Below are 108,979 nucleotides of genomic sequence, written 5' to 3' on the forward strand. Positions count from 1 at the left end.
ATACAGAGACAGTACAAACACTGAGTTTATTGAATCAAAGACAGTCAGTGCAGAAGTGTGGGTTGGGAGTGGGTCTCCTCTTTTAACAGGCAAGAAATTCCTTTTAAGATTATCTTGCAGGAGCTTGATTTAAGACTGACTGTGGAAGAGTGAGGTTTTCTCTTCTCTCTTTTGGTGGAAAAAATTGAAATGTATTGACCTGGAAAATCCAAGCTCAAAAGCAGCAGCTGGGTTTTCAGCAAGTCCCTTGATTCTTCCCTGTTGTCCATCTGGATTCACTGTAACACAGAGAAATCAAGCACTGCCTCTGAGGTCAAGTGAAGTTTGGAAATGGCCACCATTTCCATGTAATTTTGTGAGGATGGGGCGCTGCTCCGTGCTCTGAGAGCACTGCTGGATGTCAAGGTCTCTAAGCAGGGGTGGGTATGACTTCTCATTTGCAGAGCTGTTTGCAGAATTGGACCCTGAGCCCTCCTGGAGCGAATTGTGAAGCAATGCACAAATCAAATCAAGATGCTGACTGAGATTGCATCATGGCACAATATCATGCTGACAGAATTTGAGGCTAAAAGCAGTGACATTCATGTCTTGCAATGTCTAATGCTTTGTAAGGTTGTAAAATGACAACTGAGTCCTGGAGGACAAAGACTAACCCCCTTGTGCCCTGCAAATACTTTCCAGTCCACAGACAAGTGAAAGACCAAGTCTTCAAAATCTTTTGATCAGCACCTAAACTTGGTTTCTTAACAACAGAACAGGTAATTCCCTCTGAATTTGCAGATGCTGTCAGGTTTTATCCCTGGGCATGACACCTTGCAGTATTAATGTTCCCTGTGGATGCCACCACCTTTTTTTAATAGATTTTCCAGACTTTCATTAATTACTTAATTGGCACACAGTAGTATAAGAATTGAAGTGAATTCCTATAGGGCAGTCATACTTTAGACAGGCACCATCTATTTGCAAGCTGAATTAAAAACAACTGGGAAAAGCATTTTCAGTTGTCCCTGCTTCATCCCTGATTTCAGCAACAAAGCTGATATATTGCCAGGTACTGATCCCACTACCTGGGATTTGTCCAGGTTGAGAACTTATTAGCGGTTATTTGAGGGAAGAGGGAGAGAGAGGGAGAACACATCTTGTATAAATCAGATTAAAGTATTGACAACTCCTAAGCAATGCTCATTCCAGGAACAAGTTCACTGTGTGATAACACCACTGCTGTAAAAGAATTGCATTTTGAATGCATGTCACTCTGCAAATACCTGGTGGGTCATGAGTTCTTGAGGCTTAGCTCCTAGAAGAGAAAACAGGATTGTTTAAAAAGTTAAATACTCTAGATGGAGATTGTGTGAATGATTTAGTATGTGGGAAACTTAACAGCCATTGGACCCTGCCCTAGTTGATGATTCATAGCCATCTTGGATCAGAATAGAGTAGAAATTATTGCAGGTGATACAGACTACATGAAAAAATCCAGGTCTTGGCCCAAGCCTAGTGAGCAAAGAACTCCACTGTGGGCCATGATTAACCTTGGCTTGCACATTTCAGTGGGGAGGCATGGTTAAATGCAAACCTAAAAGTACAACTCCTGTCTCTTCTCTCCGTGTGGCTGCTGGATGTCACAACCATGAAATATAATAGTCAGTGTGTGTTAAGAGTCCTCCTCTCTGCCTGGTTCACAAGTAATGTACATCTGTCTTTGATTTCAGCTACAGAGCTCAGCTTGGGCTGCAGACACTGGTGGTTTTCTCTTGGGAGCCCTCGATGCACTCAGCAGCAAGGCAGCTTTGCCACTGGTGTTGAGTCTGGGCTTGGCTTCCTGACTGTCAACCTGGCATATTCTATCAGCACTAAAAGGCCCTGTGTTATTTTTATTTGACACCCATATGGATAGCAATGGATAGCAGGGTTGTAGGAAGCAGAATGAATATGGGGAGCAGTGGATAGCAGGGTAGTAGGAAGGAAAAAGGACAGCTGCAGTTGCAAGTAGAGAGCTCTTCAGTGGCTCTACCAGTGTCCCAACCCCTTTCCCCATCCCTCTTTCACACACACACAGAGGCAGTTGAGCAGTGGCAGATGGGGAAAGAAAATAGATAAATAAAAGTGTCAGCAGGATGGATTGATTTGCACTTGGTCTCCCCTCATCTCTCTGCATATGTCTGCTGGTATGTAAAGATCACACAAGCAAGAGACTTAGCACTGACCTGGAAAATTTATATCACGGAACATAAAAATGAATCAAGAAGAAAAATGTAGGAAGGAGGTGGTCAGGGAAGAGAACAAAAGGAGATTAATTTTTTTTCCCCTTGTACATCAGGATTTCATTGGGACAGTGATTTTATGGGATCACATGGTGCCAGTGCTACTGCAGGTGCAGCACTGTTGCAGAGAAAAGAGGCCATGTGGGCAGTATCCTATGCTGAGATCCCTTGAGGTTTTGATCCTTTTCTGCCTAAATGAGGGTTCCCCAAATGGCATCAGAGCCAGTCAGGGGTAGGCTCAGCTGCAGAGTCCCAAAACATGATGACTTTAGAAAGAAAAGACTCCATCTCTGTCTGCACGTTCTCCTGATACCCAGGAGGCTCTACCAGTACCTCCATACACCCAAACAACTTCAGGAAGAGCAGGAGAATACATCTCAGTGTACCCTGGGCCAATTCTCCTGTGATTTACCAGTTTTTTATTAAGTCTTGATGCTTAGCAAGAAAGTCATACCCAGGATCACAGGCAGCTTCAACAGTGGAATGAGGTTCAAGTTTGGCCTGTGTTTTATGCACGAAAACCTTAATTTTTAGAAAATGCTGGAAACATTTTTCCTAAGGCACCATTCTCCAGGGCATCCTTGCCTCCTTTTCATTGCTAGCTTCTACACAAATGCAGGATCTTTGGTGCTTAGTCACTCTACTGTTCCTGCTGTTTATTGCCTCCAATGGGCATAATTCTCTGCTTAGGAGACCTTTGCGAGTTGCTGCGGAGGAGCCGTGGGCTGTTGTCATCCCATTTCCAGGGGGCAATAAACAGCCGCAGTCAAACTTCCATGGAAGAAAGATTGTGCGATTATTCAGTCATAAAAAGAGGGAAGAAAAATAGAGATATATTGCATGTGTTCTTACTTGCACATCACACAAGGATGTGCAAACTTCTCTCGAAGAGAGCCGTGCTATGAGGTAAAATAGTTCTCTACACAGCGCTTCACTGCTGACTCAAAGGGGGAATTCTTTTGCCTGTGCCTCAGTTTCCCTATATAAATTAAAGGTTGTAGCTCTTCCCATCTAGCTTAAGTGCTTTCAGGGCTAGGAATTAATTTATGTCCTTACAGGGCAGGTTGTGAGTTTGGCGATGATGCAGGGAGAGAAGTGTTTCCTGGAGTTGATAGCTTGTTTTCCCCCTCTTCTTGAATAAGAGCACATTGTCTGGGAGGAAGATCCAGAGAGACCACACTGGTCTTAAGATGGAAAGGACTGGTATTAGAGTCCGCCCATCACCACAGTCATCTGCACTATGACCTGAGGGTTAAAAAACATCACCAGAGAGAGCCCAAGCCTGTTAGGAAGGAAAAGCCCCTTTAGCAGCATGGAATTGTTGCCTACTTGCAGACACTGGCTCAGAAACCAGTGAGAGTAGTTCTGATAGAGTCTGTGTGACTGAATATTTCTGTCTGCTGGGACCAAGTCATTAGGAGCTGCATGACCCCAAAGACTAGAGGAGATTTCCAGCTCATCAGCACTGAGGGGTCATCCCACAGGGAAACCCAGGCACTCACCACCTTTATGGAGATGTTCAGCTTATGGCAGCATCCATCCCTAAAAAGCTCCCCCACAATAAAATGTAATTACAAAACTCTTTAACTACATAAGCTTCTAAATCAATTCATTATCTTGGTAAGAAAATGTGTATGGTTTTGAAATCTCACTTTAATTAACATAAAGTGCATTAGGAAGCAGTAGATCTGGGACATCACTTGGATGTAACAGTCTCTCACTTCATGTGCTCCTAAGGCCCTGGGAGAGTGTCAATGTGATGTTTAAGCTCCCTTTAAAATACTGTGTCTGGGCCACATGCAAGCCCAAGATCTCCTTTTCAGAACAAAGTTTCCATTCTGAGATACTATTGGGGATGCTCCTTAGAAATGCAATGGTCAAAAATAAATTCCTCTTTCCATGGATGTAAATCCACTAATTTTTCCCACTTACCACTCCTCTATTTCCCTCTGCTTTCATCATCTGCACTATGCCATCTCCAACAACCCTGCCTTTAAATCCACACTCCTCTCTTCCTGTTGGAGCCTTCAGTTCATTCATTGACAGACACAGCACTTGTCCTTTGTGCAGAGTTGTGGGGAAAGGTCACCAAGGAGAGTGACACCTGCCAGTGGAACCTTTGTGCACTTTTTAATGACAGTTGTGATCTTTCCTGTGTTTCTGATGTGTGTTGGAGCATAGTCAGGGCAAGAGAGCAGACAATGCAGTATTTTAATAGGCTGTGGGTGAGCCCCGTGTTTTGTGCCTGACATTTCCAGGCAGTTGTGGAAGGCTACTGCCTTCTTCTGTGGAAATGATGTGGAGCTGGTGCATATGGTGGGTATGCACAAGGAGACACTAGGATGTCCTCCTGCAATGTACTGCAGTGTGACTTTCTCTCATCTCCAGTGTCCCTGCTCTTCTCAAGACCCATTTTATGCAACAAAGATCATTTAGGAGACACCTAAAAAGGTCTTCTCATGTCTGGGTCTTGGCCTCTGCCAACATGGAAACTCATCTACTGCTGATGAAGATAAGGAGATGATCTGGCTTGTAAGCAACTTCACCACCTGAACTGTATTTATGCAGCATGTGTATATCTGCCTGCTGATCCAGAAACAAGCTGCTGCAGATGGGGAAGCTATCTGGGCAGCCTAAGATGTTAAATCCTAAGATTGGTAAGAATTTGGGGAAACAGTCGCAAATATCCAAATATTCATTATAGTGAAGGAGAATTGTAGCTCAAGAAAGATCTTAGCTCAGCACAAGATTCACAGGATGCATAGGATTAATCTCCTGGACATCCTGGCGTGGTGTCTCCATGCACTACCCCTTTATGCCAGGTACAGATCCTCCTGAGGACAGACTATCAATCTTCTCATACAAAGCTTGTTTTTTCTTGAGGATGGCAGTGTTGTGCCAGATGATGGTCCTAGGGGGAACATCCTCAGTGTTACTGTGTCTGCTGATGAATCCTGGTAACTACACAAATGCTGGATGACATGCTAGATCCTTTCTGTTCACCTGGATTTGGAGAGCATGGGATATCTCTCAGAATCAGCCCCTAATGGGTTTGTTTAACAACATTCATTTTTCTCTAAATCCATCAGACAAGTGTAAGCCAGTTCTAGGTCTGTTGTGTCACTAAAATAACATACATCTGAGAAAGCAATTAGACACTTGAAACAAATTTGACTTGACCTGGGAGACTAGTGGAAATATCCAAGGGACTTTTGATTATATACTTTCCCTTTTTTTAATGTCTAATTTTCAGGTCATTTTGGGCTTGGGATTTCATGACAATTACTACATTCCTGGATAGTTAAATCCACTCAGCATTTGGCTGAATGCCTTCTGAAGATATCCTGAAACACACCGTCTATTGCAGCTGCTCTGTTCCAGTCAGAGTTCTGACTAGTCATCCAAGGGGACAAGGAATTCCTTTTGTAGGAGGTAGTGTAGGACTTGTTACCAGGAAAGCTCCATGTTTGAAGTTGTCTGGTCCTGAAGAGAAGTGCTGTGGCACTGCAAGTTTGAATTTTAAATCCAGAGCCTAAAGAAAGAAAAAGTGGGGGCTGTCCTCATCAGCAGTAGTATCTTCTCACCCACATTCTCCTGCACATTGACTGGCCTCAAGCCTGCTTGTAGAGAAAGCTCTAAAACAAAGACAGTGATTTCTTCCTGAACCCAGGCAAAAAGATGTGCAGTTGTACTTTGCTTTGCTTGGGGTCCTCTTGCTGACATGCCTGATTTTTCAAAAAAGAACCAATCCTTTTCTCTCCCCTTTGTAGAGAGCGAGCTGCCATGGAAATAGAAAAATTTGCTCTATATCAACTCAGAGACAGACAATGATTTTTGCAGGAAGAGAGCAAGTGGAAGTTCAGTCCCTGCCTGGGGAGAAAGCAATAGCACAGGAACTCCCTGTGTGCAAAGTGCAATGACTTTTGCTCCAGTCCAAGACAGCAGATACACCATGGCACAAAACTCCAGAAATTATTTGTGTTCTCCTCTGAGAAGATTATTCCAATCAATATATAGATTATTTCTGAATGTTTAGAAGATGCATAACCCCCACCTGCTCAGCCCAGCTTTCCAGCAGCAGTATCCTTTGCATCAGCACATTTGCAACTGCCCAGAAAAAAAGAAAGATCAAAAAAAAAAGGTGACAGAGCGCCCTCTGGCCCCTGGCAGCATTCTGCCCACAAGCTTCCTCAACTGAGTTATGGTAATTACATCACTTGAGATTTATTTAATATCTCTGTCCGGGAAAAAGTCTGGAAGGAAGTCTGGCTGTGACAAGCAATCAGAGGGTACTCAGCTGATGAGCAGCTCCCCATCATTGAGAGAGCAGCAGGAACCTTCAATGTATTGGATTTAAGTAATGGTTTGCCAGAGGGATGGGGCCCATGCCACAGCAATCAAAGCTACTCTGCACCATTAAGGAACTGTAAGTGGAGCAGGAGGCGCAGTGCAGCTATTGACCGAGTAGGTGGGCATGAAAATGGGTTTAGGTAACTGTTTCCTGAGAGATGGAAAACACAAAGGAATGTTTCTCTGGCAGCTTTCTGGCTCCCTGATCCTCTCTGTCCACATCAGCATTTATATTGTCTGTCTCTCACATGCTTGTGCACAATGACCAGTGTGCTGAGTTCAAGCTGTTCAGCTGAAATCCACATAATGTTTTCCTGCTTGCATTTGCCCTCTCCCTATCTCTGCCATTTAAAAAAAATCCCTGAACTAACAATATAAAAAATAGAAATAAAAATTTGCTTATATGTTTTTATATCAAGCTGCCACACAGGCAGACCAAGTATTCATGCAGCTCTAGCCACTTTTTTTCTTGCTTCCTCCACCCCCTCTCTGCTGAGCCATGGCTTGTACAGAGAGGTAAAGAGGAGGCACATGAATAGCAATACTTTTTTTGTCCTTGTTGAGGGAGTAGCTAAGGGCAAATGGGCCCACACTGTGCTTTAGATAACCAGTGTTAGAGTGTCTGCTGTGAGACCAAACCTGCAGCCTGACACCTCAATCCTTCTATAACAAACAGTCCTGCCAAGATGCCTGGACATCTCCCCAGTCTAATTTCCTAGTCAGTAGCTTGGATGTAAGCAACCAAGAGGAACCAGTTATCCACTCTTAGCTGATTGAGTCATGTGTTTTTTCTTCCTCTTTGGGTACCCGAGGAGGGCAGAGGAGATGATGCCTCCCATGGTTATCCTCCCAGTGTTAACCTCTTGCCTGTTAGTGGGCTCAAGAGACAATGGATCGAAGCTCCCAGAAACAAGTCCTTCTGCAAAAGAAGGTGCTGCCCATCATTTGCTGCACATTGCTTCCTGTGAAGCAAAATTAGCAAGGCTGAACTGGTCTCCTAACAGTTCCTGACTCTCACTGGGATCTCACCAAAGTGTCTTGGGCCAGCTCTTTCCAGTGCAAGCATTTTAAGTGAGACATCTTGATCCATACCAAAGGGCCTGAATGCAGTATCCAAGTGTGAAAACATTGGCAGCTGTCCTATTTACCAAAACAGAAATAATACCCACTCACCTCTGGGAAGCATATGGAGCACCTCCGATTTATTATTTGTTTTATTTATTTTGTCACATTATTCAGCCATTCAACTCTCTGGGCACACAGCCCATACATTAAAACCCAGAGTATAACACAAAGATCTCCTCTAGCCAGAGAATATCCTTTCTGTAAAACCAGGCCTGGGCAGGAGGGAAGGATGAAAGATGCTTTACACAAAAGAAGGATGACAACAATATATTTTTCTCCAATTCTGTTATTGATGGAACCATTCTGAAAATGTTGGTGACATCAAGACAAGAAGATGGGAGCAATAAAAAGCATGGGGGGTGGTGGTGGAAAGCCATCCTGGAGCATGGACACAGAGGCTCAGCCTCTAGCCAGCCTGTCTCACACACAGGAAGTCTCTAAAATGCTCTTTCCATTATTATTTCTCTAATGACCCCATTAGACACATATGAAATTCTGAGAAGCTTTAATATGTTGTAGACAGCCACACTGGCAAATCTGCCCAGCTTTTCTGAGGAACGGCAGGCTGCATTGATGAATGTTTTAAAGCATCCCAATGTGTAATTTATTTCCTGGAAATTAATTGCATGTGCTGGTTTCATTTTCCTGTAGCAAATAATCAGTCTGCTCCTTTTTAATTAGGTAACAACATAGATTCCTCTACTAATCATGACACGATGTTTTATGCATGTCATGTCTTTTTCTATGGGAAACAATTTCAAATCATTGTCTAGGGTCCAGCACAACTTCTAAGAGACATGAGATTATTTATCAGTGGTATTGCTTGGGTCACTGCCAATGAAGACCTTGTACACAAGACCAGCTAGAGAACCCAAACTGGGTATTGATGCAGGCAATGGACTCCTCAAGGAGAAGTTTAAGGAAGAAACCAAATTAAATGAAATTTCAATGTCACTGACATGATGTCAGACCCAGGTGCCAAGAGGTGTGTCTCATCTTGCAGGTATTCACTGGTTCCTGAGCTATTCCACTGACATTAGCCATATTGCATGGACTGTATCAATAATACTTTTGGTCCACATGAAACTCAGCACCTTTGTCAGCTGTTCAGCTGGAATGCAAATACCAAGTTCCAGTGGAGACCTAAGTTCCCCCTAGCATTCAGAGGCTGCAGGGTCTGCATGGACATACATACATAGCAGGATGGGGTAAGGAAAGCCACTTCTGCTGATGATTGCAGAGAAGAGCTAATGGCCAACAGCAGCTGCTACTTAAAATTTTCAAACAGGCTGAGAGACTAAAAACTATTGGCCTTGACATCCATTCATTACTTGCAGCAAAACTCTAATTAAGCAATAGTGTTCAGTCATATTTACCCTCCACTGGGCTACAAGGAACCCATATTTCTACTGAAATACATGCTACTGAAACAAAACAAATCTATCAGCAAAAAACGCTGCTGGAGTAAAATGTAATAATGATATCATAGCTATTAGACCGTGAAAACCTCTGCAACAAATTAATCTGCTAGGGAAAAGTTTGTTGGTGGGGTTTCGGCTTCCTGCTGGGAACATGTAAAAGCCTCACCAGTGCCCGAGACACCGCCGCACCTGCGGCCTCTGCCTCCTGCCCCTGGAAGTTCCCGTGTGTCACAGGTCCTCGCAGCGGCCGGTGGGAGGTGGAAACCCGCCTGGAACACGCTGGGGCGCCGAGGCTTCGCCGCCTTCTGGGTGCCCCTCGGCCGCGGGGCCGCATCCCGCAGGACTGGGCTCGGCGGAGCCGGTGCGGGGCTCAGCGGGGCTCGGCGGGGCTCGGCGGGGCGGGCGCGGGGCTCGGCGGGGGCCGAGGGCGCAGCGCCGGCGGAGCGTCGGCGCCCCGCCCCGCGCCGCCCCGCCCGGCGGAGCTGTCCGCGCCCCGTGGTGCTGAAGCCGCAGCGCCCGCCCAGCCCCTTCCCCGCCCCTCCTCCCTTCCTCCCCGGCGTGGGCTCTCGCAGGCAGCCGGCAGCTCGGGGCATCAAAGGTTGGGAAGGGCTCCATTCCTCGCTTTGATTCTCCCCCTCTCACCCCGCCTTTTTGCTTTTTTTCTCTCTCTCTTTTTTTTTTTTTTTTTTTTTTCTCAAGCTGGGGGAGGAAGAAGAGCGCGGCCACGTCCCACCCCTCCCTTCCTGCAAATCCCCGCTCGCACTGCAAACAATCTGCCTTCCCCATTGCATCCAAGGGAGATAGCAACAGCAACATCATCACGGCAAGCCGGATGGGAGAGCGGAGAGGAGGCTGCTGCTGAGGGAGGAAGGCACACACGCACACACCAGCTCGATGTTGCCAAAGCGGTAGGAACTGCACGAAAAATAAGCCATGCTGCCCCATGTGTCTGGCGCATTGTGCTCCATCCGAGCCTTTTAGGAGGAAGAAGAGAATTATCTGCTCCGGTTTTTTTTCCCTGTCAGCGAGAGTGCGACAGACTTGCGATGGTTGAATGTCAATGCCTGTGAGAGAGAGCAACAGTCAGAGCAGGAGGAGGACAGAAGGGGAGGAAAATGAAGGTGGGGACGGTGGAGGAGAGAAAGAAGGAGCCTCGTCCAATGCATCAAAAGGAGGTCCCTGCAATTGCTGATAGAGCCCTGACCGCCTCGCCATCCACAATGGTCTGTACAAGCTGCCAATGCGTTTGATGACGTTCCTGTTTTGTGAAAGGAGGAAAGGAAACGTGACCATGTAAGATCCACGTTTCCCCGGTCAATTACATGCGAAGAATAGATCCGATTTCGACGTGGGTTTTTGGTCCAGCATGGTAACAGCTTAGGGAATAATACAGACGCCTTCCCTCATCAATTTCGCCCTGATTTTTTTTTTTTTTTTTTTTGGTCCAGACAGCTGCTGGAATAGAGAAGGTCAGAATATATAAATATATATAAAATATATATGATATATATATTATATATATAAAAATATATTTGTCTCAGTACATCTGGGATTAAGCTCATTGAATGCTAATTATTTCTTTCTGGACTTTTAATATTTACAATGAAATCTTTTAAAGGCAACGGTAAAATCTGAAGCCACCTGGGAGCACAGTGTTGAAAACGTAGGGTGTTTTCCCACAAACAATGTGAAGGTCTTTTTTGTCAAAGAGGCAATTTTGATAATAACAACAGCTACCAATTTTGCATTTTGATAGCCAGACCAGCTGCTATTTTGTCTGGATGCACACCGGGAATCGTGTGATCGGGTTTTATTTTTTAATTGAAAAAAAATTATTATAAAATAGAAGAAAAAGGAGAATTACTTGAGATGCCAAATACTGTCGAGAGAACCATATTCTCTCTCCTCCCCACACCCACCGGAGACGTGGACCCTTCTTTTTTACAGGCTTAGGAGTTGCGAGAGCTGATCGGGGGCTTACTCCCGAGACCGCCGCCTGCGCCCCTGGACCCTCGGGCGTGGGAGATTTATTTCCTCCTCCCGCTGATTTCTAAGCAAACTTGTGGAGGGGGGAAAGGATCTCTCGACAGCACAGAGTCGGTTTTTTTCCTGGTGTGGATTTTTTTTTTCAATCGCCATCCCCGCCGGGTCGCAGCGGGCTGCCGGGGACTCGGCCCCCTCGCCCTCCGGCTCTGCTTTTGTGCGTTCCCCGGCGGCCAGCGCAGCCCCCCCGGCACTGCGGCCGCCGCGGAGCCCCCCCGGCCGCGGGGCGCCCGGCTCCTGCCCTTTTCTTTCCCCCGTGCCCGCCTGCCAAGGAAAGGCACATGTTAATACCACCCGGCGCGGGCATTTTCTGCTACTGCTGCTGCGGGCTCCTCCGTCCGAGACAGATGTTGCGAAACCAAGGCCTCCTCAAGTGCCGCTGCCGCATGCTCTTCAATGACCTGAAGGTCTTCCTGCTGCGGAGACCCCCCGCGCCGCCGCCGCCCTCCCCGCCGCCGCCGCTCCCCATGCCCGGCGGCGCAGAGGCGGCGGCGGGGGCCGCACCGCCCGGGGGCGCGGGCCCGGCTGGCGGGCGGCGGGCGGCGGCGGCGGCGCGGGCAGCCCGGCCGCCGAGGAGTGGGGCAGCCCCGCCGGGGAGCCGCCCGCCTCCCTGCCCAGCAGCACCTCCTCGGATGACTTCGGCAAGGGCAAGGCCGAGGACCGCTACTCGCTGGGCAGCAGTGTCGACAGCGGCATCCGCACCCCGCTCTGCAGGATCTGCTTCCAGGGGCCCGAGCAGGTGAGCGACCGCGGGCGGTGGGCGCTGGGCTGGGGCCGCGGCGGGCCCGCTGGCAGCGATGCTCCGGCCTGAGGGACCCGGGGCCTGCTGCTGCTTCAGGGGCTGTCCCTGTTGCCCGGAACAGGAGCCCAAACCCAGCCTTCTGCCCAGGCCCCGGGCTCCAGCTTTTGCGCCTCGGTAGTGTTTCCCAGGGAGCTGTGGGGTTGAGGCGTGCTCCGTCCTTTTCTGCTTTCCTTTTCCCGGCAGCCGTGCCCAGGGCACTCATGCCCAGCCTGAGAGCCGTACAGCCGTGGCATGGGAGGAGGGACATGCTGGCCCCTTCATGGAGCAGAGCTCATCTCAGCAAGAGAGGCTGTTCGGTGCTTTGTGGGTACTCAGTTGCAATGATTCCAAAAGCGATGCAAAGGAGGAGTTTAATGTGCTCTTTGCTTTTAAAAATACAACTTGAGTCTGTACAAAACACGTGGCACAAGACAACCCCACTTCAGTGTTTCCCTGGGGATGGCTAATAGGAACTGTGCAGGTGCTCCACTGCTCCCGTGCTCCCAATTGCACTATCTGCAGGAGAAACACGGCTGGCTGTGATTGTACCTGCTGAAGCTGCAGCCTTGAGGTGCTCCGTGGTACAGACTGAGGTTAGGCCAGTGAAGTTTCCCTCCACCACACAGGAGAATGAAACAAATGCAACCATGCTAGAATATAAGATGCCACCCTGGAGCATTATGCTCCATATTTAATGACAATTAAAAACATCTCATGTATTCTAGGGCTGGCAACTTCCTTACAGAGATGTACCCAGCAACATTTGTACCTAACATGACACAGCTTGCAGGTGCAAGGAAGGCTGCAGACCTCCTCTTGTGGGATCAAGCCCATATGTGCACGTAACCATTATTACACAGGATAATTCCATTACCTGTCGTAATAGGGGATCCCTGTATAAAAAAGGGTTGCGAAGTTCAACTTGACTATTTCCATTCTGGGCACAGATTCTGGCATGTAAGGTGATACGTTGAAATCTTATGCAAAGTGGGTTTTACCCCAGGTGTTCTTTCCCCTTCATGGACCTGTGTGCTCTGCTAAGGAGAAAACCAGTACTCATTTGAAACTGGCCATGCTCTGGCACATGTCCTGCCTTTCCCAAAGTTGCCTACATCTGTAATGCAGTGATTGTGCCTTCCCTTACGTTGGTTTGAGGATGGTGGTGTTGGGTGCTGGAAAGTGGGGAATGGGCTTCCATTCTTCCTTGCCACCAATCGATTCCAATATCCACAGCCTTGCTGGATGTGTCATACCAAGGGTTCCGTAGGTCCCAGCTCAGTGCTCAGTGGACTGTAGCCTTCTCTAATGGTTTATGCAGCTGGCGGATAGCTGTGAAACACAGCTTTCACCACAGGCTTTCAGATGGGAGTGGAGGAAATAATTCTTTTTTGATGATACTGTACACCTTCTTCTCTTGCTTGTCTTGTCCCCATCTCTTCTAAAAGTTGGAAGCCATGCAATTCACTTCCTGGGAATTTGCATTATTCCACATTTCTAGTACTCTTCCCTGGTTTACCATTCTGCCTGTGTACACAAGACGTAGGCACCTCCGAGATTGGCTTACGTGTCAGAGCAAATAGAGCCTAAGCAGAATTAAAAGGTAGCTTGCTTCCTTGGAGAACATTAATGCTTGAAAATAACTGGATGCTAATTTTCACTCTGAAAACCAGTGTAGGTTGCATTGTAAAAGTGAGACTATTTGCTGACCATCTGCCAACCTACCTGAGTGAGGAGCTGAGCAGATGTGACTGGCATCTCATAAGACTTTCACCAGGATTTCTCTTTTTTGATTCTCACAGTTTCTGACCAATACAATAAGATATTTGCAGCTGTGTTCTGCTACTCCTCCTTGAGCACTACCTTATTCCACAAATAATTTTTTGTTCACTGGCATTGCTTGAGGAGTATTTAAAACCTTTGCCCCTGCAGCAGCTGGGAAGCACAAGTCATTATGGAGGCCCAAACTGTGGGGTTTCAAAGCACAGCCAGATCCTGACACAGCTTCCTGGAAGTACAGTTCAGAATAACTGAGCCCTGAATTGGTGCAGCTGATGTCAAGACCTGCAGTTTGGTTTATTTGGTGCTTATGTCAGTAAAACTCCAACAGGGCTAAATCCCAGATTCCTTGTTCCTTTTTGTTATGGTCTTTATTACTGGTTTGGCCTTTATTTCCCATTTTTTTTACAGCTCAACAGCTGACCAAAGACTCTTCATATTTTGGACCCTCACAACTGTAAAAGTTATAGATGCACATTATTCTATACCACCTCTGCCAAGATCATGATGAAAATTTATCTGCTTGGAAACAGAATATAATTGATATTTCTTTACTCTGCTGATTAATAACAATAACAGATCTAAACATTATTTTATTTACCTGTCAAAACCATCTGAATTTGCTGCAGCTGTGGGCAAATCTGCAGGGCTGCATCACAGTAACAAGAACAAAAGCCTTCATTATAAATTGACTGTTAGGCGCTCTAAGCTTATTTACTCAGATAAAATGACAGTGAGTCTCCAAAAGATGTTTTAATCCTGTTTTGATATAAAAAATCCCAACCAAAACAACAGCCAAAAAGGTTTCTTAGTAATCTGGCTTTGCAAGTAGGTTTTATTTAGTATCTAATGCAAAATAGAATTGGTAGGGATTTTTGCTTTAAATTTATGATTACTCAACATGCATGATACTTCAGGCTAGTGAATTGCTTATATTTTAAGCTCCTCATGTTGGTTTGTGGCTCTTATGGGTAAGCTGATTCTTCCATTTAAAAACGTGCTGAGGACCATAGGAAGGAGGAAGACTCATTATTGTTCAGAATATGTTCAGAATTGATCAGAAACTGTTCTGATCCTTGCGTGTTAGTCAAGAGAAACCAGGGATGTGGGCAAGAAAAAAGTGGATCTGATGACCATGGGATCACAGCATCTGGGCTCATGTTTTGAGGGCATGAAGGGGAAACTCTGCTCAGGTCTGACAGTTGAAAAAGGCAGCTGTTTTCATTGAAAATGAGAGCTAAACATGGTTGAAGCTGAGGGACTGAACTCAGCTCTTGGCAATGGCATTTCCTTTCAGGGACTTGCTTGGCATTTTCAAAGGTTTCAATGACTGAACGTCCTGCACCATTGTGTCAGCAAATTCTGAGACTCTGGATTGAGCAGCAAAGCTCTGGGGAAAAAGTGAGGAAGAAAAATGCTGGAGTATTTTCTTCTGTTTTGGTTAATGCTTAGTGTTTGTAGAATTTTGTCTGCTTTCCTGGATCTCTGACAATGTTCTGCAAGAGAAAGAAACTAAGATGAACTCCTCTCTGACAAATGTTTTACAGTATTTGGTATGGTTCCAAGCTGAAAGCAAGTCATGGGGATTACCAGAAGAAAACATGGGTGAAAAGTCCCTTTGCATCGGGGATAACCTGTTAGCCCACATCACAAGGATTTAGCAGTGCTGTGGAGTTTAGGGTCTCAGAAGTGGTACTTTCAGCTGTGCTGAAGATAAATAGAAAACCATTCTTAAATGAAGCTGAGATAATTTGGAAAGCCATGTGTTTCAAGGTTTGCTTGTTATATTGTCAGTTAGAGTGTGTGCACATCTTTTCTTACCTATCATTTTCAGTCTGCATTTCTCTTTCTCTTTTTGGGGGAAAGCTGCTGGAAAGATGGAGATTTGAAAAGTCAGTAGTGGTAGATTTGGTTGGCTGTGGAGGATCAGAGAGAACAGATGTAGACTCTTACCTGCAGGCTGGTAGCTTGGACTTAGCTCAGCATTCAATAGAAATGCTTCGATGAAGACAATTCTTCCCACCAAATTTCCTGCTAGACTTTTGGGACACCAGCTTTAATATGAGAACATGAAGACCTTCAAGAAAATTGGAAGGGAAGACAACTTAAAATGGATGTTGAGCCATGCATTTCCATGTGAGATGTAACTGGGCTGTGGAGCACCCTGCTGCAGGACAAACAAAGAGCTAAAGTTTAATGAAGTATTATAAAGCCATGTGATTATTATGAATATCTAGAGACATCACAATTAATGATAACACTAATGAAAGTAAAATTCATCCTTCACATCTGAAGCCAGTCTAGAGATCAGGGTACGACTGACTAGGAGCAGGGCTCTGGAGCTGGTGTCTTGCCCCGCAGCTCACCAGCCTTCTGTGCCTGACCAGTGAGATCCACCCCTGCAGGTGCGTGTCTGGATTTCATGCTCCTGTAAGGTAATGTCTTCAGTGTGTAGGCACCTGCCATGTTCAGGACTTCTCTAGAATTAAAGTGACCTCAAATTATTCATCCTCGACTAACACACATTCTTGGGGCCCTGTGTAGGTTCAGGGCATGGTCAGTACCATTGAACAGCTGGTCATTAGCCTGTGTTACTTGAAATAGCTGGTGAGAATCTCAACCTCTTCCTGGTACAGACATGAGCAAAAAGCATCATCAGTTCCCTGCATGGTAGGGTCTGCAGAGAAGGCATGAGCTAAGGTCAGGAGATACTGCTGGTATACAGACTGGTCTCTCAGCAGCGCAGGGGAGTGGAGGAGGTGTCTGGGATACCTGATTTCTGATTTGCAATGTTGTAAGATTGAGGAAAATGAAGTACTAGAGTGAGACAAGGAGGAAAAGAGGCAGTCTGTGTCAGAATTCAGAGCACAGGTATGATAATGAATGAGTGGAAGAAGAAACAACTGTGCAACCAGTATCACAAGCATGTCCAAAGCCCAGAAAACTTGCAAATATAGATGTTGGTGCTTCATGGGGTCTGTCCAAACTGGCTAGACCATCAGGACACTGTTTTCAAATGTGTTGAATCACATGACAGTGCAGGCTTCTATCCATGACCTTTTCATAGGTGTGTTCCCACAGGATTCATTTCTTTGCTGTTAGAAAGAGAATAATTCATTAGAAAACAGCCAGTCCTGCTAAAACTGAAGAATAAGAGATGCTGGAATGCAGCCATTTAGATTTCAATCTATATTTTGTAATTTATGGGAGAAAGAAAGAAAAAGAGGATGCTTTCTGTGACATTAAGTCCATCTCTCTGCCTTCCCATCTTTGAATCTTAACACCTCTATAGCTACCTCTCCTCTTTCACCTGTCCCAGGATGAAATCCATACTGTGCAGGCAGAACATTTTTGGCTTTGGCAAAAGTTTTGCTTGAGCCATCAACTGAATGGAGCCCAGGATGTCATCTATTTTAGATTTAGTTGCTGTTGCCACAGAGTTGATTGGCAAAGCTCCCATTAACTTCAACAGCAAAAGTGTAGGCATCCAGTAGCAAGGACCTGACCCCTGTATTTCAATAATGTTGTGTGCACAGCGGGGTTTCTATAAATAATAGTGAAAGCCACTAATCCCATTGACTTTTAATTGCTCTAGAAGACAAGGTTTTCACCTTTTGTGCCTGCTGAAACTCTGATGCCTGACCCATTTATTTCAGTGCCACTAGCTAGCCTGAGCAGCAGTTTTTCTTTTCTTTCACTTTTCCCTGTATAAAAGGCTTCATGAAGGAACTTGTCTATGTGTCACTGTTTCTTAAATATACATTTCAGGCCATGATTAACAGTGGCTGATGTCAGTTAGTGACAGAACAAGCAATGCAAAAGCATGTAGCTCCATTGTTTGCATCTGTAGAGTCACTGTTGTTTCCACAAAAGCAACACTTGCCTCTGGAAGGGCTCTGTTCATACAAAACTGAATTACATTTAGGTTGTCTTTTAAGCAAAAATTAATTCCCAGCAAGGGCCTCCTCTGTGGCAGCCTTTTGCTCACATTGGTGTTTTTGCATTCAAGGCTGGCCCAGTCCAGAAGTCAGAAATGGTTGTGCCAAAAATCTGTGATCTGCATGTGCCATGTGCCTGCTGCACGTCTCCATTCCTCCTAGGCCTGTAGTAAGACAATAAAATGTACTGTAATTGTTAGTGGTCCATGTCTGTGACCATCCCATCCCTTTATTATCTGGCTGCCACAGGAATAAAGCCATGTGATGATGTTAGCTGTTACAGGTTATGCTCATCAGCCCTCCTCTAAACCTACTGGCTAACAACAGCCACATCTGGCTGAGAGTGGAGATCTGAAAGGCATTAAATTCCTGTATGCTTCATGAAAACTAGCTGGGTGAAGAAGAGGAAAGCTAGAAATGTCCTGCTGAGAGAGAGATTATAGCATTATCTGTGCTAGACACTGTAGAGTCCATGGACAAGAGAGCTTCAGATGGAACAGCAGCTGTAAGAGGAACTTGTATCCCATTAGACAAAAAAAGAATAACCCCATCATGATATGGTTTCCATGGGAAACCAGACTTACAGAATAGCTTGTTAACTTTTTATCTTTCTCCTTTTCCTTTGTTAATCAGAATTGCTTACCTAAAATGAATTGTTTGATGCTGAAGACTTTGTTATCTTCCCCCATCTTTTCACTACTTACCTTTTATCCTTTTCTGATTTATCGCTGGTTACAGTAGAACAGATTATACTGTTGGCAGTGGAGAGTGATGAGTGATGACTTTCGTCTGGTGAAGAAAGTAACAGCAGGACCTGGAAACCTATGTAGATAATAAATGGACTGTCCCAATGCCCCTCTGTGAAAAGTGATGAGATAAGGCAAAATCATAGTGGGCAAACTGGTTCTAGTGACAAGACCCCTATACTGAAATTGTCACACATCTTCTGTCATGTAATTTCTTGTTCTTTACACTATTCGGTGGTTTTCTCTCACCTCTTCTTCCTTCTTTTCTTCTTGGCCAAAGCCAATTGGCACATCAGAGCTTGGTCTCACCCATCCTCTCTGTCTCTATCTGCACAGGTCCTCCTATGGCCTATGTACCATCAAATCCAAGCCTCCTCTCTGTGCAGCTTAGAACGCAGGTGACATTGCTCCCAACAGTCACACAAGCTCAACTTGCTTCCCTGGCAGGAGAGTGAGGAATGGTACAGAATGGGAGAATGATATATAAAAAAAAAGGGTTTGCATATTATAATTTCCTACATCTAGTACCTTGTGATTATTGTAGGAACCAGCCTGTGCTTGGTGAAAACTGTGTAAACCCCATGGAGGATGGGGTAGTTGTATCTTGAAGGGATCCCTGAGAAAGTTTTGTCTCCTCTGTAGAATAACTTTGCAGGGAATGTCCATGATGGTTGAAGAACTCGACTCTCAGACATACTTTTTTCCATGGAGTCACAGACATATGCAAAACAACTTTGCAGAACGTGAGAGAGAAAACATACTTGATATTCAGCCAGTTTGGAGGTCAAGCACTGCTACGGCCTTTGTGGTTTCTTTGCCATGTTGCTCTTAGCAGAAGGTTACCAAGGTCTGCTTGATTGACAGTATGTTCATGTTTAATGTGAGACCACGAGGTCACCTTTACCATGCAAAAAGTATGTGCCATTAGCCAAGAGGTCAGTCGGTGCTAGAGGCATCTCTAAGGGTTGCAGTGCACTAAGCATTTGGAGGTGTTTGCCGCCACTGTTTGCAGGCAGTCCTGTGGCTGCAGCCTCTGTCAAGTCATTCCCTGGGATTGCCATTGTAACCTCTGGTACTGTGTAGGTTTAGCTTATGTTTATTAATGTGTGCACTGATCATGCCAAAGGGTGGGGCAGTGGCCTCTACCTGTCCAAAATCCTGACAGAGCCTGATCTAACCAGTTCTTAAGGATGGGCATAGTTGAAGAACACACCTTTCCTGTTGACACTCATTTCTTCTTGCCCTTTCCACTTTTTCCCAATAAGTAAGTAACTGAAGGTACTTTCCAGTATTTGCATGTAAATGCAGTGAAAATTCATCCTTTCAGGATTTTACAAGTTTATATGATAACCGAAGCCATAACACTGCTTCTTCTCTAAGCCAAACAATCCCAATTGTGCCTTTCCTTTTATGATGTATTTTCTAGAGTACCAGTCATTCTTGGTGTTACCCTTACCACATAGTCCATATTTTGCTGTAAAAGCACTGGAAACAATTATCCAGCTGAATCCTTGTCAGTGCTTAGCAGGCAGAAAGGTTTTGAATCCTGCTTAACAGGTAGCAGAAATCATCCATTCCAGGCTAATGTTCGCCCTCTTTATTTATTCATTTATTTAGGGAACAGCAGATGATTATTGATTGTTACTCAGCTCATGATCTCCATGTCCTTCAGAGCTGCTTCTTGGCCAGTCCTCCACCCTGGCTGTGTGCAGTTGGCATTACTGTACTGGTGGAGGAGCTGCATTTGGCCTTACTGAATTGCATCCATTTTTCCCCAGGAGCAGCCCCTTACAGGAGGGCCTGCAGATGCAGTAAGCATTAACTCTTTTGAATCTTAGATCCTTAATGACTTCAGCTCTTCTGCCTTGCCTCCTGAGGGGAGCTGGAATGAAAAGGCTGGAGGAGCAGTTGTGCTTTTCTTTAAGGATCCTGTGACTGCCATAGGTAAGACATGGCTGGGGCTGGTCCTGCCCACTTATAGCCATGTGGAGGAAGGGCAAATGGATCCTCATTCCTTCAGTTCAGGTGTCTGCTCTCTGTCCCAATTAAAGCCACTCTCAGCAAGGCTGAATATGATTTTCCTGACAGTTTCGGGCTTCTAGTCAGTCCTGCTTGAAATGTTGCCTGTACCACCCCTGCTGCTTCTTCAATCACTTTATGGATGGGGTGGCTCACATTTCCTCCTAGCACCTTCTTGTGCTAGCACTGTCACTTGGGGCATTAACCCTATGCCCACTTTGAGCTTATGTTCTCTCATATCCCAGCTGTGTACTCATGTTGTGTTCATTTGCTTCCTCTAAGATTGCAGAGACATTTGTTCAGATCCTCATTCCTTGCCTTCATTACTGTGATCCTTCCCTCTCCAATTTCCCAGCACAGGCACTGTCCTGCTGCAGCAGAGTCAAAACCAAGCGGCTCACTTCTTTGACTGGTATCTTGATGAAAGAAATGGTTTTCCAAGAACTTCCATGTGCATCTCGACACCCTTCAGTGTTCCCTGTCCTTACCCAGATAGATCCTGTGTAGTTTTTTACTCCAATTCTCAGTGTTTGGGAGAGCTAAAAAAAGCCCATGTGGAAGGAAGGATCTGTTGAAGACGTAACACACAGCATCAGCGTTGCAGGAATCCTGCTGGCACTTCACCCACATCACATCAGCACCTACCCTGGCAATTTCCTGCAGGTGCTGAACTAAAGCTCAGTGGATGCTTTGCACTTCCTGCAAGTACAGGGCCATGGGCTAAGCCTGCCCCTCCAAACACCCAGTGCTTTTAGTTTTATCAGTCTTCTTCTCTGTCTGATGTCTTGCATGACCTTGCACTGTCTGATGAATTAAGCACTTCCCTTTTCTTTTTCTCCTTGTTAAGCACACTAGGACCTGTCAGGGCTTAAGGTGCTGGAGAAGTGCAAGAATATTATTATCCCATTCCAAGTGATATTAAAAGAACATTAAGACGGATCAGATGGGCATTCAAGAAAAGTAGGTAATAATAAAATACTATATCAGAGAGAAATAGCAGTTAAGTAATTAAAGAGAGGGTTTCCACAAGAGGCAGAAGGAGAGTTATGGGTGCTTCTGGCCTCCTGACCATTCTTTATTTTAATACTATGATAACCTTTATAGGATGTCAATATGTCAAACATTGCACCAAGAAGTGAAGCAAAGGCTTTTCTTGCCCTACAGAGTTCACATTTTAGGACATAAAACCCCAATATTTCCTTAACATTGAAAAGGCAGGCATTCTTACAAGATTTAAGGCCTGGGGGAGTTACTGGGTTAGTCTAGTCTGAACCTCTCTGTAATAGCAATGAAATAAGTTCCCTCAAAGAAATTCCTGCTTGAAGCTTAATAGCAGTGCAAGGACTGGAGAAGAAATATCCCTTCTTGATTTTCAGGTCTCCAACAATGGGAAATTGTTGCAGTGCCCAAGGAGAAAATCTAGGGAAACAGAGAACTGAAACTGTCTTTGCATATCAACTTTTGTCTTTTCTGTCACAGAAAGAACTGTGTGCTGTGTGCATCCTTAGAAACCAGCTTCAAAAACCCTTGGGCTAGCTGGCAGAGAAGATTTCCCTCATGGAAGAAGTTCTGTGTTTGAAGACAGTTTTATTCCACATCAGATTAAAAGCAAGAAACTTTCAGCCTGGAAAAACACCCATGGGATTCAGCTAGTTAGGAAAAAAACAGTTCATAGGCTCATCTGACATATGAGAGCAGAAGTGCTGTCACCTACATTTAACCCACATCTGGAGAATTTTCTTCATAGATGGGATGGCTAAATCATTTCTAAGAAAAACATTTTTAGAGCCCCCATAGCCTGAAGTGAGGACTCTTTCATAAAGTCCAGTTTGCTATACTGTCATGACCTGGCCCAGCTGATCATGTTGGGTCATTGTTATTACCTTTCCCACTTCTTATGATTTATTTCTTGCCCTTTTTGCAGTCATGTGAAATCTGTGGGAGAGTTCTTGGCCTTGCCGTCCTGCAGCTATTAATGAGATTTCCTCTCTCATCTTTTTCTTGGTGATGCCAGACAGGAGCTTCATCTCTTTGAAGGTGTGCTCAGGCATTCAGTGCAAATGTCAGATGATGGTGACAATTTTGAGTTATAACTCACGTCAAATAAATTCACACAGCCTCAAAATATTTTAGGATTTTGGGGAACCTGAAGAGATCATCTTGTTCAGCTTCTTACTCAAGCAGATCTGACCAAATCAGATCTCCAGATATCCAGAGCTGGATAATTCCAAGGACTGTTATTCCAGTCATGTCTCTGGACACCAGATTTAATATTTACCTCCCTTGTGGTAAAAATGTGTGGGGGGGGTATTTTTAATTTATAATCATAATTTCTTGTGTTTCAAATAGTATCTGTTTCCTCTTGTAACCATACACCTTTGAGAAGAGTCTGGCTTTCTTGCTGTACCATGAGGTGGCTGAGGACAGCAGTAAGATCTCCCCATAGCTTTTAAAGTGATTTTAGGAGGAGCTGTGCAAAAGAAAGGATTAAATGTCTGTTCTCACTACCCAGTGTGGATTTGGACAAGGGCTGAGATTTGTGTAATGGTAGTCAGATAAATACCAAGAGAAAATACCTGCCCATCTATAGCTTGAAGAATGAGAACAAGCATTGCTAATAATAGCAAAAGCTCAGTTATGTCTCTTTGTCATAGCCAGGACAGTTCTTGATCCAATAATCACTAAACCTCAAGGAGGTGATTCTATTTCAAATCTGAGTCTTACAGAAATACTGGTTGTAGAAAACCTTCATTGAACAAGAACGGTTTTTTGTTTAAATTGAACAGAAGGATGAGCAAAAAGAGATATGTAACTAAGGTTTTCAACTTTACAGAAGCAGATTTTGAAAAATTATGAATCTCTAAAAATATGCAATATAGCAGAAATTTGTTATATGTTGTCTTATTACTACCAAAACAGCCATTAGTCTCTTTATAACAAACAAAAGCATTCTGTTACAATTGCTGCTTTCTGAAATCTTACAGTAATTCTGTCTTCTACAGGCCATTTTTGCTTTCTGCCTTCAATTTATTTGCCTGGAAAGCTGTTTGAAACCTGTCCCAAGATATGTTTTAATAGAAATGAAAAATATTCTCTTCTCTCTCTCTTACTTGCTTCCCTAAGCATCAGTACTTATCCATGTCAGTTCTGTTTATAAGTTCACAAGATACACTCAGTGACATTTAAACTTCTCTGCCAAATTCAGCCACCTTTGATAAATAAAGGGCTGCAGAACTCTTAAGCTCTTATGAGTTGCCTGAAAATGTGTGGCCAACTGGGGCATATTCCCCACACTGGGTTTGTGATGCTGTGGAGGGGAACTGTCATAAGAGGCCCACTCCTACTAGACATCAAAAATGCCGCCTTACTACCAGGTACAATTCAAGGAGAACGTATACACTGTTTGGCTCCATTGCTCTGAGAACTTCTGGTTCTGCTGTTGTCTTTGCTTTTAATTCTCTTTACAAAAAAGCAAGAAAAAGATCCATCTGCCCGCAGAAGTGGAACTAGCAAGTTTGAAGTTAATATTGGAATATTTCAGAAAACTGTACGTCTTATTAAACATAGGGACCTGTATAGTAAAAGTTCTAGAGGCTTCTCCACTGACCCCAGTCCAGGATCTGTTATTTCTGTCAGCCTCTTTCAAGGGTACTTCACAACGGGGTGGTCTCACACAGCCAAATGGTGAGACTTGCCCTTCAGGCAGCACAAAAAGGGAGGATGTTGATCCAGCCCTACCTAGGACTGCTTGAAAACCTGAAGAAACACCTTTGGTAGATGGCTGATGGCAGCAGCTCTTCCTCAAGCCTGCAGAACTCTATGTGTCACTCCATCACTGCAGAAAACTCAGCTGGAGTGGAGAGCCAGGTGATCAGGGGAAAGATTGTAGTTAAGTGATCATGACTGGCAGGGAGAATATCAGAAATAATTCTGTGCAACTTAATAAGAGGAGGAACTTTGATCAGAGGCATCCAAAGTGCATCTGTCAGTAGGAAAGCAAACTAAGCTGCAGGGACTCTTCAGAAGTTCTTATTGCTATAGTAAGCCAAAGGAGATGCAGAAGCTGCTACAGGCTTATAGATTTCCATGGAGCAGTCCAGTAAGCTCACATCAGAGATTATTTGCAAACACAAGGCATACAAATGTGTGTGTTTGTGTAACTGAGCTGCTCTGCCTGTGTTTAGGAGGATCAGAAATGTACGGGGTAAAAGCTGTGATCTCTGAAGGTGGCAGGGTTTCTACCATAGCATGGCTCTGCTTTCTGTTTGTGTTGGATCGAGTTATTTTTCTCTGTAATGCATATGAGAAGGCCTCTGAGATTGGATTTCTGTGATGAAACAGAAGATGGAGGGGGATGTTCTTGGGACAGATGAAAGCTGGAAAACACATGCTCTGCTTCTCTGATCAGCACAAGGTTCTGTTGCACGTGATGGAGCTTCATTCATTCATTCATTCATTCCTGCAATCCCACTGCCACCAAAAAAGCCTAATGGCATTCATCAGCTCCTTGCTTCTTTGCATCCCAGTTCTGCATTGCCCCATTTTGTGTGTTTCCTTCCATAGGATTTGTAACTTCATCCCTCTCCAGGTGGCATCTCTCCAATAGGGCAATGTAACTCTGTCTTTTCTTACCAGATCATCTTTTGCCCCTAAGCACTGTGAGTGGAGCAGCAATACCAGCCCTCTTAGGCTACAGGGGAGATTTTCACCTTCTCTAACTACATTGTGAATGTTCCCAGTTTTTCAGCACGCTCTGCATTTTGGCTTGATTAGCCTATTTGTTCTGTTGTATTGCAGAGACGAGGAGCAGTGCTTAGGCACAAGAGAGTATGTTCTCTCTGTATCCTGTAAAATAAGAGAAAATTTGCTCAGCTGGAAGTGAAACAACTTTGAGTTCAAAACTCATTTTGACTGACAACTCTTTTGCATTTTTGTACAACCATCAGTGCAGGCCAAGATCTTTACCCCTATGTAAATGCTCCTAAGGCTGTTAGCCATTTGTATGCCAGAGATACTCAAAAAGAGGCTGTACAAATCCATGGAGATGGGGAAAACAATCAGGATTTCTCCCCTTTGGCATGCCCTATACATGTTTGGAACAAATATGGAACAAAATTCACCCCAAGTCCCATTTCTCAGACTGCCCTGTCCACCTGGCCAATACTGTTTGGTACCCCCTGACACAGCTTTGCCTGTCATGGGTGGGTTGCAGCATGAAAAACAGCCCTTCCTGTGATTTATATCCTTTCAAAGGAGAGAGGAGTTTTGCCAGATATCCATCTACCTATAAATGCATATGGCATAACTGCTGGGACACAGCTGAACTCACGTGACTGTCTTTAATCTTGTTTCCTTTCAAATCACTGTGTCTACATTGCCTTGAGCTGTTTTTCTTCCCTCCTGAAATGTGCGCATCAGCATTGGCATCAGTATCTCCAGTGCACTGCTCTGCTTCTGGACTGCACAGCCTTTGGGACTCTCATGAGATGATCAGAGGGCCATGGGGGTCAGGGTCCTGGGTTCCCATGGCCTCTCTGTCTTCAGAGGTTCTGTGTGATTCCCAGGCAGCAGCCAGCCACAAGCACCGCCGCAGTGTGTGAGTGTGTGCTGATCCCAGCGCTCACTGCTGAGCAGGAACGGGCTGTACGTGTGTTTGTGGCAGGGTGGGAGAAGGCAGATGCCACGTGGCTGAGCCAAATTGGATTGAGGAGATTAAATGGTCATTTGTGGGTCACGTTTTCCTGCAGAGGGCAGATTGATGCCATGATGCACATCTGGGCTGTGGAGCAGATGTAGCAGTTTCAGCTGCTGTGAGGCACTTTTCCTGGAGGACTCTGCTGAGTGCACTACGGGGCTGGGAACACAGCACACCAGCCAGGAGCTCTCCCAGCTGAGGAGAGCTGCTCTCTGCTGTTACTGGTACATCTGTAGTGAGAGATCTGCACTTTCCTGTTTCTCCAGTAGTGTGTGCATGGCATGGCCAGTGCAGTGTGGTGATTTGCAGTGTATGACACCTGTACTGAATCACAATGGCTCACAGATCAGGCCTCTGTGTCTTGTGGTTTTTTTACAATCCACTTACCAGTGTTCTGTATCCATCCACTGAAAAAGATCTTTCCATCTGGTCAGCTGTAAATTCACCAGGTCATGGAAGCAGGCTGACCTGGAAAGATCCAAGATATGAAGATGGTTCAGAACTTGATTTAGGCTTGAATACTTTCTGACACTGGGGTGTCAGGACTGTGACTGTGAAACAGTAGTGAGCCTTTGCTGGATAATGCAAGTGATAAAGAAAACTTCCTGGCCGTGTCAGAAGATAGCTAAGCAAATGACACACTGTGATATGGAGGAAAACCGCAAGGCCTGCCTCCATGAGTGCTTGAAGAGGGCACCTCTGCTTTCTGCAGAGCCAGGTTTTGCCTTTCTGCAAAAGAAAAAGTAGACTAAAAGGTGTGGGGAACTGAGTAGCTAACACAGTCCTCTCAGATGAGAGTTACCCTAGGAGGTCAGAATTAGCAAACCCCGGATTTTAGAGTCAGGGTGGCAGCTGGGTCACTGGATAACAGGTCCCAGTCCAGGTAGAGGGTCGGTCTGTGGCTCTGAGAGGACACATTTAGAATATTTCCCCCATTGGGATGGCTTGACTAGAGGAGGTTCCTCTTCCAGTTCAGGTGAATGAAAGTGGATGAGCAACAACCATGGATCTCAGCTTCTCGTCTGAGCTTTGTAAACAAACTGTGATTCTGGGCACATCACCAAGGTGGGACACAGCTCTGAATTGCAGACACCTCAATGTGAGTGTCACAGTGTAGGTGTCTGCATGTGGACTGGGTGTTTAGGCAGTGAAAAATCAAGAGCTTGAGTCATGCCCACGCAATGATTTCTTGGTGGAAAACATCTTGAGGTAGGAAATTGTGCCCCTAGCGAATGCAGGCAGCGGAGCTGGAGAGCCAGACACCTACATTTGCTCCACTGACTCACTCCCCGGGCTCTGCTGTCAACATTGACTAGACCTCCATTGATTATACAGGAACCAGGGCATCCAGTGCACACAGAGCTTCTGCATCTACATAGAGTACGCAGGACCTTTTCATGCCTCCATAAAGCAGATGGGAAACCTTCACTTCTAGGAATGCTTTAAGGAATCCTTGCTCATCTACAAAATACCTCAGCCTAGGTGCTCTGCAAATGCTGAGTGTTCACGTTATTATAAGTAAACAGGAATTCAGAAATGCATGCACAACACTGAAGAGAAGTAAACAGATGGGAGAAGTTGCCAAGTAAGGCCACACTGAAGTGATGAGCAAAAATAAGTGTTAGAGACAGTCTGACATTTTTATAGCAAGACAGACGCAGCCAGGATTTGAAGCATATAGCAATGAAATGGGGTCAAGAAGGTGTGCTGCCTTTTCTTGGCCAAGCTCTTCTCCTGTTGGACAGTCCCTTCTGTGTTGAAGCAGCAAGTGCTCCTCACTGTTGGCCTGGCTAATCAGGATAATCATGGTGCAAAATGGCTCCAGTGGACAAGGCAGGAAAAGTGATATTGTTTGTGGTGAGTTGTTGTGTGGGAGAAGAGATTTTAAGTACAGCCTTGAAGTCACTGAGTGACACCAGCACTGGGCTGACTTGAACTGACAACTGCTAATTACTGAGAAAAAAATGACTCACTAAAAAACAGTAATTGTCTTACATCTAATAGATTACTTACAGTCAAATAGAATGCTACAGTCTTGGCATGGAGGACATGCATAATGTGACAGACAGCCTGCAGCCTCACATATCTTTTACAGAAATGGAGTTCAAAAGTTGCACAAGACGTGCTATATTTTAATTAACCAAAGCCCAGAAAAGCTGCTCTGCAAACCTAGGCAGAAACTGCATGAGGACACCCTTCTCTTGGCAAAACACTGAAAATCCAGTCTGATCTTGCTAACAGCAAAAATCCTCTGGCTTCTGAAAAGTCACTATTTTCCATTTTACAGTATCCAACTAGAAGTGCTCCTGGAAACTCTCTAATTGGGAAGGGAGAGCATCAGCAGAAGGGGTCTTCACAGAGAAATAGTGAAAGGGAGCAATTCTTGGGGAATGATGCAGTGAACGTGTGACAGGCACTTCTGAAAATTCATGTGTCTGTCAGAATTGATGAAGCTATTTCCTGTTGGTGTGATAAGAATGTATTAAATATTTGTCTTGGTTCACACAAGCATGGATTATAAGAAAAGCTCTTGTATATTAAGGGATTACATACTTTATTACAGTATATGCTACCTAAGTAGTACGGGGAACAGTTCTCACATGTGTCTGTGCTACAGGGGAACAGTAAGCAAAAGGCAAATTGTTTATGGTGGTCCTAGGTGTAATATGTATGAACCAACATGGTTTTCCTATTTTTGGAATCCAGAATGATCTTTTCACCTTCATAAAGTGGCCTAAGGCAGTCTGGAATCTGATGGTGCTGAGGCTCTCACCATTTGGATGTAAGTGGCTCCACCACGCTTCTTAGGCATGGGAGCACAGGGGATGTGTCTCTGGAGATCACATCACTTTTTATCCTTCAGCAGGTCATTTCCAATATCTCTTTTTTGGGAGGGAAGAGTTCAGCAGACCTTGGCTCTGAATTTCAAGATGCTGGGCCTATTCAACAGACAGAGATGTCTGATGGGAAGCAAGGCACACAGCATCTCTACAAATGGCACCATCAGTTCAATGCCATCTTCATTTTTTAAAGAAAAAGTTAGCTTGGTTGACCCTTGAGTTACTGTTCATTATTTTCCCATGTGCATGTCAGTAATTCCTTGTTATTGGGTCATTTCTCTTTGTAAAGCACTTTAAGTACAGTTCAACACCAGTGTGGGACATGCAATTCCCTGAGATGGTGGTGGCCTCTTGTTCACTTCTCCTTCTCTTTTTCTTGCTCTCTTGCAATGACTTGAAAGTTCCCTTGAGCTCTTGCTTAGCTGGCTCACCCTTGACTCTAAATAGAAACAGCCTTAATCCAGGGGACTTCTCTAATCCTGGGGTCGGAGTGGGAAGCATGAGTGATTGCTCTGAGCAGCAAACCCATTTATGCAAAGTGTTTCACTCTCTGAGCAGCATCGTTCAGGAAGGATGAGATTAGGAGGATATCACTGGCAAAGTGACTAAGAGATTTATCTTATTCATAGGCTTGGCTTGTACTTAAGGAATTTACATTATTGGGATTTTTAAAAAATCTGAGCTGGCTGAATCTATCAGTCTTCCAGCTGTGTCATAGATATTGAAGGCTTGTTGTTTCCTTCCTGGTTCCTACCTTGCAGTACCTACACATTGCTCCCAGTGCTTTCTCTTGTTGCTTTTCTACACCTGTTTCCATGTGTCAGGAGTACCACAGCCTCCCCCAAGTCCTTGAGAGATTATCATAAGGCAGCTCAGTGTCAAGACACTTCCCTAGGTATTCAGTCTGTTTTTTCTTTTGCTTAATTAATTTCTTCATTATTGTCTAGTTAATAGTGTTGGGAATGATTAAGAGAGTTGCATCTCCCTCTGACACTGATATGTCTGAATATTTATAATAAAGAAAAGTCAATGTCCTTGACTAAGTCAGTGATTCCCCTCTAGAGCAGGAGCTGGGACAGGTCATAGTATGGACATAGGTATTTCTCTGCATCTGTCCTGAGAGAAAATTCTCAGGAGCTCAGCCCTCAGGGAACCTCTACCCCAGCTGAGATTGGCAATGCCAGCACAAGTGCCCCAGCTCACAACAGTGAACAAAGGCCTGGAGTGCCTTTGCTCCACTACAGTTGTGGATTCAGACAGACTGCTTGGGGAATTATATCAGCAAACCCCACACTCCTCTGCTGATGAAGACTGACACCTTGCTGGGGGTTGGACGTGGAGGGGGATATTGGCACGAAAGAGTTGCACTGGGTAAAGGCTGCGTGAAAAAAGACATGCAGTGCTGGAAGGCAGAACATCCAGGGTGAGCACAGTCAGGCTAAAGTCAGTTCAGGAACTCTACCTTCCCAACATGGTGTCTCCCTGCACAGCAATTCAGACAGGGGCAGCAAGGACATTCCCAAGAGAAAGAAAGAGGTGTCACTGAAGTTGAAAGAGACGTCAGTGTCACTGAAAGAAGGTAAAGTCTTATCTACAGGCCTTTCCTGAGGGTAAGGGTGACTGTCCAGTGTCTTGGTGATGTGTGTTCATGAGCAAGCTGAACCAGTCCAAGACTTTGCAACTATAATGAGCAGCAGCCTCAGCTCTGCATTTCAACACTTTCCAAGCTCTAGCACCAGGGACCATGCAGCCAGGGACTTGATCCCAATTTTTTTTAAAATTCTGATTAGCTTTTTTTTAATCAATTCCCCTATGTGACCATCTGGTCACCAGCACAGCGCTGGTAATGGGGCAGGGCAGCACACACAGGAAGGGCAGTGGGAAGGGGTAGATGGCAGCACAGACTTAGGCATAAACTGTGCCCAGAATTGCATCCCAATACCAAGAACTTAGCAACTCCCTTCTAGCAACAATGAAGTATAAGGCATTTGAAGATACTCTGCAGCAATTTTAAGGGGATTATTTTATATTCAGCCCAGAGATAAAGCAAACTTCAAGCTCAGCTCTTCAAGAAAACAAGCTCCTTGCCTGGCCTGACATCTGAATATCTGTCCCAGGAGGGAGTCCCTTTTACCTCTGTAAAAGGAAAAAGAAAGGCAGTGACACTTTTAGGCATGGAGCCATGCCATTTTTGTTCTTACACACTTTGCAGTTTTTCCCAAGTGATGCTGAAGTTGTTCCTAGCTCAGGAAGGAATTGTCTTCTGGCCATCCTGGGAAGAAGGGCTGTATGAGGTGGTTGCAAGCTGCAATTTCAGAGATATCTTTCTTAGTGCCCAAATACTCCCCCAGCACAAATGAGAGATTGACAATCTGGGCTAGTCAGTGGGGGATGCTAAAATGCTAAAGGGACAGAAGCACATTATGTGTGAGAAGAGGTGGAGGGATTTGGACTTGTTCAATCTAGCAACAGGAAGATGAAAGGGGAGATCAGCTGCCTTCTTCTACTTGAAGTCAGAGCATAAAGACCGCAGAGCCAGAGGGGCACAGCAAAGGTCTAGTGGCAATGGCACAAGTTGCAGCAAGGGAGGTACTCATTGGATATACAGAAGTAAACTTTTGCAGTGAAAGCAGAGCAGCACTGAGACAAGAACCCAGACATATGGTAGGATCTCAGTCCTCTGACATCGTGACAATTCAGCAAAATGAAGCCTTGAGCAACCTTGAAGCTAGCCTAGGTTTGAGTAGAAGGTTGGACAAAAGAAATCCAGGGACCTCTCAAATTAAATTCTGTGACCTTAAAAAAAACAGGGGCTGAGGAGACTGAGAAGTGGCAGCAATGTCACTGGTCATAGGTTTTAGCCTTCTCATTCTGGAGAAGGGTGTTACAGGGAGAAGATTCTTAAGCATGCAGAGATGTGAGCCCACCCACTTGCCTGCCCACAGACAGGACTGTGCCTGCAGCCATCTCAGTGTGTCCCAGCTTCTATCTGACTGACCTTTGCACAAATGAGCTGGCCCAGCACGAGAGCCTGTCCTAATGAGCACAGCAAAGCTATGGCCTTTTGCACTGGTGGCAGCAGTCAGTCCATGACTGATGTCCAGGAGGTGCCTGTGCTCCCCACTCATGTTGTGGGGGCTGGTACTGCCATCCTTCACTTTGAGATCAAATTAATGTCTAACTAGTGAAAATTTGGGCTGGAAAAGACTGGGTAGATGTGCTGTATATGCCCACCATCTACCTTACCTGTACCTCTGGCATGACTCCTCCTTTATTCCCTAGATAACCCCCAACTGTCACAGACATTTCTTTTGTGAAAAATCCTCTCTTAGGATTTTCCTGCTGAAGCTGAGAAGTTCAGCAACCAGACATAAACAATAGGTTATCTGCTTCTGTGGAATGCAACAGGTCAGTTCTGGATTGGCCCAGATTGAGTGTTTGGAGATAATAGCCAATCCAGAACTGAGCTCTCTCGGACACAGTCCGAGAGAGCAAGGTTTGTTGAGCATTCTTTACTTTCTATTCTTAGGTAGCTAGCAGCTTCTGGAAACTCTCCTTTTCTTTTTCTTTTTAGTATAGTATAATAGATGTATATATCATAACATAATAAATCAAGCCTTCTGATCATGGAGCCCATCTCGTCTCTTCCTTCACCCCGAAAACCTTGTGTCCAACCAACGACACCCAACATCCCATATCATCGGCATGGCTTACTGTGGGTTACACCAGGTCCCTCCAGTGTAACATCAGACCCCTGCTCCCCAGATATCAACCTCTTTGCTTTCAGTATTACTCTCCACCTATCTTGCTGAGGCACCCCAGTAACATATTCCCAGTGACTGTCACTTCAGATTCCCACTTAGCAGCACCTCTCTTACACCCCCACTTCCCAGAGCCTTCCCAAGCTCAGTATTGCAAATACTCAGTATTGTGACCATGACCATCCTCACACAAGGCTCTTTCTCCTATGGCACATCCCCACTTTCCTCTTCCAGTTGCTCTTCCAGCCTAGCCTCCCAAAATGGTCCTTACAGGTGCTCTCCCTTTATCTTCACCTTCCTCCCTGGTAGGAGTGTGGGAGGAGAAGGCAGGCAAAACCTCTCCCTTAGAGTGGGCGTGCTTAATTTGGTGTTTGTTTTCAGTGCCGTCTGCTCATCACTGTTTAATGGATTTCATTTATGACGTTCAAAGAAAGAAAAAAAAAAGAAATATCTCTGCCTCACTACAGCACCTTATTTCAAGAGAAAATTCCTGTTTGCCTCTGGATGCTTGTTTCTGTCTGTGGGATTCAGCTATCAAAAGGTGTAAGTGTGGTCATCTGACGCATGCATTGAAATGCTGCTCATTTTCTCCCTCAAGGAAGTAGCTGAAAGGTTTCAATCTGGTGCTACTCTGCCAAGGGAGAAAGTGATGATAAAATGCAGCCTGCCCCAGAGAAGAAGCCAGGCAAAGAGGGAGCTCTGGACAGGTAGATGGGCTCAGCTGGCCAGGTCTGGCTGCCCTGTGTCCCTGAGCATACCCAGCACCAGCAGGAAGGGACTTTATTCCCTGCCTGCTTTTGCTGAGGACTGAGCCGGAGAGCCCCTGCACTGGGAATGGCCAGGAAATCTTGACCAATTTCTAGCCAGCCCACAAGTCCAGGCTATTTGAGACCTGTTTGGTTTTGTGTCCACTAAGTCCTTTATTTAACCAAAATCAGGCCTCCAAAAATGTCAAATAAATTATTTATATTCCTTTAAATAGTTACTTATTTCCTCTTTAAAAAATTTCTCTCCTGTTCTCCTACAAGGAGTTAGAATTAGGTGCCACAACTGGACAGGGTAGGCTTTCCCAGCCTCTGCATGGGGCTTGGTACCACATTGCTGGTTTGCAGAGGAGCTATTTTCCTGATTGTGGCACTGGCTCTGACTCTTATTTAAGCTGCTGTGAAAGGAGAGGCATTAGGGAACAGCTCTCAGGTCTCCAGAGAGCCAGACCCCGGCAGAAGTGTGAAACGTCACTGTGCCTGTGGGTGAGAAGGAAGAAAGTGTGTTAATGCTTTCGAGAAGCACCATCAGGCCACAGACTTTATTTCTCAGCCATCCATCTCACAGTCCTCTTAGCAAACCGCAAATAGTAACACCTCCCTCCATCCCTCCCTCCCTCCTTCCCGGGAGCTGGGAGGCAAAATTAACTATTGCAAAGCCCTCTGGGCGCATGAAGCCGAGTCCAAAGGGTCTATGTAAAAGCCTTTCCACAATGCAGATTCTCACTTGTGACGTACTTCAGGTTTTTCATGGGATTAAAAATAAAGCAAGACGAGCCTCCTCCCAGCGCTCGGAGCTGGGGATGTGTGCAGGGAGGATTTGGGCTCAATGCAGACGCTGCTTTCCTCAGCACGAGTGACTTGAAGGAGTGAGCCCAGCGTCGCATTGTGCTTTTAGCACAAAAGGATGGATTTTGAGGCTCAGTGCAGAGAAGTAGCGCTGCCTTTCCCTGCCACCCTGCTCCCACCTTCATTATGGCAGAGTGCGCTGCCAGGAGCAATTAAGCAGAACGAGTTTTGTTCTCCCAAAGAGCAAGAGCTCTCTCATGGAGCAGTGGCTTCTCACTGCTGTAATGTGGCTTAGCTCAGGAATGTGCTGTGGCTTTTGAAGGGGTGTTGCCAGGCTGGGTAGGTTCAGCTGGTTTTGTTAGAAAGAGGCTGAATGAGAAGCCAGGGAGAGGCATACAGGCTGGTCAAAGGAAGAAAGGATGGTGCCAGTAGGAAACCTCTCACCTGGCATTTGGAAGCCTGCAGCATAAATGTCTGCTCTGCCAGTGTGTCCTCCAGCACGCCTCTGCCCACACAGCAGCTCCTGCCTGGGCACAGGGGACACTGTGCTGTCCCTTTTCCCCAGGGAGACCATCAGGGTGAAGGCATTGACAATCACACACCCCCAGACAGTATGAAAGAAGGAGACACAGGCACACATGCTCAAGATAGCCACTGTTAACCTTGCCTCCTTTTATATATTTTTACAGCTGCTGCAGATGTCTCGGTGTTTCCCTGGAGGGATGTTAGATACTTACAGCCCTTTCAGTTCAGACAGAGCTGCCTACCAGAGCTGATGGCTTTGGCCCTGGCACCATGAGGCTCCCTCCTGGCAGGGAGGCTGGTTGAAATCAGAATTGTCCCTGCTCTGAAAGGGAGTTCACTCGACTGCAGCTCGGCTTCAGCAACTGGGTCAGTGCTGGCAGCTGCTCGCCCAGATCTGATTGTAAAGTCAGGATGGAAATAAGACAGAGGATAAATAAGCAAGGATGTACTGGGAAGCCCTACAAGAGAAAATAAGGACATTATTATTGATTATTAAAGATAATAGCAATAGGAGTTATCAACCTGATCTTGCAGCATCAACCAGCCATGTTGTGCTATTGCAGGAGAAGGGAAAGGTGCAGAACTCCTGCACACCAGTCACACAGCTCATTTGTTCTCACCCAACGGAGCCAGAGAGAGCACGTTTGTAAAATGTAGCCCGAATATCATAAGCTAAAGTGACCTGTAGGAATTTCACACTACAGTCAGCTGGGGAGCTGTTGGCAGCAGTAATCCAGAAGTATTTTTCCATGGCATCAGCCCAGAGGGTGGTGGAATTGCTGGGAAATGTGCTGAATTTGGGGAGCTTTGGAGCTGCTTGGAAGTATATTGCAGGAGATGGAGAGGAATTGGTTTTTGGATTTATGGTAGTGCTGGCTCCCATTCCCAGGCTCTGTAGCAAAATGGTCTCCCCATTTAAACTATCCCTGGACTCACTGTAGCTCCCCAGGCTCAGGGGAGGCACAGCCACCTGTGGAAATGCTGCACAATGGGGTGTACCCATCCCAGCCCTGCGCAGCTCAGCCTTAGTGCCAAGGCAGGGGATGCTCTGCATGGAGCTAAACACGAAACATATTTGCTGTCCTCCAGTTACCTCTGCACCTGGCCCCTGTGAAAGGCAGGTAGCTTTTAAATGGGGAAAGAACTATCAGGATGCTGCTGCTGCTGCATCCCAAGTGAGACAAAGCAGAGCTCAAGTGACCCTAACCTATGGTGCTGTGGGATGGATGCAGCCCTGACTCAGGTAAGAGGCCTATGTTATGGAGGACATGTGCCACTCTGTCCAAGAACATTTGCTTTGTCCTCTCTCACCCCCTAAATCTGATTTAGGGTGGCCTCATCTCTGAGGCCTCCAATTCCTTTAGTCTGTTTCCAATCACCCTCCTGGCCACCCTGCTAGTGTGCAGATGTATGTGTGTGTAGTGGGGTGTTAAGCCCTTTAGAGCATGAAATGCGATAGCTGTCCCTGCACGCAGTGAACTGGGGCTGCAAAGGGAGATGGAATTAATTGCACCAGCAGTAGCAGTTGATTGGCAGTCAGCATCGTGGCAGCAGGGAGGTGAGTCTGCAGAGAGGGAGTCTTATCAAATAGCTGGAATCAGCTTAATCAGGAGGAGTTTTCTTCAGCTGGTAGCTGGACAGAAACAACATCTGTTGGCATTAGTGCCTGAAGGCATCCACCGGGTTGGAGGAGCACAGTGGAGGACCATAGCAGCCACTTGCATGTCAGCCCAGGCTCCCCAGGGGTGTGGAGGACTCACAGGACGGTGGTTGGGATGTGCTGCCTGAGAAACCCGGTTTGATGGGATCATAAGAAAGCAGCCACAGACAAATCCCTGAGATGTGGTCTCTAAGTGAGGGCTTGGGACTGAAATGAAATACCAGATTTAAAAGTGAATTTTGGAGCTAGCAATTTTCAGAGGTAACTGTCCCTGGCAACTAAGTCAGAGGATAAGGGACATTTAGCTGCTCATCCTGCGTGAGATTCAGCCTCGCATTTCTGCTCCCCAAGCACAGAGCTACCACACACCTCCTGTGCCATGGCAGGGTAAAGCAAAGTGCCAGTCAAAGTTGGTTTTACTGTGTTGTAGGCAACACTGACAGCTAATCTCCAATCCTGTAGCTCGTCTTCATAGCCCCAAATCCACTTTGTACAATTCAGAGTCTCCACTAGGGCCAGATCATCAGTGACTCCAGCTTGGTGTCTTTCCCTCCTTGGTGCCACGGAGAGGTTTTATTGCAAGCATCAGAGATGTGAGCACCCAGGCTGATCAGTGCAAGGCTGAAAGTCACCATAATGACAAATTACCCCATGGCTCTGCCTTTTGTTGCAGGGCTATTGCTACCATGTCCGTGACACAGAGATGAATCATTCTGCCCAGCGGTAGCACACAGCCTCCTCCGGAATGGCTGCTGGTTACTCATGCACAGCAGGAATACGTGCTGCCTTACTCTTCCAGGAGGGTCATCTCCAGCTGCCTCTTCAAAATGCCAGAAGGGGATGATTTGGCCCATGCTGTGGCTGAGTGGGGCTGGTACCCTAGATGAGCAAAAAGAGGAATAGCACTTTGTCCCTGTCCCACTATGGGCAGCACAGTTGTGCAGAGTCTTTTCTTGGCATCATGAAGGAACAAAATTTCCACCTTGCCATAGAGTCATTTGAGCTGATCGCTGTAGGAAGCAGGGCTGGGTAGCAGGGCCCTGTGCTCAGCTTGTAGCTGATTCCCTGCCTGACATGGGAAAATGAACTAGGGCTTGTCTGCACCAGAGAATTTCCCCCCTGCACTAATCTGGTCTGGCAGAGGAGGCAGAGTGAACTGCCAAAATGTTTTTTTTTCCCTTTTCCTTTTCATCCTCTTTTTAAATAGCAGTTCAGCTGATGGGCAAAACACAGTCTAGAGTAGCATTACAGGCAGCAGAAAATTAGTTCAGCTTTTACCCTCATTAGCTGATTGCCAGTAATTAACACTTTGTCATTAACTACAGATGTTTATGGCCTGGAAGAGAAGTTTGGGTGTCTTCATGTTAGCTCTCAGAAATGCACTGATTATCTACATTTAATTGGCTGCCTGTGCCTCAGTTTCCTTATCTCCTACAGGGAAAAAAGGTCACCCCTATCCTCTGCTTTACATCCCAGCCTATAAGGACTGTCAAAGGAAGATGTGCTGCCTTCAGATATAGTTCTTTCTACGAAGTTCAGCTTCAGGAAATGCAGTTTTTCACTCTTTCTAGCTTGCCATCTCTTCCCTTTAATAAGCCTCACTATCCAATAGATTGATAATCTTCTTGGCATTGACCTTTCATTGTGTCCAGGAGCTTTATGCCATCTATTATTTTCAAATAAGCATGGATGCCCACAAGTTCATTCATGCCTGTTTTTTGCCAGCACCTGGTTACAGTGAGGTCTCTTATAGAACCAGAGCTGGAAACCAGGAGGAACAGCCCTGAAGCCCAGCTCCTGGTCTGAAAAAGCAGGCAGAGCCCAGCACCTGGATCTCAAACCCATTGACAGCTGAGGATGGATAGCACTCACTCATGGGATGCCTCTGACAAGCTCCTCTGTGTCCCTGCATTTCAGAACAAATCCTTTCTTAGCATTTGGTTTCTCATTAAAATAAATGCATTTCTGTAGCAACCTCCTCAGAAGGAGTAGCCCCACAGTAGCAAATTCATGTGTGCAGCCTGGCATTTCAGAGGAACACTGTAATGAGAAATAAAGCCAGCTGGAGTTTAGTCAGGAGAACCAAAAGAAGCCTCTCTCCTCTTCCCACTGCTTGTGCCTGGGGCATTGAGCAGGGCCCAGCACTGACCTGGTTGTGGCTCTCCTTCCCTCCTGTTCCCACTGCAGCTGCCGCGGCCCTGGGAAACATTAAAGGCAGCAGCACTCTGTGCAAAAATGTCTTTCCAGGAGACTGCTTTAAGTGTCACTGAGTGAACAGGGTGAGGTAGGAAAAACTGGAAAGTCATGCACAATACCCTGCCAGTTTCCCTTTGAGAGTCATTGCTGTTTATGTCCCCAGCATCCCCCTCCCGTTCCTCCTGCTGTGCTGGGAGCCTCAGCGCTCTCTGCTTCTCAGCCCCTCCTCCTCCTCTGCCTACATAGCCATCTACACCTTCTGATGCTCTTTCTGTGAGCAGGAGGAAGCAGAGTGGGGATTGACAAGGGAGTTCAAAGGCCCTGGGGATCGAGCACTGACGCTTTCTTGCTGCTGCAGTGACTCCGAGTCTGTGTCTGCTGGTTCCACACACAGGGTTGTACACCAGTGCCTCTCCCAGACACTGCTGCGGTCTCTGCAGGTTGAGACAAAGGCTCTGGCTGTATCTGGAGTCAGTGGCAGTCTTTAACAGAAGGGAACATAGCTGTTCAGCAGAGCTAAAGGCAGCTGGGTGATTTCTGGCTCACACACCAGGCCCAGTGCTCAGCTGCTCTCTGCATGGGCAGGGAGTTTGCCTGTGCCAGTAAAATGCACATCGATGCAGCCTCACACACCGACCCCTCCTACGCAGTAGCATTGGCTGCAAATGCATTCCCATCACTGGATTTATATCCCAGCAGTGCCCTGGCCGTGCTATTGCTGTTAATAGGTGTCAGCATCAGCACCAGCAGATTTGATAGCCCCCAGGCAGAGCTCATCTGAAGGATAGGAACATTGCAGTATCAAGGCTGGCATTGCTCCAGCACAGGATGGGAATATTGGTGAGGGAGTCCAGCTGTCACGCTGAGGGGAGGAGGCAGCAGGAGTGGGCTTTATGCAGCAATGTCCAGCGCTTCCGTCTTCTTGCTCTCACTCCTGCTTATTTTCCTCTCCTCCTCTATGGGTGTCACCTGCAGAGTCTTTGGCACTGCTTTTCTGTTTGGCATGCCCCAGCTTTGCACAGATGAAATGCAAGTGTGGCTGACAACTGCTGGAGCAGCACTGGGAAAGCATGACAGCACAGAGCACACCATCCCAGGAGCAGCCAAGACAAGTGAATTCCTGGGCATCTGGGTAAATCCAATGGGGAGTCCAAGGATTGGCCTCAAGCTGGGACAGTATGTGGCCAGAAGCTGTGTCACAGCCACACATAACACCAGGTCATTAGGAAGGAGCAGGACCCCCAAGGCTGCCCAAGCTGTGCAGAGCATGTTTGCACACAGCAGGAGCTGTGTGTCTCAGAGCACTCTGTGCTCTTGGCATCCCACTCAGGCTCAGGGCATGGGACAGTCACATCTGATCTAGTGCCAGAGCAGTGACCCTCTTGGCATGACTTCTAAGTCCCAGTGGCTCTATTAGCTATTGCTCAGCTCTCCAGCTCTTCTCTGAGAGTGCTGTCCTGCTGGAGGTGCTGTGGACAAGGCAGGAATCCCCAGTCCTGGGTTTCCATCGGCTCTTGGCAGACAGGCTTTCCTCATGTAGTAGAACCCCCAAACACCTATCGGTTCCCTGTGGAGGGAAAATTCCTGGGCCAGTTTGGGTGAAGTCTCTGCCTTCTCTGCTCCTCAGCACATCACCCAGTCACACTAAGTGACATAGCTGCTTTGCAGGCAGAGAGGGAGCTCCAGAGAAGCCTGGAAAATGCAGTTTTCCTGCTTGTTAGATGTCTTCAGGATGGGAGGATCCTCCATCCACAGCCTTGGCAAACACTGTCTCCCATGCTGGCAGCTGGTCCTAGCTCTGTGGTTTCCTGGAGTAAAGATCTGGGATCTTCAGGGAGGTCTTGAAGAAAAGGTGGATCAACATTGATGAAGACTGCTTTCCTCAGTGCCTTGCACTCAATGTCTCTGGTGCCTGCCCATGTGAACTAAAGCAATTTCCAGGATACCCAGGCACTTCTGATCCTGTCTTTGCATCCTCTCCATTTTGTGTGGGTACTCCAGAGTCAAATAAGGAATTCAGCTCAGTGCATTGATTTTCCTACACTGACAGTTTGTAATAAGGTTTCTCTCTTCTATGCATTCCCTTATTTTCAAGACACATAAGCAATTTTATCTTAGAACCCTCTTATCCTTGCCAAATTTGGCTGAAAGTGGCCAACAACTGAAAAAATATTTATTGGGGGTTTCACGCAGGCCTGTGTATTACCAACTATGCAGTCTTGAAAGCATCATTCCCATTACAAACAATGCTGAAAAGGGAAAAAGCAAAACCTGGTGTGACTGGTCATGATGGGGGAAGATGCAACACTATAGAGATGGCAGTGATGGCAGAAGTGAGGTAGCTCTGACTGCAGGAGAGAGGAAAGAAGTACACTCAGCAGTCCTGCTGAAGCAATTTGGATATATTTGACGTGTGCTGGGACGATCCAGAACACTGCAGTTCTGGACAAAGGTTGATACTTCAGGTGTGGCTGAGCATTGTTTTGAATGCCTCCATGCTACATGCTTGTGTATTTCACAGAGTTTGAGCTAGAGAACTGGGAAGACTGAGGCACGTACAAACTGGTGTGTGAATTTCTGCCAGCATTAGGGCACAAGCACGTTGTGCCCCAGGGAGGGGCTTCAGGGCAGGACTGCCAAAGTGTCTCAAAGGGTTTGGATGAGAAGGTCTCTGACAAGGGCTCAATGTGCCCCTGAGAATGGAAAAAGCCCATGGGACAGGTCATCACCATGACTGCAGTAGCTAGGAGAGAAAGTCCTTGATTTTCTTGACAATGCCTGTGTGGCCCTTTGGTCACCAAGTGGATGCCAGTAAGACCTTATAGCATGTGGAACTTTTTCTGTTATTCAGACTGTAGCAGCTTTGCCAGCTGTGGTCATGGGTACCTTGGAACACCTGGAAATGGAAGTGGGAGAGGAGGACTGCATGCAAGTGATCAAGAGCCTGATTAACATTCTCCCATGGAGAATGTGTGTAACTGCTCAGTGCACAACTTGTGGCTGGAAGGTGACAGCTGTTAAACAGACATGCAGAAGCCTTTTGGAAACAAAGGTAAATTCATGGATTTCTTTTATAAAACAGCATTCCTGGTTTCTCTGTGGTGTGAAATTCTGTTAGGCTTCCCTCATTTCAGACCCAGTGACACTTAAAATTTCAAACATAACTAGATTTTGTTTAAGACTTGAGGAGTTGGGGGAGCTAGTGCATCTCTCTGTAAGTTCTTTAATAGCTAATTGCTTTCACTCCGTCAAAAAAATGCACTTTATTTCTAGACTGTATCTGTTCACCTTCATCTTGCATCTACTGGATCTCATTCTGCCTGTCTACAGGATTAAAAAGCCCTCCACTGTTAAAAACCTTCTCCCAGTGGTAGTGCTTAACAGATTACAGTCACGTCACGTCTTCACCTTCTCTTCATTAAGCTAAGAAGATTAAGCTTCTCTCTCTACTCACTAGAGAGACAGGTTTTCCCAAACACAGACTCACAGTTCTGCTTTTCACCTCTGAAATTGTAGGAGGTTTGTGCAGAGTCAGGGTATGCTCCAGATGGTTCAGATGACCAGACTAACCTCAAGACACGAGGATAAGGTGTAGGCTGTGTTTGAGAGGCTGAACTCACTCTGAGGTGCTGATTTGCCAGACTCTGGTCCATGGAGATGAAGCACAGTACTCTGTAGTCTTGGAGACCTCTCCTTTCCACCATATCTTCTTCCAGGATGTATTTACAGAAATTGGAGGTGAAAGAACATTTCTCAACTATCTCAACTTAGAGCAGCTCCTCTCTGCATCTGGCAGTTTTTGGGTTAATCTGGCACTTAAAAGTTTACCGATTTGCAGACATTTCTCATTTACTTCTTGTGTGCACTTTGTTAAGGATAGGCCCATATGTCCTGTCTGCTCATCTAGTATGAAGAGGATTGACACAAACGAATGGTGCCATCCACAGCCTGATCATATTTGGCATCCTTGAATTTGGCAGAGCCTGTGGAGCTAGCTTAAAAAAGAAGAAAAAACTGTAAGATGCTGTCAACTCTGCTTTCCTAAACGGTTTATTAGAAAGTACGGTGTAAGAATCTGCTCAGCATTTTTGCGATTTGATCAAGAGTACCCAGGAGGGATGAGTGAAGCAATCTGGAAGGAATAAGAATTGATCCAAAGCCTGAAACTTAATGGAAGTTTTTAAGTTTGAGCAGCTTCACATAACTGTTCCCATTGCTGTTTTCATGATCTCTTACCTTGCTAACACTGGGACCTGGGTTCCACATAACAGAACTGCTCTAAAGCCAGGACATGTCGTGCCTGACCAGACTTGCCAAGTCTTGAAGAGGATTTCTCCCTCTGGATTTCTGGCCAAGGCACACTCCTCAATCACAGGTTTCTCCCTCAGTGTAAATGCACAGTTTCTCATCTTGGCAGTCTGAGGATATTCCGTCATTGCTGTCACCCAGGAGCAGTGGGTGGGATAGGCCTATGAGTTGGAGACTGAAAGATGTTCAATCCTGTGTCTTGGCATGGTGTTTTATCTTGTTGTCTGTGAAACGTGAATTCCTTAGTAGGTGATTTGGCTTAATGTGCTCAGATTGTTTTGTGTCAGGTCCCCAAAACCTTTCCTGTCCTCTTTTCTCTGGTTTGTGGAATAAAGAAAGGGATGTCCAGCTTTGCCAACGCATGAAGAGTCCTCAAGACTCAGAAATCCTCACTGGGACGCAGAATGATTTAGTGTGCAACAAGACTAAGCAGAAAACAGCTCCAAGCTTTAGGGGGAGTAGAAAGAAAAGTAATCATTGGAAATTACCCCAATGTCACCACAGTCTGCCTGCTGCTTGGGGCCCTTCCAATCCAGACCCAACAGACTGCCCAGAGCAGTGTTACTGAGTTAAGGACCTCTGGTCCCCAGAGTGATGGAAAAGCTTGTGTTTATCTCAAGGAGCTTGCTTTCAGCCAGAATGGCAGTGACTGTTCCCACTGGTGGGAATAAAAGTTCTCACGGTGCTTTTGGAAAGGGCATCCAAACAAGTCCTGGTGAAAAGGCATCCAAGCAAGTGCCTGGGCCACTCGCCAGGCTGGGGAAACCACTGCTTCTGTCATCTGCCTAGGTCTCTCCTCAGAATTATGAAATTGTGGTAGGCCTGCCAACACCAGTGGCATTGATGGTAAATTACTACTTTTAGTGGCCGTCTAATGCCTCCCTGCTTTGGGCTCTAATCTGCCACATTTCCAGTTTCATATACGGACACTTCCTCTTCATGTGTCAAGTAGGTGAGTTGGGCATTGAGCAGTACATTTGATGCCTTTATGTGGCACCAGACTTTCCGGAGCAACAGGACTTCTCCAGAGGAAGAATCTGCTTTCCCAGGAAGGTGATAGGGTGGTGGCTGGGCAGATGAAGCTTAGCATATTAATTGTGAAATTGTGCAGGTAATGAGGACCCAGTTCCCTTTCTGTCCTGTGAAAGGTCTCAGGTAGCAACTACACTCAGTTACAATGCTCAGACTAAAAATAATCAATCCTTATGAATGCTGAGAAGGAGTCTAAGGAGACTCCTGTCTTTTTGGTTATAAATCCTCGCTAAATGCATTCACCAGTCAATCAAACATGTAATTTAACACTGGCTACATTTCTTGGCATGTAAGGGGATTTTAGCTGGCTGGGCAGGACGAGTGGATCAGAGTGCGGACCTTTTGAAGTCAGTGCCCCTGTGGTTGTTAAAATGTCCCCTCAGTGTCCCTCTGAACTTCCACAAAACACACATGGATAGGATGCTTAACCATTTGTACTTGAAGTCATGGGTGATAATTTCAAGCCTTGGGAATGCTAATCCCATCCAAGACTACGAAAGGACCGTGTAACATTGAGGAAATCTCCCATGCAAAGATTCCTTTCTATGCAGCAATCATGGGTGTTCACTGTGTAGAATCATAAAAGGGTTTGGGTTGGAAAGGGCCTTAAAGATTTCAGGTTTCCAACCTTATTGCCGTGGCCATGGGGACCTACCATAGACCAGGGTGCTCAATGCCCCATCCAGCCTGGCCTTAAACACTGCCAAAGATGGGGCATTCACAATTTCTCTGGGGAAAATATGCATCTACAGGTTTACATTTCTTTTTGCACCTTAAGAACAAAGAACATGAGAAGGTTGGGCAACATAGTCTATAAAACTAAAGGATAAGAAAAAAGGAAAAAAAATCTCAAAATTATGTGTTACTGAGGAAGACCTGCATTCTCTTCAGCTTTCTTCATTTCTGAGCACTTTCTGAGAGTAAGCTCCACAACTGCAGTCCCCACGCTGCTAGCAGAGCCTAAGCCATGGCTGCTGCATAGTGGTTGTTGCTTATCAGGGGCAGGAAAAGCCTGATGGAAGGACAGAGTGGCTTGGTGGACCAATGCACTGTTAAAATCTGCTGATGACATGAGGTTCAGAAGCATCATCTGTGGAGAGGAAAATAGCAGAGGAGAATTTTTGGCATGGTCACAAGCATGGAGACCCATTGGACAAGAGGAAGACACCAGCCATGTGTTTAGCTTAAGAAGGCAAAGTCTGAAGGAAGGATGCTGGGCTATTCTAGCTCTGCTAGATGGGGTATGGGAGACCATAGCATGAAGGACCAATGTCCACTAGCAGTCAGCATGGTTCTCAAAGGAGAAAAATTCAGAAACAGCCTCAAAGGAATGACACAAAGAGAAAAACTACTTTTAAAAGCCTGGGTCTTTTACTTGGGATTGATGCTTGCCTTGGGATACAGCTTGGTCTATCCAAGTTAATAGTCTCCCCCATAAAAATAGTCAGTTCAGAAAAGTCTTGTGTAAATCAACCACTCAGAATCTGTAACTGTGATATTCTTCACACACCCAAAACCTATGTGACAAAAATAATAAGTTAGGTGGCTAAGGTAAGAAGAAGTGGCATGAAACTTAAGCTGGAAGAAGAGAACCTGAGATTCCAAGAGTAGATATACAATTCTATAAGTACAGTTTGTTAATCCCAGCTGGATTTGTTTGTTTTAGTCATTTGAGACTTATTCACTAGCAAACTAAAAATAACTTTGAACTTATGACTATTTCATCATCTCTGGTTTCTTCTCCCTGCTCAAAAATTGGTACTATTAATCAGACAGTTAATCTTTTAGTCTACATCTAGTTGATTAAATGGGTCTTAATCAGTGTAAAGCCTCCTGTGAACTCAGAGTATTGAATTTGAGCAAGGTCTAGATCTCCACACACACTCTTCATCCCACCTAAGTAGCCAGGTCAGCTGTCAGGAGGCAGAGACAGGAGATTTGCTCTGGTCCAACTCCTGCTCTCATAAGCTGCAAGCGCAGACATCCTGGCCTTCTCTTGGCTTTGGCTCATCTCTCATGGCCTTGTGGCAAGATGAGAGAGAAAATGACAATCATTCAGGTCAGTATTTAAACTTGCACTCGCTGTCCAGCTGGTGGCTGTCCAACATGGCTGTGTGAGGACAAATCTAGCAGGCAGCTGGGACTGGCTCTGGCTGTAGCTCTTTACCTGTAGCCAGTGCAGGCTCCTCAGAGGGACTGTCACTCCCACTGTACCTGAGTCATCTGTGCCAGGCACCACAACCTCTCCAGGACCAATATACCTAATGCTCTCTGCTAGGAAAGGCTCTACCCAGCAAGTGCAGCTGGGAATCAGGCTCTCCTCCTGAGCCTGACCAAGGGACAGCAAGCTTTCCAACTGGTGCTCAAAGGACTTAGAGCAACTGTATCTTTCCACTGAGAAATCACAAGGTCCACTTTAAATGGATAGCTTCAGCTTTCCTGAAATCTCATGAAAACATGGAAAGGAAAAGGTAAGAATGTCATTGGGGTGAGTGGTCTCTATGAAAAACTGTCCCCTGTTGCCCCATACTATTTGTCAGACCTCTCCACCCAGAAATGTCTTCAGCCCCACAGATCAGGATCTGAAAAAGGTAGCAGGAGGGCAGCTGTGTGAGGAGGAGTCTGGCAGTTCTTGCTTAATCATCCCACAGTAACTGCTTTGCATTTCTTCTTCACTCAGAAGAGGCTCTTGGCGTTCATCAGTCCCAAAGCAAATTTTGTACACAATTACTCCTTCAGCCTTCACATGTGGTAGGACTCTTCAAATGCCCCTCCCTCACTATTATTGTGTGATATCCTTTCTCCTGGTCATAGGAGACTGTGCTTAAGACTCCCAGCTCCTGCTGGGCTCTCCAGCCTGCTCTTGCCCTGCTGGCACTGCCTTCCTGGGGAACAGCAGTCCTCATGCACCAAGCGGCTTTGTTCCATATCAAAAACCAGTTCCCAGCCTGTTTTGCATGGTCCCAGAGCAGGTAGAAAATATCCCTCCAGTCTGAGTGAGCCCAGGAAAGGGCCTTTAGTTCTTCAGAGCCAAAAACATGGTGGGTTTGAACACACCCTCCCTGAGTGACCTGCCCCAAGACCATGCTGTGAAGAAAAATAAATTACCCAGCCAGTAATGCTGCCTGCACAGGCAGCATTAAATGACTCACTGGGCTTTTCTGCCAATTTGTTTGGGATTTTAAAATGTTTTTTACTATTACTTAGCTTCCAAAAGTGTTTTTCATATCGTCTCATCTGCTTTTAATGGACTGCATTTAGTTTTCTTTTTTCTTTTTTTTTTACCCAATATTAAGGCATTTTCTGTTTTTAAATAGGCTGTTGATTAGCTGTGTCAAAGTTTTTGCTATGTCTGGAGTTTCTTTTCCATGTGTGTTAGGGAGAGGGGACATGAAGCAAAAATAGATGTCTTACATTTATTCACTGTGCTGGCCATGAAAACCATTCCTGTTTGAAATGAAGTCTTGTTATCTCAAACATGCCTCTTACGTCTGTGGTGGCGGCTGCCAGAGAAAATGCATTACTCTTCCAGCTTGTGCAGTGAGGTTGTGGCACTGTGTGTGGGAAGGGAGGAGTGTTTTTTTATGGAAGGACCCTTTACTCAAGTGCAGATGCCTTTCCATCACAAAATTTCTACTCCTGGGATGAGGGACACCAGGAGAAAAGAAAATGGGGTTTGTTCCTCAGGAAAACACGGGGAAGTGCAATTGAGATGAATGGTGTGAGCATGTTGCATTTTTAGGCAGACTCTGCTGTCACTCAGCTCCAGCGAAGGCTAACGTGCTTTTCTGGTGGAGCAGAGGGCCTCCAAGAGGAGCAGCACAGCCTGCACTGCCCACCTACACAACAGCACATCAAGGTCTCAATCCCATCCTTTCCCAAAGTCTTCGCCAGCTCTGGAGATGGAGGCGTGTGTGGATGAGACGATGCCACTCAGAGCTGCTCTCCAAATTACGTCATGGGAGAAAAACAAGGAATGCAGGCAGGGTGGAGGGAAGGGGGAGGCAGACAGACTGGAAGGGTGAGTCCAGAGGCAGGCGGGGGGAGAATGGTAGGATCCTAGAAGCAGAGGCAAAAAGACAGTTTGATGCTGTCATCAAGCCAGGAGGATCACGGGAAGAGCATGGACATCCCAAGAACTGTGTGTGGCTGTGGTGGAATGTGTGGGTGTTATTTGCTATCTGACAGAGATTGCACAGCATCTTCATCATCCCTATCTAATATATTGATTGTGATTAATGCCATTACATGGCGTATCTGATTAATTAACAATGGCTTCCCACTGGCGGCTGCTCCTCACCCAGCAAGTGCGTCAGCTCTTACGCTGCAGATGCCAGCACTGGTGTTGCTGATCCCCACAGTGGGCTCCCCACTGCCACCACCAGAGCACAGGGTACAAACAGGAGAGAGCTGGAGGGGAAGCACAAAAGCCACCACCACCCCACTGGTGGCAAACCAAGCTTTGTCACAGGGATGTCCCCACGGGCTGTGCTCAGCTGGGGGTGCAGGATGAGGAGCCATGCTGCCATTCCCACAGAAGTGTTTCATCTTGGTTAGGGAAAAAGCATCCAATGTTTATTGAGAGAAAATCAATGCTGGAAAATATCACAGTATTTTGAGTGGGTGTGCAAGAGTGTACATGAGTGTACCCGGGTGTGCAAGAGTGTGCAAGAGTGTGAGCGGGTGTGCCAGGGTGTGAGCGGGTGTGCCAGAGTATGTGCAGGTGTGCAAGAGTGTGCATGAGTGTAAGAGTGTGTGCAGGAGTGTACGTGGATGTGCATGAGTGTGAGTGGGTGTGCATGAGTGTGAGGGAGTGTGACAGCAAAGGGGAGGGTGTTCATCTGGTCAGATGGAGCAAGAGGCTTGGAGGAGTCAGAGTTGCCCATGTGCAGGGAGGGCCTCGCAGCCCCAGTTGCCATCTCTCCTTGTGACATTTCTCTCATGGATGGTTTTTGATAGCTGATAACCTGTTTCCATGACAACCAGCCACTGTTGTGACATCGGTCTTGAAACAAGCTCAGGCTGATGTTTTCAAAGTTCCTGCATGTCTCAGGCAGTCAGAGGGCTGCCTTTGTGCCCTCCCTTCATCGCTGGCAGGCCTCCGAGGCTGGGAGGAGGAGGGTAAAGTTTCCCTCTAATGAGGGCAGTGGGTGCCTGGCTACATTTTTATGCATTAGTGAACCAGAGAGAGATTAAAGGGTAGAGGCTCCACTAAAGGATTAGCAGATTTGGTTATTCAACTATCTCTTTAAATTATTATCCATAATTATAAGTATGATGAAAGTCCACTTGGTGAGGGATTAGAAAAGAGCCAGATGCAGCTCTTGGGGCTCTTGTGCCAGAGCCTGGCTCTGAGGAAGATCTCCATGTTGTGCTTTTGTATGCTCCACTATGCTCTTTCTCGTCTGGTTGGAGAACAGCTCCCTTAAAGCTCCTTAAAGGGGAGCTGGGGCTCTGATGCTCCCTTTTCTCCCCTCTGATCCCAGTGAGATGTCCCATGTGTAGGAGAAGCCAAAGGCAAGTGGGACCCCCATCTCCTTTTTGGCTCTTCACCATCTCCATTTGCTTTCATTTCTGCTTTGCCTTCCCACATCACACGTGAGCAGAGTCTTACCATTGTTTCCAAAACCGTTTGGGGTCGTCACATATGCTCCAGACAAAAAAAAGTATTTTAGTACTTTAGATCCAGTCTGTGCTGCATGCAGATCTTTTGCTTCTGTGTCATTATTTTCACTTAAAGGGCTCCAAAGTGGTGTGCAAAAGCAAGGCTTGGGGTCCTGCTGCTGGAACTCGTGGTGGGAGGGGAAGAAAGTCACTGCCACCAAAGGTGCAACAGCTTACATGGGGCCAAATATTCAAAGTGCTCTGGAAAAGGCTGAGCTGAAAGACAGGGACTTCTTCCTAGGAAGAAAGCTGAAATTTGGGCAGGAAACAGAAACTAACCCACCTATGCCTGTGAAGCTCACACAGAGAGGTTCTAGGCTGTTTTGGGTGTTATTTTGTGGGTGCTGAACCCCAATTTTCCTGGCAAGCTAGCTCTCTTTCCTGGCAGCCTGCAGAGTCTGGATTGAGAGTCTGCTGTGATGTAGAGCTGAGCATTTGGGACCAGAAAAGAGTCTAAGATCAAGGGGTTGAACTAATTAAGCTCAAACATTGGGAGAAACAGCTGGCATCCATGAGCCTGGGTCATGCCAGGGTCTTGGAAGTCCTAATCCCATGGGAAGAGCAGACCTTGCCAGCAGCTGTGAGAAGGACCTTACAGCCCCATGTGAACCATGTCTCAGGACAGCTCTTTGGGAGACCCAAATCCAGACACAGCTGTCTGGGTTCTCTTGTAGCTGTGGTGTTGTGCTACAGATTTGATTGAATAATTTCTTTTTTGGGGGTGGGGGAGAGTAAATTCCTGGCAAGAATTCAAAACATGGCAATTAATAGGCTTAAAGTGTCATGTTTTACAAGACTGTGTGCACAACTTACAATAATGGGAATTGTAATTATAAGTTCTCCCAGCTGACAGGGAAGGCACAGCTTTGAGAGTTGGAGTGCCTTATCCAGCCCACCCCACAGCATCTCGTTGGGATGAGGAAGAAATGAGCTACAGAGCTTGGGAATAGCATTATTTTAAGGAACAGTTACTACATAGGCTCCTAGAGGAAACCTGGGAGGTCCAGGTGGGAATCCACAATGGAAATGGACATTACTGTCACTGTAAGGGTCACAGGGCTTCAAGTTATGTGCTGGTAACCACCCTGGAAACCTGGGCTGGGATCCCTGCATTGAAACAGAAATACACTCCCTTTTGGACTAATTTTCCGGTGGCTGGAAAGGAGCAGGACATCTCCAAACTCCCTGACCCTTAAGCTGAAGGGTTTTTCAACATGTTTCAGTAAGAGCATTCAAAGTCACCCTCTTGCTGCTTTAAATGGTTCACAGCTTGCAGGGCCTTAAATGAGTTGTGTATTGTGAAGAATAAATTACATCACAGTGTGTGCAATTGGCTCCAGCCGAAACATGAGCCCTTCTTTTCCTGAGTCAGCGAGTTCTCCCAACTAACTTTGACGGCTATTAATGTTTAAGTGTCATCTGCACAGAGGACCTGGGACCCTCTCTTTCGAATGCTGAGGTCAGTCACTGCCTACAGAATGCCCACGGAGCAGTAAGGATTTTAGTTACTCACACTCCCTCCTTTTCCAGGGAGATCATTGCCTTGTTCACAGGAATATGGTTGGGGGTCTTACAGGGCAGTGCAAAGTATGCCAGGAAGATGCAGTGTGTGATGACTGGAGATCTGTAATGGGTCCTGAGTTCTGGGTTTAGCTCTTAAGTTCACATTTAGTCCCCTGAACCATCTGCCCTTCCCATGCATCAGTTTCCCCAGCAGTAAATTGGAGACAGTGGTCTTCCTACCTATGAATCCTGAAAAACAGCTCATAGGAGAGGGGTTATACTCTCAATGTATTGCTAATAAATACTGAAATATGAATCATTCGGTAGCCTTACATATAATTATATACTCTCCTTAATTATTGAACAGCTGCTTTAATAAAACATGCAGCAAATAATTCAATATCTATTCAAATAAAAAGATGTGCAAAAATTCTTCCTGTAAATATGTGCAAAAAATAATTTGCGTATTATTTAAAAATCAGAGCAGTCCTTTGCTCTATCTATAGAGAATAATTGAATAGAAAAATATTGAAGTCAGTAAACAGCAAATTAATAATTCACGTAGTATTTACAGTCACAGTACGCTATATTTTCCACCAAGTGCATGTTCTCTTTTTGCCAGTCGACCAAAGAGATGCTGCAATCTAAGACACTGTGTCTGGGCACTTTTGTGAACTGTTTGGTGACAGGGGGATGCTGCTGTGAGTGAATTGTCAAGTCCAGCTGACACTGGGGTCTATGAAAACTTGCCAAGATGGAAATCCAACCCCTGTCTAGAGATCTGCAACATTTCAGCTCCAGATCCATTCAATGACCTCATTTGCATGATCTGCATCTTGGTCCTGTTATCACAGACTGAATCCAGTTTATGGCACACAAATAAATTGATTTTGTGTTATTTTTCTTGCTCCTAGCTCTGCAGTGGTCAGTTTTGGAGGTGATTGTCCTATGTTAACATTAATTCTTCTGTGGAAAATCTATAGAATGGCCTGTACCAAAATCTGTGTGTTGCTCAGGAAAAATAAGATGTAATTCAAGGTTCTCTTTTTAAGAGGAAATGGAGGTAGAACACCGATTTTACCAGAGATCTCCTGTGGGATTTTGGTGAATCACTCAGAGCCAACCTGAACTGTCACTACAGTGGGCAAATTTGGGGGAAAAAGAAAAAATGTTGGTGTCCTGCTTTCCTGAGCCCCCTACCTGTTTCTGTGGGGAGTCATGCTGGGATGAGCACCTTCAGTACTCACATACTGGGTTCACAGTGTTGAGTCAGCACTGCTGCAGGGTGGGGTTTGAAAGCAACTGCTTGCTGCAGAAACATGAGATGATGTTTCTGGAGCAGCTTCATGGACCACCAGGTTGTGCCCCCAAAGGCAGCCCCGTCCAGCAGTGCAGTGTCCCCCCTTCATCCTCGTCTCCAGCCATGACAGGGAGAAGGTGTCCTCACACTTCACACACAGTGGTGCAGGAGGGCACATCCCAAGGGCAGTGATGGATCAACCTTCAGAGGCAGCTGGGACCATGCTGGGGATATCACAGAGTCATAGGATAGATTGGATTGGAAGGAATCTTTAAAGGTCACCTAGTCCAACCCTCATGCAATGAGCAAGGGGAACATCAAGTTGTTCAGCCTCATCTAACCTGACCTTGAACATTTCCAGGGATGGAGCATCCACCACCTCTCTGGGCAACTTGTTCCAGTGTTTTACCACCCTCACCATAAAATCTTCTTCCTTGTATCCAGTATAAATTGTCCCTTCTGTAGTTTAAAACCATTACCCTTTCTCCTGTCATAATAGGCCCTGCTAAAAAGTCTCAATTTTTCTTAAAAGTCTTCCTTCAGGTACTGGAAAGCTGCAGTATGGTCTTTCTGGAGCCTTGTCTTCTTCAGGCTGAGCAACCCCAGCTTCATAGGAGTGGTGTTCCAGCCCTCTGATCATCCTCAGGGAACTTCTCTGGACTTGTTAAAGTACATCCGTGTCCTTCCTGTGCTAGGGACCCCGGAGCTGGATGCAGTACTCCAGGGGGAATCTCATCTTCTTGCCCCTATCTGCATATCCACAAGGGACTGAAGTCTGAGAGTGAGACTAATCTAATGAGGGCAACCCTCCAGGGGAGGTGTTAGACCTGAATTCAGTAGCTTTTGGGTCACTTCAGTTCAGATCAGTTCCAATCTTGCGCTTTTTCTAATGGCACTGCCCAGGGGAAATCTCTAGAGTTCGGTGCATTTAAAAGAGCTAACTAAATCTTGGGGGAGAGGGCCTTTTCAGAAGCTCTTTGAAGAAGTTTTTCTAAGATCTAGATTTATATTGTGTCCCTTCCCTTTCTTCAGATGTGAAGCTTCAGTGCTGCCTGACTTCTCTGGGAAGTTTATCCCCAGTGTGGTCAGGTATTGTTTCCCTTCTGAAAAACCAGAGCATTCACAGCATCCAAGTGCTCAGGGGATTGGAATCAGAAAAAAATAGTGCTTTTTCCTTTCTAGCTCACACTTCTAAATCCTGGTCAGTGAATGCCCATGTAGGGTGGTCCTGTCAGGAGAAGAGCTGAACTTTGTTTCTGAGCCATTGGCCCAAATGATGTGATTTTGCAGGAGCAAGATGTCGAGATGTCCTCACAGCTATGTGTTAGTAGTGCTGGGTTGGAGTCAGGGAGTTTTGGTTAAAGGGAAAGAAGGGGTAGGTGGTTCTTCAGCATGCTCAAGGAAAGGCCAGGAGCAAGGGAACTAGTCTTCAACCAGGAGTTTGGAGTGCTAAAGCTAAAAGGATGGAATGTTGGTGCTGAGCAGGGAAGAAGGAGCCACAATGACACGACTCAGACATAGCCCTCAGGGTTGCGTCTGGATCCTCTGAGGAGGGTGGGGAGTTAGTCACTGGAGATCTGCATCAGGGGTTATTTCTTCAATCAGGATCCTCCCATTTCCTCACTCTTTCCTCCCGGGAGCCCCTGACTGACAGGTCCCCAGCAGGATCCGTGCAGCATTGCCAGTCACTCATTACTGCTGGAGATGTTAACGCACTCGCTGCAGCCGCGGATGGTGTCGCAGAGGAGCAGGGGGTGTCTGAGGGACACCAGGTACATTTTACTCCATCCATCATTTCCCTTCCTTGCTGGGGCTTGCGTGACTCCATATCTGACAAAAATAGGGGTATTATCTCCAGCTCTCTGACCATATTTTAATGAGGCAGTTCTTTTATTTCTGCTTTACATTTATTGAATGCCTGGATGCAGAGACGAAACACTGCACGAGGATTAAACCATTATCAAACCTGCCAGCAGTAGCAAACTGGAGCTACCTCTGTTTCCTGTCAAAAATCTCCTACAGACACTGACAGCCATCTTGCCCCAACCTACAGTCATGAATTTCAGCAGGGGATGGTCAGGTGGTTTGGGTTGAAAGTTGCTCATGAGAACCAACTTCCTACCCTTGAGGGTTAAGACTATAAGAGCACAGAGCATAACAGGCTGATTTCACAAATATTGTCTTGCCATCCCATCAGCTGAAGGGTCTGGGTACAGGTTATGACTGGAGACTCCACTGGAGGATCTTACATGGTGGGCTGATGGGGCTGAGTGTAGAGCTGTATTCAAGCACCCACTGATGCCTGCAGGAACTGGCCTCATACTTCCCCAGATGGAAGCAGGGAACATGGGTTATCCTGATGATGCAGCATGGATGTGTCATGTCCATCCTGGCCAAAACAGCTATTTTGATTCATCTCTGTTCACGCAGTTTTCTTTGACATTCACATTAGGGGAAACAGAGGCAAGGGAGAGGGTAGGATCCACGTGGCAGCACGTGCTATTTTCACTCCTCCATGCTGTCCTACGTTTTTAATTCCCATCATCACTTAACCGCCTGCTCAGGTGGGGTCCTCGGTCATGGCCTTGCCTTGGTTTGAGGGCAGTGCCTGGAGGGAGGAACTGCAGGCTTTGTTTCTTCTGGTACCCCTGCAGTTGTGCACTCATGGGTACAGTCCTGGTATTGTCCCATTCTTTAGTCACATACTGTCTGAAGTTAGGGCCTGACTGTTCTTGGAAGCCTTAGCTGTTCTACCACCCAGGTGGAACTTTCCCTTTTTTCAAGGGGATGCTCTACTCCTCCATAGTTTTATTTACATATTTATATTTAAGTAATTATCTCTACTCCTTTATAATTTTTTTATAGAGAGACTCCATTGCTACCATGAGTAAGGACCCTTTTCTAGGTCTTTGTCAAGTATTTATATATTTAGCACCTGCTTCATGCTAATGCTGCTGCTTTCTTTGCACATGAGGACACTAAATGAAGAGCTGAAGTGACAAATAGGTTTTTCTCTTTTGTTCTCTAAAAAATATGACATGCATTGCTCACAGTAAAGATACATTTCAATCAACCAAAACAGAAGAGACTGTCTCCCCTCTACATATTATAATGCAATTTCAACTACAATTTAAAAATAAGGAGTTATCCCTATAAAAGCTAATTCTATTAGTGTAAACGAGACATCAAGTGATCAAAAACATGTTTGCATTTATAAAAAATTTAAATTCTAGTCAGCGTGCAGCAAGAAGACTAAAAATACCACATCTCAGGTTTTGTGAGCCATAATTTCTGCCTTGGAGATCAGAAATTTCCAGGTGTTCAAGGGAAGGTGAGCACACTGCACCCTAAATACCTTCAGAAACATCTAGAAACCAAGGATGGATCTGTCTGCATGGATCAATAACAGATATGGCCCAGCAAGGAAGTGTCAGGACTAACTCATTTGCTGTGGATGGTTAGTGGCCCTCCCTTACCTGTCTTGACTTGTCCCTAAACCAGGAGCTCAGGGAGCCAAGCTCAGATGGAGAGTCTGCAGGGGAGCACTGCACATTAGATGTGATAAAGCCCACACTCTGTCTCTCAGTCAAACTGTTTCTCTTGCTGTCACTGCTTCTCTCAATGTTCCTCTTCATTTCAGGTTTTAAAAAAGGCTGATGTTGCTGCTATCTATAGGTTATGCAAATGAGACATTTTTCCCCAAAAATACACCACCTTCCTTCGGTGTGTTTCTAGAAAGCAAGAAGCTAAATAACTAGTTCACCTTGGCTCAGCAATTGAATGGTAGTGGAGACTTCAGGGTAGAAAGCTACAAAATCCAGCATCAAGAACAAGGAACAGTTAATTCCTCATCACTTCTTCCAGTACAAGAGCCAAAGGGTGCCCAGTTACCAGATCAAGAAGCAGCACGAGGAAGCACAATGCATCAGCTGGGCAGCTCACTTCCTTGGAATGTTGCAGGAGAAAATAAAAAGAATAAAACACCTGAAAGAGGGATTAGGAGTTATTAAACACAGTGGTCCAGAAGCAGCTTCTTTCAATGAGCTCTGGTCTGACCCTGCTCTTATGAAGGCTGTGGCTGGAAAGCATTAACCTCAACCACTGCTGCAGCCCCAAGAGGAACACTAATTAAAACACTTGTCCAGAGCAGGACAAACAGTGCCCTGGAGTGATGGGAGGTGATTCAACAGATATTGGTGGCCTTAGAGGCAATATCGTCTTCTGTCAGCAAAGGGGCCCAGCTGGATCCTAGGAAATGGGAAGCTGATCTGCTGATCTGCTCCCCAGCCTCAGGAAAACCATTTCCTTGGTATTGCTCCTGACTCAGCTCTGTCTCAGTAATGTGATTGTCACCTCTGCAGGGCAGGCACAATCTTTTACTATCTATCTGTTCCATTCTTAGGAGAAATCAGCCCATCTCTAAGGCAGTGTCTCTCATTGTGCTTGCCATTGAGACGCAAATGGGCAATAATTATGTCTATTCTGGAAAAAAAATAATCCATTCCACTGTGTATTTTACTCTGCATATTTGAAGCTGTTCCATTTACAGACACCCTCCATGTGTCACTCCACTTAGAGACTCTGATGCAGATGGTCCAATTATTTATTAATCTGGTTTTAAAATATCCTCAGCATGTTTCAGCAGGAGACACTTTCTTCAAGGTCCCAATTTCAGCACAGTCAAAAAGAGGTTTCCTGTTGAATTTGCTGGCGAGCAAGATTGAGTCTTCTTTTGTCCTTTCTGACCTTCCCTTTCATGTACTACTAACATCTCTTAGACCTGGGAGAAGCAGTTACTCTTGTGGTGCATTTCTATTTTTTAAATGTCTGAAATTGAAGGGATTATGGCTTAAATCTTTGCCTGCATCCCTAGAGTGCATTCATACTCTCACAAGCCATAGACACATGGATCAGAAAAAGCATAAAAATTTATGTGAATTAAGTGTTAAAGAGCTGAGTTGGTTTTTTGTTTTGTTTTTATCCTTTCTGCCATGTGTCCCAGAAGATTCAGAACATCTGGAATGTTGGCTACAGGCCTGAACGAACTAGTTTTAGTGGCAGCCCATTGGATTTTTACCCTCCCTCTTTAAAATTGTGTGAAGCTGACCAGGTTCTTAATCCAGTCCAGACATCAGAGCTGAATGAGGCATCACCATGACGCTCAGGGTTTTCCCTTGCTGGGACAGAGAAGATGTCTCACTGCAGAATAAGCCTTCAAACAGGCCTCCAACCACATTCACAGGCTACACTGAAACCCAAAGGCCAAATGCACCAAGCCATGGGGGATTTGAAACATCAGCTGTGCCCTTCCTCTGCAAAAACAGCAGAAGAAAGGTGCTAGGAAATGCATTCACCACCTCACTGATTTTCTAGCACTATTATTTCAGTGCTGTTGCTCATGTGCTCAGGGGGCTGATACACCAGAGGGGTCCAGAAAGCACTTGAACATCTCTGCCTGCACCCTCCCACTGGCTTCACAGGATGAGGTCTGAGAATGGCCATAGACTTCAAAAGGTGACAAGCAGAAAATAACACACTCCAGACTTCCCTCCTGTGCATCCTGTGAACCTGAGGTCATGGTATGACACTGCCATTGCCACAGCCAGCCTGAGCACACATGGGAGAAGGACTGCCTTGTACTGAATGGCACTGAGGGTATTTTAGAGGTCTGAACATCTGCCTCCAGTTCAGTGCTCTGCCCCACATGCAGGAGCAGCTGGAGGCACAGAGGGAACAGAGCAGCAGGTTTCCCCAGCACAGCTCCTTATTTGACTTCATATCCTGATCTGCCTCTCAAGGGTACCCGTCATTCAGATCACTTCACTGCAAGATTAAGCTCCCTTTTGTTGCACCAAGTGAGTAAATTTAGAAGCAGTTAATCAGTATATTTGTCTTATACCCATTAAATTATTATGCAGCAAACAAGGTTTCCCAGGAATAAAACTATTATTGTGGAATATGAAGGGAGATGTTTGTTTAATTCCCTTCTGCAATGAATTGTTTGGACAATGCAACATTTGAACTGATGAGCAGGAAGCTCAGGAATTCCTCCCTTAAAGAGAAGTGGAAATCTCCCCAGCTCTCCCCCATCCCAGCTCCGTGTCTTAGAGCATCACTGTCTGCCTTGGGCCCTGAAGGGAAACACGGAGACAGGAGGGACACTGAGGGCTCTGCTTTGCTGAAGGAAATCTTCAGCTCATCTGGGTTTTTGCTGCTGTGCTCCTTCATGTTTTCCTTTCATATTTTTGGCTTTTTGTAGCTAGGGGTTCCCATCATTTAAAGACCCTTTGGCTTTAAGAGTAACTTGTGAGGCTTCCACCTAACACAGGCTGGTCTCACAAGGCTCCAGTGTATGCCTTCTGGTACAAATAACATTCCTACACTCGGTGCTGTAAAGTCCTGCACACATCAAAAGCAGAAGGGTAATGGTTCCTTGTGTCTGATATCTCTACCCCCAGAAAAGAGAAGATAACTGAGCTCCTTGACAAACTCTGGGATCAGTGATTTTGAGTGACCAGAGTGCATCTGGCCTGAAAAAGACAAATGTGATCCTGAACACCATGGAAAACAGGGTCTCCCTGGAGTTCTCTGCAGTATTGATGATACCTGTGTCTGGCTGCAGGCAAGGCTAGGCCAGGGTAGCACAGGGAGCACACCGTGCTTGGAGGGCAGTTTCAATCCAGCAACAGTGCAGAAACAGGCTACACACAACCCCAAGGTGGCTTCCTGAGCAGGAGCTTGGGAGCCCAGGGAAAAATAAACTGCTGACCTGATTTGTCCCTGTAAATACACAGGAGACACCTAACTCTGGGTAGAGAGTTCAAGCTGTTCAAGCTTCCCCAATTTATTCTGCAACAGGAATATTTACTATAGATAGAGCTTGAATGAATTTAGGATGAAACTCACAAGTTTCCTACTGACCAAGTAGGGAGCTATTGGAGGAACATTCCAGAAGGAGCTGGGTCATTAAACTGAACTGATATTACAATGAAGCAGAGCACGTTTGAGAGCAAATTTATGACATGCAATAACAGGAGGCTGGAGCTGATAGCTGAAGTGATCTCTTCAATCTTACATCTTTCTGCTGAAAGCAGACTCCAATTTCTGAGCACAAAAGCATTCACTCAGTTAGCAAGGGCAGACGTGGGGCTGGTGACCACCACCAGCCATTCCCCACAGCCCAGAGCTGCTTGCCATGGTCTGCCCTCCCTAAGGAGATGCTGTGCAAGGCAACAAAATCTCAGCACCAAAACCTTCTTGCTCTGAAGTCAAACTCAACAGGGCTCTCTTTCTGGAAGAGCCTCCTCTGAATACATTTAAGCTTTTATTTCTCTGACTGCAAGGATGAAGATGTTATTTGTGAGAACAGAAACAGCAGAAGCATCATGGTTCATGACACATGGAAGCTGGACCAGAGTCAGTGTGAGGGGAAAACCCTTCCCAGCCCAGAGGAGCATCATCCCAGCTAAGGTGGATCCTTGCCACATAGGGGATTTTTGTTCACTTTCTCCAATTGCTTGTCTTTGAACTTTGCCAAATAATCACTGTCCCTCCTTGACCTTGCAGCTTCCATCAGGCCACACACACAGCAGGCCAACCTGTGCTTCTCCAGCCTTTTTTTGCTGTTTGTAGCATGAGTATTCCCCTGTGCAAAATCTCCTCTGGGTGTTGCAAATCTAAATCAGGACAAACAATTCTGAAACCAGCCATGATCACTGAAAGCAGCCAGCTCCAAACTCACACACATGAGGTAACAGATAAACCTCAAATTAGTAGACAGCTTATCACTCATTTATCATCACTCAAAGCTTCCAGGCTTCCAGTTTGCTAATACACCTGGGTGATCTTTTTACAATTACTGTAGTATTGCAGAGGAGCATCCTTCAAAATAATTCCAGGTAGAGAGAGCCTGCCTGGCACACAGCTCTGAGTATCTCCCAAGTGAAATAAGTACTGTTTCCACCTAAATAGGATCTAATGAGCCATTCAGTAGAGTAGAGGGAGGGAGGGAAGTCTTTGCCCTGAGGAAAAGCATCCCAAAGAACTCAACAGCATCTCCAGTCTGCTGCCGGCAGTGCTTGTCTCTCAGAAAATACAAGCTACAATAGTTTTCTTAAAGTATAAGTGAAAACACAGAATTGCAAGAAGGAAATAAGCATTTTTAGGATATTGGTTTCATAATTGTTCCCAAGAGTCTCAGTCTTCAATTTCACAGTACCTTATCCTGTCACAGTTGCAAAAATGATTGGTAAAGACGTATTATGGTGGATGGATTAGTGCTCCCTGCATTTGTAGGGAGCCTGAGACAACAGGTCAGAGGTGAGTGATGCCTGATCACAGGTTCACAGCAGCACAAGGAGCAGTAACAGCACTCCCAACAACCACTTGGCAATTCACAGACCCACAGAATTACAGCAAAATTACAGAAATAAGTAAATGCCTGCCTGAAAGGCTGCTGGGTTGCAATGGCATGTTTCTGGGGATAGGGCAGGGAGGTGAAGATGCAGTCCCATAGTCCACAGCAAGGTTTGCAGAGAGCTTTCATCAGCTGACCTGATAAAAGTGAAAAATTGGCCTGACCCACAGGGAAAATAAAAACCAAAACAAAAAAAAAAACTATGTGAGCAGACCCATTATTCCAGTCCTTGAACATGAAAGAAACAGTACTTTGTGGACAGAAAACTTATTTTTATCCCCAAGACCATATCAAACTCTTGAGGTTCAAGAAAGGAAAAAAAAAATTTGAACTGGATCAGATCTCTTGTGAAAAACATTCCTTCCCTGTTGGCTGAGGGTCTGTATTCAGATTCATGGTAGAGGAAACAAGTCTGGAGCATAGAACACAGCAAGGGTGAGGTATGTAAGACATAAGCTACAATCTTTACACCTACAGCAGTCTCATTTTCTAGTCCTGCATGGTGCAGAGCTTAAAGTCTTCTCTAGGGATTGGAGTACTGTGAGGGGCTTCTGAACCACAGATGCTTAAAGATGAAGTGTGTTTAGCTCATGCCAGCTCTCTACGCACATTCAGCCATTAATCTGCTCTTGAGAAATTCTGTACCTGGGAAACATCCAGAGTAAATAAAGGTGCATGCAGGAGGAATCCCAGTCAGCTCAGCTCAGAGCTCACACTTCCATTTCTACCTGGCTGCACTGAGGACAGACCAGTCCCCTAGGGGCTGCCTGGACTGGGGCATGGGCAAATTCCTTGATGAGAGGTAGGTTTAAGTGTTTTCTGGTCACCACAGGCTGACGGAGGGGTTTTATTTTTTTTTTTTTCTTTTACATGAAAATAGCTGTGTTTTAGTAATAAAACTAGATTGCATTTCATTATGAAACACTTCCAGTCCATGCCTGGGAATGAGTTCACAGAGCATGTGCAGGCACTGCATGACCATAGAGACAAGGAGAGGAGACAGGAAAGGGGAGGCTGAGAAAAATCAGTGGTACCTGCTCCCCATGAGGCAGCGAGACCAGTGAGCTAAGTCCTCCTAGAAAGGAGGTACAGTCTAACGTTGTCACTGTCCCAGAGAAACAAATCCTGCACAGCTCAGAGTTACATACCACAACTCACTAAAGCCAAGCAAAGGCCATAACATTGCTGACTGAAAGGGAGCTCAGCCTCTTTCTATCCTGCTTCTAGGGACAGGCTCCATTCTATAGATGTCTGTCTGTAGAGATCTACAGATAGAGATCTATAGAATTCAGCAGAGCTTGTCATGGACACAGCCACCCAAATAGTAGCAGCAGCACCAGAGAGCCAGCAAAATTTTCCCAAGGTTCCTGTGTGACCCATAGCAAACTCATACCCAGACAGCTCCCTGCTTTAATAGAGACTTTAAAAGAACCTCCTCACAGCTGCTCTGAGAGGCTGTTCAGCTATGGAGAGTCCCCCTCCTGGGCACCCTGGGACTCTCTTAGCCACCAGCCCAAGAGGACACCTCGCTATCCAAACCCTAAAACAGCCTCACTTTCCACTCTGAAAAGGTGTGCCCAGGATACTCGGGTGTGTTTGATAATGCCCTCAGGACTGTGGAAATAAGCCCAATGAGCTTTCTCCTGGGTCAGTCCTGGTGAGGTGGAAGGCTGCAGCAGCTGGGCTGTGAAGATGCTGTGTGGTCCTTGCAGGAGAGTTCTGAGCTACGGAAGCCCTGGGGTCTCCTTGGACTGTATTTTTGGAAGTTAGGCACCCGGAAATATTTTCTCCTTTGACAGGATGCTTTTAGGGTTTTATTAATACTTAAAGACTGTGGTAGGACTGTTTCTCTAGGGCACTTCAGGATCCTCCCTCTGCTGCCTGGTGGGAACTGGGAAGCTTTTCTATGTGTGACAATCTCCATAACTGACTACCAATGTGTAAAAAGCCTGACTACACCCACACCAATGATGAATTATGGCATTTCCCTTGTAGGCCCTCACTCCCTGTGTCTGTCCCAAGGTATTGTCCCATCATCTTTCACAGCTGTAATGTATGATATTCCTCCTGAGACAACACTGCAGGTGGACATGACATAGGATAAGCAGCTGTCTGTTGCCATCTCCTCCTGACAGTCTGGAATGAAAAAGAAGAAATTCATGTCAGTGGAGAGGTGATGTAAAGTGCAGACAGGGAGGAAAGGGAAGGTGATGGCAGAGCGAGGCAGGTTTGAGTGACTGCCTGTGCATATCTGAGTTTGCTTCATAGTTAATGCAGGGAATGCACGGGGTTTGCTTCTGGAAAACAATGTGCAAGGATCTGTGCAAAGCTGGGGACAGTGCAAAGCCCGGGCCAGCCCTGCTCTGAAAGGCTTGTGCCCTGGGGCGATGAGCAGATAATCAACCCTGAGATCCCTCTGCCCAACATCGTAAGGCCGGAAGCGCGAAGCAAAGCATCACCCAGGCTAAGGCAGGGCTGGATCTCCGGCAGTCTCGAGGTGCCATGGCTTTAACACCTTCAGTCCTAGCAGTGCTTTATCCCTGCCCCGTAGGGAAAAGCAAATAACCCATCTCGGCAGGCTGCCGCCCGGCTCTCTGTGCCCAGCTCGGCCGGGCTCTGCTGTGCTGCCGCCCGTTCCCTGCTCCAGCCCCTGTTCGCCACTCCAGCCCCTGTTCCCTACTCCAGCCCCTGTTCCCTGCTCCACTCCTGTTCCCTGCTCCAGCCCCTGTTTGCCGCTCCAGCCCCTGTTGCTGCTCCAGCCCTGTTCCCTGCTCCAGCCCCTGTTCCCTGCTCCAGCGCCTGTTCTCTGCTCGCAACTCAGCTCCCGCGGCTCCACTTCCTCTGGGCTTTCGCACCTCGCTCCCTCTCATCCCATTACACCCAGGTCACCGCTTCCCCTCCGCCTCCTCTCTTCCTGTGCTCCAGCCCCAGCCTTGTCATGCCCAAGTTACCTGCAGGCTGTGCGAATAGAACCATTCCTGTGGAGGCAAACATGCCCATATTTTTGGCTCACCTTGGGGAAAATCTCATTCAGCTTATGTCCCTGTTTCCTTGAAACCTATTCAGGTAAGGAGGGAGGCAAGCTCCCCTCTGTAACCATTGGCAAGTCTAATAGCTGCAAGCTAGGATTATTACTTTTTTCCTATTAAGCAATGAATTTAACCAGAAAACGAACCAGTCAGGAGGGACTTGGACACCCTGCTTTCAGTTTGTAATACAGCCAGCTCTAAAACACGTGGCAGTGCAGCAGAGCACGTTTCAAGACCTGCCCCCTGTGTGCCTGTGTTCCTCAGCACTGTTACCAGGCAGACTTTCATCTCTGTTATCTCCAAAGAAATAAAGAGAAGGAATTAAATTAAAAATTCAAAGCCCGTTGCTCTCCTCCCGGCAGCAGGAGGGCAAAATAGCTGGAGGAGATGCTGAGCAGTGAAGGCCAGGATGCAGGTCCCACCCGGAGATCTTGTTCAGCTTCCATGGCAGCTACCAGAGCCCAGGAATGTGGCCAAGCGCAAGGAAAAGGTCTGGAGGACATGGGGTGTTTTCACCCTCCAGGCCCTGGGGCTGTCAGAACTCTTCCAGCTTCCTGGGAGGATTGCCTTAGCCTTGCTGGGAGGCATCGCTGCTTTCATTTCATACTCACTGCCCCTCAAAAGGAAAACCTTTAAATGTATTTACTACCTGCGGAAATGTGTGGATACCAGAGATGAAGGCGGACATGGCTTGGGCAAAAGCTTTGGATGCAGGTCTTGTATCTCTGCCAGGGCCCCTCGACCCTGCTCTGCCATCCCTGCAGTGAGGGACCACTGAGCACTGGCGCTTCACAGGTTTGCATGGTAGCTGGAGGTACTTGTTTTGGAAACAAAAAATCATCTGCAGCTGCCCATTCATTTCACCCAGGATGCAGAAAGCAGACTAAGCATTTGTATGTAAACATATTGAAGAGGCGAAGCCCCCCTACCAGGAGGCTATGCAGTAGTAAGGTAATTTCTTTTTCCTTAAAATTTCAATTTACTATCAGAGAACACTGGCAGGGCCCCTGGAAAACAGCTTCCACATATGCACCTTTCTAGGTGAACAGGGCTGCTGCAGGGATGGGACCTGCCTCCAGAGCAGAACTGGCTGCCCCAGTGCTTTAGGCTGGACATGCTCTGGCTGCCAGAGCAACAGACACACCAGTGAAGATCAATGTCCATGCAGACAGGTGGCCAGCCATGCTTAATAATTTTCCCTTCAACAGCCTTGTTTTTTCAAGATCTTTACACATGTGGACACATGTAGATAAATGAAGTCTACAGTTGTCCCTGGGTGGTGGTTAAGAGTCTGGTACACAGAGCAAGGATCACATGGAGCCTTCCCCAAACCCAGCAGCAGGACATCAGCAGAGCTGTGGGAGGGAGAGCTGTTGTCAGGGCCCACTCTGCCCATGCCTTCTCCATGCAGCTCCCATCACTGCAGCCCATGAGGAGCTTCTGTGGCTGCTGCAGGTGTTTCCCATTCCTGGAGCATTGCCCTGGAGAGTGGTAGCTGGGTAATGAGTTTCTTTAGTCTTGCTTGAATGCTCTTGGCTCTGCAGACACAACTTCTCAGTGTTTGACATCAAGGAGCAGATGAGTAGCTGATTACACAATACCCTGCCCTGAGCAGTTAGTGGGACTTCCTCCAGGAAATACACATGTGTGGATAGTGACCATTTCTGTGCTTATCTCTCTACCAGCCACAGTGCTACAAAGGCAAGAAAAAACCCACTAGGATCTTTCAAAAACCTCTTAAAATCACAACAAAGCCCAGGAGTGTTGTACTAAAAGAACTCAGCTCTTGGGACTTGGCAGCCCTGTCCCCTTTGTACTCATGACATCCAGGGCAAAGTAATGAGAGCAGCTTCCCTCTTTCCTCTTCTCTCTCCAGTGCCCTTCTTCCATCCCAGCTGCTTGCATGAACAGAAGTGAAGGAGTGATGAGTCTTGCCAGAGTACAGCAGGTCACTGTCAGGGAAGTGGGCTGGGCATTTCCATGTTGTTCCTGGCTTGGTGCACCAAAAGTGGAGTAGAGCAGCTGGGTGGGTGTAATGGACAACCCCATCCTTAAAGCTGAGTGCAGGTTAGATGAACAATAAAATCTCCAGCACTGGAACTCAGGAACAGATATTTGAGCCTTCCTGTGTGGAGACACAACTTGCTGAGAGAAGTGTAAGTTGTTACAGAGGAGATGTGTTGTTTCAGAGAAAGGCAGCCTAACCTATAGCTAAAGAAGGCCACAGCCCAGTCTGACTGGACATAGTTCACAGAGCTAGACTAATCCAGCTGTGGTAGGAGGAATCTTGCTTGGCACAAACAGATTCTGTATCTCAAGTAGCAAATCCCATGGGGAAAGGGCAGGAGAACCAATTTGACAAAACACAATAAAGACCAATAACAGAGAGATAGTAATTCATGTTTCAATAGGGCAACTTTCATGCTGAGGGATACAAATGATTTGGCCACTGTTTGAAGTTCAGCCACCTCTGGAGTGGAGCATAGCTGTGCATGGCATCTGACACTGCCTCCGTGTTGATGTTTTTGTTAGTATGTAAATTGCCAGTCAGTATATCTTCAAAAGGTTATCGCAGAGTCAGATGATAAGTCAGCCCTATATGCTGACTTATCATCTTAATAATAATGCTTAAGAGTAATGCTTAATATCTGTGCACTGACAGTGCTGCAACCTCAGAGCCCTGGCACTGTTTATATATGCACATTTATGTATGTGTATTTCACTTCTACACACACCAGTAAACCTGGTCTTCAACTTGTACAAAAGACTGATAAAAAAAAGAAAATGGCTTCTATATCGCACTTGACTAATGTTACAGCTATTCTTACATTTATTTCCCCTTTCTCTCCTCTCTGTTTCATACTCTGCCTGTGAGAGGGAAAGCTGGATTCCCCAGCTGAAGTAGGAAAATGCAAGAAAGCTTTCCAGGAGATGTATGCAGGCAAAGACTGAAACACATGGATTTATGCAGCTTGGTATACAGGAGGCTTTTTGCCAGGGCAGCACTGAAAAAAACATAATTAGTGTTGTGCAGCTTCCCCTGGGGACAGTGCAGCCAGTGCCACTGGTACCTCTGGCTCTATCCTATTGGGCCGCTCTTGACTGGAAAGTTGTCACACTATGCAAAAGGATTTGGGGATTAAGCTGCCTTTTCCCATGGTGTATTTTTGCTGCATTTCAGCTAAGTGGGCCTGTGGGTTTATGAGCTCTGGAGCAGGCTCCTGCGGTGGCAGGGAGGAAGGTTCTGACAGTCAGCAAGAGCATGCTCCCTAATCCCAGCCTTTCCCCAGAGGACTTCACCTACTTTCCCAGGATGCCTTGGAAATAGAAAGCAAATGAAAGGGCAACGTGACCACTCTTGCCATGGCCAAATGGTGTGAGACCCCTTTCTTTTATCCTCTCCCTTACCCCATTCCTTACTCGGGCTGCTCCGTGCTGTCGCTCTTCCATCCAACTCGCAGCCCCCTGAGCTGCCAGCCCTGCAGACGCCCCCCACCACAGCTTCATGAGTACTTCCCTGGATCCCACCGGAGAGGTGCTGCTGGCAGTTCTGCCTGTTGGGATCCTGGGTGGTGTCCATCATCATGGCACAAGTGCATCCCTCAGGCAGCTGCTCTGCTGCTGCTAGCAGACACCTGCAGAAGAAACCCTTTATATTTATGGCTGGTTTTCAGCTCACTGCCAGTAAAGGCAGTTCAGCTTCACTCTGGAGCTGCATCATTTAGAAAAGAGGTGCTTCTGCCTCCAGTGCACGTTTGTGCCAGCGACCATTTTGACTTTCTGCCAAACACTTAAGTGACCTTATGGCAGGACTGGAAGGCAAGGCTCTGGAGCTCCACCACCCTGCTGACCCTGTGGGTCTCTATTCTCCCCTTGGCTGCTTCCTTCATGTATTTTTGTTCAGCATCTCTGCTGGCAGGGTTGCCTGAGACAATAAAAAGAAATGCCTTCATCACTAAGACGATAAGGAACTTGATCTCACATAAATTGGGATGTTCTGAGAACCATTTTAATTTCTGCTAATCAGCAGATGAAAAATGAATTACTTCAGATGTCATGTCCTATTGCACGAGTCTTGAAACGTTTGGAAAAGCCATTACACAGTTACCCAGTAATTGAAGGGCTCTACATGAGTGAACTTTGTAATTGCATATTCTTCTCCTTGAGTCTGGGAGGCAGAAAGGAAAAGCGGATCAGGCCACGTCTTAATGAACCAGCTCAGTCCCACAGTGCTAGTGAAGCCAAAAGTAAACAAACCACTCTCATTATTTTATATCACAGCTCCCCTGCTGCTGCAGCAGCCATGTGTGTGTGGTCTCCCACCTCCCTTCTGCTTTCAGCCCACTACCAGGCTGTCCTCAGCCTTCACCCCAGGTGCCCCCAAGGCCAGCAGCCCACATTTGAGCTCTACCTCACGCCATAGGAGACAGAAACAGCTTTGGAGACAGACGTAGCTTTGGAGGGTTTCCATCTCTGAGCTGCCAGTCTTGACCATCCCAAATGGAGCAGGAAAAGCTCCTGCATAACCATTCCCATTCCCCTGTCCCTTCTTGGGACAGTCCCTTCTGTCATGTCCTCACTCCACTCCCAGCTGGGAAACACTGCTTTTGAGTAGTGGAGATTTGCTCTGTGCTTCTGTTTTCACCTCCTCATTGGTTTCTACTTACTGAATGTGCACGTGGCCCCCTCGGTTCCTCACAACGCTGCCCTCAGTCCTGTCTGGGGGTCATTTGAGGGTATTATGGCAAATGACAACCCTCAAATCCTGGCTGCCATCATCTTCTCCCCTCCACTGATGAGCTGCTGGTACCAGGGCGAAGCAGCTTCTAAGCAGGTGCTGCACTTTTGGAAGGAACATCTCACTACTGTACGACTGCCAGTAGCACCTGGACATTTTCTCATTCCTGAATAACCCAGGAAGATTAGGCAAATATTACAGAGTAAAGATTTTCTCAGGTCTAATATTGAAGGGTTTTTCAGCTTTCTCTGAGGAAAAAAAAAACCCAAACCCAAAAAGCCTATTGGTCTGTTTGTTTCTCTGTCTTTAAAAGTGGAGAGTCAAAGTAGTATCCATTTCTGTAGATTTTCCATGGCTGTTTCTCAGCAGCTGATGGCATAATGTTTCCTGAAATGGCCATTAACTGAATATCTTTATGAACAGCTTCCCAGGGAAGTAGCTGCAAAGTTCAATTTGCTGAATTATGAGCACATCTCAGATAAGAATTGCATTGTATGGTACTTGCATTCTGAAAGCATTAACTTTATACTTTGAACTTAGAGATAGTAAGGAATAATTGCTATCTTTTTTATCCATGAAAAAATAAGTATATTTAGAAATATTTTATTTGGATGATACTTTCTCTAGTGAAAAAGCCATTTGTACTCCCCCAAAAAAAGAAAACTTCTGTAATTGGTTGTACATTTATTACAAGAAGCCATAACTTAAGGGTACTTGATTTGTACTGAAGAGTTGTTTGACTTCATGGTGTCGCATCAGATTTATCCCAGCATCTCATCCTAGGGAGCAAAATTGAGTTCCCTCTTGTATCTCACACAGAATAAATCTAAGTATTGTCTGAAATACTTTAAATTTAATTAAGAAGAGCCAGATTGAAACGACTTTGGATTTCTTTTTCAGAAGTAATAGAGTATTCTACCTCATGAAAGGGTTGGGGTCTACAGTAAATCTCCAGAAGCTTAAAGCCCTCAGTACCTTGGGTGAAAGTCCAGGAGCTACAGGTCATGACATTTCTTCTCTGGGATGCTGAAATGGCTCCACTCTGTAATCAGGAGGAGTCTGGAGCTGAACTCAGTGCAACACCCAAGTGCTCAGGGGTGTTCAGGTACCTTGATTTCACATGTGCAGCACTGTGACTTCCATGCACTGAAGGCTCTTCACTTAATCGGTGCTATTATCACACCTGATGAGGCACAGCAGGTGATATTTGAGACACTTGCCTTTTGATTCCTTGCAACCAAGCAACATTTAGTAAGAATTACTTAAATCAGCTAATAAAAAACATGTTCAATGACATTAGGATGAAGTGGGCTGTAGAACACATAAGTCGAGTAATTTTTCTTGTGAAAATCCTTCTGTAGAGAGAAAAGCAAATAAATACCATATTCTGTAACCTCTCTGTCCCTTGGGCTATTAATAATTAATTCCTGGTTCCGTATTCTGTATTTCCGGTAAGGTTCAACTTTGTTCTAGTGGAACAATTTTTCAGGATCAGTTTCAGCTACTTTGTCATGGGTTTGCTGGTGGCAGCAACAACATGGCAGGAGTGCAGGCAGGTCCCTGTGTTTGCTGAGGAGCTGATTTGCTCCAAGGACTGCCTTGTTCTGATTTGCTCTCATTTGCTTATTTGCTTTGAGGATAACTGATGGGTCAGAATTCCTGTTCAGAGGAATCTCCTCTGAGAAGGGCCTGTCTTGGCAAGACCTGCACACAGAGATGGAGTTCAGCACCTTTCCTCTCAGTTAAGGGCACCCTTAGGAACTGTCTTTCCCTCTCACTTGCCCTGCAGTGGTTGACTCAGGTGAGAACCAATCCCCAACATCCCTTTCCATGCTGTCTCCCTTTCCTGGCCAAGTGGGACTTAAATTGAATGGCTCTCTGCCCTTCACCTTTCACTGGCTTGAAACCAGGTGTTAAAGTGCTCCATAGCTCATTGCACATAAAATGCCCTGTGATTCTCTGTTTCTCACAAAAATTCATTTTTTCTGCTGCTTTGAAGGAAATTGATGTTAAGCCATGAGACGTCCAGCCCTTCCTGAACCAACTCCCTTTGGTCTTTACCAGTGGTGGCAAAGAAGTGCCCAGAGTTGTTGGATAGTAGCAGGCTGTGAGGAAACACATGACCAAGTTGCTGTCAGATAAATACTGAAACAGCCCTAGCCTAGATTAAGTCCTTTTTTCCTTTTTTATAGTGAAAAGGGATTGGGTCATGTCCAAATATTTTATATTAAACTCTGCAACTTGCCTGTTTTCTGTTACCAAGGCAAATGCGCCCCAGCTCCCTGACAGATCACATTAGGCTCAGTAGAGCTGTGTTCAGTCACCTTGCTCTGGAAATCAGTGAAGGAGTGAGGGCAGAGCGACCACTCCAGACTGCTCCCAGGGTGAGTCACCACAGCAAAGGCTCCTGGCTGAGTGACCAGAGCTGCCCCTCTAATGCGCTGGGCTTTCTGCACCCAGGACCTCTCAAGCCTCTTCCTTCTTCTTTCTTTTCTTCATGAGATGTTGTTCCTTGTCTTCATTTCTGTCTCCCACTCTCCTGCCCTGCAGAAGTCTTTAAGGTTTTATCAATTAAGGGAGGGAAAGAAGGCATCCTCTTTCCTGCTCCTTGGCAGAGCTGAGAGATGATCTGAGTGCAGAGGAAACCCATTCCTGCTCCTGCCTGGCTGAGTCTGTGGCACCAGTTCTGACCCTGTGGGAAGGTGGAGTACAGAGGTTGCCCTCAGGCCTCTCTGACATGGCACCCATCCCTGTTAACAGGCAGTGGGGATCCCCTGGGGCACAGGGACAGTGCCATGAAGAGTCTTGCTTTGGAACATCTTGCTCAGAGGTGGCAGAGTAGGAGCAGAGCAATTTGGTAAAGAGGGCAGCCAGTGCAGCTCAGGGCCCTCTTGGGACTTTCCTGTTCTCTGCTGAACAGCCTTGAGAAGGGACCTCAGATGCCTCTCCTCCACATCCCTGCAATGTTGTTGGGCATGGGTACAAGGATTTGACCCACTGTTTGCCTTCAGCACAGCTGAGACTCTTGAGTCATCTGCTTCAACCAAAAAAAACATGTTTTGACTTAAAACATGGGCAAGCTTTGTTCCTACCCTAATGAGCAGCCAGATGAGGTGATAGTCCCTCAGTTCTGCAGTGACAGAAGAGTCCCCAGGGAGAATGGTAACACCAGAAAATGGAAAGTCTTCCTTCCCACTTCTCCATCCCACTCCCAAATTCTGAGCTGACACCTCTGTCATTGTCTGTCTCAGCAGTGGTGACAAGCACAGAACACTGCAGACGGGAAAGAGCAGAGAAAACTCTAAATTTCCCTGGTCTGTGGTGAAGCCAGAGGCTGTGGGCATCAGCTGCTCAGCTGGGAAGTCATGCCTCTTGTGACAGTGGTGGGATGAGTTTTCCAGCAGAAGGAAGATGCAGAGCAGGTCCCACCCTGCTCTCCTCGCAGCCGTGGCTGCAGCCTTTCGTGTTTTCATCAGAGAGGTGCAGAAAAAGCCTGAGCAGCGTGGCAGCCCCAGCACTCCTCACAGGTGCCACAGCAGCAGCCTCTGTGGGTGGAAAGGCAATTTTGTGTTGTTTTTGCAGCACTGGGAGCTCTGCAGACATGATGGCTTTCCAGACAAGACTCACTGGAACAAATGTGGGGTTTTGGCTCAGGACCTTGTGAGACACATCCCTTTCCCAACCAGTGCCCACACTCCCAGACATCACCAAAATACTCCTGGTGGTCCCAGAGGGGTGTGTGATGGTTTTGCTGGGTGCACTAAAGCTGAGATCCCTGTCTGCTCACACCAGCCTGCAGGCAGAGATGCCTGAGGCACACAGAGCAGCTAATACCCATTGAAAATTGCAGAAACCCATGAAAAAGCAGAGCTGTGCCCCCACCACACCCATCTCAGAGCCCCCAGCCTGACATGCCCAGCTGTGGCTGCTCCTTCCTACTGCCAAGAGATGGAGGAATCCTGGAGAGGGGCCCACACCTCTGCCACAGCTGAGGCCTGCAGAGACACAATCCTGACCCAGAGAGCTGCAGGCCAAGAGCACACACCAGAGGCTTCAGCCAGGCAGTCACAGACTTAATAAAATCACAGCTAAGCAACAAAAACAATTGTCCAGAGCTGGATTTTTCTCCTTTATGGTCTGCTGGTAACAACGTGTTTAGTTCAAAAGGATGGAAGGGCAACTCTTGTAAGTGTGTGAAGACAGAGTGGTCATTAGTACATGTTTATTGAAGTTTACCAGCTGTGTAACAATGGTTTTCTCTTTGCCATTTTACTTAATTTGTCTGTAATTATGTTCCTAATATAGAAGTCATTTGGCATTTATTTGCCATAATAAAACTTCCCATTGCATTTAAACTCAATGTGAAGATTTAAATATATTTAGGAGACACAGCTGAAGGCCTGAAATTAAATGACCCTGGCTTCTTTCTGCAAACAAGACATAAATGCTAGCAGTCCGATACACACACATGCAGATCTGTGAGCAGCCTCAGCAGCTGCATGTACACCCCCAGAGAGAGATTGCAGCCCTTGTGATGGGCAACTCCTCCAGTGTCTTCTCACTGACCTGCTCTGGCCCAGGGCACTGCTCCTCTGACTGATGCTTGTGCTACTTTGCATACCTGAGCAGGAAAAATGCACAGGTGAAGAAAAAACTGCAGGTCTTAAGATCACCATCAGCAACAGCTTGCACTGGCTTTCAAAATGTTTGCTTTAAAGGTTGTGTTAGTAGGATGTTGGTAACATGGCTCTTTCCAGCTGAGCTGGTGCTCAGGAGCAGCCCAGGCACCAGACATAGGTGAGCACAGCTGGGCCAACCCAGGAGACCAGCCACGTCCTGGCCCAGTGACACCATCATCCCCAGCCCTGCCCTGTTTAAAGGAGACTGGGTGGGCAGATTTGCTGTACTTAATTTGCAGTTAAAGGAACAGGCCTGGGAAACACATCCCATGTCTGCCTGCTGGTGGGTGAGCAGCTGCAGCTGCGGATGGGCTCCCAGCCCTGATAAATGACAGATAAAAGCTAGGCAGAACTCTGCCACCACCACTCAACAGGGGTGACGCTGCTCCTGATGTGGTTATTTTCTCCCTGGATATACCGAGCACCACAAGCACGCACTGGCAATAATTTTTTTTCCCCCATCCTTTCTCAGCACTCCTGCCAGTAGGCTTTAAATAGCAGGGGCCAGATAATCATTAACCACTTTGACGTATTGCAGCGGGGACAGATTGGGAGTTCAGACAGAAAGGACAGAGCTGGAGCAGAGCTGCACTACTGGTGCATCTCCAGCAGTATTGTCCTCCTCAGGGTAAAGCCAGTTCAGCCTGGCCTTGCCCTTGCTGCTCCTTGAGACAAGCTCCCATCGTATTGAGAGATAGGGAAGAATATTATATATATAATTGAATATATATAATCTTGAATATATATAATTGAATATATATATAATTGAATATATGTAATATATTGAATATATATAATTGAATATATATAATCTTTCCAGAAGTAGGGAAGAGCATTTCATGCATGTGTTTGAAATGGTTGTGGCTGAGCCAGAGCACCTTTCCCTTTTTTTGTTAACTCTGTTTTTTCCTAATTTAGACTTGGATAACAGCAAAAAAAAAAAGAAAAAAAAGAAAAAGAAAAAAGGCAGGTGCCCCGACTCCAAAGCACACTTCAGTGTTTCAGAAGAACAAGATGGTAGTGAGCAAACTGAGGAGGAAGCTTGCAGTTGGGGAGCATTTCTCCACTAGTTACTGACAGAGGAAAAATGCTGCTTAGACTCATCCCAGTGATGGGATACAACTCTGCAATGGGAAGTTGCAAAGATAAATGTTGCAAAATAGGGAAAAGGGTTGTTGGAGAGCAGTCCCCAAAGGGATTTGATGGGAATGCTGCTGTTTGAGCACTGGAGAATATGTTGTGCAGACCCATCTTCTACACACCTGCAAAAATGAGTGTTAGGGATTTAATTTCTCTAATTGTTGTGATTTTTGTCTCCCTTTGGGTTTGCTTTTGTGTTCCTGTAGCTCTTAGCAGCAGAGGACTGTACAGCAAAACCTTCCTGTGTATCACAGCCAATGGTCTGTTCCTGAGCTCTCTGTAGCCAGCAATGAGACTCCTTCTCCTTTGCTGTACAAAGGATTTATTCCTTTAATATGCCCCTGGTGTTTGTTTTTCTGCTGGTACAGGAGTGCATGTGCATGTATGTGCATGTGGCAGTGTTTTACAAATGCCTGCTGTGGATAGAATTGGGCTTCACAGTATGCAAAAATAGCTGTGTGCCACATACAAGGATGTAATATCTCAGACGGCTGGAGAAAATGTGATAAATCAAGTTTTTGCTAGATTTGCTAAAATCAAGTTACTGGGGGATTCATGTCCACAGCTGAATCCTGAGGTTGCAGGAGCTGGCAGGACTGTGTGTTTGAGCATCACAGTTAGGGAGGGAGACTGGGTCCCCATGGTGCTGTAGGACATCTGTGAACATCTCTTGGCTCTGAAGAGAGAAGCTCAGATTTCAGAGACTCATTTATTACAGAGCCCCAGAAGCCAACACGAGTCCAGGCTGTAGCTGCAGCATTTCCCCTCTGCCTTTGCCTGGAGGTTGTTGCTCTTAGTTCCTGCTCCATCTTGCTCCATTCCTGATCCCTCATCATCGATGCCTCCAGCTGCTCGTTAGACAAAGCCCAGGTCCTGCACTCACCATTTTGAGCCCTACAAGAGACCCTGCTGTGCAGTGAGGTAGAAAGGCAGGGATGCTGCAGATCTGGGAGGATTCTGCGTGACCTCCTTACTGCTGGGGCCTCACTTGTGTGCTGAGGAGCAAAGCTGTTGACAAAATAAGGCACCAGGGACTGAGATGAGAAGGGCAGACCAGAGGCACAGAGCAGTGGTCCTTGTACCAGGCTGGCTCTTGGTGTGGAAGAGATTTGGTGAGTGGGGAAGCAGAGGAGTTATGCCAAGTTCTGGTCCCTCCCCTTTTGCATCCTGTCTGGCAGTACCTGCTCTTCTGGCTCCTAGTCACTCTGGTGATGTCCCACCCCAATTTCAGCCAAGGGCACAAACATGCACAGCCAAACCTTAGCCCCCTCAAATTGGACCTCACGTGGGGAGTTTGAGTGCCAGGTGTCAGTGCTCATTCCCACGTGCACCTTTCTCCCGTCTAATCCTTCCCTACTTCCCTTCTTCTGGTTTGTCATGTCACCCCTTGCAGGTGGAAAATGTTCATGGAGCCTACAACTCTCCTTGCTCCCCCTCTCCCTTTGTATCCCCTCCAGTATATAATGAAAACCAGTAACAAGTAGAGCCAAGGCTGGGTTTGTAACATAAACAGTTACTTACAGTTTTGCTAAAATTTCATGAAAGATGACATTTTTAGGTGACCTAGCTGAAACAAATGAAACAATTAACATGTTTGCATTAGGTTTTGTAAAAAGAAGTATCACGCTTGCCCAGTGTGGTTCTCAGTTCCTCAGGTCCTGAGACCTGATGTAGTGACCTGGAAGCTGAGACAGTTTCCCAGCAGGGTTAGCAAGAGCAGGATCTGGTTCATAACCCGAGGCAGTCGGAATGAATGTCTTTTACCATATCCAGCAGTGTCCAGTGCCAGGGTCTGTTATCCTGGTGTTCCATCAGGCTAGTGATGAGGCTGATCTGGGCTGTAAGAGCAAATATCTTCTCCCCAGCGCTGAAAGTATGATTCAACCTTCCCTGTCCCATAGATATTCTTATTCTGCCTTTAAAAGCCTTTTAATCTTGGAGCACAGCTAAAGAGACTACTGGAATCTATTCTATGGCTTTTAAACACTAAACAGTGAGGAGTGAAATGTAATGGCTCTCTCCTAACCTAAATAAGCAATAGCAAACAACTGTAAGGGGCTCCTGAGCTTGTGTGCACAGAGGAATTTGGTTTCATGGTGAACAGGATGATAGCAGATAGATCAGAATAATATGGGGTGTTCGTGGATACCCTGTTAAAAGCTGCACCAGAAGTAAGGGAATGAGCCAGGAGGTTCAGTGTTTCAGCCGCCAGTCATAACTGTCTGGGTCACAGGCCAGAACACAATTTGTTCTCCATCTTGCTTGCTTCTAGGGTGCAAATAGCCAGCCCTGTAGTTCACCAGTATAACTGACTGGGATGGTAGAAGGTGTAGGAGAGAAATTTGAGGACATTTTGTGTGCCTTGGCTTGAGGAAGCTCCCTGGGTCTGAGCAGGACATCAGTCTGCAGCAGAGGCTGTCTCACAACTTATCACCACCACCAACCTCACTTTCTAAAATAGGCAGCAAAGGGACAAAAACCCGAGCAATGAACCGGTGGTGTCTGGTTGCCAACAGAGCTGGTTGGGGTCAGTGTGGGTCCTCTGGAGTGGTAAGAGTTGTGCTCATCCAGCTTTTCCTTCAGTGGTGACAAGGCATGTAAGACCCCAGTGTTTGAGACTATTACATCCCTGACATCTCATTCACATCAGCCAAGCATTATTAGAGGGAAAAAGGGATGGAAGCAGCATGATTGCCTGAGCCAAACCAGGTAAAAAAGGAAGTTCAAATGGTGGATAAGGGAGCTTCTGCCATGCCTGGCGCATGTGCTGTGCCGTGCTGTGGAAGGAGGGGAGCCTCCCTGATGCTGTCTGTCTGTCTGTTTCAGGGGGAGTTGCTGAGCCCGTGTCGATGCGATGGATCTGTGAAGTGCACACACCAGCCATGTCTGATCAAATGGATTAGCGAGAGAGGCTGCTGGAGCTGTGAGCTGTGTTACTACAAGTATCACGTCATTGCCATAAGCACAAAGAACCCTCTGCAGGTAAAGGTACTAGAGACATTTCAAAGTCTATTTATTCTTGTTTCAATTTTTGTTTCTGGGAGCAAGTGGATTTTACCTGTGTGGGTTTTCCTTCCCTGTGCACAGGGATTCATATGTCTGAGACACATAGAAAGGATTGCCAGGGGCTGGTCCAAAGAGGCCCCATGTTTTCTGCTCAGTGGTTCTGGGAGCATCCCTTGGGAGTCTGCTCTTTCTCTCCTTGGCAATTCCTGTATTCACTTGCCTCCTGTTGAAAATTCCACAATAGTGCTATAACACCTCACAACCATTCAAATGTGTTCATCCACTGGAGACCCCAGGTGTGCCTGCCTCCAGGGCCAGGCAAGGACTGTGCCATTGTGGGATTTACTGCAACAGAGCACACAGTCTGTGACTGAGCAGTTGAGACTCTACGTGTTTATAGTTGTGCCATTAATCCTGATCTCCTCCTGCTGAGACTCTGCTGTGTTGGCGTGAGGGATGGTGGAGGCAGATGGAGGCTTCTTGGCACTCTCCTCTCTGATCTCACCCCCTTTTTCACTTTACTGCTCTCACACAATCATGGCATGGCACTGGAGGTGTTGACTCTGATGCTCTGGTCTCTTCAAGCCTGATTCTTGATGGACTTTTGCAGATGTGCACGCAACAGGTAAAGCACATCTTGATGTGTCTATGAACGTCATCCAAGGACCCACGTTCTTTCTTATCTGAAAAGCATTGTAGTGAATGTCACAGTACAGACTGGTGATTTTAAATCAGGATTCAGAATGGGGAAACCTGTGTGACTATTAAAAATGGGATAAATTATCCTTAATAGCTATTGATTTATTGTGGGGGCAATGCCTGAAGATGCATTAATTACTGCATGCCTTTGCTGAGCATCATTAGTGCCCTGGCCATAAGGAAGCACATTACATCCAGACACTTCTGCTTAATCAGCATCATCTGGTCTGGAGGGGCATTACAGTGATTTAGAGACCAGGGTTATGTCTGTAGGGATTTTAGTCTGTCCAGTGCCTGGCCCTCTGTGGGTCGCTCCTACCAGGAGGCAAAGACAGTGCTGGTGATGGTTCCCAGTTGTACAGGAGAGTGGGGAAATGCAAACTCCAGCTCTCTCCTTCAAACTGCGATCTCTGTGTGCTTTTTTCTAGGCCTGAGGTCACTTACCACATTGAGGAAAAAGGGACAACCCATTAGGACTCCAGACTTAAATGAAGTACTGAAATTAGGGGGACATCATGGGGAAACTTTGCTGAGGGAAAGGAAAAACCTACCTGCTCTCTGAGAGTCCCTACAGCTTCTGATTCAGTTTTCCATGACCCATGGGCTGGACACATCAGTAGTTTCATCTCAAGCCTCAGACCCAGAATGTTTTAATTTTTTGGCTCTAGTAACTCAGAGCAGATTGAAACACAGGAGGGGAGATGTGGACAAAGCAGCTTTTGTTTATTTCTGGAAAGCTGCTCCATGATTGCCCTAGTGCTTCCTGTGTCTCAGATTTGGGATGCAATGCTGAGCAGCACTGAAGGTTTGTGAGTACAGATTTGTGAGCCTTTGTGTCTCCAGAACCACCTTTAATGAATGACTTCAAAACACTCTACACTTTCAGGTGGCTCAGGGCAATGGGTCAGTGACTGTCTTCCTGTTCCTCACTCAACTAAAATTTGTTGGAGCTGCTCATGGACAAGTTCCACCTCACACACACAACTTTCAGAGCCTGTGCAAAACTTCTCTCTCTCTGGGCTCCCCTGTCAGAAAGTGGCCTGATCTGATGGCCTTTGCCATGAACACTGAGTGGCAGAAACAGCTGAGTTAGAGAGCTCAGCTCCAGGAGCAAGGGTCCCAGAGGACTGTGCAGATCCAGGGCTTGGAGCCTTCACATTGCTGTCTTAGACTTCACAGCACTTCTCATAGAAGCATTGGGAAATTTGGAGGATGGGAAGAAGCAACTGGAGTGAAAAACCACTTGGCCTGGAATAAATGCAATGTGTAGAGCTACAGCTGTGAGCCTGGGTGCCCTGTCTGGTGCCAGCACAAAGGCACTGCTGGGAAGCAGATGCTACCCTGGCATTAATATGCAAAATCCTGTGGGAAGTGGCTGATACACCAGGCCAGGACTTCCTACCAGTACTCAGGGCTTGGGCTCCCTGTAACCCCTTACTATGAATGCCTCATTTCTCAGTGGCTCTCACCATCTGGTAAGATACTGGGAAAAGGAGGCAGACCAGACACAGGAGTTACTATGCCCCAATACTGTATCCCATAACAAGTCATAGCATGTGCAGGTGGGAGGAACATAATTGCTGCTTGGTCTGCACCCCATGTGTGGATAACAGGGGCCAGCTGGACATACAAGTATATCTCAAAGTCCCTGACCTTTCTTCTCAGGGTCTACTGGAACTTGGGCCCAGCTTTATTCTTACAAGAAATCTCTGAATTTCTCAAGCACAGTTTTCAGAGGGCAAATGCTATAGGAAGTCAAGGTCATGTGTTTTTTCCAGACCAATCATAATACAGGCAAGGACCACACAAGCCTCATGTCCTTGTCCAATATAACCTATTTGGGTGATGCTCTGAGCCTGGCTAGATTCTAACCAAGATCATGGCCTACCTCTCTCCTGTGTCCTGTATCTAATAGACTGCTGGGAAGCCAAATCCAGGCAGTTGGCAGACCCTGGGCTCCCTGAAGCATGTCCAATTGGTCTGAGCAGAGCAGCACATCCAACACCCACATGTTCCCTGGGACCTGTGTGTTTCTCTGCCCATTTTGACATCTGCTGCACATTTTTTGGAGTGCTTAGAAGCACAGCATGGGCCAGATGTGTCTGGAGACTCATGGTGTGGGCAGAAAAGTTACAGCCGGGTTCATGCATAATTAACACAGGCTCCTTCCAGCCTCCAGGCTATTACGATGCTTCATACCAGAGAGGGACCTTTAGTCTTCTGTTTTGGCAGAATTAATCTCTGTAAATTAACCCACCCCACCCCCACTCCCTGGATTGCAGACATTTAAGAGCAAAGGTCTTCAAGCAGCAATAGTGCTAACCTGCTGAGACTGGGGGATTAAAGTTGTTGGACAACATAGCAAGTGTCCTGCCAAGCAGCAGTTGGGCAGTGAATGAGCAAAAATATTCCATCAGCTGTGAACAACCAGGAAATCCAGAGCTTTTGTCCGTCCGCCCGTCCATCCATCCATCCATCCATCCATCCATCCATCCATCCATCCATCCATCCATCCATCCATCCATCCATCCATCCATCCGTCCATCCACCCACCAATCCATTCTGCTCTCCAGTTTGCCAGGAGTCACAGGCTTGGAGGCTTTAAATGCTTCCTTCCATTGTAATACTTGTGTAAAGCCCATGATTTTTAAAAGGCCCTGAAGGCACAAGGGTTTAGAAGCACGTGATAGTACTGCCTGCGCCCTGGTGCTGATACATAGTGGAGTAGGTATCTGCCTTGAGGGGCCTCTGAAGTGTATTTAATCTATATACCTCCTTTGTAGTGAGTCCTGAACTACATCCACTCTGATGCTCTGATTTTAGCAAAGAGAAAATCTGTTTGAACCAACCTTCCCAACAACTGTCTGCAGTCTTGATGAGTTCAGCTCTGATTTACAGTTGTTATCTCCGACTCTTCCTGCATTGCGGGCTGTTTCAGCTCCGAAGATCCCCAGTTATCCAGTGCTGGGGTTGGGATTTGGTCTCTGTTCTCCTCTGGCTCCATTTTGTCCATGGTGGTGATCTGTTAGGAGCTGATGAATGCTCTTACATGGTCTCTTCATCAGGACACTCACAACTGCAAGAACAGCTGATCTCACACGGTGTTTTATCTTCAGCCTGAGATGCTGAACTAAAAAGCTTGAGGCAACTTTACTGATGTCTCCTGGTTGTCCCAGCCTGTTGAGTCAGTTGTGTTGGGCATGAGCTTTGCTGGTCCCTGCTGAGCTTCAGCTGCAGCCTGCAAGCAATGGGTGCAGTCACTGCAAGAGAGACTTCAGGGCCTGTGTGTTCCAACAGGAATTTTTCAGGATGCCAGTGCTGTAGCCTGAGTCTTACCAGATGCTGTAGCACATGGAGGAGGGGGGTTTTTATCACTGCACGTTTCCATGACATAGCCCTGTTGGGCCCTCCCTCCTCCTTTTCTAGTATCTGAATAAGCCACAGCATCTGTAAGTGTACAGCAGGGAAGCTATGCCACAGCAGTGGCTTAATTTTGTTTGGCGAATTTGTGGGGAAAAAAAAATCCTCCAGAAGATAATTGATGGCCAGGGTCTTGGGACAGCAGCAAGGGGAGAATCACACCTAAGCTGCAAATGATCCTCTCCAACCTTCTAGGAAAAACCTCTCTTGCTTGTGACCCTGGGTCTGAGAATTAAATTGCTGACTAGCACAGCTCAGGATGTTAATGATGTGTATTAAGGGGACGTGTCAGATACAGCAATAAAAATAAACTGAACTGCCTGAGGCAGGCATGGAGGAACTCTCAGGGGAGTGCAGGAAGGCTCTTCCAGCAAATGAGACTTCTTTGCAAGCTGCTGCAGTAAGACATAGACATCTTCTGCAGGTAGTATCTGCCTTGGATATGCTTGTGCTGCTGCTTGGGAACCTTTGTAGACTGCAAGTGCCAAAGACAGGGAAATACAGATCAGGCATTAAATACTATAGTAATGACATTATTCATCTGTGTTACATGAGCAGGTTTTCACTTACAAACCTCTAAGCAGAAGCACTGAAGCAAACAGGGAAACAGGTTTGTGTCAAGTACAACTTGCAGGTTATGAAACAGTGCAAGGGAACAAGTGACATACTCAAAGCAGCAGTACCAGTTTGGACTCTGACTAAAGTCATCACAAATGTCAGACCTGAGCTCCTAAGAAGCCCTTTCTGAGGCACCTGGGTTGCAGAGCTTTGTGATTTGGGCAAAATGGGGAAACTTGGGGAAACTGGTCTGAGAGTGGTCTGCACCTGCAGATGTGGGTGATATGCCAAAGCACTTGGCCCAGGGGCGTGGTAGCAGAGGACAGACAGACAACTCCAGACAGTTTCTCCAGAATGGTTTGGAGGGTTGGAGCACTTTTCTAGTGCTGGTGGCAGACCATCACAGAGAACTGCTTGGACATGTTCTGAAGCCACTGTGAGTGTGGAGCTCACAAAGCTCATCCTGTTACCCTGTAGGAGTCTTTAAAGCTTTTTGGTACCACCAAGTCCTTAGTTCTGCCCTGTTCAGCACTGGCAGAGCTTTCTGCCTGCCTAAAGGTCATGTCCCTGACTGACAACCTGGGTGAGCTGTGTTGTTAAAAGTGCACTTCAGTGCAGCTCAATGGCTACCAGGAGCTCGAGTCATTATCAGCTGGGGGAAGAAGGGCTCAGCTTTAGGTCTCTTCCCACAAGGTGGGATTGCCTGACACTGTGATCTTGCTAGATCTTAAACATTTGAGTGGAGATTTGGAGGGAGGGGGCTGTGTCTGCTGCTAGGCATTCAGACAAAGAGCTTTGGGGGTTTTAGATGTGCCAGTAGAGGGACTCCAGAGTTGGTGAGCAGCTCTACTGGTGACCCAAGGATGATAGGGTCACCTGCCAAGTCCCTGGTCTGCTGGCCATAATGAGGGTGGAGAGGGCTTGGGAAAAGGGGTGATTTTCTAAGGGCTGTTATGAAATCTGAAAGACATGGTGCTGTGATTGAGGTGAGCTCCTAAGGCTACCAGTGCAGGGACACATCAAGCCCAGCTCCTACAGCTGAAATTCATCAGCACATTCCACCTCTGAACAGCTCTTGGATCTTTCTGTCTGAGCACTCTTGGGGGTAACAGGCTCTATCTTCTGTCTCATGCTAACATCTTCTGTCTCATACACTAAGATGTGTATGAAAATGGAATTAAAAGATGAAAAATAATGACTTTAGTTATTAGTGGCTCAAGCTAGATCTGGGACACTAAATTGCAGTTCTCAGGGTTGCTAGAGAAAAAATACAACATTTATTACCTTTTTTTTTTTTACTGGAAAATATTAAATTCTTCTGCATGCTGGCTGTTTTCCCCAATGTTCAGCTTTGACCCATTTACCTCCTTTCCAGAGGGTAATCACACCCCAGTGCCACCTTCTGAACAGAGTCAGGACTGCTGCTGTGTGTGTCACTGTCACTTAGTGCCAGATGCAGGGGGAGAGCCTCCTACCCCCTGGCACAGCTGACAGGCTCCAGGCTCTTCATTATCACCACAGTGAACTTCCCCGCAGCCACTGCCAGCTGAGCAGTGTCAGGCACTGTCCGTGCCAGTGTTGCAGCCTCCCTCTTCCCAGCCAAGTGGAGCAGGGTCTGAGGTTTTGCACTCAGGTGTAACTCTTCTGTTCTCTGAGCCCCATCCCCTTTGACAGTGTATTCAGTGCTACACCTAAGCCTCCCTTTCTCTGCAAAGCCATGGTGTTGGTTGTACATGGCTTCTAGCTGTAGAAGAGAGTTCCTTTGCCTCTAATTGCTACCTTGGAAGGACCTGTTGCTAGCAGAGGCCCTGCAGTATGCCAGGCAGATGGTGAGGAGCCAGTCCATTACCTCCTCGAGAGAGAAATGATGCAGAATGATTTGGCACAGGCGCACACGGGTCAGTGTGCGGGGCCCGCAGTGAAGCCTTCGCACGCAGCCCCGGGCTGTGCTCTCAGCACTCTCATTCCCTCCAAGTCAGCCACAGCCAGTGGAATAAGAGATGAGGTCTGGGAAAAGCTGCAGGGGCAAAACTGCAACCCCATGCACATAGCCAAGCTCCCTCCCCACCATATGAATTTAGTCCTGTAGCTCTGGACTAATAGCATTGCTTGCAGATTTGTCCTTCATTGGCTTATGGTGCTGTTGAGAACAAAGCTGGAGAGCTGGTGGGAGGATGGCAGAGCTGCTTATCCCACCCTCAGAAGCCAGATTTGTGATGGGTGCTGAGTGGCCTTTGCTCTGCCTGATGTCAGGAAAGGAGTTGCACCATTGCACCTCTCCTGTGGACTCCAGCATTGGGACTTCCAGGCTGTTCACTGTGGGAGCTTCTTAGTGGCACAAAGGGGCCAGATGGATTTGGTGGAGGCATGGAGCAGGTCGGGCTGTGGCAGAGTGGGAATGGGCTGGTGAAAAGATTACTGAGTGTCCCCAGTGGTAAGTGTTTGCCTTTGGCTGGGGCAGATGTCAGGAAGGGGACTGGAGTGGCTGAGCCCAGGGAAGAGACTGGGTTTAGCTGAGCCCAGGCCTGCTTCAGGGGGGAACAAGCTCTCTCTCTGTTCAGCAGCTCAGTGGCCATTTCTGTGGCCAACTACCAAATAAGCTGGTACTGCCCACCTAGCTGGTGCTGCACATCCATGGTAGACAATCTGAGGGCTGTCTGCCCATGCAGGATGTAAGCCAAAGAGCAAGGCTGGCAAAGGCAGAGGAATCTCCTTCAGTTGCCACCCGCAGACCTCAGCCTCTGGCTGAAGCTCTCATTTGTCTGTCTCCAAATGCAGCCCTTTTCAGGGAAGTGCATTCAGTTCAGGGCTTTGGTCATTGGCCTGGTAGCAGTGCCATGTGTGCCTGTACCAGCACAAGCCATCTTGTGCTTCTCACCCTTCAGTCAGGGTTCAAAAGTCCTTGCAAAAAACATTGCTAACTCCTGGCTGGCCTGAGCTTTAAAGAGGTATCCAGTACCTGAACTCCCTTCTTGCACTGTAGAAGGATGGGACAAGGCTTGCTGGGTGATCCTGCTGTCCTAGGATGTGTTTGACCAACATGCAGGGCACTGAGATCCCACAAGACTGTTACTTCACAGGGAGAGTGAATTTGGGCTGAATCTAGGCTAAAGATTTTCAGCTCCTCTGAATCCTCTGTACCTGCAGGAGGTTGAAGTCCATCTTTGTTTATCCTCCTGCCAGTCCCACTGTGATTTCAAGGGCATGTGTCTCACGGCTAGAGGTGGCCTATATACTCCAATGCCAGGAGAGACTGTCTCTCCTCAGCCTGTTTACACATTTGATTTTTGATTTGCAGAAGATGCTATGGACCACGTCCCCACGTCTTGTTAAAGACTCCAATGCTTGGTTCTTGGTTTCTGCTCTTGGTTTTATAGGACAGTTTTCTCAGCAGTGTAAATCTGAGTGGGGAGGTTTTATGCTGGATGACAGAGAGGAGTCTGGGTTTAGGATATTTATAACGTAGCTTATACAAAGCTCTTTGACAAAGTGAATGGATTTGGAGGAGTTATTTCTATTTTTTTCTTTTTCTGAGGAAGAAGCATTGACGTTTACCTTGGAACACAGCCTGAATATGTCATCATCTAAAGGCAGGCTGTCCTGACCACAACAACTTGTGTTGTTTGTAGCACATTTTGTGGGATGTGCATTGCCACTGTGAGATTCTACCTAGGGCTGTGATCATGTCAGATCTCACAAAGTGGCACAGAGCCAGCTCATATGAGACCTTCAAAAGAAAGCTTGGTTCTTTGAGATACTTACTTTTTTAGTACTGGAATGTCCTGGATGAGGATGTTGCCTGGCTTCTATTTGAGGGAACAACTGAATTTACAGTTTGTGATGTCCATCACAGATCTACTGTCATGGGCATGTTATTTTTGGTGTCTTGCCTTCATCCATCCTGCCTCACTCAGGTCACTGTGCTTTCCTGGTGAGATGCAGGATTCTTCTCCACTGTCTCTTTGGCAGTGCTGTCAAGAAACCCAAGGCTGTTGAACAACTGCCACGCTCCATCCCAAATATGGATGGGGTAAAAGTGCCTATGCCCAGAGGTGCTCTTTGAGATCTCCAAAGCCACCACAATGGTGTAAAACAGTGATGTGCTCCAAGTAACTAACTCTAACTCTTCTCTTTTGTCCTTCTTCCCTCCCTCTTGTGCCCTCCCTGTACAGTGGCAGGCCATCTCTCTGACAGTCATTGAGAAGGTTCAGATAGCAGCGGCCATCCTGGGTTCCCTCTTCCTCATCGCCAGTATCTCGTGGCTCATCTGGTCGACCTTCAGTCCTTCAGCCAAGTGGCAGCGCCAGGACCTGCTCTTCCAGATCTGCTATGGAATGTACGGCTTCATGGACATTGTCTGTATAGGTGGGTGACCGTATCTCACACCGCGGCCACGGCTCACTCACCTCTGGACAGGAGTGGGACATGGCCTGGAGAGCCAGCCCATACAGTCTGGCTTGCATTGAGTCCCACAGCTTTTCCTCCTCTTTGCTTTTTTGGCCCATTTTTCGCTGTTCTCTCAGCTCATCTGGGCAGCCCCAGAGTGTTTCCTTGGCTGGGGTGGCAGAGGGACCTGCAGAAATGCCAGAGAGAAACAGATGTGTCTTCAGAGCAAGAAGTGGGTGGGGAGGTCTGGAGGAGTGTAAGGCTTTAGAGAAACTCCTTTCCTCCTGGAATAGCTTATTTAGGGACTGCCCCACACCAGGCATGGCAGGATCTCTCCACACACAGCTCCTTGGCTCTCCAGCCCAGTCTCTCTGCCAGGCAGGAGTGGCTTCCCCTTCTTTGGCCCACCTTGGAGCTGCAAGTCCAAACGAGGTCACAGGCCAGCCTGGGGTCCTTGTCAAGTTTCTGGTATAGAGCAGCTCTTTGAGGATGCAGCTGCCTTGCTCACACTGCACAAGCCTGGAGAGCACAGCAGCTGCTGTCAGCCTGACCCCAGTAGTCTCCGTGGGAACAGTACAGGTCTGCAGGATGGAGGGACATAGCTGCCAATACCTGCAGCAGCTCCTGAAACACTCTGGTGAGCACCAGCCACCTCTAAATGTGCCCCTGAGCAGTGTCCACCCAAGCATAGGCCACAAGATAACTTGTCAGTTCAAGTGACCCTGACAGGAAGCAAAAAGGGAACCAAAGATCTCTTCATGTCTGGGTCCTAGCACCACTGTTAAGAAGTTAGAAGAAGCCCTCCCAAACTCAGTGGGAAAAGGCAGTCTTCTTCACTTGGTGGACATGTGTATGTGAGGATAGAGCCATTCCAGAGGGAAGAACAGCCCCCATTCCAGCCCTCAGGAGAAGCAGGACAGAGCAGCAACTGATGGAATTTGGGTGCAGAAGTAAAACAGACGCAGTGGCAGGGACAGAATTCTGGACTGCACACCCTGGTGTCCAGGTTCAAGTGGCTCTTGGCCTCAGCAGCCTTTCAGCACAGGACTTGGGCCTGCCAAGACTAATTCCTCCCACTGTTGCCATCACTGTGCTAGCATGAGATGTGAGCTTAGCCTGTAGAGATCATCCTGCTCCTTCATGTGATGCTGGTTGAGCTACCACATTTCCCCAGGAACAAAGTGTGTTAAAGAGAGATGGGCAGCACCCATATGTTGGCACAATAGGCACAACAGGCTATGCTCTCTTGCTGGAGGAATTGAAAGTGGAAAAAAAATTTTCCCGATGCATGTGTGGTGTGCACATGTGTTGCCTTGTTGGCAGGGGACAGAAGTGGAGAGTTCTGAGCTGGGCAGACATCAGTAACATGATTAACTGGCTTTGATAAAGCTTCAAGAGCTGAGGGGAACTGATTAGCTCATCTGTTAATAGGAGACAAATCTTCCCACATAGCAGAGAACAAACCATACCAACCTTGAACTGAAGGGGAACTGGGCAGACAGATCAGATGTTAGGTTCTTTTGTTTGTTTGTTTGTTTTTTGTTAATTCTTTCTAAGGATTTGGCCTCTATTTCTCTTTTCCACCTTCTCTGAGGGAAAAATAAGTTTATTTGCATCTCCACTGATGTCACCATAAAGCATAATGCCCTAAGCTGGGAGCTTACATCCCAGGAACATTTCAGAGTTGTGACTTGGGGCATCCGCTTGTCTCATGTTCCTCCCTGCACAGCTGGCAGTACCAGGGTGCCAGGCATGCTGGCTTTCCCACAAACTCAAAAGGCAGTGGGAAGCATTACAGATGCAGTGAGTTAACATGTCTGTACGTGGGTTCTCTTGCCCAGAGCTGCTCCACTTGGGCTGTGTGCAGCACGTCTGCTCGTGCTGCCAGGCAGCCCACCCATGCTCCTGCAGGAGAGGGGATGTTCTGGAGCACGTGAGCTCTGTCTCCATTCCTGTAGAAAGCTCATGTGTGATGCTGCCAGCCCTCTGCCCCTGCCACCCTGCAGTGTAAAACTTGATTGTATAGTGCATTTTTGCTCTTTGAGATCCCAGCTGTGGATGCTGCTGCTGCCAGCTCAGCAGTGGAGAGGATATAAGCTCTGAGCAGTACTAGCTGAGAGCGTGTGTTCACTCTCCTCCCCTCCTCCTCTTCTGCCCAGCTCAAACTCAGTGATACGAGATCTTCAGCAGGAGCTGTGACTCCCTGGCTGTTGATGTGGTCATCTCTCTTTTCTGAGTGACTTCTGAGCCCTGCAGATTTCAGGACATGCACTAGCACTGGCCAAAAGGCTGCTCTGTCCCACTGAAGGGCAAGGCCAGGTCAGGCCAGGGGAAAGGACTGATCACAGGGAATTCTTTCCTATGAACACAAGCTCAGAGTGTTGGGGTTGTTCTGCCTGGAGAAGAGAAGGGTCTGGGGATACAGCTTTCCAGTACATCAAGGAGCCCACAAGAGAGCTGGAGAAGGACTTAGGGCAAGGGCATGTAGTGATGGAACACGGGTCATGGCTTCAATTTGAAAGAGAGTAGGGTTAGATATTAGCAAGAAATACTTTACTGTGAGGGTGGTGATGCACTGGAGCAGGTTGCCCAGAGAAGTTGTGGGTGCCCAATCCCTGGAAGTGTTCAAGGCCACACTGGATGGGGCTCTGAGCAATCTGGAGTAGGAGGAGGTGTCCCTGCCCAAGGCAGCTTGGAACAAGATGGTCTTTAAGATCCCTTCCAACCCAACCCATTCTGTGAACACTGGAACTGAGGTGAATTCCTCATTCACTATAACTTTGTGATGGATGCAGCAATGTCTCCCTAGAAGGCTTGCAGTGAGTTCCTCACTGTGGAACAGCTTTTCTCCCTCTCTTTATCCTTCTTCCAAACCTTACTGCCTCATGCAGGGTCTCTGACAAATAGTCAAAGGCAGCTCTGGAGATGGAAAGTTCTGCTCCTGACTGCCAGCATGGCCCCAAGCCTCTTGTTAATCATCCCTGGGTTTTAGTTCAATTTCTACAAGTTTAGGATAAAACCTCTCATGGATAATTATAGTGGCAATGGATCTTGAAATACTGGAGTGTTGTCTGTGCAGTTCAGTGTCTCCTCCCCTGCAGTAGAGCCCTTTTCCTCTTTTGTTACCTAGCCTGTGGGTGGGTAGGAAAGATTTAGGAACTAAGAAATGCTCAGTCATGGGGAAAGGGCAGGACATTAGGTTCACTCAGTTCTACCACAGTTGTTTTTTCCAGCTAATGTAAGATGCTGTCTGTACATTTATTTGTAACGGGCTGGGCAGCCTTAGCTAGCAGAATGTGATACCATAGGTCCTACAGTAGTTGCATGAATTCCAGTTGTTTCTTCCTCCAGCTTGACCCCCAAGTTTTTCTTTTGCTATCAGAAGAGCAGAGGTTTGAAAGACAAGGTACTTACTGAAGAGCAGGTGTGCTGAAATAGGGCTCCTCTGTAGTTCCTGCTAGTTTGCACTTCAGTTACACTTTGGTGTCTCATATCCATTGGGTAGCCAGTGATCCTTGTCCTGGGGGCAGGTTTATACACCCTGTCACTGGCGATGCTCAGCAGGACACTTCCGCTGGCACTGTGGAGTCTCAAAGCTGGAGAAGTCACCAACTCTGCAGAGGTGTGAATAAAATCAGACAGGCAGTCAGCAACTGCCCAGCTGTTTTGTGTGATCTCCTCTCTACCTGGTCAGTAAGGGATCTAGGTAGCAATTTGCCCAGATAGAGATATCTGTGGCAATTTGCATGGGTAATCCCATGGCAGCCCTGATCTTTTCCAGTGTGGAGTCAAAGGTGAGGGCATGAGTGCTTCCTTGCACATACAGCTCCCTCAGCACAGATCATTTGGTTGCTGTTATCTTCATTTGTTCTGAAATGGTCAGATTATCTCCAAGCTGAACTCTCAAAATATGTCTGTTTACTCAGAGACCATTGATCCATGGAACAAAATCCAGGGGTCTGGATTTGACCCTCAGTCACTAAACCTTCAGTAATATACTCGTTTTCTTTGGACTTTTCTAGATCTAGCATGCCTCACAAAAACAGTTGGGAGGGACAGGAACCATTATCTACCTCTTCACCCATGATGAAAACAAAAACCACAACCAAAGTAAAACCAGTCTGCTTCTCATGATCAGTGGGACAGGTGGTATGGCCCCAAGCCCCAGAATCTCTGTCCTTCTGGGCAAGATGTGCAAGATGGCCTTTCAACACTGTTCTCCCCCTTGCTCTCAGACATCGAACAGGAGGGCAAGAAGCATTGGAAAAGATTGCTTGGGATTTGTGGGAACCTCCCGTACTGGATTTTATTTAAGAACCTGTTAGAAAACATATGTCAAGAACAGGTTGCAGAGAGATGATCCCAGTTTGTGAAGGAGGAACAAATTAAATGCTTCTTGATATCCAGCCAGCCTCGATGTCTTTGATTCTGATCTCTTTTTCATCTGTGCTATCTCTGGTCATGTCTGTAGGACAGATATGAGAGTTGGATTAAACTAGAAATTGGTGATGGTGCCAGCATAGGTACAGCTCTGCTATGAAGTCATCTACAACACAGACATCTGAGATCAGGAACCTGGAAGGGAATGAGAAGTGAGATGGGGACTGTTCATTTGATTAACTGCTCTCTCCGTGGTCCATGAGAGGTAAATCCAAGAGGTAAATCTCTCGCATAGCGAGATTAGCAAAAATGCAGTTATCAAAGTGCATAGATAGATGGAATGAGCCTTCACAGGCCTCAGCTACTGAGCAGAGAGACTAGCAGCTTAGAGCTGGCCTCTAAATCCTGAGAGATGCCTGCCTGTTAATTAAATGACAGTCCTTGGAGAGGAAAGGAGGGGTTTGCCTCTCTCTCCATCAAGGTGCAATTAGGGGAAGTCGACATTTGTAGAATAAGGTGTCATTTGGGGTCAGGAGGACAGGAAAGCATCTCCTGTTAAACAAGGAGGAACTCTGCCAGCTAATGAGAGCATGTCACAGAGTAGGCTCAGGCATCCCCAGATGGGCTCTGAGGGAGAAGCATGTCCCAGGAGGGCCATTAGCAGGCTGTGTGCACAGGGCTGTGGTGATTTGGTCTGTGTGTGCTGGCCTGCTTGGGATCACACAGGGCATCCCTGAGGTTGGCGTGCTGTGGGGGTTATCCCCAGCACTGCAAAAGTAATCTGATCTGCCTCTCCATGGATCACGGACTGATGGGCACTTCTGCTTTGTCTGTGCCCAAGTCCCTGCTCCCAGGCTCACCCTGCCTTGGTGCTGACAGCAGTGCATTACTTCAAGCACTAAATCCTCATGTTCTTTGAAGTTTTTCCCACTCTTTCCCTGGCTGGCCCCTGATGGTATTTGCCTTCAAAATGGCACTGCACCTCAGCAGCACAAGATGGGCAGAGCAGGAGCATTCATCCAGCCAACGAGTCTTGTTGGCACACCATGGCAATCCATTACAGATCAGGAAATGTCTGCCTGCTGTTTTTAATCCCAGCTGCCAGAAAGAATAATCAAAAGCATCCAGTATGTCTGACAGCATCTCAGCACAACTATAGGTAATAACATAAGAAATCAATAGCCAATTAAAACCGATCCACAGCATTTGATCTTTCATAGTGCAGTGGGAACAGTAATTAATGGAGCTTCCTTGAAACAGTGACAATTCAAGCTTCCTGCCAAGACTAATGGGGTTTTTTTTCTAAATGAGCTTTGCTTTCCAGAAGAAATGCTGGGCTGAGGTAGCCTCGGGGTGTTATCTAGCCAGGTCACTTGGGCCTTCAGCTTTCAAAGGATTTAGGAGTCAAAGTCACAAGGAAATAAAAAGAAACTGAGAAATGAAGTGTCTTCAGGGTCTTGGTCTTCATCTGTATCAGTCCCATTCTCAAAAGGAAAGCAGATGTTTTTATTCAGGTCTACACAGTCCCCCAAGGTACAAAGCTGGAAGAATTGCTACCGCAGTAGGGAATCAGTTTTGAGGAAGCACCAAACCCACACGTTGGCATGATGACACCCTAAAGGCAGAGCACAAGGCAGAGAAGTTCAGTGAATGTCTTTGGAGGAGAGACCTGACAGCAGCCCACACAGCAAATGTGTGTGGCTTTGGCATACCTGGAAGAGATCTGTGAGAATATACAGAAGTCTTCTGTGCCTTTCAGCTTGATGCACTGCTTGCCATGCACTTCATGCACTTCTTACCCAATCTGCGTGTAAACTGGAGCTATCAGGAGCTAATGGGAGTGGCCAGATCCAGGTCCTACCTTCAGAGCAGGCAGCTGGGATAAAGCTAGGCAGCAAAGTCATCTTTTCTTCAGCATGAACTCCAGTTTGGACACATTCAGCCACAGTGTGCGTGCTTTAAAAACCACTGAGCAAATAATTGATCTATATCAGCTGTACAGAGGCTGTGTAGACAGGAACAGTCCCCACAGGGCATGTTATGGGGCTCTCGATCCAGCTGGGCAGGGTCCCTCCTGGGGAGCAATCATTGTGGGCCCTGTAGCTGGGCCAGCACCAGGAGAAGCAATGCTGCAAAGCTGATCTGGCCACTGGTTCCTTGGCTGTTATCCAGGAACAGTGGATGCTCGGCAAAATTGAGACAAGCCACCCTTCTGCCCCTGAAAGAAGGGACCTATTTTTATCCACTGTTGCATTGATTGTTCCATAAGAGAGCACAGGGGCAGCTGGCACGTGTGCATTGTGTGCTCCCAGCAATGGGCAGGGCTGCAGGGGCTCCGTGTGCCCACAGGACTCCAGCACAGCTCCAGCCAGGAGACACAGCTTTGGACCTGGCTCTGAACCCTCTCCCTCTTTGTAGGGAAGGAACTTGGCTTCCAGCTCAACCTGAGCAGCACCTAGGCTTTCACATGTGTTCGTTCAGCTCCACACTCCTTCCCCACATCCATCTCCAGCAGGGTCCCACTGTTGCAGCAGGGCTCCAGAGATGTATTTATTGTGAATAACCATATGGTGCTCTCTGCTCCAGTGGATCAGTGTGCTTGGCATTTAATGAGGGCAACATAATTAACTTTTTTTGAGGGAAAAAAGAAATTCTTTCGCCTTGTGAATTGCATCTTGTGCTTTCAAGTGTGATACCTTACAATCAGAATGGTGCCTTACTGACACTAAACTCCTTGACAAAATCACGTGCCTGGTGTCCCCGGGTTAAGTTTCCGTACGTGGGCAGAGGCAGGAGCACTCACCTGCCTGTCACAGCCTCTACACTGTGGCAGGAAATTCCCTTGTAGGCAGCTGGTAGGATCTCCCATGCCAGCTGCACAAATTGTGCTGTCTAGTAAGGGATGAAAAAAGTCCTCAGTTCTGTGCCAGGCTGTGTTTTTCCAACTGCCTTCTGTCCCATCACTCCTCCTACTACAGCCTGCATCCCCACAGACACGTTACTCCTGGAGGTGGAAGCTGTGGTCCATGGCAGGCTGTTGTGGCTGTAGCAAGAGAATTCAACTCCATGGTCAAAGATGAGACCATGGCAGGGTCACCCCCCTTGTATAGTGGATGAGGAGTGTCCCCAGCTCAGTGGGGAGCCAGAAGCAGAGGCAAGAAGAGATTAATATGAAGACACATTAATCAAGCTCTGGGATCACCTTGTAGAGACTGATTGATGGCTACCTACCAGCAGAGCCATCTTTCAACCCAGATACAACAGGCTGTAATGAAGAATATTGCAAACAAGCCTATGGGCCAAGTTGCTAAATTAATTCTTCCTGAAAGTTACTCCCTGAAGCAGTGCTTTTGTTCCTGCACCAAGACCCACGAATGACAGCCACAGCCTGAGCCCCTCTGCCCCATGGCAGAGCTGGTTCCACAATATCCATACTATGCCAGGTGGGACAATTCACTCTGCTCAGTCACAGCCACACAAAGAGCCTTTCTGTGTTCTCCAAGGCTCTCTAAACCTTTGCTGCAGGTTTAGCCACGCTCAGCTCCATTCACTGCTGTCATACTTGTGAGCTCAGCGTTGGCAGATCCCATAGGTGCAGGTAAACCCTTTCTTGCCCCTCAGCCTCTGTCAGCATTCACTCATCTGGATATTGCAGCCACAAAGGCCTTCAGCTCTGGTGGAAGACCCTTGTATGTGCAGAGAAGCAAGGAAAATGTTTTGCCTTCCTAGAGATCCTAGCTAGTAACAGATCAGAAATAACAGACCCTTGTCCTCTTGGCTTCTACCACCTTTGTTAATTTTGAGCAGGGCTTCTGTGGGAGAGGTGAAGACCTTTGCAGGGGAGAAGGTGGGGTGAGGCCTGTGGGGACATCATCAGGGAGCAGAGAGAGGCTGCAGCACCCAAGGTGAAGGGCTTTGGGAGATCTCACAGAAATCCTGTGTTTGCAATGAAAGATTATTTTTTTTGGTCATGGCTGTGAAGGACAAAGCAGCACAGGACAGGCTGTGCCATGGCATGTCCCAGGAACATGTTTATCCCAACAAAAGGCTGGCCAAATTCCAGCATGAACACCTTCTGCTTCATATCCTTGGGATGCCTTCCTGCATGTTGGAGGGGAAAGATGCCCACATCTCACTCCAGTAAGGCAGTAGAAGCAATCACCATGCACATGCCAACGTGTGACATCACAGGCATCTCAGGTCCCTTAGTTTAGCCCATGTACCCTACATTACCCTGGGGGATGGCAAGGGTGATCTGTACTCAACTTTGTGTCTCTCCTAATTGTTTTGTATTTCTCTAAGTGAAAAAGCACTTAGGTGACTGGAATAGTCTGGAGGAATTGGGCTCAGACAGGACCTGCATCCCCTTAGAAAATGAAAAAATTGTGAAACTATTCTCATTTTTTCTTACAGAATTTCATTTGCTAATAAAAGCAGAGAGGGAGGCATTAGTTCTACTTTCAATAAGCAAATGTCATGTTTTGATCATTCTTGAACAAAGCATTTTGATTTAACATTTAGAGATGACTGCTCATGCTGAGTATTTCAAATTCAGTGTCAGAATTTAGAATACAACATTTTAAAAAAATTCAATTCCAAATGAAACATTTTAACCTGTCTGCAAATACACATGTGTTCTTCCATTCTGGGGAACAATGTGACTTTTTCAGGTCTCCAAGCAAGTGTGAAGGCAGATTCCCAAGCCTTGCACAGCACAGAGGTGTTGTCCAGCTTTCCTTTTAAAGGAGTGTCCCTGGAATGTCTGGGATCAGCATGACTGCCCAGGCAGTGCTTTGGTCAGAGTAGCATTAGCTATGGCATAGGAAGGTTCAGGACCCAGACCTGGAGGAATGGTTTCCATCCTGCAAACAGAATGAAGTGGAAGTCTCGTGCTTTTTCTCTCTTCACCATAAGTATTCAACTCCATGGACTTCTGTAGGGAATGTCTGGAAATCTGAAGGTAGAGAAGACCCATAAAATCACCTAGAGATCAGTGCTCTGTTCAACCTAGCTTGAAATTATTATTTACTCCCTTATTTTAAAGACCTTGCAGTATCTGTCATGCGCACAATGAATGTCTTTCACCTCTTGAACAAAGCCTTTTCAAGATGTGGGGTGTTGCTGTTATATCCATTTTAAATTCAGAGGATAAAAAAGGTTCCAAGAGGATCTACTCAGTCCTAGCTACAAAGCAAGGAAGGGAAACTTTTAAGAGAGCAAGAGGGTATATGAGTACTGCCTCCAAGCCCTCTCCCTCCTGTTCTGGCACAGTTATGGATAGACACACAAGTGGGGAATGGTGCTGAAGAGGCATGATTCAGAAGCAAGGGGGTGTTCTCTTGGTGGAGCTCCCATCTCTATTTATTTAGTTGCTTTTTCCAAGAAGAGTCTCATTTATTGCTGCCTGCATAACTACAGACTTCCCTTTAATCCTCTGCTTTATAATGCCCTGTGAGTTAAATACCACAGGAGTACAAGGGCCCTTTAGGGCACAACATCCATTTTGCTCTAGCTGTCCACAGCCAGCTGAGTTTATGGGAGTACTTCAGCTTATGCTTTTATCTACTGCCTGAGCAAGAATTTCTTTGGGTTTCATTTTACCTATTTTCACTGCTATTCCTTGTTTTGCTTTAGGGTGGTTTTTATCACTGTTTTGAGTCAAGGGGTAAAAAAGTACTGGTCTGGGCAGTGCAGGAGGAGAAAGTTGTGGTGGTTGGTAGCTTGTATGTTTATAGATGGAAGTACTGTGGCATCTCCAAGGCCATGGTGTTGCTGGGTGCAACTCAGGGGTCAGCCCAGCTCCTCTGTCACATCTCTGCCGGACAGCTGGTGTTATTTTCCCATTGCAAACAAACCATGTGGGAGTGCTGAACAAAATGAAATTTCATTTCTATTGGACAGCTCTTCTCAGCTCCTTCATTTTGCCAGTGTTTCCTCATGTTGGGTCTTATCAGCTCAGCCCTACAGGGCCCAGCCCATGTGTTGTGGAGAACATGGCTGAGCAGGGCTGCCCTGGGATGGAGGCAGCACCTCACAGAGAAGATGCATTACTTTGCAGCCATAAAAGCTCCCCAAATGCTCCTGCAACACCCTGTCCCCATCTCCCATGAGCTCCACAAGCCCCATGACAGGCAGTCCTACCTGTCAACTCAATTCATCCTGCTGGATGAAGCCTTCCTCCTCCTGCAGCTACAAATGCCATGTCTGTGGGATGGACAGCTGCCACTTCTAAGAGGAACCTGTGGCATCCTTTGCACACAGGAATCGCTGCTGCGTACTTGTGTCACATGAATTCAGGACATGCTGCAATGTCACAGCCTGGAAATTGTTTCTTGCCATGTAGCTCAGCCTCATCCTGCAAAATCACAGTGCTTCCTGGGGGAGGGACACTGCCAGCTGCCACACCAGGCACTCCCAGCACTAATGGAAGAGCTGCCTCCTGTCCCCAGCCCCCCACCCTGTGCCCCAGGAGCACCCAGCTGGTGGAGCAACAGCTGTGGGGACTCCCTGAGGTGCCAGCACGCTGGATCCATGTCCCACCTGGCAGGGCTCCTGCTGTCTCTGGGGCTGGGTGTTACCAGCTTGGGAGCAGAGAGCTTGGGACACAGCATGATGACCTGCCCAGATGGAATCTGCTGCTCCCCTGGCTCTGCCAGATGGAGTGGAGGAAGCAGGGAAGGAGAAGGGCTCTCACTGTACTTCAAGGATGGTCCTGGCACACAGGGGCTGAGGAAGCTCTGGGGCACAGCTGCCTTTGAACAAGGAGAAATGAAATATAATAAACACAAGGTTTTCTGTTTAGTCAGCACTTGAAGGTTATGGGCCAGCTTGTTTTTGCTGTAGTTACCCAAAATGGAAGAGTTGAAACCTTCATAAAAGACTTCCTCAAGGCTGGGAACAGCTTCTCTGTGCACACTGGTGGGAGCTCTTCCCTGGCTGTGGAGGTACCAATCTCAGAAGGGCTCAATTTCAGTTTTGCTGGAGTCATGGCCCTGTGGCCCAGGAGATCCAGGCATGGTATGCCAGTGCTGGGAAAGCTGTGTGACAGTGAAACCTCACTACAGTGAATGCACTTTGCAGAAGAAGAGTGTTTTGTCTTCCCCAGGTCCATGGGATCCATGATGGCCATGCCATCCAGTGATAACAGCACTCAAGCGAGTCCAGCCATGCAGACATTCCAGTCCTGCTGAGCCAAAACACAGTTTAGACTCATACATAATCAGTTCTTTAAACATTAAAAAAAATGTGCATTGAGAATGATTGATAAGAAAGTGCCTGATTATAATCAGCTAATTATTTTTCCATATGTTAAGCATTCACTTGAGCTCTAATCATTATGAATACATTTTCAATTTGTACTTTATCTCATTCAATGCTGGCAATTGCTAAGTTTGCACACCCTCCTAGTACAGTTCCAGCATTATTCAGAGCAGACCTCTGCTAAAAGTCTTGTGGTCTAGAGAAATCCTGATCACTAGTCCAGTGTCTTGCAGCTTCCAGAAATTTCTGAAAGACGGCACCACGTGTTCCAGGCTAACCAGTAGGAACTAATCCTGTATGCAGGGTAGACTGTTCAGCTCTGGGGCCAAAAATTATATTTTGGAGAGTGGACATGATAGTTATGAAGGAATCTATACTTCCTATTCGATTTCCCCAGAAAGCAAAGACTCCCTGAAAATTTGAATGTATCAGTAGTTTGTATGGGAAGCAACTGTTTAATGAAAGCATTCCAGAGCTGAAGAAAAGTAAGATGTGAGGATAATGGACTCCAGAAAAGCAGCAGCAGCAGCCCCAGGGGAGCAGAGCAGCGAGTGTCTCTTGGGAAGAGAATCTGAAGGATAAAAGAGCTGTGAACAGCTCACAGCTGCCAAAAGGGATGATACTAAAGGCACAGCAGCAAACAGTGCCTGTGCAGGGGGAAGCTCAGAAGCGTGGGAAGAGAGCACAGAGGCTGCATCAAGAACCCTTTGAGGACCCAAAATCAGAAGCTGCAGTCACACAAAAGGCAGAAAGAATAACCTTCAACTAATGAAAAGTCTCTAGAAATCACATAGGCATGGGGAGCTGTCAGAATTGAGCCCCAAGACGACCATCCAGAGATTCAAAAGGCAAAAAGAACCGGGTCCATAAGCATAAGTGAATAAGAGCAAGGCAAGTCTAAGAGCTCAAATCATATTTGATAACAAAGGGCCAAATAGTTAAATGTTGCCTTTGTTTCAGTCCTCAAAACTTAACTAAAATAATTTTAATGAGGAGAAAGGAGCCTAGGGCAGAAATCAGAAAAGAAGAGCCTCAAAAATATTCAAATGAGTTAGCTCTGTCCTTGTCAGCATGTCCTAATGAAGGTCAGAGGCAGCTGCAGGAGCAGTGGCTGACCCATGAGCATTTCATCATCAGGAACTTGAGGAGGATGCAGGAGGTGCCAGGCAGCTGGGGAAATGCAAGCAGAGTACCTAACTTTAAACATAATCTCTATCAGATAATGAAGGTAGGCACTGAGGAAATGAAGGGCAAATCAGCTTGACTGATTCATAGAAAGATACTGAATCTTTTTTAGCCAACCAATTGGTGAGCACAGGAGTATAACCAGATGTAATTTGGAAGGGTAATTGCAAAGTGGCTAAGGAGGAAGCTGTTAGTTTAATATGCTGTGGCTTGGGCAATGCTCTTGGTGCTTTGCCTTTGGACTCTCCTCCCAAAGAAGCATGTTCTAGATTAAATAGCTGTAATGCAGGTGTACAGCCAATGGAGAAACTGCTTTCTCAGTAGTTTTCAGTGGTGTGCTATAAACTGGAAATACATTTCAAGTAGAGAGTCTTTTGGACTCTGCTCTCTTCAATATTTTTATTAATGACTTAGATAATTAAATAGGATCTGCTGTTATACACAGATGACACCAAGCTTGGAAAGGCTGCAAGCACTTTGGAGGATCAGATCAGCATTTGAAATTTGAAATTATCTTCGCAAATTGGAGGAATCAACAAGATGTAATTGAATAAAGAAGTGCAAAGCATTACCCTTAGGAATGACAAATCAGAATCCCAAACACAAGCTGGACCAGTCACACAGCTGAAGACAGTGACAGACCAGTTTATTTCATCAGGGAATCAAAAGGCAGGTGGGATGTTACAGTGCTGGTTCTGCACCTCTCTGCTCGGGGACTGCACCCTGCTGGGGAGTTCACCTGCAGAACAAGGGGGATGAAATGAAAAGGTTCTGGAGATGAGGTTGCAGGATTGAGGAGAAGAAGGACATTACCTCATTCCCAGCCTGGTCAGCTCTGGGGTTCACAACTCTCCTCCAAATCAGCCCAAGTGCAGAGTCACATTGACGCCATGACATTGTTTTCAAATACAAAACTACCTCTCCCTGCTCCTTGGTTCACCCTCTTCCCCACTTCCTGAAGAGCACAGCTCTGCAGCCTTGAGTATCAGCCGCAGGAGCACCTAAGTATGCCAGGCTGTTCAGAGAACTTGTCATATTCAGCTGGAACTGGCCTGGACACAATGGTGGGGGATGCCAGATACCATGTACCCCTTTCCAAGCCTGTATTTCCAGGAACAGATCCTTTTGGCTCTCTTTTCCTGACCGATCATCTGCTACTTTCGTGTTCTTAGGTCAAGATAAAAGGCAACTAAGGATGGAGCAAATAAGATTAAGGCAAAAAGATTAGTGAGGGCTGAGCTGGTGGAGCTTTGGAAACAAAAGTGCAGAAATCTGAGATTGTCACAAAAGATTAAAGAATTCACAGAAAGGGAGGGAAGGGTTTGTGTATGCAATGATGTCAATAGAGAGAAAGCCTGGCAAATAAAGTGTTATCTCCCAGAAAGCTTGGTTTACCTTGGCCTGAGTCACAACTGCTGTGGAGGCAAACATTAAGCTTTGATCACAGCTGCCATAATCTTCCCCTGACACCCAATAATGAAAGCAGCAGAAACAGGCTAAGCATGGCAGCTGTCTGGCTGAGATGAAATTGCATTTGAAAAGGAAAACAAAAAGGCAAGGTCCTGCTGAAGGTGGAAACAAGAGGTGACAGGACAGGGCCTTTTTAAGAAGGCAACTGGCTGGAATGGACTGTGATTTTTTTCTTGTGTAGATAATATCAGTGTCAGTGCAGGGGTGATTGGCCACCCACTGTCAGCAGAAGCCCTGTTTGTGTGGTTTTCCTTATTGGCAAACAGGTGAAACAGTTCCTGCCTTAAAAATTTACCTGTTTCTTTCAAGAAAATGCATGGCAAGTGTTGGAATAAGAGGAAAGTTAATTAGAGGCTGAAAATTCTGGGGAAAACATCATTAGTGGCAGAGACTGACCATGCTCAGGAATTCACTGAATGTAATTTCTGGGAAACTGCTGCTCCAAAGTTACTTTAAATTGGAGGCTCACAACCCCCTGGGTTAATCTCACAGAATGGTGGTACAGCACCTGTGATGGCACTACTCCCTATCCAGAGACACAAACACAATTTCCTTGTTACTCTGCCACTGTTCTCCCAGCAGCCCTTCTGGTCCAGCCAGGTCTCTACATGAGAAAATGGGAATGAGAGGCAGCACATCATGAGTGCCCACATTCCATGGGAGTTCCACTTCACCAGCACTACAAACTAGGGATTTCATGGAGCAATGAGGCAGTGATCTGGACTAAAAAGCATACAGCTCACAGAAATGTTCCTTCTGAAGAGGATGGTTTTCAGAGAGGATCCACTGAGAACAGATTTTGTGAAGCAGAAGAGGCCGAGATAAAATGGGGAGGAGTAGAAAAGGACCAGGACACTCCCAGAATCCATCTGAAACTCTGATATAGACATTTCTGTGTTGAGGACTGCACAAAGAGAGAAGTGTAAACCAGCCTGCAATCTTACACACACACACAGAGGATTTGGCTTATGGAATAACTGCTTCTAAACGGACACCTCAAGTTGAATACAGTCCTTCCTAAAGAACTTCCCACTGAATTCTGGCCTTTAAATTGAACATTTCACCTCTGTCAACAAGAATGATTCTTGAGGGGAGGGCTGTTCTTGTTAAGGGATGCACAGAGCTGAATGTAAGAATTCCAATCCTGATTTATCTGAGGCAGACAAGATTTGTTTCAATGAGAGCATTAAGCGTCCTGCAGCTTGATATTAACTGATAGACCCTTGCTTACTCTTGGCACTTCCTCTTGTGAATGAATCATTGTTACTTCCGCTTCCATGCCCACCCCTCCACTTGGTTCCTTCTTAATTTTACAGCTTCCCGAGCTTGACACTGGGAAATCGATAAGTAATTTAGAGCCCAGTAAATACAGATGAAAAGAGGTTATTTTGTACTTTTATAAATATTTGGAAACCAAAACTATCTAAGAAAACAGCTGCTCAATTGACTCAGCAACCCATCCATCAGCATCACACAGTTAATTGCATAAGATCATAAACATTTATAATTAGAAGGCAAACAAACAAGAATTTTATAAACAGCCCTCTTGAATCAGGCTGCGCATTAAATATTTGTGATAAGGTAATTAAGAATAGATTTACAATCGTGGCTCGGTGTTTAATACTTTGTAGAATGGATTTGATTCTATGGAGAATGTTCTACAGCCAAAGAGAAAACATTTGATTTTGGCTCTTTTATCCCAGGCTTAAAGTGGTCTCTGAGAAACACTGATCAGAGTGGAATTTCATTCATTACTGATCAGACAGCTCATTTAAATGTATGTCTAATGTCCCTTGTCATGGGCTGATCCACTTCAGGCATGCTTCAAAGCTCTGTCTCCTTGGCTGGATCTGCAGGCTTTCCCTAAGTCCTGCTTTTTATGGTTGGTGCTTTGATCAGACCACGTCAGAATTCTCAGCCATCTTTCAAAGCAGGAAGGGAAATCCACATTTGCTATTATGACATCACTGGGTTTGGTTATAAAAAGCCAGCAGCACTGCAGGATGTGCAATCTCAGTGGCCTGTGGGAACCAGAGGCTAGAGCTCTCTCATACTGTGGTGCCTACACCATTCCCTGTCCCCAAATAGTCAGATCTGCATACAAGCTATCCAGTGGAGTTAATTCTACAGCCAGTGAGCAGGCTCAGCGCCCCATTTCAATGAATGTGAGTCCCCTGAAGCTAGTCTAGGATCAAGTCAGCTGGGCTCCTAGTTATGCTCAGAACCAGGGAGGCTGGAAACTCAATCTGTACTGAAGCAGTGATTTAAACTCTTTAACATCAAATGCTGATCCTAAGAAACCAAATGGCTGCATCCTGTCAGTGCGTAATGGGGAGATCAGCCCTAAGGGTAAGATGACCTTCAGATGTTTTGGGGTCTGATGTGGCACAGGTCGTTTCCAGTAATTATATGTCATCAGAAGCTAGAAGTGTCTGGAAAAGGTAGGTGGTGGGTAAAGCTGTAGCATCTGATTAATCAGGAATAACTGTAAACCACTTTATTCTGAGGTGACCATCATCTCTCTACATGTTGTTGGTCAATTCAGCTCCTTTGTTTAGGCATGGGTTTGATTCTTGTGAGTCTTATTCTTATATTTTTATGCTTGCAACAGGAAGGCAAGAGAGCTACTCTTCTTAGAAAGGTTTTTGATAATCGTGATCCTGACCCAGAGTGGTGAAGCCTTCATCATTAGGGACAATGAAGCCATCCATGTGCTAACTCACCCAGTCCTGCCTGCTGGTCTGGCTTCAGTTACATGAGACACAAAGGCACTTTCCTAAGAGACAGATGGCTGCAAAGCAGGGACACTCAGACTTCCCTCATTCCACATAAATCCCATTGTCTAGCAAAGCTTGTGAGGTATATTACAGTGTGCCAGCTAAGCCATTCTACAGGAGATGTTGCAGCTTCCTCCAGCCTCGGTGGAGAAGACCCCTGTGGCAGCCACTGCTAGACCTACTGCTTCCACAGGGTCTAGCCAGAGTCTGCAACTTCAATAATAATAGCAGAGCTTAATACTCAAGTACTGTCATCATCCAAGCAGCTAAAATTATTTCATTCCTTAGTCCTCATGCAAGGGTGGGGAGGATGATGGAGACAGCTGAGAAATGAGATAACTGCTGGGCTGCTGAGGGGCCTGAGCTGCTCCTTCTCTTAGGAACACAGAGACCATTAGCAATGCCACGTCCTACAGCCCAGAGCCATCCCCAGACATCAGCCCTGTGCCTGCAGGTGGGCAGCAGGACACAGGCACTGTCTGCATGCTCTGCACACACTGGGAGCTCCTCTGCCCTTTCTGTCAAGCATGCTGAGCTCCCCTTTGAGGGGAGGCAACGATGCTCAATGAGGTACCTGGTCTGCAGGTGAGCAAAACTTTGCCTTGGATAACAAACCACTTATGGGTACAGACAGAACCTCTTTTGCTGCTCAGTTGCTGCCTCTGGCCTCCACATCTGTGTCTGCTCTGCTGCTGTGTGTGGGGAGAGACACGGGCTGTGCACACACACGGCGCTGGTGCAGCAGCCGTCAGTGACACGTCAGCTGCAGCTACACCCCCTCCAAACACACGCCTGAGCCCAGTGAATCATGCCTATGCAGCATGCAAAATTAGCCCAGTGAGAGATAAACCTTGGGCATTTGTTGGTAAACAGATACTCTTTTGCTGTAAGAGCATAACTCACTGTGCTCCATTTACGATCCGTTTGTCGATGGCTGCGATAAAACCGTAATCCCTTTAATTCAGGGGAAAAAGGGATCCAGCAGAGGATGAGCACCAGTACTCTGCCTGTTGGTAATTAAAATACAGGATTTATCATTGAGAAAGCTCTGGCTGGAGAGCTAACCTTAGCCAGCTAACTGGGGGGAAATGCTGGGGAAGGTTTATGGTTCTTTCTAAAGTTTTGTTTGTGTTTTATGTCTATTTCTTTCCCCCTTCCCTCCAGGTCTAATAATACACGAAGGGCCCTCGGTTTACCGGATTTTTAAACGGTGGCAGGCGGTCAATCAGCAGTGGAAAGTGCTGAACTATGACAAAACAAAGGACATGGAGGAGCAAAAAACAGGGACCAGGACAAATCAGCGCCCCTCCTCCCAAACCACCCACTCGTCCTCCACTGGTGGTACAGCCACTAACTCCGCTCCAGCCGACAGCGGGGCACGGGCTGCCGGCCATGCCACAGGCACCCTCTCTGACCACCACTGTGCTTATACCATCCTGCATATACTCAGCCACCTGAGGCCTCACGAACAGAGGAGTCAGTCTAGTAGTAACAGAGAGCTCGTCATGAGGGTCACGACGGTCTGAGCAGAGGAATTCAGGAGGCCTTAACACGAAGCGGAGGAGACAAAGAACTCATAAAGCAGAGGAGCATGGTGTGCCTTTTTCTTTCTCTTTCCTTTTCTTTTTTCTTTTTTTCTTCTCTTCTTTTCTTTTTTCAGTAACTGCACAAGATATAAGAGGCGGCACCTGGCCAGCTAAGGAAAAAAGCAGGTGGAGGGAGAGCTGCACACTCATGCTAAAGAGGTTAATGTTTTCCAGCCTGTTTAAAAAAAAAAAAAAAAAAAAAAAAAAAGAAAAAAATAACAACACGAATCACAAAAAAACCAACAAAACAAGTGCAATACAGACTACAAACTGAGTAGGCAGAGTTCTGGGGAAGCAGAGGAACAGACGGTTGAGCATGTCTTACAAATCCTATTACCTGGAATAGGTAACGCTCTGTGCACAGCCCCCGTACACACACGCACGCGCACACAGACACACACGTAGTGTGAGATTTATAAAAACATGGAAGGGAACGAAATATTTGGAGTGGTTTTATTTTCCAGACTCCAATTAACCAGGGCTATGAGTTGTTTTGTTTCATGAGTCGCTGGAGCCTTGTTTGATTTACCGTGGGGTACCTGAAGTGAAATGGCTGGGGATTTTTCAGTATTGATTAGCAGAAGACAGATGGAATCATCTCACTAAGAAAATCTTAACAAAATCCAGGCATACCCAAATTTCACCAAGAAGCCTGTTTTTTTCATAATGTTCCTGACAAGGGGTTTGTGAGGGTAGAACTGGGAGGGGGGAGGGTGCTCCATAACCTTTATTTGACGTATAGGCATTTTTGGCAAATTTTGTACAAACGTTCCGCAGGTGTTTCAAGCACAAGTACTGGTGTGATTCATGCCTTCATAACCCCAAATCCAGCATCCAGACCTTGCCACCCACACACATCATTTTCCATGCAGACATTCCAGGTTAATTTCCTTTCATTTTACTCTAATCACAAGAAGCTGACCCATCTTTGGTGGGTTTCTGCTCCCTTGCTGATTCAGACACTCATGCATTGGAGGTGTACTTTTTTTTTTGTGTCTGTATCTCTGCTGCTCAATTTGCAACAGTCTCACTCAGTCTTGTAGGCTGATCCTTTCACATCCAGTCTGTTAGTTTATTACAGAGTCTATTCCATTCAATCATTCAAAAGAGAGTTAGTCTGAAGAGGGAGCACAGTTGCTGACTGACTGTGTAGCACTTCTAAGTCTCCTTCTCTGGGATATATCTTCGAAGGTATCGGTTGCTCTTCAGGAACATTCTCTTTCAATGCACAATGGCTGAATCATTTGTGGATATTAAAGGGACACTGTCAAGTACTTTTTAAATAGTTTTTAGGGTTTGGGCTTTTTTAACTCTCCATTGTTTGTAATATTCTCTTACAAGCTTGAAAATAAAATTTCTTTCCCTACCGATTTTGTCCTTTTCCATTTGGGCATGTATGGTTCTCTCCACTCACCCCATTCCTTTCACCATCCCTATCCTTCTCCTCCCCACCTTTCTTCTGTGACAGGAGGAAATCCATATTTCTGATTTCCTGCTGCCTGTCTTCATTCTATGGAGGGTATGTCCCAACTCTATGGGGTTGAGTTATTTTGCAGCTGCCACAGAGGAAGCATAAGAGCAGGAACCCTAGAAATACAGAGATTAGCTGGGATTTTGAGGAGCAAAAGCTCAGCTATCACAAAACAATGACCCCGTAGTCTTCAAGCCTGAACCCAGCTCCTTCCAAAATCAAGATAAAGTCTTCAGCCAAACTGCATCCACTTAGCAGCAGTGCCAAGCAATGTTGCACAATGGCTGAATGCAGCTGCCCTCCATCATCATACCAGCACCTCTCATACCTTCTGTGGAGACAGGGCAGATGGGGGCTACCAGCTCCTCTGGCAGCCAGGCTGACACAGGTCAGGTGTTTCTGGACTGGAGAAGGTGTCGCACTTCAGCCTCTGTGTATGGCAGCCATCCTGCAGCATTGAGGATGGAGGTGAGCAGCTCAAGGCAAGGTCGTATTTTTCACCTTGATTACTTGACAGTGTCCCTTTGAATATCAGAATGCAACAGAACAGGTACTTACTTCTCTGGCAGAGAATGTGGGAGGTGGAACACCATCCGAGAAAGCCAGCTTACTGAGGACCAGTGTGAAACAGCATGGTTTCTGAGGCCACTGTACCTTTGTCTGACCAGATTTACTATCTACCAAAGAGTGCTTTTGGCAGAGGGGAGAAGAGAGATGGTGGTGGGCAGAGGGAGAGGGAAGGGGCAGCTCCAGTCATCTCTGGAAGTAGCTATCCCCCAGAAGGCAGGTGTTGCAATGAATGATCTCTGGAAGAACTGCTTCAGTAGAGAGAAACCTGGCCAAAGCAAGCAAACACAGCAGCCTCTCACTCCTATGCCTGTTCTGGAAGCTGTCCACATTCCAAGAGATGAGTAATTATAGTGTATTTGGGAAGGGGGAAGCATACACAGATGAAGGGACAGCTGTCACCCATGATGTCGTTTCCCTCCCCGCCCTCCACTCATTTAATATGGAGAAGTCAAATTCCTTTTAATTTGGCTAACAGATAAAAAGTTACGAGGTCAGAAGCACAACTTGCTGTGAAAGAGTGGTGTACTCTGAGCACATAGGACTCTGCATACTCTCACTCCAGCTCTGCCACTGACTCTGTAGCCTTGGGCTGTTTGGCTCAGTCCCCCCTCCACGCCAAGGGGGAATAACAATACGTACCTACCTCACAGGGGTGTTGTGAGAATCCATGTTGGTAAAGCCTGTTGAAGTGCTGAGTCTACCGCCGGTAGTGACGAGGTGGGGGTGAGCAGCGCTGCCCTTTTGCTGGTTACAGTGTGAATCACAGCGGGAGCCCATCGGCCTTCTCCTCCTCGGAGACCCTCCTCGAGCGGAAGCAGAGGCTGTCGCCCGAGTGCCCTCTCCTCCATTGCATGACATTTTAAGCGGCTGTGAGGTGCAGGATAGTGACAGACATGAAGTCCTACTTGACCAGGGATTTGCTACAACGTTTTCTATATCTGTGGGGTTTGTTGGTTTGTTTTTTCCATATATTGTGCTTAGAAATAAACTTTCCACTTAGGGCTGGCGGTTTGGGGTCTATTCTGTTGCATGGCAATGTATACAAGTCTTATTGTCTGTCTTACTGTGCAAATGATCCCGCAGCCCAGTTTCAGAGATGGGCATGGTCTGAGCCTTTTCACAGTGGCATAAGACTCAAAAGCCTGTCTAGACTGTTTAATATTTAAACAACACTATGAACTTGTCAATTGTATGTGTTCTGTGCAATACGAAGCATGTCATTAGCTGGCTTGATGGGCAGAGGGGCTAAAGGAAGGTCAAAACTTGTTCAAAGAGCTTCATACATGTGCCAGCATGGGAGCCAAAGGGCTGCCACCAGCAAAGCAAACTCGGGGGAAGCCATTGGAAACTATTTTCAGAACAGTTTACTCCAGAACAAGGTACTTCTGAGTTTACGAACTTCTAGGCTGCCAGCCTGAGAGAACAAGTGCAAATTTAGTGTGGGGGTTGGGGTTTTGAATTCCCTTTTTCTTTCCTCCTCCAAGTTTTGATGGCAGAAATACTGAGGATCTCTTCCTTCCATAGCACAGTTCTCTCATCTCCCACAATCTCCTTGTGCCGTCCCCTTTGTGCTACTATGCAGGACTTTCAAAGGTGCAAATGGAGACAGTACGCTCCTGAGACATGAAAAATAAGTTGTGTATTGGGTGATTCTAGCAGATAGATGAGATGGGGCAGAGCTATGCTACAGAGGCATCTCTTCTTCCCCA

At 46.5% G+C, this 108,979-nt stretch overlaps 1 protein-coding gene across 1 annotated transcript; it reads left to right on the forward strand.

The window, feature by feature from the left end:
• Nucleotides 1-11,248: 11,248 nt before the first annotated feature.
• On the forward strand, nucleotides 11,249-107,350 carry MARCHF4 (membrane associated ring-CH-type finger 4). The gene is given in 5 exon segments (XM_030952825.1): nucleotides 11,249-11,722; nucleotides 11,725-11,942; nucleotides 77,329-77,484; nucleotides 86,358-86,550; nucleotides 104,808-107,350. Coding segments are annotated over 5 exon segments (1,167 nt in total). The 5' UTR covers nucleotides 11,249-11,484; the 3' UTR covers nucleotides 105,170-107,350.
• Nucleotides 107,351-108,979: the final 1,629 nt, after the last annotated feature.

This window comes from Camarhynchus parvulus, chromosome 7 (assembly GCF_901933205.1).
Source record: "Camarhynchus parvulus chromosome 7, STF_HiC, whole genome shotgun sequence".
Taxonomy (NCBI): domain Eukaryota; kingdom Metazoa; phylum Chordata; class Aves; order Passeriformes; family Thraupidae; genus Camarhynchus; species Camarhynchus parvulus.